General features: G+C 44.4%; 3 protein-coding genes across 10 annotated transcripts; 1 reads left to right on the top strand and 2 right to left on the bottom strand.

The window, feature by feature from the left end:
• The first annotated feature begins 34315 nt into the window (after positions 1 to 34315).
• Positions 34316 to 61136, top strand: TM4SF20 (transmembrane 4 L six family member 20). The gene is made up of 5 exons (XM_044291008.1): positions 34316 to 34501; positions 46583 to 46648; positions 48795 to 48946; positions 49141 to 49146; positions 60827 to 61136. Exons 1-5 carry the CDS (start codon positions 34319 to 34321, stop codon positions 61134 to 61136), a joined length of 717 nt encoding a protein of 238 aa, XP_044146943.1. The 5' UTR covers positions 34316 to 34318.
• Positions 61137 to 69350: 8214 nt separating this feature from the next.
• MRPL44 (mitochondrial ribosomal protein L44) lies at positions 69351 to 75430 on the bottom strand. The gene is made up of 4 exons (XM_044290551.1): positions 75179 to 75430; positions 73758 to 74226; positions 73490 to 73668; positions 69351 to 69732 (listed from the first exon to the last, which is right to left on the bottom strand). Exons 1-4 carry the CDS (start codon positions 75325 to 75327, stop codon positions 69561 to 69563), a joined length of 969 nt encoding a protein of 322 aa, XP_044146486.1. The 5' UTR covers positions 75328 to 75430; the 3' UTR covers positions 69351 to 69560.
• Positions 75431 to 82618: 7188 nt separating this feature from the next.
• Positions 82619 to 121934, bottom strand: MFF (mitochondrial fission factor). Of its 8 annotated transcripts, none has more exons than XM_044290599.1 (9): positions 121826 to 121923; positions 120062 to 120129; positions 110753 to 110970; positions 110114 to 110286; positions 106958 to 107046; positions 93321 to 93479; positions 93077 to 93133; positions 86846 to 86930; positions 82619 to 83935 (listed from the first exon to the last, which is right to left on the bottom strand). In XM_044290599.1, coding segments are annotated over exons 2-9 (915 nt in total). In that variant the 5' UTR covers positions 120064 to 120129; positions 121826 to 121923; the 3' UTR covers positions 82619 to 83803. The 8 variants fall into 8 exon arrangements, with proteins under 8 accessions (XP_044146534.1, XP_044146536.1, XP_044146535.1 ...); XM_044290601.1 differs by having other exon boundaries at positions 120062 to 120108; positions 121826 to 121908; XM_044290600.1 differs by lacking the exon at positions 121826 to 121923 and adding an exon at positions 121689 to 121799.
• Positions 121935 to 144179: the final 22245 nt, after the last annotated feature.

Here is a 144179-nt window from a genome sequence, read left to right as displayed (position 1 = left end):
TTCACATATTTTTGCATTAAAGGACTATTGAGGCATACATTATATGGACAAAACTGTTGGGACCATGTCTTAATGATTGAATTCAGGAGTTCCATTCATTCCCAATGCCACAGGTGTATAAAATCCAGCCTCTAGCCATGCAGTCCACCTACACACATTTGTAAAAGAATGGCTCGTTAAAAAGAACTCACTTAATTCCAGTGTGGTCCTGTAAGGCTAGGTCTACATGACGACATGTGTCGCGCAACATTTTCATACTCATAGTATATGGTGTCACACTGCGACATGCTGCTACTGCGACGCGACAGTCGCAAAAAATCCATCCTGGAGTCCTTATATATCATTATAAAAAATGTTGCATAACATTGGGGCGACATCAATGTCACGCAACACATGTAGCAGTGTAGTTGCACCCTTTGTGTCGTGTAGCCCTAACCTAAAAGATACAATGCTGTCTTGACACCTTTTTCTGGGAAGTCTTTATCACCTACTGACTCCAATTAGGATAATAGAACCAACACCTTTGACCCAATGCTGGGTCTAATTACCAGATGTGGATTCAGTTACATATTTATTCCCAGAGAATTATTGTACAGTCACTCAGAATTGAGAAAGCTCGTTGGAAGAAGGAGTGAAACATTTTCAAGAACTCTACAGTACGTCCAGTTGCCTTGATTTATTCTTTACAGAACTAGCCTAAAAGGATTCAACCACAAATCAGTTCATGGAATTTCTTCCTTCCTAGATATTCCACCATTTACTGTGATTTGTAGGATTGCAAAGTGGAAATGTTTAGGAACCACAGCAACTCAGCCATGAAGTGGAGACCACGTAAAGTTACAGACCGGGGTCACCAACCCCGCTTTGGCATTAATATCATGCACCAGGATCTTCATGGCATGGGTTTCCTTCACTGAGCATCTGTATGCAAGCCTTACATCACCATTTTGTCTGCTAAAATGACAGATTCTCTAATGGAAACCAGGATCCATTAGTCTCACTTACAGTCATGTGAAAAAATTAGGACACCCTTTGAAAGCATGTGGTTTTTTGTAACATTTTTAATAAAAGGTTATTTCATCTCCGTTTCAACAATACAGAGAGATTAAAGTAATCCAACTAAACAAAGAAAACTGAAGAAAAGTCTTTTCAAGATCTTCTGTAAATGTCATTCTACAAAAATGCCTATTCTAACTGAGGAAAAAGATAGGACACCCTTGCCCCTAATAGCGAGTGTTACCTCCTTTGGCTGAAATAACTGCAGTGAGACGGTTCTTGTAGCCATCTACCAGTCTTCGACATCGGTCTGAGGAAATTTTACCCCACTCCTCAATGCAGAACTTTTTCAGCTGTGAGATGTTTGAGGGGTTTCTTGCACGTACAGCCCTTTTCAAGTCACCCCACAGCATCTCAATGGGATTCAAATCTGGACTTTGACTTGGCCATTCCAGGACTCTCCATTTCTTCTTTTTCAGCCAATCTTTGGTTGATTTACTAGTATGTTTTGGGTCATTGTCATGTTGCATGGTCCAGTTCCGCTTCAGCTTTAATTTTCTAACTGATGGTCTCACATGTTCTTCAAGCACCTTCTGATACACAGTAGAATTCATCGTGGATTCTATGATGGTGAGCTGACCAGGTCCTGCTGCAGCAAAGCAGCCCCAAACCATGACACTTCCACCTCCATGCTTCACAGTTGGTATGAGGTTCTTTTCTTGGAATGCTGTGTTTGGTTTACGCCAAACATGTCCTCTGCTGTTGTTTCCAAATAATTCAATTTTGGACTCATCTGTCCAAAGAACATTATTCCAGAAGTCCTGGTCTTTGTCAACTTTATCTCTGGCAAATGTCAGTCTGGCCTCGATGTTTCTCTTGGAAAGCAAAGGTTTCCTCCTTGCACACCTGCCATGCAAGTTAAACTTGTACAGTCTCTTTCTGATTGTAGAGGCATGTACTTCTACATCAACAGTAGCCAGAGCCTGCTGTAGTTCTAGATGACACTTTAGGGTTTTTGGAGACTGCTTTTAGCATCTTGCGGTCTGCTCTTGGGGTGAACTTGCTGGGGTGACCAGTCCTGGGCATGTTGGCAGTTGTTTTGAAAGCCCTCCACTTGTAGACTATCTTCCGGACAGTGGAATGGCTGATTTCAAAATCTTTTGAGATCTTTTTAAATCCCTTCCCAGACTCATAGGCTGCTACAATCTTTTTTCTGAAGTCCTCTGACAGCTCTTTTGCTCTCACCATGGTGCTCACTCTCACTTCAACAGTCAGGAGCACACCAAACTAAATGTCTGAGGTTTAAATAGGGCAAGCCTCATTCAACATGCAGAGTAACGATCTACTAATTATGTGCACCTGGTGTGATATACCTGTGTGAGATCTGAGCCAATTTAAGAGGGAATACATGTGAGGGTGTCCTATCTTTTTCCTCAGTTAGAATAGGCATTTTTGTAGAATGACATTTACAGAAGATCTTGAAAAGACTTTTCTTCAGTTTTCTTTGTTTAGTTGGATTACTTTAATCTCTCTGTATTGTTGAAACGGAGATGAAATTACCTTTTATTAAAAATGTTACAAAAAACCACATGCTTTCAAAGGGTGTCCTAATTTTTTCACATGACTGTATGTGCCGGGTGCAGCACTTTTGTTATTTCAGTTGTTGCTCCTATAACAGAACAAGGGAAATCATTAGTGGTGATGTGAACGCCTCCTATCAGCCACCACGCTAGTGAGATATTCCATTTGGAGTTTGAGCTTCAAATGGGTGCTGTATAAACACATAGGGGGTCATTTATTGCTTAATAACCCCTGCACTGGCGATGGATCCGTCAAAGTTATGAAGAGGTGCCGGCCTCTACAGAACTTCAGCATATCCACTGCCAGTCTAAACCTACACCAGCTCCCTTGCTGGGGTAGATTTAGACCATTTTCTATGCCTTATTAAAACAGGTGTAGAAAATGATAAATAAGATGGACCTGTCGACCCGGCCCCATCCCTACCCATGCTACTTTCCCTATTTTTTTTAGAACTGGTGTTAACCTTTGCACCACAATCTGCGACAGATCTACGCCCAAAAGTGGTGTATATCTGTTAGTAAACTGTATGTGTACTGTATGTGTTCATCTCCTCATAGTGGTGGCCTATCGCAGAAACTGTATAAAAGCATTTTTCAAAAACTATAGAATAATATATAGTTTTGTGGCAGCTGAAGGTACTTAAATTTATTGTTATGATTTTATGATTGTTTGGGAAGTAGGTGATTTGGAGCGCTGTGTCCCCAAAAAAGCTCTCATGCCTTTAAATATGTAACGTGCAGGTGAATGTGAATAAATGATAATAAGACTAAGCTGCTTGCAGGTACCTTAAACTTCTGTATTGTATGTTAGCAGTCTCTGGAAACACTATCCCATTGTCAGTGACAACCATGGCAATGCAAATCAGTAAAAATTATCTTTATGATACAGTTGAACTGTTCTTACACCAGGTGATTTGGACTCACTCCAAGTTGTAATCCAGTGCTTCTGCTGAGATCACTCTGTTCTTCTCTTGCAATCCACTTCCCTGTTATGGGACTGGCTCTCTACTGTGACTTGGGTTTGCAGCCTCCTGCACAGCTCTTTCTCTCTGAGTTTAGCAGCTCGTCCTTGGTGGCCAGCTTTTCCCACCTAGGTCTGCAGATGCAGCAAGCCCCTGAAAAGCCAGTGCAGAGGATGGGAGTGGTAGTGGCCCTGATAAACTGTTGTCCCTCAGGCCATCGCTACCTGGGATTGGTGCAGTGAAAATGTATTTTGAAGAATCATGCCAGAAGTAAACTTACAGTATATCAGTCTATCTTTACTTTGTGCAAAATTTAACTTGTAGCACATCCAGCAGTATTAAAGACAAAGTGTAGATTCTCTGGCACAAGAGGAGGAGGTATGGTGACAGGTTGGATGGCAGTATTCTAGCACTTACAGGACCAAATGCAACCCACAATGTTTTAGCCATTTTCTCCTAGATACAGAAACACCCCAAACGTGATCATAAATTGCTGTATGGACATACTGCAGGACTTAGAAGGGAAGGAGCGGTATATGGCTTTTGGAGGGCAGGTTTTGCTGAAATAGTTTTAAGGTGCTACGGTATGTCGCATTTAAAGAGACCCTGAGGTATACATACAGTGGAAGCCCCTAAAAAGTGACCCTATTTTGGAAATTACAGCCCTCCATACATTTGTCAGAGGTGTAGTGAACATTCTGGCCCCACAGGTGTTTTCTAGAAATGAATGTGTAGTGTAAGGTAAAAAATGCAATTTTTCCAGATAGATGCCATCTAATTATTATATTGTGTTTGCTGGTTGTAGAAACACCCCACATGTGTCAAAAAACATTTTAAGTAACAGTGCACAATACACATTGGAGGTCTAATATAATGATTTACATAGTGTTGGCCAACAATTGCAGATGTTCTGGTATGAAATTAAAAAAAGATTCCCCCATGAAGTGACACCATTTTGGATTTTTCGCAGGTGTAGTGAGCACTTAGACCTAACAGGTGTTTCATAGAATTTAGAAAGACTAGACTGAAAATTAAAAATATTTTTTTTTTTTACAATAAAATTCTGCTTTAGCTCCAAATTTTTCATTTTCACTAGGGGTAACTGGAGAAAATGCACCTCACAATGTGTAACCCGTTTCCTTCTGAATACGACAAAATCCCTTATGTGCTCGTAAACTGTTGTGTGAGCATACTGCAGAACTCAGAAGGGAAGGAGTACCATATGGATTTTGGAGGCAGATTTAGCTGAAATGGTTTTAGGTGCCATGTCTCATTTGAAAAGATCCTGAGATACCTCTACAGTAGAAACCCCCCGAGAAGTGACCCTATTTTGGAATCTACACCTCTCAAGAAGTTTTTGAAGGGGTGTAATGAGCATTTATATCGGAGTATAAGGTGGTAAAATTACAGGGTACACAAAGGATAAAGTAAATAATCCATGGATGAGTGGTACACTTTGAAGCAATACTTCATACACAGTCCAGGTTTTTCAGGGCAGATTTTACAGTGATAAATGGTGTCCTTACGTATTCCTTTTTGGAACATACTGTGCATCTTTATTGGGACCTTCTCTTCATTGCTGTATGGAGGACTTCACCAAGGAAATGTTGCATTGGTACTACCAGGGCACTATCACTTCCAGAAGTACTGGGGCCCTCCCCTTCCTGGTTTTGAAAAATGAGGGCCTTGAACACCACCTCTTAAAAAAAAAAGGAATCTTCCTGTCTGATTTGCAGATCAAAATATGCATTATACAGTACCGTCTGTACAATGGCCAGCTTTTTATACCACATCTTTTACTCATAAAATCTATTACAGGTAAATGGTAGTAAAATAACTTCAGAAAAGTGCTGTCATTTGAATACAGCCAAGAAACAGTCAAGCGTCCTTAAATAATGGCTGCTAATTATTATCTGAATATGTTTGCCTTGTAATGCAATGTAATCTGCAGGCAGAATGTTGTAGAGCAGGAGGAGCTGAGCAGATTAATGTATAGTTTTGTGGGAAAAGATTCAGTAAATTCTGTAATTTATACATTTACTGTATATCTCTGTATTTCTGACTTTAGTTGTACACAGGGAAGTGTCATCAGTGATTGATAGCATTCCCTGTGTAAGTGTGTATACATATATAGCTGTCAGTCACTGATGGCTGTACACAGGGGAGGTGTTATCAGTAATTGATAGTATTCTCTGTATAATTGTGTATACATAGACAGCTGTCAGTCACTGATAGTTGTACACAGAGGAGGTGTTATCAGTGATTGATAGCATTCTCTCTGTAAGTGTGTATACATAGACACCTGTCAGTCACTGATAGCTGTACACAGGGGAGGTGTTATCAGGGATTGATAGTATTCTCTATATAAGTGTGAATACAGAGAAAGCTGTCAGTCACTGATGGCTGTACACAGGGATGTGTAATCAGTGATTGATAGTATTCCTTGTGTAACGGCTGTATTACACCTGCCGATTTTTTTACGAACACTCGTTAGCAATCATCTTGCAGTATAATACTGCTGCTGATTGCTCGATGAACGAGCAAACACTCGTTCATCTGGCAATTGTGATTTTGTTTCAATGATTTTTATTAGGTTTTTTCAGTTATGCATCATAGCACACAAAATAATATACATAAAGTATTCCTGCATATGGTGTGTACATCTGTTTCTTAGAACAAAGCAAAAGTAAAATAACAAAATGGGGTATAACAAGCCAGATTTGTGTATAAGTTTCATACCTAAACATACCTAAACAGAGTGTTAGAGATATATATAGAGCAGTAAGTATAACAAGTCCAGGAGAGTTGTGTGAAAGTGGGCTCTTACATAGATCTGTATGTACTTTTAGGCCACAAATGCCATGTATGGTGTAGCAGGGTGGATTTGATTTAAATCAAACTGATTTAAATTACGATTTAAATAAGGATTTAAATCACTAGTCAGTAAGGCTTGTTTTAAATAATAGTTTTCTACATAAAGACTAATTCTTGCTGGTATATGAATATTTTTAGAATAACATCTTTTTCATATTAGTTTGATTAGGTTGCTTCTGTATTCATAGGTTTGTAGAAGTTAGGATTAAGGTCTTTTTCTCAACTCTGTTCATGTTTTAACATTTTTGCTGTGAAGAGGCATGTGATCTCTGCTGAGTCAAATTCAGTTTTGAGAACTGCAAAAGTAAACCAAGCATCTGTTATAATATCTTGCAGACAGAGAAACTGCCCAATAATCTTACGCAAACCCCTGGAAGAGCATGACATTGTGAAGGGACAAAGGGGGAAACTAACTCTCCTTAGGGAGAGAGCACCTTAATCAGTGTGAGGAGACTTTTAGGCCATACATGCTCCTCTGGAATTCTGGGAGGGAAGAAATGCAAATGAGCTCTTAATAAGCTTTGCCTCTAATGCCACAAGATGTAAGGCAGCTATCCTAGAAGTCAATATTCAGCTCTTAAAATAAGCCTTGAGACATGACTTGGATATTAAATAAGCCAGCACCTCATCTTCAGACAGCTGTTTCGGACACAGGCCTCCTACCCAGTTAAGCCAGTACTCTCTGCTCTGCACTGATAAGGGGCAATCTGTCACGGATGCAGTTAGCAGATAGCTGGAACATATAAATAAACGAGCGACTGGCTTGATCCCAAACTAAGGAGCTTATAGGTGAGCCCTATAAAACCCTAAGAGCTCTCCCTGACTGCTATGCTGATGCAAGGGTCTGTATGGTAGACGATTGCATGCCCACATACCTAAGACTGTGTGACACCTGAAAACCCTATAATAGTGAGGGGACACGACCACCGGCTCCCTGCACTTAATATGGACGGAGTCAGGGTCACCTAGAATTAAGCCAGCAAGGAAAAACAATAAAGTAAAAGACTTATCTGAACAAACAACAGAAGTGGCCTCCAGCAGTGAACACTTCATCCAGGAAGTAGTATAAACCCCAAAGTGAGGCAGTATGGGAGGGAATATAAAGGAAGACGATTAGTAGAAAAAAGTGACACCTGGCAGAAGGAAAGGAGATGAGAAAGTGAAACCAAAACAAAGAACATCATACAAGAGGTAGAGAAGAAAGTCTGCCAGACCTTCTCACAGAACTGGCAGTGACACAATCACCCCGAAACAGCTGTCTGCAGATGAGATGCTGGCTTATTTAATATCCAAGTCATGTCTCAAGGCTTATTTTAAGAGCTGAATATTGACTTATGGGATAGCTGCCTTACATCTGGTGGCATTAGAGGCAAAGCTTGTTAAGAGCTCATTTGCATTTCTTCCCTCCCATTGTGAATGGATTAATGGAATTTATTTACCAAACAAATTAAACATATACAGCCTTATTCTACATAATAAAAAAAACGAATCTTTAGTTCATGATGGAATAACCTTTGGATGGTAATATATTTTCCTCAAAAAGCATTTTATATAATAAAAATCTGATTTAAATTAAAAAAAAATCATAGATTTTTATCCACCCTGTGGTGTAGAGAGTTAAATGACATGATGGAGGGGGTTAGTTCTCTTTCATATTGGCGTGCAGTCGTGACAATAGATAGTACCTCTTCTACTGACTGGGCTGTTTGTTCTTTCCAGTGTTTAGTAATTACCAACTTAGCTATTACTAAGATCTTGCAACATAATGTCCTGCCCCTCTTTGGGATTTTGTCTAATTCTAGAAATAATAATGCCATTTGTGCAGATTTGTGTAATGTAAATCCCAGGATAGAGGATAGAATACGGAAAATTTCAATCGAGTATGTCCCCAGTTTGGGACAGCACCATAGGATATGCATCAGCATTCCTAACTGGCCACATTGTCTCAAGCACATTGGAGAGGTCATAGGATATACGGTATCCTGTGGAGTCTATCTGGGGTCAAGTACCATCTTAGAAGCATTTGGCGCTTCATAGTGCAAGCTACATTTACAGGCCAAGTTGACTGCACGTAGAGCAGACATCCACTGTTTTGTTTCAAAAGTACGCCCCAAATCCCTTTCCCACTGCATGTATGGTTGAGATTTACAAAAGGAAGTGTGGGAGTCAATTAGGCCATATACATGTCTCACAATCTTAATCTTGTTTCGGAGGATTTGCAATATTTGTGGGTGTCCTGCACTAATTCCCTGGTGTTTATTGTTGAGAAAGTGCAGTATTTACAAGTATTTAAAAAAAATCTGCAATGGGTATGGAGTATGTTTCTTTCAGTTGTTCAAAAGTAAGTGGCAATCCATCAGTATATAACTGAGAGATCTGTGTAATGCCTTTCTCAACCCATCTCAAGATGTCTAGATCCCGAAAATGGGTAATCGGGTATTGCAATGGTACTGTTTTCCAGGATATCTGGGACTCCCCTGGGTTTTCAAATGGAAATCTCTCCAACATTGTAATGTGACTTGCGTCAATGGAGAAGCATTCTATATCTGGGGTGGCTTCTTTGTATGTTCAAAGGTGAGAGCCTGAAGAGATGCAGGAAAGACTAGGCAGTTTTCTATATGAGTCCAATTTGTAACATCCCCCCTTTTCCATTTAGATATCATCTCAATTTGTATTGCCATGTAGTATGCCTTAACATTTGGTACTCCAATGTCTCCAAAAAGTTTATGTTTAGTTAGTAGTGAATATGCTACTCTTGGTTTACGACCTGCCCAGATAAATTGTGAAATACAGTGTTGGATATCTTCAAAGAATATGGCTGGGACCCGTATGGGAACTGTGCGAAATAAATATAATAATTTGGGCAATAATAACATTTTAAAAGCTGCAATTCTACCTATCCATAATATTTAATATTTAGATAGTCAGGATATTTCTTCTCGTATGGTTGATAAAATGGGGAGATAGTTATATCTGTATAGTTGGCCAAATATAGGGGGAATATTAGTGCCAAGGTATCCAATTTTATCTGTTTGCCAGTCTAATGGGAAGTGCGTTTTTAAGTAATCTATGGAGGAGGAAGTGAGGGATACTGGCATGGCCTGTGATTTAGATCTGTTGAGCTTGTATAAAGATATTTGCCCGAATTGTCGGATCCATTTCAATGCAGTGTGACAATCAGGGCTTCCTGATTTTCTCGTGGGAGAGAACCCTCAATGACAGCCTTTTGGCATACTTTTTGCAGAAAAGGAGATACATACGTTTTATAATATTCTCCTTTGAGGCCGTCTGGACCTGGGGATTTACCTGTAGGGAGATCACAGATGGCAGCTGTAATCTCCATCAATGAGATGTCTATATTTAGTTTGTCTACCTGTTCTCTTGTGAGAGATGGCAGATTAGTCTTCCCTAGTAATGCTTGGATGTCAGGCAGGGAGGTCTGTGATGTAAGCGGGGTCAAATAGTAAATTATATAAGAATGCATAATATTGTTTAAATTGATTAGCTATTTTATTTGGATGTGTGACTTTTGCTGTGTTGGTTGGGTTTAGGAGGTAAGGGATGCGAGATTTCAGTGCTTGCGCTTTTAGTCGCATGGCTAACAATTTGCCTGCCTTATTATTCTGTGAGTAGTATCTCACTTAAGTATAAAACAGATGTTTGTTATAGTCTACTAATAGGTGATCTCTTAATTGAGTTCTAAGATTGTGGAGTTGTGTTTTATGGGTCGGAGTTTGAGAGGTTTTGTTTTGGGATTCAAGTTTTTGTATGTCTTGAAGTAGGGATTGTGTTTTTTGGGTTCTTTGTTTCTTCACTACATGACTAATTTTAAGGATTGAGCCTCTAATAACTGCCTTATGGGCATTCCAGAGGCAGAATGGGTCACTAACTGAGCCTGTCTTAGGGTCAAAATACAGTTTTATATCTTGTTCAATAGTTTTTTTGTAGACCGGATGGGACAAAAGATGTGAGTTTAAATCTCCATACAGAAGCTGGAGAACATCTAAATGATTCTTCTAATGTTATAGTGACTGGGGCATGATCTGGCCATGAAATGGTTTGAATTGAAGCTGCACTGGTCTGAAGAAGTATATCTCTGTCAACCAGTATAATATCCATTCTGGAGTAGCTATTGTGGGCTGCCGAAAAGAAAGAGTAGTCTCTTTCTGATTCGTGTAACGTTCTCCAGACATCATACAGACCTTCTGTCCACAGGAGTTTCCCCAGCGGTGATATGGGTGTACATCAGGAAGGGATAGTTGTATCTAGACTTGGATTCAGTATACAGTTAAAATCTCCAAGAATAACAAGTTTTCCTTGCTTTACAGTGTTTGTGTTTGAGCAGTTTTTTACAGAATCTGACCTGCCGTCTGTTTGGAGTATATATCGCAGCTAAGGTGTAAATGGTATTATTAATGGAGCAAACCAGCAAGTGTTGGTCTATCAGCTGAAAGGCCACCATGTTTTTAACTGTAAGTAAAACGCCTCTGGACTTAGAGAAAAAGTGAGACTGGAACACCTCCGGAAACCCGCAGTGCTTAACTCTGTGTGCGTCTTTGGATACAATATGAGTTTCTAGTGCGCAGAAAATGTCACATTTCAGATTTAGAGCTTCAGACCACATTTGCGCTTTTTTGTGAGGGATATTAAGCCCATTGACATTTAAAGATGCTATGCGCAATAATACCATGGTGGCGTGATAAGGAAATGATGGCATGTCAGGATCTCCAGTGTCTCCAGTCTCACCTCATCCATCATGTGTTGGTCCCTGGACCTTGCATATCTCATTTCAGGTGTCTGGCTTAACAACAAAAGATGATTTAAAAAAATATAAACATAACAAAAAATGTTGCGGTGTCGCTGGTTTGTGAAGCAGGGTTTAATCCCGTCTTGCATAGACAGCGGGTTATCAAAACTTATCCTGTGAGTCGGATGGTTTGAGTCCCTCTGTTCAATTTCCATCCTATATGATTCGGGGGAAAGTTCTACCTGAACTGGAGCAGGATCACGCCGACTAGCACCTAAGAGAAAAAAGAACAACTGTGCTATTCAAACAAATTAGCTGGATGCTCTATGTCAGTCTAGAGTGGCGTGTTGAGGTGGAGATTGTGATTTTTAAGCATACTTAAAAAACATTGTTTGCCGTGGCAGGTTGTGCTGTCTAATTAATATCTTCTGCCTGCAAACCGCTAGACAGCATCGGGACGAGCGATGGTATAACGATCGCTGCTCCCCATGCTGCGGAGGAGATTGCTGAATGTTATAGCAGTGGTCTCCTCCACTCGCTAGCAGGCGATTGCTGGAAGGGACCACTTCCCTCCCAACAATCGCTTGTTTAATCGGCCTGTGTAATTCAGGCTTAGGTGTGTATACAGAGATAGCTGTCAGTCACTTAGAACACCTTTCCGTGTACAGCTATCCGTGACTGACACCTACTGTATCTCTATATACACACTTGCACACACAATGTTATCAGTCATTGATAAAACCATCCCCGTGAACAATGAAATCAATAAAAAACATATCATTTTATGAATTATAATTGCATGAAAAATAACGGCCATTAAAAATCACCTTTTAAATATCCCGTCTCTCCTATGCCAACGCTGTGTTCACGTAACCACAGCATCCAATCAGTGTCCTCAGCAGTCATGTGTCATTCATTTACATGTGACAAGTGAAGGCAATAAGTGGCTGCAGTGGTCATGTGAATGATGAACAGAACGTGACTGCTGCAGAAGCAGCGAGGGGCCAGAATGGCAGTACAAGGGTGTTGTGACATTTAAAAGGTGAGTGTAGATTTATTTCTTATTTTAAACAACTCCCTGCTCTCTAGCACGTAAAAATCTCTCATAGGCCAATATTTTACAGACTGCTTAGGGGCTTCCACCATTTAGGGACCTCTCAGTTCTCTCCAGCTCTTCTAAGACACTCACAGTGTACTACTTAAAGAGGACCCTAAGCATGATCCTTAAAAATCCTTAAAAATAATCCAGGGCCACAAGTAATGCCCACAACTCTCTTAGATACACGTTAATAAGCCATCTTTAGACATCAGTGTCCTATGTCTTTGTGACTGTTGTAAAGCAAATCTCTGAACCGCTGTTCACAGAGCACAGCAGCATCTCAGACAAGATGTCTGCCCCCATAATTATGTACAGAAAACTGAATAAAAACCCTACAATTACAATATCAAAATATATCAGGAGAGAGAAAATTGTCTTGTTATTAAATTGGAAAACCATAATGAACGCTAAAGATTATAAGTAGTACATGTCTATAGCTCAAAATACTCATAAGACCTCATCACCTCCTTTTGCTCTGAACTGTAAAATGATAATATTTACCACTAAAATAATCTAGCTATGTACCACCAGCCTCCCAAAAAATTGCGGCACATCTATTTTTTTTCACGGACACACGAGATAAGTCACCTATTTTTACAGACTGTCTAGAAATTTCTGGACGTTTGGCAACCCTGTCTGCCGCATCTCCTGGTGTAATTCCAGCCTGACTCCCTTGTCGCTTGATTCAATCTAGTTGTATGAACTGTGCATTATTACTAGATTATTACTAGATCAGCGAATTGTAGGGATTTTGGTCTCATATAGTATGATCATCATTTTTAATATACCATATGGAACGGATACCACCCCTCGTGCCCGCTTGACGTCACCTACGTCGAGCTCACGTGACGCAATATGGTCACTTGTTACCAAGGTGTGACGTTATTACTACAGTATGGCTGAAGTCTAGCCTGGGGTCTAGGATAGGTGATCAATATCATATTGGTGGGGTCCAACAACTGACACCCCCACCTATCAACTGTTTTGAGGAGCCACGTTACTGGAAACTATGCAAAGTACAGATCAGAAGCAGAAGGCTCCGTACACTATGTCGTTTCCGCTGCCAGTGTACTGCAATCCAGCTTCCAGTCAGCTCGTATCCCAGCATGATCACTACACAGAGTACAGAACTGCGCACACTGTATAGTTTCCGACACTGTCAAATATCAGTGGGGTTGCTTAGCGTCGGACCCCCACCACTTGGTGACTAGAGATTAGTGAATTTCTCAAAAATCCAATTCGTCCGGTTCAACAAATTTTCTGAAAAGATATGATTAGATCCGAATTTATTCGCGGCAAATTGCATTAAAAATCTGATATTTCCTGGCTGCAGAAAGCCTGTATAGTGGTGTAGAAAACTGTGCCTTGCAGTAACACATGCTGTGGTAGTAAAACAATACTGTGAGTCAGTATGACACGCACATGACAGGCGTCGCTCTTAGAATCACTGCACACCTCACTTATTTGGGCAGTTACGGCGCCAAAACTGACCAAATAACTCAAGTGTGAACTCCTTTTACACCGTCGTCAGCATAGAGCTGTGGGCTCAGCTCCACTATACAGCGAGGACGAGCTAATAGAGGATAGTCAGCAGCTACTGCCCAGCCAAGATCTACAGGAGACATCTGTCGCTTCCTCCGAGCAAGTAGTGATGAGGAGAGTGGTGTGGGAGCTGGTGTTGCGAGCGGTCAGGCTCCTCCGTTAAGGAGGACATCAGTGACATGCAGACAGTACTCGATGATGATGTAGCCGATCGAAATTGGGAGCTGGGTGACGAAGGGGCTTCATCATCATCGGGAGAAGGGTGGCAGCTTGTTCGTGAGGCAGCGGTGGAGCCAGCAAGTCAGTAGCATGTCCGGGAGTCGGCAGAGTGGCAACAGTGGGAGGTCGGGAGCCAAACGTGCCTGGGGTAGAGCACCTGCTTCGCAGGAGCCTACCTGCCTGGAAAGTAGTGGTGCAGAGGTTCACGGAGGCAGCGGCAGTAGCAGTCAGTCAGTGCTGAGTGTTGGGGGTAAAATCACCTACTCGGCGGTCTGGCAGTTTTTTGTTAAGCCGTCGGAGGAGGTGAACATGGCCATTTGCCGAATCTATGGGCAGAAGTTTAAGCGTGGCCAGGATGCCAATGTTGGCACCATGGCCCTGTGTCAACATATGCAGTGTCACCATACAGTGGCCTGGGAGAACCGTGGCTCCAATGTGGTGGTCCATCCTGACACAGCAACCGCTGCATCACCCAGTGGCACTTACCCAATTTCAGGCAGTCATGGCTCCACCACCTCAGCCAAAGGGAGCTGTCCGTCCATCATCTACGGGTCCTGTTGCTTCTGCTCCTCGCCCTCCTACTCCTCATCAGTCATTCGGTCAGCAATTGATCACCGAAGTGATTTCCAAGAGACAACAGTATGTGTGCACTCATTCAACAGTGCAGAAGCTGAACGTGCTCCTGGCCAAGTTGCTGGTGCTGCAGTCCCCCACTTTCCAAATGGTGGACTCTGCACCTTTCAGAGAACTGATGGCTTGTTCCGAGCCGAGGTGGAGAGTCCCAAGCCGTAATTTTTTGGCCAAAAAGGCAGTATCAGCCCTGCACAAATATGTAGAACAAAAGGTGGGCCAGTCCTTGAGCCTGTCTGTGTCTGCCAAGGTGCACAGCAGCGCTGACGTGTGGAGCTGTAACTATGGTCAAGGACAATATATGTCCTTTACGGACCACTGGGTAAATGTGGTTCATGCCCAGCCAAACCAGCAACTTGGACAGGTGACACGGTTTCCGCCTCCACGTTCTCACGCCATTGGTCCTGCGACAATGTCCGCCTCTGCCTCCTCATCCTCCACCATGTCCTCAGCCTCCACTGCAGAGACAATTCACAGTGCCCCACCAGCCTACCACATGTGCAGGACACGGCAATGTCACACTGTTCTGCAATTAGTTTGTCTGGGCAAACTGAGTCAAACAGGGGAGGAACTGCTCCCCGTCCTTCATCAAGAAATCGAACCCTGGCTTTCTCTGCGACAACTCAAAATCGGAACCATGGTGGCCGACAAGAGGAAAAACATGGTGTCGGCGCTGCGTCAAGGAGGGATGAACCATGAGCCCTGCATTGCACATGTGTTCAATCTGGTTGTCAAGCGTTTCCTGAAGTCTTCCACCCATCTGCAAGACATCCTAAAAATGGCCAGGAAACTTTGCATGCACTTCAGCCACTCGTACACCGCAAAGCACACCCTCCTTGAGCTGCAGCGGCAGAACGGCATCCCCCAACATAGGCTGATATGCGACATTTCCACCCATTGGATTTCCACCCTCCATATGTTGGACCGACTATACGAACAGAGAAAGGCCATAAACGATTTCTTGATGATCCAAGCGGACAGGAGTACTCCCCTGCGTAACTTCGATGTCAGCCAGTGGCAGTTAATGCGTGACACCTGACATTTGCTCAGGCCCTTTGAGGAGACCACTTTATTTGTGAGTCGCCAGGACTATGGGATGAACGTCATTCCACTGCTTTATATCCTGGAACAGATGCTGGTAAATCTTGCTGGTCAGGGAACTGGAGACGTGGCGCCTATATCTCATGGCTACATGAGCTCTGTGGGGGCTGAACTGGAGGAGGAGGAGGACATTGAAGCACAAGCAATGCGTAGTGAAATAGGTGTTTTTTCTACACAGGTGACAGGAGAGGAGGAGCAGCCAGAGGAGCAAGAGGGAGATGAGGAAGACTAGGCAGATGACCCAGGCACACCGTGGCAGTATGCAGTGGAGATGGAGGTAGGGAGTCCCTCCGAGTCACTTGCGCAAATGGCCCACTGCATGCTCACTTGCTTGGGTAGTGACAGCCGAATTGTCACCGTTCGGCAGAAGGATGATTTCTAGCTCTCCACTTCGTGGACCCTCGCTACCGGTCCAAAATGGGGGCCTTTTTTATACCCGCTAAGAGGGAGGACAAACTGAACTACTATAGAGACATCCTATGTAGTCAGTTGGCAGCTGCCTATCTGCGCCATCATCCATCCTCTTGCAGGTCTGACTGGGGTGGCCCTCTGTGCTCTTGTTCCACTGCTATGGCTGCTGTGGCAGGCTGGGGGGATAGGAGCAGTACCAGCTCCATCAGCAGCAGCTTGAGTCTAGAGTCGATGATGAGCAGCTTTCTTAACCCGCCTAGTGAAGAAACTACTCACCAGCCAGAGCAGCTAGACCTGGAGCAGAACCTGAACCAGCAGGTGGTGGCATACTTGGACAGCACCCTGCCACCCCACATTGAAGATCTGCTGGACTACTGGGCAGCCAAACTGGATTTGTGGCCGCAACTGTACTGCCCAGCCAGTAGTGTGGCATCAAAGCGGGTGTTTAGTGCGGAGGGGGCCATAGTTACCCCAAGGAGAACTCGCCTGTCCACCCAAAATGTGGAGAGACAGACCTTTGTCAAGATGAATCAGGCATCAATCAGCCAGGATTTCCACCCACAAATGCCTGAAGGATCAGATTAGATCATCCATGCGGCCTCACCCAAACCTTGACAAAAGAGACTGGTTTCTTCTAGCTACCTGCCTCAGCTACTATTCTGATGCTGCCACCGCCTGATGCCACACATCTGATGCCAAGTGCTCCTTCTTACATCCACCATTGGCAGTGGGTATTGTTATTGCCACCCACCTCCCCACTTTGTCACCGGGTCACTGTATGGTCCCCTGATGCTGCTGCCACCTCACCACTCAGGACTCCTCATGCTGCTGCTGCCACCTCCACACTTTGTCACCTTGCCACTCTGTGGTCTCCGCATGCTGCTGCTAAATCAACACTATGTCACTGGGCCACTCTTTGACCTCCTCATGCTGCTGCCACCTCCACACTATGTCACCTTGCCACTCTGTGGCCTCCTCATGCTGCTGTGAACTCACAACTATGTCTCTGGACCACTCTGTTGCCTCCTCGAGCTGCTGCTAACTCAACACTATGTCACTGGGCCACTCTGTGGCTTCCTCATGCTGCTGCCACCTCAACACTATATAAATGGGCTGCTGCCTCCTCCCCACTATGTCATTGGGCCACTCTGTGGTCTCCTCATGCTGCTGCTACCTCAACACTATGTCATTGGGTCACTCTGTGGACTTCTCAAGCTGTTCTCCCACCCTCCCCACTCCATGACTGAGCCACTAGTTTGCCTTTTTGGCATGGTTGACATCATCATTTATTTGACCCTTCTTCTGATCTGTCATAAGGAAGGAAAATTAGATGCACAACGGATCCTGTCTGTGAAGCAGCTGTAAGGCCTGTATGGTCCCATCATAATTGGCATTTGATTTGGTAGCCAAAAGAAGGATAGGGTACAAAACACAAAAGACATGCAAATATTCCATTCATGTGTCATCTCTGTTTTGGATCCAGTTTTTTTGGGCTTTAGCAACACTGATGGATTACTGACCAAATGTTGGCCTAATGAATGCAGAAGCTGAACAGACAGGATCCATTTTTTGGGGGGGTTATTGTTTTGACGGATCAGAGGAAGGGCAAAATAATCAGTAACGTCAACACAAACTTACTGCGGACATCCACTCCACTCTGTCAGGGGTCTCTACTTGTATAAGCGTTTAATAGGACATATTCTGTAGACATCCATCTCTGGCTGAGGGAACATAAAAGAACAAAGGCAGGTTAAGGACAGGTGAGGGCACAGGGCCTGCTCCTGGGCCATGCCAACTAAGGGTTGTGTCTGATGAACCCACCAACTCTTGGCTGGGGGTGTCTGATATCACTTCGGACGAAGTGGATGCCCGAGTCAACCATTCAAGAACCGCTGGGTTGCTGGTCAAGACACGACCGCTAGATGACACCGGGAGCTCAGGCCTCTCGAAGTGACCCCTGCTACCACGCCCCCTTGCTCTGCTGCGACCTGTGCCTGCGGCAGAAACATTTAGGCCTCTGCCCCTCCCCTGTGTAGAGCCTGTCACTTCCCTGTCTGACATACTTTTAGATCAAATAAATAAATAAAAAATAAATTAATACACCCAAAAAAGGCTGTAATTTTCTCACTTCACCACACAATGGCTAATAAGCCACTTTCTTCCCACTAATACACCCCAAAAAAGGCTTTAGAACATATAACTGCACCGCTGAACGGCAAATAAGCTCTTATTTTCTTCCACTAATACACCCCAAAAATGGCTTAAGAACATATAACTGCACCGCTGAACAGCAAATAATACTTTTTTCATCCTAAAAAAGGCTGTAATTTTCTCACTTCACCACACAACGGCTAATAAGCCCCTTTTTTATGCTACTACACCCCAAAAAAGGTATTAGAACATATAACTGCACCACTGGACGGCTAATAAGCCCTTTTTTTACACTAATACATCCTAAGAAAGGCTGTCATTTTCTCACTTCACCACACAACGGCTAATAAGCCCCTTTTTTTCACTAATACACCGCAAAAAAGGCTTTAGAACCTATAACTGCACGGCAGAAAATAAGCCCTTATTTTTTTCCATCTATACACGCAAAAAAAGGCTTTAGAATATATACCGCTGAAAGGCAAATAAGTCCTTTTTCAATACTGTGTAATAATTCCTCCCTATTCTTTCCCTACACTTTTAATGCTCTTTCCCTGAACTTCTATTCAGCAAAATATACGTTTTCAAGTCTGTCCCAGCACTGTCCCTAGCGCCTGCTGACGTCTCTCCCTGCACTAAGTACACTGGAAAATGGCTGAATCCAAGATGCCTGAGGCTATTTATAGGGCTGTGACATCACAGGACTGGCTGGCTGCTGATTGGCTGTATGCATGGCATTGTGGGTGATCCCTCGTTCCCAGAGTTCTTTGCTCCATGTCCTAACATGTGCAGCAGCCATTTTAGGATATAATGCAATTCCCTTCCTACGAAGCGTGAGGAAATTCGGATTTGGTTTGAATCTAATTTTTCCCGACATTCGGATAGAATTCTACTTTGTCAACTTCGATTCGCTCATCTCTATTGATGACCTATTCTGAGGATAGGTCATCAATATCTACGTCCTGAAAAACCTCTTTAACTAGTTACCTTACAAGGTGGGTGTAGCAGCAGGTGCTGTGCGCCGCTGTTCCCCTGCTTACCGCCGTGGTCCTGGGCGCCGTGTTCCCATTCACTGCTAAAGTCCTAGGCTCTGTCTGTGGGATCCGCTCCACAGTGTACTCTCAGCCCTGGCCACAGCATGCTTGTTGCTTGTTTCCTGCAGCACTTCCTTAAGGGCTGGCGCGCATCACTTTCTGGGCTTTATGGGTTAGGTCATGTGAGCTTGCTGAACAATCCTAGCCCTCCTGCACATATATAAGTGGCTCAGCCCCCTTCCCAGATGCCTCAGTGTCAAGGTCCATGTGTCCTGCTAAGATTCCTGATATACACTTGTGTGCCTGTGTTCCTGACTTGTACTTGTGTTCCTGGATTCTGCTACCCATTTGATCCCTTCCTGCTTGCCTTGACTTTCCTGTTGCCGATCTGGATTGTCTGACCTGTACCTGTGCTGCCTGCCCTGACCTATTGTCACGGAGCAGTGTGGGGAATACACTCCACACTGAACACAGAAGGCAAGGGAAAAGGTACTAGGCCTGGAAACTAGGGATGGAGGATGGTCACCACCTAGTGAGTCCCTACGCCGAGTCCTGTAGGCTATCAGTATGACCAGACCTGGATGGTAGGAATGTTCATACACACAAACCTATGCCCTATCTCACCCTAACAGGGCCCTGCAGATAGTGTCAGGACACGGATGGCCTATTCCTTCCCAGATGAAGGAATAGGAGACCCTTCAGGCCTAATACCAGATGTAAGGGGAAAACAACAAACAAGGAAGGAAAGACACTTAACTTCTGAAAGAATGCGGACAAGCAGGAACTTCGAGGAGAACCAACACCAGAACTTCCACAGACAAGGAGCTATCCACCGCATAGGATGATGCGACCAGACTAAATATAGGAGGAGGAATGACCACTTAAGCTACACCTGAGACCAGAGGTGTGGTCATCCCCAGCAAAAACACAGAAAGTAAAACTAAAGAGGCTGTCAATCATGTGCAGCCAGTCTCCTTGATCTTCTAGTCCCTGTCACAGGCGGGACCATAAGGGGGGCCTTTCTACGGGTGCCCTCCGGACACCCAGGACCGACTTTATCCTGATGAGCCCTGTGAAAAGCTTTCACAAGACGATTAGCATTAACGTCGGTTGCTGAAACCTACATCCTCTCTGGTCCGTAACCCTTCCAGTGCAGTGCTCCAGACTAAAAAAATACCTAGTAGCCATTGACTCCTGAACTGAAAAATTTAGGAGCCAAATCAAATTTTTAGTCGCCAAATCGAAACCGAATCAAAATTTTGGTATTGTGACAACGCTACACCGATCAGATCGGCGTAGGGTTGTTTCGATACCAAAATTTTGATTCGCTTTCGTCACCATAAAAAAGTATTGTGATACTCCATACCACGCAAAAAATAAAACTAAAAAAGCTGCGTGCATTTCGCATTTTATGAAACGTTCGGCCCATAATAGAACAGTCCTATGGCGCTCACCGCATAAGAGATATTTTTTACTAATTTAATAGTTTGGACTTTTCGGACGCAGCGCTATGTAATATGTTTATTTATTTATTGTTTATATATTTTATATGTAAAATTGGGAAAGGGGGGATTTAAACTCAATATTTTAGGGTACTTTCCCACTAGCGTTTTTCATTTACGTCACAGGGGCTCTATACCGGTAAAGAACTGATCAGGCATATCCCCGTGCATTCTGAATAGAGAGTAATCCGTTCAGGATGCATCAGGATGTCTTCAGTTCAGTCATAGGAATGTATTAGTGCCAGATCCGACATTCAAAATACCGGAATGCCGAATCCGTCCTTCCGGTCTGCGCATGCGTAGACCAGTAAAAATGTGGAAAAAGATACAACACGGATCCGTCTGTCCACATGACAAGTGGAGAGATGGATTCGTTCTTGCAATACATTTGTGAGATGGATCCGCATCCAGATGTCTCACAAATGCTTTCAGTCACATCCAGATCGGTGGATCCGGCCGGCGGTTACGACGACGGAACTGCTTGCCGGATCACACTGCCGCAAGTGTGAAAGTAGCCTTAGTGTTTGTGTTTTTTTACTTACTATTAGCCCCCTTGGGGGGCTGGAACCCTTGTCCTATTCACCCTTAGGCCCCTTTCACATGGGCGAGATTTCTGAGCGGGTGCAATGCGTGAGGTGAACGCATTGCACCTGCACTGAATCCAGACCCATTCACTTCTATGGGGCTGTGCACATGAGCAGTGATTTTCAGGCATCACCTGTGTGTTGCGTGAAAATCGCAGCATGCTCTATGTTGTGCGTTTATCACGCAACGCAGGCCCCATAGAAGTTAATGGGGCTGCGTGAAAATCGCAAGCATCCGCATGGTTGCTAGGATGAAAGTCTATTCACTGTGTTATTTTTCCTTATAACATGGTTATAAGGGAAAAAAATTGCATTCTTTAACCCCTTAGGGACGCATGAAGTACCGGTACGGCATGTTTCCCGAGTCCTTAAGGACCCATGATGTACCGGTACGTCATGGGTATAAACCGCATTGCGGCGCGGCTGAGGTTAATCGGAACAGGATGCCCGCTGAAATCATTCAGCGGGCATCCTGTCACAATGCCGGGGGGGACAAAAAAGTAATTTTCCCCAAATAAAGTTTAAAAAAAAAATGGTAAAAAATAGGGGGGGAAAAAAAGTATATATATTAGGTATCGCTGCGTCCGTATCGACCAGCTCTATAAACATATCACATGACCTAACCCCTCAGATGAACACCGTAAAAATAAAAAATAAAAACTGCTAAATAAACAATTTTTTCTCACCTTACATCACAAAAAGTACAACAGCAAGCGAACAAAAAGGCGTTTGCCCACCAAAATAGTACCAATCTAACCGTCACCTCATCCCGCAAAAAATGAGCCCCTACCTGAGACAATCGCCTAAAATAAAATAAAAAATATGGCTCAGAATATGGAGACACTAAAACATGATTATTTTTTTTCAAAAATTATATTATTGTGTATAACTTACATAAATAAAAAAACAGTATACATATTAGGTATCGCCACGTCCGTATCGACCAGGTCTATAAAAATATCACATGACCTAACCCCTCAGATGAACACCGTAAAAAAATTAAAATAAAAACTGTGCTAAATAAACAATTTTTTGTCACTTTACATCACAAAAAGTGTAATAGCAAGCTATCAAAAAGTCACACGCACCCCAAAATAGTTCCAATAAAACCGTCATCTTATCCCGCACAAATCATACCCTACCCAAGGTAATCGCCCAAAAACTTAAAAAATTATGGCTCTTAGACTATGGAAACACGAAAACATGATTTTTTTTGTTTCAAAAATGAAATCATTGTGTAAAACTTACATAAATAAAAAAAGTATACATATTAGGTATCTCCGCATCCGTGACAACCTGGTCTATAAAAAATCACATGATCTAACCTGTCAGATGAATGTTGTAAATAACAAAAAATTAAAACGGTGCCAAAACAGCTATTTCTTGTTATCTTGCCTCACAAAAAGTGTAATATAGAGCAACCAAAAATCATATGTACCCTAAACTAGTACCAACAATACTGCCACCCTATCACGTAGTTTCTAAAATGGGGCCACTTTTTTGGAGTTTCTACTCTAGGGGTGCATCAGGTAGGCTTCAAATGGGAAATGGTGTCAAAAAAACTAGTCCAATAAAATCTGCCTTCCAAAAACCATATGGCATTCCTTTCCTTCTGCGCCCTGCCATGTGCCCGTACAGCAGTTTACGACCACATATGGGGTGTTTCTGTAAACTACAGAATCAGGGCCATAAATATTGAGTTTGGTTTGGCTGTTAACCCTTGCTTTGTAACTGGAAAAAAAATTATTAAAATGGAAAATCTGCCAAAAAAGTGAAATTTTGAAATTGTATCTCTATTTTCCATTAATTCTGGTGAAACACCTAAAGGGTTAACGACGTTTGAATACCTTGAGGGATGTAATTTCTTAGATGGGGTCACTTTTATGGAGTTTCTACTCTAGGGGTGCATCAGGGGGCTTCAAATGGGACATGGTGTAAAAAAAAAACAGTCCAGCAAAACCTGCTGTCACGGCTGAGGATGGGGAAAACCCTCAGCCGTGCGATGGTGGAAGATGGTCGCTGCTTGACCGGGACAACAGGATTAGGGAGCAGGTCACCTCCTATCGCGTCCCTAACCTGACCCTAACTCCTAGCTGCATGGGCCGACCTTTAAGGTAGTAGGACCCATGCTCAGGAACCTCGGAGCCCTAACTCACCCTCCGACCGGTCCCTGGACTAGGAGTCAGAGTAAGACAACCTGTTCCTTCTGGATACAGAGGAACAGGAGTTTCACTGGCCAAGCTGCAAGGAAGGGAGTACAAATACAACCTATGGCAATGGCAGGTACTTGCCACAAGCATAACACTCACCTGCCACAGACACAAAGCCTGGAACCCATGTGGAAGTACTGACCACAGACAACAGGACTCAGCACACAACACACAACACACGGGAAGCCAGGACCATAGGTGCAATAAACAAGCATAAAACCAAACACATCTTGAAAACACCAAACGACATTATATTTGCTATGACCAGAAGGATGGCCCCCACTGGCAGTTGGTAAGTAACCAGGAGGATGTCTCCAGCCAGCATGGCTGAAGCACCCTCCCTGACTACTGCCTACAACTAGGGCTATATAGGGCCAAGAGGCCACACCCAACAATCAGACACACCCCGTGACTAACACACACAGAAAGGGAGTTAACCCTTCCAAAACCACAGAAGGGAAAACACAATTTAAAGGGGAAGTGTCCAAACAACGACCACACACTGTGGCTGTTGCCGCCGGCAACGACGTGGGTGGCACTCATGTCCTGGGAGTCAGCCCGAAGGCCGGGACACTGCCACCACATGTACACAACGACCAAACGTTGCCACGGGCAACCACAGTGAGGGGAAGATGTGAATGCACACCACACATAAACAGAGTGCACGCAGACATACCAAAAGTGCTTACAAACACGCACACAACTCCAAGGGAACCGCACACATAGCTGTTGTCCGCGGCAACCGCACTTGAGGCCAACGACATTATGCCTCCAGCTGCAGTTGACACTACAACCCAAACCACGGGCAACTGTATGTGGCTCCCAAGGAGTCACGGCCATAAACATGGTCGTGACACCTGCCTTCCAGGTTTTTGAAAATTTCTGAAAAATTTCAAGATTTGCTTCTAAACTTCTAAGCCTTGTAACATCCCCAAAAAATAAAATATCATTCCCAAAATGATCCAAACACGAAGTAGACATATGGGGAATGTAAAGTAATAACTATTTTTGGAGGTATTACTATGTATTATAGAAGTAGAGAGATTGAAACTTGGAAATTTGCAATTTTTTACACATTTTTGGTAAATGTGGTATTTTTGTATAACTTTAAAATGATTTTTTTTTACTTCATTTTACCAGTGTCATGAAGTACAATATGTGATGAAAAAACAATCTCAGAATGGCCTGGATAAGTCAAAGCGTTTTAAAGTTATCAGCACTTAAAGTGGCACTGGTCAGATTTGCAAAAAATGGCCAAGTCCTTAAAGGGAGTTTTTCACGCCGATTGACCCTTTTAACCTATTAACACACTTATGTCCATGGCATCCCCCCTATTAAAACCGTTCTTACCGTTAGTTCCCTGCTAGCATCATTCGTCCAAAAAACACTTTTATTCCGTATGCAAATGAGGCTGTGAAGGTGCCCAGGGGCGGCCTTACAACGGCCGGTGCCCAGGCCCCTGGGTCATTTTCATACCGATTCACTCCCCCTCCTCCGCGTCTGCCCGTCCATCCGCCGCGTCTGCCCGCCCATGGTCTCTTCTCTATCTTTCCTCGTACTGTCCGTAATCCCGCGCATGCGCCGATGACCGCGATATCGGCGCGTGCGCATTGTATGACCACAGTCTGGTCGGGGCATCACAGTTTACTGTGCGCATGCGCTCGCCCGGGCCTAACTTACGTTCTTGCCGTGATGCTGTGATCACAGCAAGAACGTAAGTTAGGCCGGTGCCGGCGCATGCGCACAGTAAACTGTGATGCCCCGGCCAGACTGTAGTCATTCAATGCGCACGCGCCGATATCGCGGTAATCGGCGCATGCGCGGGATTACGGACAGTAGGAGGAAAGATAGAGAAGAGACCATGGGCGGGCAGATGCGGCGGATGGGCGGGCTGACGCGGAGGAGAGGGAGTGAATTGGCATGAAAATGACCCAGGGGCCTGGGCACCGGCCGTTGTAAGGCCGCCCCTGGGCACCTTCACAGCCTCATTTGCATACGGAATAAAAGTGTTTTTTGGACGAATGATGCTAGCAGGGAACTAACGGTAAGAACAGTTTTAATAGTGGGGATGCCGTGGACATAAGTGTGTAAATAGGTTAATAGGGTCAATCGGCGTGAAAGACTCCCTTTAAGGTGAAATTGGGTCCTTAAGGGGTTAATACAGAATGCTTAGTAGAAGGTCAATTGAGGGTTAAAAAAAAAAAATATGAACTCACCTCCTCCAATTGATCGCGTAGCTGCAGGTCTCCTGTTCTTTCTTCAGGACCTGTCAAAGAACCTGTGGTGACATCACTGCGCTCATCACATGGTACATCACATGATCCATCACCATGGTAACGGACCATGTGATGAGCTCAGTGACGTCACCACAGGTCCTTTGACAGGTCCTGAAGAAAGAACAGGAGATCGGCAGCTACGCAATCAATTGGAGGAGGTGAGTTTTTAACCCTCATTGGCACTGCGCCACCAATGTTTATTATACTGGGGTGTTGGGGGGGCGCACTGCACCACCAATGAAGATAACTGACCTGTTAATACAAATACAGGAGGCGGGTGCTGGAATCAAATAGCCGGCACCCGACCTCTATGACAAGGAGCTGCAATCCGCTGCAGTTAACCCCTCAGGTACCTCACCTAAAGGGTTAACTGCAGCGGATCACAGCTCCCTGTCATAGTGGTCGGATGCCGGCTATTTGATTCCGGCACCCGCCTCCTGTATTTGTATTAACAGGTCAGTTATCCTTATTGGTGGCGCAGTGGCCACAGCCCCTCCCCTCCTCCTCCTCTCTCTCTTCTTATTGGCGGCGGCAGCAGCACAGGGGGGAGGGAGAGACTCCTTCTCCACTACGCTGCTGAGAAGAACATCGGCGGCGGGGAAGAGAACTATCATCTCCTTTGCCCGCTGCTGTATTCAACTGCAGAGCTGCGGCGGCGGGTCAAGTCGCCATTTGTAAATTCTAAGTCGCATTGGCGACCATTTTGGTCACCATCTGAAGCCCTGCAGTGAACAAGATACTGGAGGGATCTAAGGAGAATTCGGGAGTCCACTATCCTGGGAAGCAAAAAGGACGGTTCAACAGGTTCGACATATCTTTTCAACAACGATTTATGGAACACATTATGAATCTTCAAAGCCTGAGGGAGTTCAAGATGAACGGCTACCGGGTTAACAATGGCAGTGATTTTATATGGACCAATAAACCTTGGAACCAATTTCCAAGAGAGTACTTTCAACTTAATGTTTCTTGTGGACAGCCACACAGTCACTCATTCTCAGGTCCGGACCATTCATGCTTCTCTTGTCAGCCATACGTTTATACTTATTGCCCATTTTTTTTAGATTATTTTGAATTTTCCGCCAAATAGATGACAAAGAAGAGGAAAATCGCTCCTCTTCCGGTATACCAGAGGTTTCCGTACCAGAAAATGTGGCAAATTGCGGATGGAACCCATATGCCCCCAAAAACGGCGACTTATCAGTGGACTCCTGTCTACGGTTATTTATGGCAAATTCAGCCAAAAGATAAAAATGAAGACCACTCCTCCTGGTTCTCCAAGACAAAACATTTCAAATAAGTCTCCAGATTCTGATTCGTGAGTTCCGTCTGTCCGTTTGACTGAGGATGAAAGGCCGAAGAGAATGACAATTGTATCCCTAGACGAGTACAGAACGCCTTCCAGAATTTGGAAATAAACTGAGTCCCCCTATCAGACACCACATCAGAAGGAATACCATGTAATTTCACAATGTTATCGACAAACACTTGTGCAAGAGTTTTAGCATTAGGTAGACCTGGTAATGGTATAAAGTGCACCATTTTACTAAAGCGATCAACAACCACCAAAATCAAAGTTTTTCCTGAAGAATTAGGTAACTCTCTGATAAAATCCATGGACAAATGAGTCCAAGGTCTGGACGGGATGGGTAATGGAAGTAAAGATCCGGCGGAAGGCCGAGTATGTGTCACCTTAGCACGTGCACAAGTACTACATAGTCCTCAACACTCTTACTCAACCCGGGCCAACAGAATCTATGAACGATGAGATCGACAGTGTATCTGCTCCCAGTGTGTCCTGTGAGAACCGTACAGTGATGTTCCACGAACACCTTGTGACGTAATTCAGAAGGAAGAAACAACTTCCCCAGAGGACAAGAATCCGATGCATCTCACTGGGCCTCCAACACCTCTGCCTCAAGGTCGGGATATAGGGTGGATATTACTACCCCTTCAGACAATATCGGACCAGGATCTTCAGAATCACCCTTCCCCCACCCCACCCCAAGGGAAGCTACGCGAGAAAGCATCAGCCTTGACGTTCTTAACACCAGGGCGATAGGTGACGATGAAATTAAGTCTGGTAAAAAACAACGAACTTCTGGCCTGCCTTTGGTTCAGTCGTTTAGCTGACCCCAGATAAGCAAGATTTTTGTGGTCAGTAAGCACAGTAATAGGATGAATAGCTCCTTCCAACCAATGACGCCACTCTTCAAAAGCTAACTTAATGGCCAGCAACTCTCTATTACCCACGTCATAATTCCTTTCTGTAGCCAAGAGTTTCTTAGAGAAGAATGCCCATGGGCGCCATTTACTAGGTGAAGGACCCTGTGACAAAACTGCTCATACCCCTACCTCGGATGTGTCAACTTCTACAATGAATGGTTGTGACACATCCGGTTGCACCAGTATAGGAGCAGAAGCAAAACACTCCAACCAATGACGCCACTCTTCAAAAGCTAACTTAATGGTCAGCAACTCTCTATTACCCATGCCATAATTCCTTTCTGCAGCCAAGAGTTTAATTGGCACTCGCAGAAAAGGCTTGTAATGCCGCATCAGACCAGACTGAGACATCTGAACCTTTCCTAGTCATGTCCATCAAAGGTTTAACCACAGTCAAGTAGTTCAAAATAAATTTACGGTAGTAGCTGGTGAACCCCAAAAACCGCATAAGCGATTTTAGATTTTTGGGTCGATCCCAGTCCAACACAGCACGGACCTTCTCTGGACCCATATAAAAACCTGAAGATGAGAGTAGGTAACCCAGGAATTGCACTTCCTGGACTGCAAATACACATTTCTCCATCTTAGCATACAATTTATCCTCTCTTAGGATCTGTAACACCTGTCTCACGTGATCCTGATGAGTCTCCATATCTGGAGAATAAATGAGTATGTCATCCAGATACACAACAACAAACCTCCCCACCAGATGATGAAAGATATCATTAACAAAATGCTGGAAAACCGCGGGAGCATTCGTTAACCCAAACGGCATGACCAGACTATCAAAATGACCCTCTGAGGTATTAGAAGTCGTCTTCCATTCATCCCCTTCCTTGATCCTGATCAGATTATATGCCCCCCTAAAGTCCAACTTGGAGAACACTTTGGCACCAACAATCTGATTAAACAAGTCAGGAATCAAAGGAAGGGGGTATTAATCACGTACCCTAATCTGATTGAGCTCACAGAAGTCTAGGCATGGCCTAAGAGTTCCGTCTTTCTACTTTACAAAGAAGAACCCTGCCGCCACTGGGGACTTGAAAGGTCTAATACGTCCCTTAGCCAAACTCTCGGCAATATACTCACGCATGGCCGCTCTTTCAGGTTCAGAGAGGTTATATAACCTAGATTTGGGCAACTTCGCTCTGGGGATAAAATTGATAGAACAATCATATTCCCATGTGGGGGTAACCCCTGGCAACCACTCTAAGAAAATACATCAGAAAAATCAGAAATGAAAGAGGGAATAGCATTAGTGGTCAAGACAGAAAGAAATGTATTAAGACAGTTGTCCATGCAATAATCAATCCAATCGAGAATCTGTCTCGCTTGCCATTCAATGGTAGGATTATGTTTGCTTAACCAAGTTAAATCCAAAACCAACGGAGCAGGCAAATCCTCCAGCACAAAACAGGAAATGGATTCCTGATGAAAATCCTGCACCATCTGTGACAAACGTTTCTGAGTAAGTGGTGCGGAGTCTATTGCAAACACCAAAATATTTTTCTTCTCTATTTTTTTGCATACGGACGGACTGACCATCAACTAGGATAATCCCTGCCCTACTGTCAATAAACACCTCAATTCCCACAGTTTTGGACTCCAGTGCCACCTCGGCAGACAGGAGAAATCGGGTACTACCAGTAAATTACAAAAGTAAGTTCTCTGACTCCCCACCCACACCACCATGAGTAAGATGGGACTTAAACATTTTTTTCTTGTTTTCACCTTGGCGCAGAACGTAAGGACAAACATTAACAAAATGTCCCCTTTTACCACAGAAAAAACATACTCCCTTCTTATGACTAAAACTCTTGCAAGCAGACCCAGGGGTAGCTCCCGCTAATTGCATAGGTTCATCACCAGGCATAAATTCAGGAGTCTCTCCTCCCAAGGTGTCAGAGGAAGCAGCCACGTCATATGATAGTTCGTCCTGAGAGTGACGGACCTTGGATCACTCTCCCAGGCATCTATCCATATGTACAGCAAGGGACATAGCCGCTTCCAGTGACTCAGGATTTTCGTGAAAGGCCAAGACGTCCTTTAGCCTTTCGGATAATCCCTGACAGAATTGGCTACGGAGAGCTGAATCATTCCACACCGTATCCGTAGCCCATCTCTTAAATTCAAAGCAATATATCTTGGCAGAGCGTTCTCACTTCCGTAAAGCCCGTAACTTGGTCTCAGCCAGGGAGATCCGATCCGGGTCATCGTAGATAAGACCTAGAGCTCTGAAAAATTTATTTACCGACCAGAGGGACTGTGATCCGGTCACTGAGCGTCCCCTTTAAGCAACAAAATAATAATACCAACTCTTTGACTCTCATCCCCAGATAAGAGCAGGCGTAACTTAAAGTACCACTTACATGACTCTCTGAACCGAATCAAGTTGTCACTTACCCCCGAAAACCTGTCCGGAAAAGCAACCTTAGGTTCAGGACAGGCCTGGTAAGTACTACTGACACCAGCACACAGGAGAGGGGGGGGGGCAACAGGGGTAAATTACCCCCCAACCCCCCCCCCTTACCCCCGACAATATAGTGAGAATCAGGGCGGAGAGCTAATCGGGGGAGATGAGCGCTTCCATTGTGGAAGCGCTCATCTCCATAGTCATCTGTATCACCGTCCTCAGGACAGAGATACAGATGGAAGTGCTGCGGCGGGATAGGGGAGGGAGAGGAGTCTCCCTTCGTTGTTTCTCTGATAGCCTGCGGGCCTTGTGCCGGCAGCCTATCAGAGGCCGGTGCAGGCGGGGGGGGGGGGTGACTTAGAGAATTGGGCCATATTCATTGAGGCTTGGGCCGCGGATCTTTTTCGACCCCAGCAACGTCCCTGACCTCCACCCATTCCACTAGGCCCCGCCCACGGACGCATTTCAACAGCAGCAGCAGAAAGTGACGTCATGTTCTAGGTGGTTGATAGACCGGCAGGTTTAGCGGCAAAACCCTGCCAAGCTAAACCTGTCTGCAAAGATCGGCCATGATGAGAAGGTCAAAATAGCATATCTGTGTTATGTCATAGTGTGCTGGGAAAGCTGTTACTGGAAATGCAGTGGTAGATTAAAAGGAAAATATTACTGATAGCAGCCAAAGGCTGTGTATGATACTGCCGGTTGAGCTACTGTATCTAAGCTTATTATGTGTAATACTGCCTGCTGAACCACATATCTACAGGGAGTGCAGAATTATTAGGCAAGTTGTATTTTTGAGGATTAATTTTATTATTGAACAACAACCATGTTCTCAATGAACCCAAAAAACTCATTAATATCAAAGCTGAATATTTTTGGAAGTAGTTTTTAGTTTGTTTTTAGTTTTAGCTATTTTAGGGGGATATCTGTGTGTGCAGGTGACTATTACTGTGCATAATTATTAGGCAACTTAACAAAAAACAAATATATACCCATTTCAATTATTTATTTTTACCAGTGAAACCAATATAACATCTCAACATTCACAAATATACATTTGTGACATTCAAAAACAAAACAAAAACAAATCAGTGACCAATATAGCCACCTTTCTTTGCAAGGACACTCAAAAGCCTGCCATCCATGGATTCTGTCAGTGTTTTGATCTGTTCACCATCAACATTGCGTGCAGCAGCAACCACAGCCTCCCAGACACTGTTCAGAGAGGTGTACTGTTTTCCCTCCTTGTAAATCTCACATTTGATGATGGACCACAGGTTCTCAATGGGGTTCAGATCAGGTGAACAAGGAGGCCATGTCATTAGATTTTCTTCTTTTATACCCTTTCTTGCCAGCCACGCTGTGGAGTACTTGGACGCGTGTGATGGAGCATTGTCCTGCATGAAAAAAATGTTTTTCTTGAAGGATGCAGACTTATTCCTGTACCACTGCTTGAAGAAGGTGTCTTCCAGAAACTGGCAGTAGGACTGGGAGTTGAGCTTGACTCCATCCTCAAACCGAAAAGGCCCCACAAGCTCATCTTTGATGATACCAGCCCAAACCAGTACTCCACCTCCACCTTGCTGGCGTCTGAGTCGGACTGGCGCTCTCTGCCCTTTACCAATCCAGCCACGGGCCCATCCATCTGGCCCATCAAGACTCACTCTCATTTCATCAGTCCATAAAACCTTAGAAAAATCAGTCTTGAGATATTTCTTGGCCCAGTCTTGACGTTTCAGCTTGTGTGTCTTGTTCAGTGGTGGTCGTCTTTCAGCCTTTCTTACCTTGGCCATGTCTCTGAGTATTGCACACCTTGTGCGGTTGGGCACTCCAGTGAGGTTGCAGCTCTGAAATATGGCCAAACTGGTGGCAAGTGGCATCTTGGCAGCTGCACGCTTGACTTTTCTCAGTTCATGGGCAGTTATTCTGCGCTTTGGTTTCTCCACACGCTTCTGGCGACCCTGTTGACTATTTTGAATGAAACGCTTGATTGTTCGATGATCACGCTTCAGAAGCTTTGCAATTTTAAGAGTGCTGCATCCCTCTGCAAGATATCTCACTATTTTTGACTTTTCTGAGCCCGTCAAGTCCTTCTTTTGACCCATTTTGCCAAAGGAAAGGAAATTGCCTAATAATTATGCACACCTGATATAGGGTGTTGATGTCATTAGACCACACCCCTTCTCATTACAGAGATGCACATCACCTAATATGCTTAATTGGTAGTAGGCTTTCGAGCCTATACAGCTTGGAGTAAGACAACATGCATAAAGAGGATGATGTGGTCAAAATACTCATTTGCCTAATAATTCTGCACTCCCTGTAAGCTTACCATGTGTAAGGGCTCATGCACATGGCTGTGCCTGTATTGTGGCACGCAATAACAGCGTTTCAGCAATATACGGGCACCAGATGTGTGCCCACTGTATGATGGATGCAGAGGAAGTGCCCCTCCCGAGACCAGGCTCTGGATCCACCACTGCACCATCAGCCTATGATCCCTGAATCTGTGTGCGGAGGTCAGCTACCTCCAAAGACAGACCTTGCAATTATTCAGCCAGTGCAGCGATAGGATCCATAGCCTCACTGACACAAACAAAAATCAATGACGGCTTGCGGAGGTTGATAATGTCACGGCGCAGTGTGGGAAATACACTCCACACCGAACACAGAAGGGAAGAGAAAAGGTACTAGGCCTGGAAACTAGGGATGGAGGATGGTCACCACCTAGTGAGTCCCTACGCCGAGTCCTGCAGGCTATCAGTATGAACAGACCTGGCTGGTAGGAATGTTCATACGCACAAACCTATGCCCTATCTCACCCTAACAGGGCCCTGCAGATAGTGTTAGGACACGGATGGCCTATTCCTTCTCAGATGAAGGAATAGGAGACCCCGTCAGGCCTAATACCAGAAGGAAGGGGAAAACAACAAACAAGGAAGAAAAGACACTTAACTTCTGAAAGAATGCAGACAAGCAGGAACTCCAAGGAAAACCAACACCAGAGCTTCCACAGACAAGAAGCTATCAACCGCATAGCATGATGGGTGAGACCAGACTAAATAGAGGAGGAATGACCACTTAAGCTACAACTGAGACCAGAGGTGTGGTCATCTCCAGTAACAACACTGAAAGTGAAACTAAAGAGGCTGTCAATCACATGCAGCCAGTCTTCTCGATCTTATAGTCCCTGTCTCAGGCAGGACCGTGACACCTATTGCCTGCCAGACTTCGCCTCTGCCTCATCCTTCCGTCCTGCACTATTGCTCCTGGTAATGACTCAGCCTGCTGACAATGCCTGTACCTCTGGTACTTTTCTCAGGTACCTCCTGGTCCGCCTGGACCAGCTGGCTCGTGTGCCTATCCTCTTCAAGTGGTAGTGACCTGGTGTTCCCCTCCATCAGGGGTACTGTGAAGATCGAAGGGTTCACTTAGACAACGCCCTTAGAGGCGGTAGGACACGTGGCACAGTGGGTTCACACCCGCTGGTTCGTAACAGCGAGAAACAAAAAAGAAATAAATTAATGGAAAGCCAAGTGACAAAACTTTATAGCTTAATAACACTAAGTATAAATTCAAAGCTTTAGCCATTTACTTCCTCCTCTCTGTGGACTCTACCCTTCAAATACGCTTTAATTGTTCTGATACATTTTTCCTCTAGTAAACTTTAACTTTGGTCATTAAGAAGCACTGATCATATTTAGTCTTTGGCACTGATCGTATTTAGTCTTCAGCACTCACAGGTTACTCCGTTCTCAAACAACATGACATGCACAGAAAACTGGTCGTCCTGCAATGGTTTTTTTCTGCTGGTGCTGGCTTTGTTGGCTATCGCATTTAATTTAACTCCACTTGTTGCTGATTATGTAGAAGATGGGAAACTCTTCTATAGTCCAATTTCATGTTACGAGTGGTGGCTTCCAGGACTGGTTGGCGGAGGCTTACTTGTGAGTATCGGGAGAAAAAATCAATGTCAATAAAGGTGGCCATAGACATTAGATGAACTGGCAGACCATCTAATGTGCATGGGGATACCTCAACTCTTACCTGTCGGCAGATGTCTTAAGGGGGTAAAAGAGGGGTTGGGAATGTTGGATTTCAAAATGCCCAATCCTTTTGTTCTCAGGGTAGATAGTCCATCGTCAAATAGGTATCCGGCATCAGCTTACTCACCTATCCCCAATGAGAACACATGCTTGCTCGGCAGAAGGAGTGGGACCAGCAGGAATAGCTTAAAGCTGGCTATACACATAAGATAGGTGCTAGAGTGGACTACTTATTCAGTCAACAGGGATCTTCTAGGCATTCCCACTAACCAAATATTCATATTTATGTTATTGGGAAGAAGGAAAAAATTCACTGCCAGGCATTCCTGGCAGAAGCATATCTTCCAGCAGCAAAACAAAGGATCCATCATGTAGAATTTAGTGATTCCAATACTTATTTCCACCAATATTTACTGTTAGAGCAGAGTTAGGAGCACCCCTATAGACAAAGAATTGTCTGCGGCTCCGTCAACATCAATGTGTGTGGGCCACTTAAATTGTTGACCTGTGTCAAAGCTATGGACACAATGTTGGCAACTTATTTTTATTGTATTATGTGAATTTTGGACTAAAATTATTTTCATTAAAAATTCTAAATCGTTTCCAATCTGCAGCTTGCATATATTACAATATATAGTAGGCTGCAGAATGCTGTCAGTTGAGCTGTCTGACGGCTCAATCTCCAGGGGCTCCTGTGATCTCCTGAATGCTAATCTACACTCAATAATCATCAAATCATCATAATTCTCTCCATTTCTGTTTTAAACTTTTCCTTCGAGGGTACACATCAGCATATAGCTGATGAAGTGTTTTGGGCTTTTATTAAGAGTTATTTACCATCTAATAAGACATCATGCAGGAATAATACTAGATGCATCGCTTAGAACATATAAAAAGTCAGGGATTTCAGTTACAATGAGTAATCGGGGTACAGATATTCGTAGAATAATCTTTCTTTATATAGCGCCAATGTATTCCACAGCGCTTTACAATCATGGGATTCAAGTCAACAATTAAAACAAAGGGAATGAGGGCCCTTCACGCAAGAGCTTACAATCTATAAAGAGATAGGGGTGACACAGAAGGTAATAAGTGTTTTGTACAATGGTCTGGCCATATTAAAATAATAGGGGAGTGTGTATAAGGGTCCAATCTCATGTCCGCAAGTGTTTTGCGGTCCGCAAATTGTGGATATGCAAAACACGGACACCGGCAATCTCAAACAGCTGATGTTGTACCCCCCTCCCACCAATCTGATATAGATGACCTATCCTAAGGACACGTCATCAATATTAAAATCCCGTAAAACCCCTTTAAGTATTGCAAATGTCCCTCCAAATTTGAGATGTGGAGAATATGGTATAATTCTCTCCTAACTCATTATTTACCCCCTAGGCCAGTGGTGGCGAACCTATGGAGCCCTCTCTGTGGGCACCCACACCCTGGAAAAAGTCTATGGTGAACCAATATGCCTTAGACTTTTCCTGCCATTCATCAGCGCTATTTAGGTTAAATTGTCATGTTGTCACTTGGTGATAAATGAGTGGGCTTTAGGTTGCAGTTTGGGCAGTCGATCTTGTGTACTTTCACACAATATCATTTTATTAAATTGTTGGAACCATAGCCTGAGGATAGGTCATCAATATTAAAATCCCAGAAAACCTCTTTAAAAACCACTTCTAATGGTAAGATTTGGTTCATCTGCAACTTCCACATACTCAGTGGGGTAATAAAACTGCATCAGATACAGGGAATACATTTATATGCTGTAAAGAGATCCCCTGAGAAGAAGAACATATGAGGAATCCAGTTCCTCTTCTAGGAGGACCACCAGACATAGGGTGCAGTGCTTTTTATTCTGTTTTATGGCTATGACTTTTAGTACATAGTCCACACTTTTGTACAGGTTCAGTTAGCATTACTTTCTGTTAATGGATCTTGTTCTTATCTATGTTTGATGTGTTATAAAGCATGTAATTACCTTAATCCGACTGGTTGTGATAATAAATACTAATGTATTATGCATTTTATCATAAAAACACGCAATATCATCAGAAACAATCCAGCCACAATCTCTCGCTCCCTGTATTCACCTGGCAGATTAAAGTTTCTGATGTTTAATTTTATGGCTTGGCACATAACATATTTATCCATTACACTTGTTGTCATACCTGATGGGATCTTGCTAGGTTTTTGCATTCTCTATCAGGGTGCCCACGTCAGGGGGGAACTATTCTCCTTAGGGAGAGAGCACCTTAATCAGTGTGAGGAGACTAATAGGCCATACATGCGCCTCGGGAATTCTGGGAGGAAAGGGCTGCAAATGAGCTCTTAACAAGCTTTGCCTCTAATGCCACCGGATGTAAGGCAGCTATCCTATAAGTCAGTGTTCAGCTCTTAAAATAAGCCTTGAGACATGACTTGGATATTAAATAAGCCAGCACCTCATCTTCAGACAGCTGTTTCAGGGTGATTGCCCCTCATCAGTGCAGAGCATAGAGTACTGGCTTAACTGGGTGAGAGGCCTGTGTCCACGCCAGGGGGGAACTATTCTCCTTAGGGAGAGAGCACCTTAATCAGTGTGAGGAGATTCATAGGCCAAACATACTCCTCTGGAATTCTGGGAGGGAAGGGATGCAATGAGGGTGCCTTCACACGCTGCGGATCTTGTTACAGAATTTTCTGCAACTAAAAATCAGTTCCATTCACCTAAATGGGGTTTGCAGAAATCCACGCACTTGCTGCCCCATTTAAAGGAGTTGTCCAGGTTCAGAGCTGAACCCAGACTTATCCCCATTTTCACCCAGGCAGCCCCCCTGATATGAGCATCGGAGCATTTCATGTTTGTTTATATTTTTTACACTGCTAGGCAGAGGCTTCCACCTAGCAGTGGGCCCAGTGACGTCACGTGCACTGATGGGTGGGCTTTAGCGATGCTCTAGCCATTTTACAGCCTAGGGCAGTGCGAAAGCCCTCCCTTTAGTGCTGGTGACATCACTGGGCTCACTGCTCCGCCTAGCTTTACCCATGGAGAGCCTGGTACGTCACTGTGCAGCACGCCAGACCTGCAGGGTATTGCAAAGTGAGGTCACGGTTATGGGCAATCGAGGGTTACTCACTGTTTGTAGGAGAACCCTGGGCAGGCATGCGGCAGTGAAGGAGAGGCTGACACAAAGTTCCTCTGGGGCACACTCTGTATGTAGGGACCAGGCCTGATGGTGGATGAGGTGCCCTGGATGTTGCAGGTGTTTTGAGTGCCTGGGGCAAGGTCCCTTTAAGGATCGTGACGCCAGTGCCTGTAACGGTGGCACACCGATTTCTAGCAGTAATAAGTGAGGAACACAAGTTGCGGTGAACCAAACTTTGCTTTACTTGAAACAGTCCAAACTTTGTACATACAGTTGGTGATGCAGTCACTGATAAAACAATGTTCCACCATCAGGCTTATTTCTTAATATGGCGGGTAATAATCCTGCAAGATACTTGGAGGGTAAAGAGTTAATGCTTCGCAGACAAGGCTGCTCCATCCCCACAGCTATTCTGGCTGGCTGGATCCCAAGGCCCGGATGCCTAAATGTTGGCTTTAATCCTTGGTAATAAATCTTCCTCCCGTATTGACCCTTGCTCTTATTCTGTAGTACCTCTGCCCATCAGCTTACTTATCTGAGCTGGTTGTACTGGCTCTGCTGGGTTGAAGGTGGCTGCAGGTTTCTCCCAGGAGGTCCATCCCTACTACTGGGGTTACTTCTTCTGTGTTAACTGGATTTGGGTTTTCCAGGCAGGCTGTACTTCTCCACTAGCCTCCTGGTGGCAACTAGAAGCCTGTACTATCTAGCTGCATGTCAGGAGGAGGCCCTCAGCATATCCTGGGCTGGTGCCTTCTCACTTCTGTCTCCACAGACTCCTGACTATGACCTAACCCCTCCCTGTCTGGGCCTGGACATTTATACTAGGGGCTCCCTATCTCCCTCTAGTGTCTAGGATGTCTAACTACACCCCAATAGGCCTGCTGAGCATATAACAGGGGAAACAACAGGGGTCAAGTCCTGGGAAAAAAAGTGTGGGAACTCACCCAAGATCCAGTGCCTCCACGTGAAGTCACGGCACGCGGCGTACGCAAAGGGCAGGGAAGGTCACTCTCTTTCTCCCCCCTTGTCACTCTCTTTCTCCCCCCTCCCTCCCTCCCTCCCCACTCTCTTTCTCCCCCCTCCCTCCCTCCCTCCCCACTCTCTTTCTCCCCCCTCCCTTCCTCCCTCCCCACTCTCTTTCTCCCCCTCCCTCCCTTGTCACTCTCTTTCTCCCCCCTCCCTCCCTTGTCACTCTCTTTCTCCCCCCTCCCTCCCTTGTCACTCTCTTTCTCCCCCCTCCCTCCCTTGTCACTCTCTTTCTCCCCCCTCCCTCCCTTGTCACTCTTTCTCCCCCTCCCTCCCTTGTCACTCTCTCTTTTATTCCCTCCCTCCCTTGTCACTCTCTCTTTTATTCCCTCCCTCCCTTGTCACTCTCTCTTTCTCCCCACCCACCTCGGGTGTAGCGTGGCCGAGCTCTGTCCGGTCCGTGATACAGGAGCATTTGCTGTACCCGGCCGGACTGACAGGAAGTGCACACTAAGTGAGCACTTCCTGTCAGTCCGGCCGGTTACAATGAGTAATCGGGGTACAGATATTCGTAGAATAATCTTTCTTTATATAGCGCCAACGTATTCCACAGCGCTTTACAATCATGGGATTCAAGTCAACAATTAAAACAAAGGGAATGAGGGCCCTTCACGCAAGAGCTTACAATCTATAAAGAGATAGGGGTGACACAGAAGGTAATAAGTGTTTTGTACAATGGTCTGGCCATATTAAAATAATAGGGGAGTGTGTATAAGGGTCCAATCTCATGTCCGCAAGTGTTTTGCGGTCCGCAAATTGTGGATATGCAAAACACGGACACCGGCAATCTCAAACAGCTGATGTTGTACCCCCCTCCCACCAATCTGATATAGATGACCTATCCTAAGGACACGTCATCAGGGGCGGAGCCTAGCTGCAGAGCCGGATGCACGCACGAGTGTGAGCTCTGCAGAGGATCGTGGTTGAGCAGGCCTAATTAACTCCTTTTTAAAGCACCAACATGGGCAAAATAACGAGAGACAAGGCGAAGGAGACCCCTGGAACCGGCAAAGCCCTGCCAGGACAAGGAGATCTGGACCGCTTTGTGAGAAAAGCGGCCCCTCAGAGCGCAAAGCGCAGTGACAAAATGGCGCCGAGAGCTGAGACGCCGGAGGCCTCCGATTCAGAGGACGGAGCGGGCAGTGAAGCGGCAGCGCCTGGGGTTCATGAGGACCTACCTGTTTCTAGGAACTTTATGAGGCAGCTATTGTCAGAAGCATTGGACCCCCTGGTCACGGAACTTAAAGAGTTCAAACGCGATCTTAAGCAGCAGAGTGACAGGGTGGAGGTGCTGGAGACTGCACAAGCGGCTATTGTAGAGTTTAACACGGCGGTCTCACATAATATGGACCATGCACAAGCCCATCTGAATTCTATATACAGCCAGATCGAGGACCAGGATAATAGGGGTAGGCGAAACAATTTGAGACTGAGAGGGTTCCCAGAATCTATTCAGGCAGACACTATTATGTCTACCCTAATGGACTTTTTCAAGAGCCTACTGCAAGAGGGAGACGCGGTAGATTTTACTCTGGAAAGAGCACACAGAGCCCTGCGTCCACCGCCTGGGCCGACGGAGCCCCCAAGAGACATTGTTTGTAGGCTGCTTAGTTTTCAAGCAAAAGAATATGTGCTCAAAGCAGCTAGGGCAAAGTCACATGTGGCGTTTGCAGGAGCTAATATTCTGATTTATCAAGACCTCTCGCCATTGACCTTAAGGAAGAGGAAGGCGCTTAAGCCCTTACTGGACATTTTGAGAGAGCGCAAACTTCTCTATCGTTGGCTTTACCCGTTCGGCCTACTGATAAGTTTTCCGGACCGGAAGATCACGATTAGGTCACCCGCCGACCTCAGGAGAGTCTATGACAAGCTGGAAATAGATGACCTACAGATAGACGACTGGAACCCGGTCCAGGAGCTGACTCAACTACCAGCATTACCTTTGATAGCCCCGTGGACACCGGTGGGCGCGGGACGACCTCAGCGGCACAGGAGAAAGTTGGAGAAGCTCCGCTCTAGTAGTCCGGCACAGGATAATGACTGAGTATACAGTATTTGTGCATGGAAGGTTATTAGATATGTATCTTTTATTGTTTAGCTTCTTTTACAGGTCCTATGTTGCAGTGGCAGCCTGCTCAACTCCCTAGATCCTCTAGGTGGCAGCCTACGCCCATGATCCCCACGGTATTTTGTGTGGATCATCAGCTGTTCCTTCAAGGAGTTATACTTTTGGATGTGTCAGCGTCCGTTTACTTTTACTTTTACTTTTGTTTTTGTTTGTTGTTCCCAATATTGTTCTGTTGGGCTGTTTCAGACAGATATGCCTTTATATTGGGTGGTCTAGCAATACCCTCCTGGTCGGTTTACATTAGCTCATGTACCCTTTATTGTGAATGGCTATAACCAGTATATGTTCATTTAATGTGCGGGGGATGAACGCGCCTACCAAAAGGGGACAGATTTGTGCTCAGATGAGAAAATCTAAAGCTAGTATTTTACTTCTTCAGGAGACACATTTCAGGTCGAATCATGTACCTAAGCTGAGTCACATGACATATAACCAGTGGTTTCATAGTACTTTGTCGCTATCTGCCTCTAAAGGGGTTAGTATAGCAGTTCACAGACATGTCCCCCTGGAGGTGCGTTCATCTCTTGTAGATACGGAGGGTAGATACATTTTCGTTAAGGGTATGATAGGACAACAAATGTACACGCTTGGTAGTATATATGTTCCGAACACGGCTCAGGCGGCTTGGTTGAGGGATACTTTGGCACTGCTCCAGGGGTTCGCGGAGGGCCCGATAATCCTGGGTGGGGATCTTAATGTTGCCATCTCCCCTGAAGTAGATACCTCTCTTGGTAGATCATCGGTTTCATATGGATCACTGAGATCTATTAAAAATAATCTCAGTAATAGCGGACTAGTGGATAGCTGGAGGGCGCATCACCCGGGACAAAAAGACTATACCTACTACTCGCCAGCGCATAAGTCTTATCAAAGATTAGACTACGTGTTTGTGTCCACCTCACTACTGCCTTATTGTACTAAGACTTCAATTGGTTCCATATTGTTGTCGGATCATGCACCGGTTTTCATGAGTTTTCAAATGCCTAATATTCCAAAAAGAGAAATGCTTTGGCGACTCAATGAAACTCTTTTGCATACTCAGCAACATGTGGACAATATGAGGGAGAAAATTGAGGAATACTTTACCCTCAATGACTCCCCAGACATAACTCCCGGGACGATATGGGAGGCCCATAAGGCAGTGGTGAGGGGCCACTTCATATCTTTAGGCTCATACCTTAAAAAACGTAGGGAGGCGGAAGTAGTGGATCTGCAAAGTCAGATTTCCAAAGCTGAATTGCTGCATAAAAAAAGGCTAACGGCTGAAGTTCTGCAACAGCTGGATCTCCTTAGATCGCGATTGCGGAACTTATTGAACACCAAATCAGCTAAACTATTTTTATCCGCTAAGTTTAAATACTATGCACACGGTGATAAGGCTTCTAAGTTCATGTTGTCCCAACTTAAAAAACGCAAGGCCCAATCTTATATACAGAAAATACAGTCCCCCACAGCGCAAACTGTCTATCAAACGGAGCAGATTGCATCTTGTTTTACGGACTATTATACCCAATTGTACAATCTGAGCCAAGGGATGTCGCCACTAGACCGGGTAACTAAGCTCTCTGAGAGTAAAAATTGGTTGGCATCGCTAGACCTCCCTAAGCTGACAGGTGAACAGTCCCAGGACTTGTCCCGCCCTTTCTCTTCTGCAGAACTGAAGAAAGCCCTTAAAAATTCCCCCCTGCATAAGAGCCCAGGTCCGGACGGACTACCGATGAAATATTATGATTCCTTCCAAGACACTCTCCTGCCTAGATTTCTGTTGGTCTGTAACTCACTGTGGGAAGGTAAACCACTACATCCGCATATGCTAGCGGCTCAAATTACGATAATTCCCAAAGATGGGAAAGACCCCTCGCTATGCGCTAGCTATAGGCCGATATCCCTGCTTAACACAGACCTAAAGTTATTAGCCAAGATGCTAGCCTCTCGCCTCCAGACGTTACTGCCACATTTGATCCATATGGAGCAAGTGGGCTTTGTGGGAGGACGGGAAGGAAGAATGAATATCTCCCGTTTGATAAATATTATTCACCATGCCCATGTCTCTGCCACTCCATTAGTCCTTCTCGGCACAGATGCCGAGAAGGCTTTTGATAGAGTGGATTGGACCTTTATGAATGAGGCATTGCAAGTTTTTGGCATTCCTTCAGACTTTATTGCAGTAGTGATGGCTATGTATAACAATCCCAGTGCCAGAGTTCTTGTCAATAGCGTACTGTCCCCCCCCTTTAAGATTAGCAATGGCACCAGGCAGGGTTGCCCCCTCTCACCGCTCCTTTTTGTTCTGTCAGTGGAGCCGCTTTTGCAGGCTCTCAGGCGTAATGAAAAGATCCAGGGAATGTCTATCAAGGGGATGACCCATTCGATTGCCGCATTTGCGGATGATCTCCTCCTCATTGTTACGAATCCTATTGAAGCATTTCCAGCGATTCATGTGTTACTGGAGCATTTCGGTTATCTATCAAATTTTAAAGTAAATCTCACCAAGTCACAGGTCTTAAATGTTACTCTTGACGCGCAACTACAAGCTGATCTAGAACGTAGTACCCCTTTTAAGTGGTCTAATAGTAGCATACCCTTCCTAGGGGTGAAAATTACTGCCCATTACTCACAGATGTATGCGGAAAATTTTAGGAACATCCCCCGAATGATTAAAGAACTGATGTCATCTTGGGACCTCCCATTTACGTCTTGGTTTGGCCGTAGGACCTTAATTAAATCATTGATCCTCCCAAAGGTCTTATACTATCTGCAGGCACTACCAATTTTTATTCCAAGAGAATTTTTCACCCAACTGAGAGGGATTCTGTCGCGTTTCCTCTGGAGCAGTGCCAGACCTAGATTGCCGTACAGTCAAGTGATCAAACCTCAGAAGCTGGGTGGCTTGGGGATCCCTGACTTCCTCCTGTACTATAAAGCTGTCCATGGATTGAGGGTTTTGGAATGGATACGCTGCCCATCAGAAAGGCTAGACGTGGGGTTGGAACAAGATTTAGTTAGTACTCCCTTACGTTCCCTAGCTCTAATGACAGGCCACAGGCAAGCTTCCTTGAAGCAAGTGACAACTCCTCTAATACGTAACACGCTTAAAGTATGGTTTGCTGGTATATCTGAGAAACTGGTCCCAGGTCTGATCTCCCCACTGCTGCAGGTTAGAGATGTCTTATGGGACTCCTCCCCGGAATTTAGATCCACTCTGAATGAAAGACACAAAGCAAATTCAACCTCAATTCTTGACATTTTGGATATACCTCCTGAGGGGGAAGATAGTTCTACACTACAGCCCCAAATTGGGAATCTAACTCAATTTCACTATGCCCATATACTTAAGGCACTGGCAGGAAGATTAACGCAGAACCGGAGTATTCATACTCAATTTGAGCGAATGTCCTTGGAGAGGAGAGAACCAAATAAAAAGATATCCAGAATATATGCCTCTTTACTCGAATCTCCTCAGACAGTTGCCCCCTCATTCATTAAAAGTTGGGAGGCGGACCTGGGAACCACGTTTTCTGATACTGAAATAAGGACGCTCTTATCACAGACCAATAAAATTTCCAGGTGTGTACGGCTGCAGGAGAACTACTTTAAAATGGTCACTAGGTGGTACTATACCCCCATGAAACTGCACAAGATCTTTCCTAACTCCTCGCCATTGTGTTGGAGATGCCTTGAATTTGAAGGCTCTTTTAAACATATATGGTGGGATTGCTACTTAATAAAACCCTTTTGGAAGGAGGTCTGTGAGTTTCTTTCCAAACTGCAGGATAAGCCTTTCCCTTTGGCACCAAGACACTGCTTAATTGGCCTTAAGCCGACTAACTGCAACTCAATGCAGACGAACTGCCTTCAGCAACAACTTCTGGCAGTGGCCAGACTCCTTATTGCTTCCAACTGGAAGTCGAGGAATGTGCCCGTTGTCCAGCATTGGATGGCTCGGTGCGACCAGGTTTATAGGCTTGAGCAAATAGCTCACTGGGAGCATAACAACGCTACTAGGTTTGAAAAGGTCTGGGGGGCGTGGAAGAAGTTGAGAGGTTTTGATTGATTGAGCCCTATCTGGGTATGTCTTCGCTTGTAGGTCCTCTGTACTGAGGGATAATTAGTAGATATTGTTAATTGTGCCCTGGGATCGGCGCTAGGAGGGTGTGTGACATGGCTAATGTGACATTAATATCTGTCTGTTGTTTCAGTTATTGTTCGAATGTAGCGATACAAATTCGTTGCTTTGATCTATGTATATGTCAATACTACTGTGCGTTATGCTGAGCATAATGTGATGCCATTGTTGTACCTAAAGTATGACATTCTATTGATTTGTACAATAAAATATTTTACAAACTAAAACTAAGGACACGTCATCAATATTAAAATCCCGTAAAACCCCTTTAAGTATTGCAAATGTCCCTCCAAATTTGTTTTTCTTCAATTTGATTTACCAAACGTTTAAGTGATCGCCGATCATGATCATTCAGGATTTTTTCCCGCCAGATTTCTTCCTCGAATACGATGGGTCCCCACTATCCTTCCAGTTTTTAATAATGTGTTGGACAGTTCTTAACCCAATTTTAGCAGTTTCTGCAATCTCCTTAGATGTTTTCTCTGCTTGATGCATGCCAATGATTTGACCCTTCTCAAACAGACTAACATCTTCTCCACAACCATGAGATGTGTCTTTCGACATGGATGTTTAAGAAATGAGAAGCAACTCATTGCACCAGTTGGGGTTAAATAACTTGTTGCCAGCTGAAAGATATTCGCCCATACAGTAATTATCCAATAGGAGGCTCATAACTATTTGCTTAGTTAAATCCAGGTGGCAACTTTTTTTTGGGACAGGCAGTGTGTATATATTTGTTCCCCATACATATATAATGGCCTCCAGTTGTTCCCCCGCCTTCCCCTCGATCCCTGCTAATGCTGATATTAATAAAAGAAAATGCATATCTCATCCACCTGAACAAGCAGTGACACTCGATCCTCACTGGATGCACATGACAGGACCCGTGTTCTCAGCATGATGACGTATGAAAAGGCCTGCAGCATCAAGTTAAGGGGACACTCATTCCTTACAGGATGTAACTTGAAAGGACCTGTGATGAACTTCACCCCTCTGGGGGCATCAGGTCCTTCTGCATCCTTTGGGGAACAGGTGTGTGAGTGTCGGGGCGTGTGGAAGTGGATGTGGTATTATTTTTATAATACTAACCACTAAAAGGCCATTATTTACTAGTGTAACTGTTTTTAACGGCCGTTAGACGGGTGCACTCCTGTGTAAGCAACAGTTAAAAACGGTCTCATAAAGAAAAAAATGCCATGTGAATAGCTCCATAGACTGCAGTAGTTCTAAAAACAGCAGTGATGAGTTGTGTGAATGTAGCTTTAGACTTACGGTACATTCATATGACTGTATACATTTTGCAGTCCGCAAAATCCAGGTCTAAAAAAAATACGAATGATGTCCATGTGACTTCCTTGTTGTATGCATTTTTTTGTTCTATCTTTTTTGCAGGACTGCAGAACAGACATACAAATGTGGACAGCACGTGGTGTGGTTTTCTTGCTATTGTTTACTTAACGCGTTAATTCCTTTTACCTCTGCTACATCTGTATCTTGACTACACATTCCTATGTATGCACATTAATTGCCATTAACATCAGCTCACTGTCCCCTTTTGTCAATTTCTGCTGTAGGTTTTACCAGCCGTATCAATGACCTTGGCAGCAAGGAAGAAAGGGAGCTGTAATAATAGGGCAGGTGTAAGTATATATACATTCATTTCCAATTAAAATTAGGTTGTCTGCTTTAGAAAACCCATCCTCAATTACCATATGAGGTCATCCTGAGTTAATAGAGCAGGCATCCTCAAACTGCGGCCCTCCAGCTGTTGTAAAACTACAACTCCCACAATGCCCTGCTGTAGGCTGAGACCTGTAGGCCAGGGATGTCAAACTCGTGGCCCTCCAGCTGTTGCAAAACTACAACTCCCATCATGCCTGGGCATACTACAGCTATCAGGGAATGATGGGAGTTGTAGTTTTGCAACATCTGGAGGGCCATGAGTTTGACATCCATGCTGTAGGCTGTTCGGGCATGCTTGGAGTTGTAGTTTTGCAACAGCTGGAGGGCCGCAGTTTGAGGATGCCTGTAACAGAGGGTAGTCTCTCATCTGGGATCTCCATCAGTTAGCCAGAGCAGAGAGCAGCCTGCAAAAATTGTCTTGTTGTGTTTCCATGTCATTTATCCATTTATTTCATTTCGGGGTCATTTATCAAGACTGGCATTTTAGGTGCCGGTCTTTAATACTCCCTGCGCTGGCGGTAGATGCCCTTAAGTTATGTATAGGGGCAGGCCTCTACAAAACGTAGGCGTATCCACCGCCTGAATAAATCTACACCAGCTCCCTTGCCGGCCTAGATTTAGGTCATTTCCTACGCCAAAAAAAAACAGGTGTAGAAAATGATGAGACGGGCCTGCCGGCCTGCCCCCTTCCCCGCCTGCGCCACTCTCCCTTTTTTAGACCTGACGTGAGCTGGGAAAAGTCGCAGATTGTGGCGCAGTTGACCTTTGCGCCGCAATCTGCACCAGATATACTTCAAAAATTGGTGTATATCTGATAATAAATGACCCCCAATGTGTTTGTTCTTTTTTGGTGTTGTGGCTCTTTAGTTCTTTTAAAAAGCATTATTGGAAACGCACTGCATGGCTCAAGGTGGTTCATGCTACATGTATATAGAGGCTTGTCTGTGCGCTGCTACCAACCTTATCTAGGCCTCCAGCAGGCCAATACAGATGTCATTAAGTCCACTGTCATCTGTTGACAATGTGGGGTATCTGCTTTTTAAATCACGAGATATCATATATAGGCATAGCGAAAGAGAGCGAGAAATTTTTGACAAAATTGTCAAGCGCTCATTAGTGCATCCTTTGGCATGAGTGAATGCATATGGGACACTCGCTCTTCACTGGGTGTGCACTCCTGTATTACAAATGTCTCCATTAGTGGCCCCCAGCATTATGAATGCAGTCATTTTGCTTGTCTTGTGTAAAAAAAACTAAACAAAACAAAAAAGAAAAACCTCATCCGCTTGAACATGCAGGAGACACTCTCTTCTCGTTGAATGTGCAAGACAGGACCTGAACTCCCAAGCGTGATGACGTATTGCAGGTCCTGCTGCATCCACTTCACTGAACTTCACTGGAGTGGATGCATCCGGGCCTGTGATACATCATCACGATGAGAGCGCAGGTCTTGTCCTGCACATCCAATGAGGAGAGAGTGTCTCCTGCATGTTCAAGTGGATGAAGTTTTTTTTTTACTCAAGACAAAAAGCTAAATTACTGGGGGCCACAAATGGGGACATTTGTAATACAGGGGGCAACTAATGGGGGCATTCACAATACATGGGGGCCACTAATGGGTAATTATTTATACTGGGGGGCCACTAAAGGTACTCTCAATAATACTGGAGGCTACTAATGGGGGCATTCAAAATACTAGCGACCACTAAAAAGGGCATTAATAGTACTAGGGGCTACTAATGGGGTATTAACCATACTGGTTGCACAATTAAGGGGGGGGGGGGGGGGGATTTGATGTCCAGGGTGCACTATGGGGACATTTTGTATACAAAAGGCACTGCAGGGGTTGTGATTTAAAAAAAAAAAAAAGCAATTGCATTCATACGTTTTTTATGCCCGTTTTTAATGGCTATGTGTGACAGTGTGTCCATTTTTCATGGACATTTTTTTTGTCATGTGAATGTAGTTTCAGAGGACAGGAGGCCCCAAGGAGTGGTGAATATGCTCTTTACTCACTGCTCCTTGGTCCTCTCATATCTATTCATCTATCACGCCATTGTAACACCTGTGATAAAGCATTTAGCGTGTTCTCTTTGTCCACAGATGCTGACCTCCTCGCTCTTGAGTATCGTTAGCATTATAGGATCTGCTTACTGCACTGTGATATCCATCTATGCTATCAGTAAAGGACCTCTTATCTGTGAGAAAGGAAAAAATACTTTGGATTATTGTGATTACACGCTGGTTAATCTCAGGTAAATTTACTACTACTGTCAGGTCAGGTTTTTACGACACATTTCAAATGTAGTCTTCACTTGTACATTTTTGTTTTGTTTTTGGAAATAGCAGGAAGCAATCCCCAAAAAGCTTTATCCTTCTTCTTTGATGGGATCAGTTCACACATTCCTAAAAATTAACTTATTTTGGCTAGGTTCTCACCACATTAGAGCTCTACGTTCTGGGAGACTCTGAAATGTCCCCCTGAATTCAGGGGTGTAGATATAATCGATGCAGAGGTAGAAATCGCACCTGAGCCCTGGTGTCTGAGGAGGCCCAGTGACTTTGCTGCCACAAAAAAAGACACAAGTATTGAAAATGACACATGGTCGTCATTGAGCCCATCTACAAATTTTACGCTGGGGCCCAGTTACATCAGTTAGGCCTCTAGGCAAATATGTACCCTGTCACTGCCAGGCGCAACCCGACAAATATGCTGAGGATCTGCTTAAACACAGATGTGAAACAGGCCTAAGTCTTTGATCTCTGGTGTCCGAAGAGAACTGGGGTTTAAAAGTGGCGCTGAACTACCTTATGACAGTGGAGCGGTGGTGTGCATGCATGTCAACTGCTCCATTCACTACTATGAGACTACTATGTACAGTGCTCACAGCAGTGTCATAGAAGTGAATGGAGAGGAGGATGCACATATGCACCACCGCTCCGTTCTCATGAGTCAGTTCAGAAGCACTTGTGACCCCATTCTCGTGATTGCTAGGGGTCCCCACTGTTGGTCCCCCAGAGATCAAACTTGTCCTGTGGATTAGGGATAAGGCTACATTCACACAACAGGGAAAAACAGCAGTTTTTAAAACCAAAGTGTATGGGGATATTCACATGACCCTTTTTTAACAGCCAGTGAATACCGGCCGTCAAAAAGTAGGACATGTCCTATTTTTCGCCATTTTCACGGCCACGTGGACTCCATTGAATTAATGGGCCCATATTATTATTATTTTTTGTATCAGATTATTTTTCATAGCATTTTCAAATAAAAAGCTACAACACCGTACAACAGCACGGACTAACCCACAGCATATAGATGATTAGAGCCAGATAGGTACTACAATCAGTCCATCCAATATCTGCATCCCACCCAAAATACTCCCCTCCCCCCGTGCAGCATAACATCACTGTATTTAACCTCAAATGGCTTGGTAATGATAAGCTCTGACGACCCTTCGCCCCCCGTTATCTGTGATATGTATTTATGAGGGCTCCATCCTCATCTCCAACAGGCCATGAAATTCAATCCAGGAACTCAATTGGGCGGTGTATTTCTTGGCAGTACCCCGTTTAGTATAGATGCCTTTTTCTAGTTTTAGCAGTCAATATCCCAATGGGCCCTTTTTAATGGCCATCTACACAGGAGTGCACCCGTCTAACAACCATTAACCCCTTGAATACCGGAGGTTTTTATGTTTTTGCATTTTATTTTTTTCTTCCCTCTTCATGGACCCATAACCTTTTTTATTTTTTAATTTACTAGCCATAAGGACTTGTTTTTTGCTGGAAAAGTTGTACTTTCTAATGCCACCATTTAAAGCTACTTTCACACTAGCGGCACGGACCTCTGGCAGGCTGTTGAGTCGGGTGAACAGCCTGCCGGATCCGTCCTGCCTCTAGTGACCGTGTGCCCCCGGACTGCAGCTCCGTCCCCATTGACTATAATAGGGGCAGGGGCGGATTTCCGGCAAGGCAGCACACGGCAAGAGGCTGCCGGAATAAATGTCGGACATGTCGTAGTTTTATTCCAGCAGCCTCTCGCCGTGCCTCTGCCGGAACTCTGCCCCCACTATACGGTCACTAGCGGCAAGATGGATCCAGCAAGCTGTTCACCCGACGGAACAGCCTGCCGGAGGTCTGTGCCGTTAGTGTGAAAGTAGCCTAATATAGCATAGAATGTAGTGGAATGGGGAAAAAAATCCAAATGGGGCAGAATTAGAAAAAAAGTAATTCCACCAGTTTTACGGGTTTTGTCCCCACGGCATTCTATATGCTGTAAGACTGACCTGTGCCCTTCATTCTCTGGGTCAGTACGATTACAAAGATTCCACATTTGTACAGGGAGTGCAGAATTATTAGGCAAATGAGTATTTTGACCACATCATCCTCTTTATGCATGTTGTCTTACTCCAAGCTGTATAGGCTCGAAAGCCTACTACCAATTAAGCATATTAGGTGATGTGCATCTCTGTAATGAGAAGGGGTGTGGTCTAATGACATCAACACCCTATATCAGGTGTGCATAATTATTAGGCAACTTCCTTTCCTTTGGCAAAATGGGTCAAAAGAAGGACTTGACAGGCTCAGAAAAGTCAAAAATAGTGAGATATCTTGCAGAGGGATGCAGCACTCTTAAAATTGCAAAGCTTCTGAAGCGTGATCATCGAACAATCAAGCGTTTCATTCAAAATAGTCAACAGGGTCGCAAGAAGCGTGTGGAAAAACCAAGGCGCAAAATAACTGCCCATGAACTGAGAAAAGTCAAGCGTGCAGCTGCCAAGATGCCACTTGCCACCAGTTTGGCCATATTTCAGAGCTGCAACATCACTGGAGTGCCCAAAAGCACAAGGTGTGCAATACTCAGAGACATTGCCAAGGTAAGAAAGGCTGAAAGACGACCACCACTGAACAAGACACACAAGCTGAAACGTCAAGACTGGGCCAAGAAATATCTCAAGACTGATTTTTCTAAGGTTTTATGGACTGATGAAATGAGAGTGAGTCTTGATGGGCCAGATGGATGGGCCCGTGGCTGGATTGGTAAAGGGCAGAGAGCTCCAGTCCGACTCAGACGCCAGCAAGGTGGAGGTGGAGTAGTGGTTTGGGCTGGTATCATCAAAGATGAGCTTGTGGGGCCTTTTCGGGTTGAGGATGGAGTCAAGTTCAACTCCCAGTCCTACTGCCAGTTTCTGGAAGACACCTTCTTTAAGCAGTGGTACAGGAAGAAGTCTGCATCCTTCAAGAAAAACATGATTTTCATGCAGGACAATGCTCCATCACACGCGTCCAAGTACTCCACAGCGTGGATGGCAAGAAAGGGTATAAAAGAAGAAAATCTAATGACATGGCCTCCTTGTTCACCTGATCTGAACCCCATTGAGAACCTGTGGTCCATCATCAAATGTGAGATTTACAAGGAGGGAAAACAGTACACCTCTCTGAACAGTGTCTGGGAGGCTGTGGTTGCTGCTGCACGCAATGTTGATGGTGAACAGATCAAAACACTGACAGAATCCATGGATGGCAGGCTTTTGAGTGTCCTTGCAAAGAAAGGTGGCTATATTGGTCACTGATTTGTTTTTGTTTTGTTTTTGAATGTCACAAATGTATATTTGTGAATGTTGAGATGTTATATTGGTTTCACTGGTAAAAATAAATAATTGAAATGGGTATATATTTGTTTTTTGTTAAGTTGCCTAATAATTATGCACAGTAATAGTCACCTGCACACACAGATATCCCCCTAAAATAGCTAAAACTAAAAACAAACTAAAAACTACTTCCAAAAATATTCAGCTTTGATATTAATGAGTTTTTTGGGTTCATTGAGAACATGGTTGTTGTTCAATAATAAAATTAATCCTCAAAAATACAACTTGCCTAATAATTCTGCACTCCCTGTATAGGTTGTCTTGTGTTTTAATACCGAAAAAATGTAAACTTTGAAGCAAAATATTTTTTATATTTCCCTATAACGTTTTTATAGCTATGTATACCGAGTTGTGTGGGGGTCTCATTTTTGGCGGGACGATCTGTAGTGTTTATTGATACCATTTGGATTGTGTGACTTTTTGATCATATTTTATTCAATTGTGAAGAGATGAAAATCAAATTGGGCATTTTAGGATGCAGCAACTAGCCCCGGGCCACTCTGAAACAGCAGATACCCGCCAACCATAGTGCCCAAACTGTAGGGTAATGAGGGCTCCTAGCTCTGTCCAATGCTGTTGTCTGCTAAATCATATCCAGGTATGCTTTAGAAGGCTGCCTGTGAATTGTATACTGTCATATACAGTGCCATGAAAAAGTATTCATACCCCTTGAACTGTTCCACATTTGTTCATGTTACACTCAAAAAACTTAAATGTATTTTATTGGGATTTAATGTGATAGACCAACACAAAGTGGCAAATATGTGTGAAGTCAAAAGAAAATGATGCATAGTTTTCTAAATTTTCAATCAATAAAAATCTGGAAAATGTGGCTGGCGTGTATTTCTATTCAGCCCCATTGAGTCAATACTTTGTAGGACCACTTTTTGCTGCAATTACAGCTGAAAGTCTTCTGGGGTTTGTCTCTACCAGTTTTGCACATTTAGAGGCTGACATTTTTGCAAAATAGCTCAAGTCAGATTGGATGGAGAGCGACTGTGAACAGCAGTTTTCAAGTCTTGCCACAGATTCTCAATGGGATTTAGGTCTGGACTTTGACTGGGCCATTCTAACATATGAATATGCTTTGATCTAAACCATTCCGTTGTAGATCTAGCTGTATATTTAAGGTCATTGTCCTGCTGGAAGATGAACCTCCGCCCCAGTCTCAAGTCTTTTGCAGCCTCTATCAGGTTTTCCTCCCGGATTTACCATCCATGTTCCCATCAACTCTGGCCAGCTTCCCTGTCCCTGCTGAAGAAAACCATCCCCACAGCATGATGCTGCCACCACCATTTTCCACGGTGAGGATGGTGTGCTCAGGGTGATGTGCAGTGATATTTTTTCCGCCACACATAGCGTTCTGCGTTCAACCTAGGTCTCATCTGACCAGAGCACCTTCTTCCACATGTTTGCTGTTTCCCCTACATGGCTTGTGGCAAACTGCAAATGGAACTTCTTATGGCTTGATTTAAAAAATGGCTTTCTTCTTGCCACTGTTCCATAAAGGCCAGATTTGTGGAGTACACTAATAATAGTTGTCCTGCAGACAAATTTTCCCACCTGAGCTGTGGATCTCTGCAGTTCTTCCAAAGTGAACATGGTCCTCTTGGCTGCTTCTCTAATTAGTGCTCTCCTTGCCTGGGCTGTCAGTTTAGGTGGATGGCCATGTCTTGGTAGGTTTGCAGTTGTGCCATACTCCTTCCATTTTCAGGTGATGCATTGAACTGTGTTCCATAAGATGTTTAGAGCTTGAGATACTTTTTTTTTTTTACAATCTAACCCTACTTTACACTTCTTTATACTTTATACTTCTCCACAACTTTATCCCTGACCTGTCTGGTGTGTTCCTTGGTTTTCATGATGCTATTTAATCATTTAGGCTACTTTCACACTTGCACTTTTCCTTTCCGCTATTGATATCCGTCATAGGATCTCAATAGCGGGGGGAAAACGCCTCCGTCTTGTCTCCATGCAGTGTCAATGGGAACAAAACTAAACTAAATGAAACGGAATGCGCCAGAATGCATTCCGTTCTGTTTGGTTGCGTCCCCATTGTAGACAGAATAACGCTGTAAGCAGCGTTTTTCTGTCCGTGATGTGGTGCGGAGCAAGACGGATCCATCGTGACACACAATATAAGTCAATGGGGATGAATCCGTTTTCTCTGACACAATAGAAAACCGATCCGTCCATCATTGGCTTTCAATGGTGTTCATGACGGATCCGTGTTGGCTATGTTACAGATAATACAAATGTATCTGTTCAGAAAGGATGCAGACGGTTGTATTATCATGACAGAAGTGTTTTTGCTGATCCATGACGGATCCAGCAAAAACACTGGTGTGAAAGTAGCCTAATAATCACGAACAAACCTCTGAGGCCTTCACAGAACAGCTGTAGTTATACTGAGAATAAATTAGGTGGACTCTATGTACTAATTAGGTGACTTCTGGGGGGGCATGGCCGAACCAACATGGTGTGAGGAAGCAGAGTAACAGTGCTCCTGCAAAATCCTGTTAATTACCCGACGAACACCTGGCAAATAGGGGTTAATTGAGCCCACATTGACAACATCAGGTCCCCTAAACATCAGGGACACATCGTATGGACTTTACCGCCGCAGCTCGGCTGTCATACTGCAGGAGCAGACGGCGCAAAGGAGAGAGCAGGGGGTAGCTGCCGGAGGAGAGTAAAGAACGACGCGGTGGCAAGGATCGTAGAATACACACTGCAGGTACAACATCCCGACAGTGGCTGACAGCTTAACCCAGGCTGCTGCCGGTGCCTGCTGGACTCACGCGATCCACGGCTGTAGCGGGAGAGAAGCCGCGTGGTGGGCGCCATCTTGCCTGCAGAGCTAGTGCACTGAAGCGCTCCTCTATAATCCGGCAGACGAAGTGGGACGGCGGAGCAGTGTGTATGAACGTCTCCCCCCTGTGAATACTGCCAGTTTGAACCTCTTGCTATCCTCCTACTAGGAGATTCTCTACATACATCCTATTAGGTCTGCTAGAGGACTTTTTTGAAGTATATCTGGGCACTTGATGGTGGGACTGACATACCTACCCCCCTTTACAGTGTTAGCATTGATGACAGTCTGATTGATTGAAACGCAAGACTTGCTGGTTCAGATAAAGCAATTCCCTGATATCCTGCAGGAGTGTCATACCTCAGCAGGCTCAGCTAGCCTTTCAAGTTTCTGTGGACTAATTCTATGGGCCGCAAAACATCTACTGTGGCTCCATAAACTGGTAAACAATATATGGATGCCATGAGTCAGACGGAGCAAGAAAGTGAGGAGTCTCTTGTCCCTGTTGCCTCTGCTGAGAACGACTGCAGTGGAGCAGAGTAAGCAACGTGGAAGATGCGTCTAGAGCAGTTGGAAATGACACCAAGCAGCTGGTACAGCAGGTCCAGATGCTACAAGCCAGAGCAGAAGATGCTGAAAACCTTAGCAGACACAACAACGTCCGTATTCTGGGCCTACCGGAGCGAGTGGAGGGGTCTACCCAGAAATATTTGCGGAACAACTCATAAAAGAGGTACTGCATCTATCACCCTCTCCAGTTGCTTTGTTATAGAGAGGGCGCACCGGGTTCCAACCAGGCCCTTACCACCAGGATCCCCTGCAAGGCCGTTCATTATGAAAATCCTGAATTACAGGGATAGAGACGCTATTTTTCTAGCTGCCAGACAGAAGGGCAACATCACATATGAAAATGTCCGCTTGTCATTCTACCCAGACTTTACTGTGGAGGTCCAGAAGAAAAGAAAAACAGTTTACTGAGGTCCGAGCAAGACTGAGAGATAAAAATGTGAAATATGCAATGATCTACCCTTCCCGCTTGCGGGTGCAAGATGGAGAAACTGTTTGTTTCTTTAATACTCCGGAAGAAGCTACAGATTGGATTGACAAGAATCTGAATGCAAGTCCTCATCACTGATGGAATGAACTCTGGCGGTGACAACTGGAAAAGCCAATAATTGATTAAATGTCAGATTACTGTACATTGCTGATAGGAATATTGAGGGGGGCAGAGGTGTTATGTTTCACCGCATTTTGTTACTCACCCTGAACCAACATGCACTGTTATAGGAGAAACTGTCTATTTGCTTTCTCTCATTAAGGTACCTATATGGTATACAAGTTCACCGAATGAGTTAGGGTAGGGCTGCTATACCCAAAAGTTACCTAGTTCAGGGCTCCAGGCGCAACCGTGTTAGGAAGGATTGGGCAGGGTGGGATGGGAAGGTTTGGTGGGGGTGGACTCGGGAGGGCGTTCGTATTGGAAGGTTATCTAATATGGTGTGTATGTGTGTGTGAATGTGCCTTCATCAGGCTAAGATTTTGGATATTCTTTCTCTGGTGGGAAAAATGGCGTTAATTAAGCTGCTTTCCTGGAATGTCAGGGGTCTTAATAATAAGATTAAAAGGTCTCTAGTCCTTAATTATCTGAAGAGAAATAACCTAGATATAGTGCTACTGCAATAAACGCACGTCCATGGATAGGCCCTACATATCATGCAGTATATTCAAATCATGCTAGAGGAGTTTCTGTCTTAATTGCTAAGAGTCTCCCGTTTCAAATACTTTCCGTACAGTTAGACCCCTATGGTAGATATGTGATTCTACATGCTAGTGTTAGAGGGCTGCAGTATTTAATTGTGGGTCTCTATATCTCTCCGCCATTACGCAGGGAAGTCCTAGATTTAATTATAGCTAAAATAGCAATGTTTCCAGCAACGCCCTGCATTATTATGGGCGACTACAATGCCACTTTAGATCCAGAACGGGATAGATTGAATCCCCAGGCCTCACACAACAATGCGATGTCACGTTGGGCTAATGCCTATGATCTGATAGAGACGTGGCGTTATTTTCATCCCACAGATACACAATTCTCGTGCTATTCGGCTTCCACTGGCTCACTATCCCGTATAGATTTGGCCTTTGTCAGCGGAGATTTATCTCCTTATATCAGGTCCAGTGATTATCTGCCGAGAGGTGTTTCGGATCATGCCCTCCTCCTTCTGATTTTGTCACAGCCATTGGCTCCAGCCGATAACAATTGCGGTTGAATCCAATGTGGCTCGAGGTCTTACCGGTGGTGAGTGATAGCCTAGATGTTATGGGAAACTACTGGTTAGAAAATGAAGGATCTACGAATCTCCTGGTTGAATGGGACGCTTTTAAGTCAGTAATGAGGGGGGCATTGATTGCCGCTATAGCAACTCACAGAAAGGAATTGAATATCAAGCGGACTAAACTAGAGATGGAACTAGCAGACAGAGAGAGGCTATTTATACTAGATCCGTGTTCTGAGAAGCAGACTATGTGGCTAGACGCACAGCGTAGGTTTACTTTACATTTGACTGAATATGCCCAGAAGAAACTCTTGAATCAGAGACAAACCATTTTTTCAGATGGTGATAAATGTGGTAGAGCTTTAGCGTATCTGGCTCGGTAGTGGCGGGAGTTCTGAATGATCAGGGTGTGTTGTTGAAGGAGCCTAGAGATGTCTGCCGTCAGTTTGCCTCCTACTATGCAAATTTGTATGCCCCCAAGATCACGTGCACTTCAGGAGAGATTGCCAAATTTCTGGCAGGTATTAATATTCCCTCTCTGGACAGGAACCACAGGGAGGCCTTAGAGGCAGATATATCAGATAATGAGATTGAAATAGCCATTAACTCTTTAGCAACCAAAAAACCCTGGGTCCCGATGGGTTTCCAGCTGAATGGTATAAGCGCTTTTCTAAGGACCTTGTGAATAGAATAGGGAAGTTCTTGAGATATGCGCTGGACCAAGGTTCGCTGCCTCCTTCTTTCTCTGAGGCAATAATAGTAGTAATTCATAAGCAGAGAAAACCATCTGAACAGTGTAGCTCTTATCGACCTATCTCACTTCTGAATGTTGACGTCAAAATCTTTGCGAAGATACTGGCTTTAAGATTGAGAGACGTAATTCTTTCCTTGGTTGGGGTAGATCAGTCGGGTTTCATGCCAGGGAAGTCTACCGATATTAATCTAAGACGTTTGTTCACTAATCTTCAGGTCAACCATGACAATCGAGGTATGAGGGCTATCGCCTCCTTAGACAATGAAAAAGCTTTCGATTCAGTAGAGTGGGGCTTTATGTGGGCGGTGCTGGATCGAATAGGATTCCCCGCAAAATTTCTGCGCTGGTTACAGATGCTCTATAAATCCCCTTTGGCGAGAGTCAGGGTAAACGGACACATCGGACTCCTTCCCCTTAGGTAGAGGCACTAGACAGGGCTGTCTTCTCTCCCCCTTATTATTTGCATTAATAATGGAACCTCTATCGATACTCATTTCCGCCAACTCAGGCATAGAAGGCTGGGAAATAGCTGGAATATCAGAAAATCTCTCATTATATGCTGATGATATGTTGGTATACCTGGATGATCCAGGGAAGTCCTTAGACACCCTTTCAAATACTGGATTATTTTGGTAGCTTCTCGGGTCTTCGTGTAAACTGGGCCAAGTCGAGTCTCTGCTTAATTGATGACTTTGACCCAACTCATATTTCATTGAACATTAAAGGGATTCTGTCTCCAAGTTTTGGGCTATAGAGCTGCGGACATGCACGGCTAGATCGCCGCTAGCATGTTCGCAATATACCTGTCCGCATGTGCAGTGACGGTATAATGTTCCTTTCCTGTGCTGGCATCAGCCTCAGGGAAAGAACTGCACATGCGCGAGCTCGCGCATCGCGAGATTACGGCAATCTATCGGTGATGAAAGGAGGAGATTCGGAGGACGCAGGCGGTGCTGGGCTCCTTCTGACCTGAGGGCAAAGGGAGCTGCTGTGACTGATCCCATGTAATTTAGTGTACTGGATTTACTTGTAGCTTGTCTGCAATTGGAGTGTTTGTAGTGCTTTTTTGTTAAACTTAAATAAAAAGATACTATTAAAAAAATTTGGTGACTTCTGAAGGCAAGTGGTCAGACTGGATTTTATGTAGGGGTATCAGAGTACAAGGGGGCTGAATACAAATGCATGCCACACTTTTCCGACTTTTATTTATAAAAAATTCTGAACACCATGTATCATATTCTTTTCACTTCACACATACTGGCCACTTTGTGATGGTCTATCACAGGGGTCAGCAACCTTCGGCACTCCAGCTGTTGCCAAACTACAATTCCCAGCATGCTCCATTCATTTCTATGGCAGTTCTGAGAAGAGCAGAGCAATTATGCATGCTGGGTGTTGTAGTTTTACAACAACTGGAGGCCGGTGGTTGCCTACCCCTAGTTTATCACATAAAATCCCAATGAAATACATAGAAGTTTGTGGATGTAACATGCCAAAATGTGGAAAAGTTCAAGGGGTATGGGGTGAATACTTTTCCAAGGTACTGTTGCAGTGTGACATTACAGTAAAAGATAATAGTTAATAAATAAAAGTATATAATAGTTAACGTATCCTACTGAATCTGTAAAAAAAAATTGTTAAATGCACATTTAAAGTCCCCATAATTAAAAAATGTGTACATATTTGGTATCTCCAAATGCAAACAAATTATTGTAGGATTATAGCATTAAAAAAGTGTAAATAAAAAAAATCTGAATTTAATTTTACATAAAAAAAATAACATAAATGAAATGTTAAAGTATATGCTTCTAAGATATAATGCCTAAAAACCTGCAGCTCATTCTGCAAAAAACAAACATAAAAAGACAAAAACAAACAAACCTCAAATAGAAATGCAGTTATACAACGAAACAAGGAGACCCTGATCAATGAAATGTCTGAATAGACAGTACATGGAAATTCACATTTACTTACATACACTTTGAGGGATATTTATTAAGTGCCATTTCTGTGGCAAAATCTGTGACCTTTTCCCGTTCTAACCACTTTTCCGAAGTAAAAAGCAAGCAAGAAAAGGGGGAGTAGCTTGGATGGGGAGGCCGGCAAGCCTGGCATATTTATCATTTTCCACTCCAGTTTTTGGAGTGGAAAATGGCTTGAATCTATGCCAGCAAGAGCCCTGCCGGACAAAGCACCAAACTTATGTAGAAACCTGAATCTCTATATAAGGGTTCATGCACACGACCGTGCTGTTTTTTGCGGTCCGCAAAAAACGGATGCCGTCCCGTGTGCCTTCCGCAATTTGCGGAACGGAACAGGAGGCCCATTATAGAGATGCCTATTGTCCGCAAAACAGACAAGAATAGGACATGTTTTATATTTTTTGCGGAGTCACAGAACGGAGCAACGGATGCGGACAGCACACGGAGTGCTGTCCTCATCTTTTGCGGACCCATTGAAATTAATGGTTCCTTATATGGAAAACTTTGGCACTTCCTCCAGCAGCAAAGGGGGACTTAAGATCAGCGTGGAAATCGCAGGTCTTAATAAATGCCCCCTTCATGCATATACTTGTATGTGTTTTGTACCTTTTTAGCTTTTATTTGTATACTTAGAATATCACCTTCTTATTTTTACAGTCACCTCCAAAACCTGACATTTGACCTGGCCTGGTTTACGAATGGTACCTGCCGACCTACTCCATCAGTTGGTAACAACGTGACAGTCTTCGCACAGAATTGGCTTCCCGATTTTGATCTAAATTTTCAAATTGATGAAGACTCTCAGAAGATTATCCACATCACAGTGTTTGTGGGTTTGGCCATTGTGGGGCTGCTACAGGCCATAGTGGCCCTAAGTCAGATTGTGGCAGGTCTATTTGGTTTCCTTTGTGGAACCTCAAAACGCAATGCCAATGGTAATTTCAACTATGGCTACAGAGACGATTAAATCTAAAATAATTCATATAATTGCATGTATAAAGTATGCCTGGTGGAGATTAAGAACAATAAAAAAAATATATTATCATATATAGTATCATTTCACTTCTTGTGTGTTAACCTCTGGGCAATCCCATGGCTTTGCATTAGGCCTAGTTGACACGAACGTATGGCTTTTATAGTTTTTTGCGGCCCGTTTTTCACGGATCTGTTGTTTCATTTTTGAGTTCCGTTGTGTTTCCGTTTTTCCGTATGGCATATACAGTAATTACATAGAAACAATTGGGCTGGGCATAACATTTTCAATAGATGGTTCCGCAAAAACGGAACAGATACGGAAGATATACGGATGCATTTCCGTATGTGTTCCATTTTTTTTGCGGACCCATTGACTTGAATGGAGTCACGGAACGTGATTTGCGGGCAATAATAGGACATGTTTTATCTTTCAACGGAAAAACAGAAAGCTTACGGAACACATTCCGTTTTTAATGCGGAACCATTGAAATGAATGGTTCCGTATTAGGACTGTATATGGAAAACAAAAAAACGACTCTTACACTTGCAAAAAAAATGTTAGTGTGAACTAGGCCTTACTGTGTGGACTGATATGAGCATGCACACTGTAATGTCATCAAACCTGACATCATCAAAATTAGCGCTCATTCAGAAGACCGTGGTTTGGTTCCGCATCCGAGCCGCATTAACTTCAATGGGGCCGCAAAAGATGCGGACAGCTCTCCTTGTGCTGTCCGCATCCGTTGCTCTGTTCCTTGGCCCCGCAAAAATTATGAGTCATGTCCTATTCTTGTCCGTTTTGCGGTCAAGAATAGGCATTTCTATAAAGGGCCGTCCGTTATGTTCCGCAATTTGCGGAAGGCACGCGGGCGGCGTCCATGTTTTGCGGATCTGCAATTTGCAGACCACAAAATACAGCATGTTCATGTGAACAAGCCCTTACATGAGACATAAAGTCTCTCTATTAAAGACACGGAGCCTCTAACACAAATGTGAACACAGCCTTAAAGGGAATCTGTCACCTATTTTGAGCATATAAAACTGTACCTTCATTCCAGCATGTGTCCTCTTTCTTTTATTCAACTTTTCATTTAGATGAAAAAGCGATTTTTCTGATATGCAAATTAAGTTTCAAGGTGCCCAGAGGGGCGTTACTCCTCTCCTCTAGTGCCCAGCCCGCCTTTCTTCCAAGCCCAGCACGCCTCCTAAGAAATAAATGTACTCCCACATCCTTGCCGAATGGCGCCGCCCCCTCCACCACGTCATGTAATTTATTCACCCCACCATCCTTGCGCCCTCCTTTCTTGGCCTCCGAAATCCCGCGCAGGCGCAGTATCGCTGAGTGCCTGCGCCTGTACGATACTCCTGAGGGCAACAGCCTCAATAGTGTCACTGGGCATGCGCCGAGCCCAGTGACGTAATCAGAGCGCTGTTGACTCAGGAGCAGGAGTATCGTACAGGCGCAGGCAGTCAGCGATACTGCGACTGCGCGAGATTTCGGAGGCCAAGAGAGGAGGACGCAAGGATGGTGGGGTGAATAAATGACATGACGTAGTGGAGGGGGTGGCGCCGTTCGGCAAGGATGTGGGAGTACATTTATTTCTTAGGAGGCGTGCTGGGCTTGGAAGAAAGGCGGGCTGGGCACTGCAGCGGGGCACTAGAGCAGAGTAATAATGCCCCTCTGGGCACCTTCAGGCTTAATTAGCATATCAGAAAAATCGCTTTTTCATCTAAACTAAAAATTGAATAAAAGAAAGAGGACACATGCAGGAATGAAGGTAGTTTATTGCACATTGCTATGTTAACAGTTTTATATGCTCAAAATAGGTGACAGATTCCCTTTAACCACCTCAGCTCCCCTAGCTTAAACCCCCTTAATGACCAGACCACTTTTTACACTTCTGCACTACACTACTTTCACAGTTTATCGCTCGGTCATACAACTTACCACCCAAATTAATTTTACCTCCTTTTCTTCTCACTAATAGAGCTTTCATTTGGTGGTATTTCATTGCTGCTGACATTTTTACTTTTTTTGATATTAATCGAAATTGACCGAAATTTTGCAAAAAAATGACATTTTTCATTTTCGGTTGTAACATTTTTCAATTAAAACTACATTTCTATATAAATTTTTCTCTAAACTTATTGTTCTACATGTCTTTAAAAAAAATGCAATAAGTGTATATTTATTGGTTTGGATAAAAGTTATAGCGTTTTCAAACTATGGTGCAACAATTTGAATTTCCGCATTTTGAAGCAGCTTTGACTTTCTGAGCACCTGTCATGTTTCCTGAGGTTCTACAATGCCCAGACAGTAGAAACACCCCACAATTGACCCCATTTCGGAAAGTAGACACCCTAAGGTATTCGCTGATGGGCATAGTAAGTTCATGGAAGTTTTTATTTTTTGTCACAAGTTAGCGGAAAAAGATTTTTTTATTTTTTTTTACAAAGTTTCATATTCCACTAACTTGTGACAAAAAATTAAATTTTACATGAACTAACCATACCACTCACGGAATACCTTGGGGTGTCTTCTTTCCAAAATGGGGTCACATGTGGGGTATTTATACTGCCCTGGCATTTTAGGGGCCCTAAAACGTGAGTAGTTTGGAATCCAAATTCGTAAAAATGCCCTGTGAAATCCTGAAAGTACTCATTGGAAATTGGGCCCCTTTGCGGATCTTGGCTGCAAAAAAGTGTCACACATGTGGTATCGCCGTACTCAGGAGAAGTAGGGCAATGTGTTTTGGGGTGTATTTTTACATATACCCATGCTGGGTGAGAGAAATATCTCTCTAAAAGTCAACTTTTCCCATTTTTTTATACAAAGTTGTCATTATAGAGAGATATTTCTCTCACCCAGCATGGTTATATGTAAAAAGACACACCACTTCTTCTGAGTACGGCGATACCACATGTGTGACACTTTTTTGCAGCCTAGGTGCGCAAAGGGGCCCAAATTCTTTTTAGGGGGGCATTTTTAGACATTTGGATTCCAGACTTCTTCTCACGCTTTAGGGCCCCTAAAATGCCAGGGCAGTATAAATACACCACATGTGTCCCCATTTTTTAAAGAAGACACCCCAAGGTATTCCATGAGGGGCATGGCGAGTTCATAGAATTATTATTATTTTTTTTGGCACAAGTTAGCGGAAATTGATTTTATTTATTTTTTCTCTCACAGTCTCCCTTTCCGCTAACTTGTGACAAAAAATGCAATCTTTCATGGACTCAATATGCCACTCAGCAAATACCTTGGGGTGTCTTCTTTCCGAAATGGGGTCACTTATGGGGTATTTATACTGCCCTGGCATTTTAGGGGCCCTATAGCGTGAAAAGAAGTCTGGAATATAAATGTCTAAAAATGTTTACGCATTTGGATTCCGTGAGGGGTATGGTGAGTTCATGTGAGATTTTATTTTTTGTCACAAGTTAGTGGAATATGAGACTTTGTAAGAAAAAACTAAGAAACAAAAAACAATAATATAATAATTTCCGCTAACTTGTGCCCAAAAATCTTCTATGAACTCGCCATGCCCCTCAAAAGTGATCTTTTTATAGCGCCGCAGAGATTTTACTGTGTTTTTGCAGTGATCAGAAAAAAAATAATTCTGTCACTGCGGTGGGGCAGACTGAACGCAAGTGTGCGCACAAGATCAGGCCTGATCGGGCGAACACTGCGTTTTTTTGTAGAGCCTATAGAACATGTCCTATTCTTGTCCACAATTGCGGACAAAAAAAGGCATTTTCTATATAGTTCTGGCAATGTGCGGATCCGCAAAATGCGGAAAGCACATTGCCGGTGTCCGTGTTTTGCGGATCCGGGGTGTCCATGTTTTGCGGATCCGTGGATTCGCAAAACACATACGGACGTCTGAATGGAGCTTTACAGGGGGGGTGATCAATGACAGGGGGGTGATCAGGGAGTCTATATGAGGTGATCAACCCCCTGTAAGGCTCAATTCAGACGTCCGTATGTGTTTTGCGGATCTGCGGAAAAACACATATGGACGTCTGAATGGAGCCTTAAAGGGGGGTGATCAGGGGTTAATAAGGTGTCAATAAGTGACAGGGGGGGGGTGTAGTGTAGTGGTGTTTGGTGCTACTTGACAGAGCTGCCTGTGTCCTCTGGTGGTCGATCCAAGCAAAAGGGACCACCAGAGGACCAGGTAGCAGGTATATTAGACGCTGTTATCAAAACCTTTTAGGGGTTAAAAAAAAAAATCGCATCTACAGCCTGCCAGCGAATGATCGCCGCTGGCAGGCTTTAGATCCAATCGTTTACCTGCCTATCCTGTGAACACACGCACCTTCACAGGAAATCTCGCTTCTCACGAGAGGACACACCGGCGCGTCCAGGAGGAATAACAGGGCCGCCGCCAGGACGCAATCCTGCGTGCGGCGGTCCTGTAGTGGTTAAACAGTTCTGGGGAAAAAATTTACGCTGCACTATCATTGGTTGTATAAGCAGAACTTAACTGTTCACACTATGCAAGGTGGACGGTGAAAGTGCCAGCTCAGTAATAAGATCCACATTAAATGGCCCACCAACTTTTCAAATGTGTATACAGTGCCTTAAAAAAAGTATTCATACCCCCATGACATTTTGCACATTTTTTTCATGTTATACCAACAAACTTGAATGTATTTTATTGGAATTTTTTGTGATAGACCAGCACAAAGTGTGTGTGAAGTGAATGGAAAATTATAAATGGTTTTCAAAATTTTTAATAGACAAAAGTCTGAAAGGTGTGGCATGGATTTGTACATGTGTGTGGCCAATTACTTTTAGAAGTCACCTAATTAGAAAAACAGAATCCACCTGTGTGTAATTTATTCCCAGTATAACTACAGCTGTTCTGTGAAGGCCACACAGGTTTGTTAGTGAACATTAGTGATCAAACAGCATCATAAAAACCAAGGAACACACCAGACAGGTCAGGGAGGAAGTTGTGGAGAAATGTAAAGCAGGGTTAGGTTATAAAAAAAAAAATATATATATCCCAAGCTCTGCACATGGGAGAGCTGGTCCATACACGGATGCACGTGCTTATGGTGTTTTGCACTCCCAGATGCAATAGCTTCCAGAATTAAATGTCCCTGATCGGCATTTCCGCCGATCTCGTACATTAGCCACAGGTGCCTGCTGCGTGTTTAAAGACCCGACATGTGATGTACCATGAAGGGGTTAAAACACCTGTTTATGTTTAACATATTTTTTAAGAATTAATTTTGATTTAACAAAAACATAAAATCCTGCACTTTTTCCACTGGCCACTAGCCCTAATAATAGGCGTCACCAATTATTTTGAATTGATTTTATGGGTAGGGATGGCAGGTGGCACAATTTTCCTTATTGGCCTAGGTCAGTGATGGCTAACCTTGGCACTCCAGCTGTGGTAAAACTACAACTCCCAAGATGTCCCCCATGCTTGGCTGCTCCCAGAACTTTATAGAAATAAATGGAGCATGCTGGGAGTCGTAGTTTCACCACAGCTGGAGTGCCAAGGTTAGCCATCACTGGCCTAGGTCATCAAAATGCTTGTCCTGGCTCTGATCACTAATGAGCTGCAATAGTTGTAACCTCATTGTCTAATGCAGAAATGTATTGGCATTTAATGATAACCTGCCATATTATGTCTGAGAACAATCATTTGTTCACCACTCCAAAATCACAAATATATGGGCAACTCTACACTAGCCGCAAGATATTAGGGGACATTTACTAGGATGCCAGACTGAAGAAGTGAGATGTGCTAAACGTATAAAGAGGTGCAAGTCTCAGTAAATTGGTTGCATCTTCTGGCTGCCTATGCACCTGGAAATTACTTGGTTCCTTGATCAATGTGGCCAATTACAGGTTACAGCAGTCACATCTGCCAGGTGAATTTTTTTTGTTCATTGGACACAGATTAGGACCATTGGGGGTTATTGTTACTTAAGGGGAACCCGTCATCAACTTTATGCTGCCCACACTAACGTCAGAATAAAGTAGAGGCGGGTGAGATGATTTCAGCGGTCTGTCAATATAAGTTAAAGGGAACCTGTCACCGGGATTTTGGGTATAGAGCTGAGGCCATGGGTCTCTAGATGGCCGCTAGCACATCCGCAATACCCAGTCCCCATAGCTCTGTGTGCTTTTATTGTGTAAAAAAAAAAAAAAAATTTATACATATGCAAATTAACCTGACATGAGTCCTGTGCCTGACTCATCTCACATACAGGACTCATCTCAGGTTAATTTGCATATGTATCAAATCGTTTTTTTTACACAATAAAAGCACACAGAGCTATAGGGACTGGGTATTGCGGATGTGCTAGCGGCCATCTAGCAACCCATGTCCTCAGCTCTATGCACAAAATCCCGGTGACAGGTTCCCTTTAAAAGTAAGTTGTTGCCGAGAACCAACATCACAATCATTGCAGACTGGCTCTGGAAAAGAGTCCCGGCCACCTGAGAAGAGTCCTGGGTATTCATAAATTCCTGCTCTCCTGCCCACCTGCTGATGGCTGACAGTCTTCTACCTAGTTTCCTTCCTTTCTCTCTAGGAGAGAACTGCCAATCATCAGCAGATGGGCGAGAGTGCAGGAGATTATGTATAACCAGGACTCTTCTCAGGTAGATGTGACTCTTCTCAAGCCCTGGGCTGTAATGATTATGATGCTGGTTCTCAGCAACCACTTACTTTTAGCTCATGAGTGACACGTCGCTGACATCAGCATTTCTGTCACTAATTTATGCTGCCCTCAGTGAGGTCAGCATAAAGTGGATGACAGGTTCCCTTTAACCGTTAAACGCTGTGATCAGAGGGGTCCACCAGTGCCCTGCCGTGCCCCTCCAGTTTTTGGTAGTTCTGATATCCTTGAATCTCCACTTTAGGGATCACACATGCATTTCTTTTAAGCAAACAGCAGTAGTGGATTTTAAAGGAATGGAAATATAAAGGAAAGCCATACACTAGATGACAGCTCTCTCTCCCGACTTCCCATACAGTCTTAGTTTGGCAGAGTGTCCATGTGTTTTCAGTGGGGAGAGAGAGCAGACAGCCGCTGTCAAACACCTCTGGCGGTGGCGTATCTCCCATGAGAACAAAAGGGTCAGGCACTGAAACTCAATGCGCCCAATCCATTTTTCCCCTGACCACATCTGTAGGTGGAAAGCCTGGAGTTCCCATACAAATTAGTTTCTTGGCCAGTCAGGGCCTTTATATCTGCATCAAAAACTGCATGTATGATTACAGCCTTACAGCAGATAACAGACTAAAAGTAGTGTTCCCTACTCTGCCCCGTCAGCTGTAAGGGTACATCCAGACGGAGCAGCTGTGCAGCCATTAACAATGAACAGCAAATAAACAGTTACTATGATCCTGCTGTGGGGTGTATGGCAACTGTGCCATGTGGCGGTACACTAACAAGTGAGATCGGATATAACCCCCTAGATGCTGCTGTCAATATCGACTGCGGCATCTAAGGGGTTAGACAGAGGCACTGTCACCCCAATTGGCAATCCCCAGCACAATCTCAGGTGTTGATGTGTGGTCATGCTAGTTAAGGACCTAATGAAGACCCTCTACATCCATTAGACCAGAGGCAGGGTGTAATAAGATTTTGTCAACAGGGGCAGATTGGGAACTTAAATCTTGGGACAACTCGTCTAGCACAAAATACAAAAAAAAAAAAAACACACCTTTTACTGGGACAATAAGAGATATTAGATATGGGCATATAAAAAACATTAAAGGCTAACTAAACCTAACAGCACGCATCCATAGAAATTATATGAGACCCGTGCTCTGTACGCTGGAAAAGCCAAGCAAACGTGCAGAGCGGTCTGAGAAGCACTGCTGCACCTTTGTGGGTTAATGCTATGGAAACCATAGGGGCATTTTTTTTAATGATTGCATTTTACTCTTTTGGGCTAAAAATAATTTTTCAATTGGTCATTATTAAAAATGTTCAACCATTTCTGAGATACAAGAGGTTACAAAAAAAAATAAAAAACATCAGTCCATTTACAGAGTATTGCTTCTCAGTCCTGTCAGCTGATGGCTCATGTGACTCCTCATCTCAGATCTCAAGACCAGTTGAGAAAATTATTTTTAGTCCAAAATGAGTACAATGCAATTATTTAAAAAAATTGCCAGGAAAGTATCTATAGCCTTTAAGTATAATGAATTATATTTAATAATAATATAAAACAGACATTATCAACATTTTAATTGAGACAAATTCTGTGAAAATCCTGCAGCAAATGTCCGTGTATTCAAGATGGTGCATAAGAGTCCACTGTCTACATATCTGAGAGGAGGGGACAACACATCTGTGGAAATATTCACTCCACTTATGACTAGATTTATAAGCTCAGCTCTGACACAGTCCAGAAAGTCCATTCACATGGTAGGTGTGACCGTTACGATGTGTGTACGGCCTTCCTATCACTGATATCCTGTCTGGATGGAGAATAGTCCCAAGGACGTCTGTTTTCTGCAAATCCAAACATCTTTCTCAGGGCCACGCGGGCTGCCTCCTCCTCCGCAGCGATCACCGTCTCACCCGGGCCTTCAGCAATCAGCTTCTTATCACTGTTGGAAAATACACAGCGGATACATCCAGCTTATGTTAGGACACATTCAAACTCTGCATTCAGAAAGCTATAACGTTTTTAATTTTTCAGTCAAAATAGCTGTATGAGGGCTTGTTTTTGTGTGGCTGAGCCGTATCTTTCAGTAGCAACATATCGGGATACATATAACATATTGATTTTACTTTTCTCGGGGTGATTAAAAAAGCTGTAATCTCACCATTGTTTATAGTTCAAGTTTATATTATTTTACTACCAAAATAAAAATCGCTTTTTATTGCAATTAACCCTTTCATGACCAAGGGTCATTGATGCCCCAATGTCCAGGTCAAAATTTTCAAATCTGACATGTGTCACTTTATGTGGTAATAGCTTTGGAACACTTTTACTTATCCAAGCCATTCTGAGATTGTTTTCTCGTGACACATTGTACTTCATGACAGTCATATATTTGAGTCAATATATTTCACCTTTATTTATGAAAAAATCCCAAATTTACTAAAAATTGGGAAAAATTCTCAATTTTCCGAAATTTAAATTTCTCTGCTTCTAAAACAGAAAGTCATACCTAATAAAATATTTATTACTTAACATTCCCCATATGTCTACTTTATGTTGGCATCATTTTGGAAATGTCTTTTTATTTTTTTAGGACGTTAGAAGGCTTAGAAGTTTAGAAGCAATTCTTAAAATTTTTAAGAAAATTTCCAAAACCCACTTTTTAAGGACCAGTTCAGGTCTGAAGTCACTTTATGGGGCTTACATAGTGGAAACCCCCATAAATGACCCCATTGTAGAAACTACACCCCTCAAGTTACTCAAAACTTTGTTAACCCTTTAGGCGTTCCACAAGAATTAAAGGAAAATGGAGCTGAAATTTCACATTTTTGGCAGATTTTCCATTTTATAATTTTTTTTTCTTTAACACATTGAGAGTTAACAGCCAAACAAAACTCATAATTTATTACCCTGATTCCGCGGTTTACATAAACACCCCACATGTGGTCGTAAACTGCTGTACGGGCAGGGCGCAGAAGGAAAGGAATGCCATACGGTTTTTGGAAGGTAAATTGTGCTGGATTGGTTTTCTGAACGCCATATGTTTTTTATTTTTGTGCCGATCGTCTTGTGCAGGGGCTCGTTTTTTGCAGAAAGTGTTGAGGTTTTTATTGGTACCATTTTGGGGTACATAGGATTTTTTGATCATTCATTATTACACTTTATGGGGCAAGGTGACCCAAAAATTGGCTGTTTTGGAACAGTTTTCATTTATTTATTTTTACAGCGTTCATCTGAGGAGTTAGGTCATGTGATAGTTTTATAGAGAAGATCGTTACGGACGTGGCAATACCTAATATGTATACTTTTTCTTATTTATTTAAGTTTTACACAATAATAGCATTTTTGAAACCCAAAAAATGATGTTTTAGTGTCTCTATAGTCTGAGAGCCATAGCTTTTTTATTTTTTAGGTGATTGTCTTAAATAGGGTATCATTTTTTGTGGGACGAGGTGACGGTTTGATTGGTACTATTTTGGGGGTCATAAGCCTTTTTGATCGCTTGCTGTTGCACTTTTTGTGATGCAAGGTGACAAAAATAGCTTTTTTGGCACAGTTTTTTTTATTTTATTTTTATGGTGTTTATCGGACGGGGTCTATTATGTGATATATTTATAGAGATGGTCGTTACGGACGCGGCGACACCTAATATGTGTATTTTATTTTATTATTTTTTTATAGGAAAAGGCAATTTCTTTTTTCTAATTTACATTTTTACTTTTATTATTTTCACATTTTTTTTTAATCAGTTCCCTCTTGGATCTTGAAGATCCAGTGGGGCTGATAGTTGTACTATACTTTGGAATGCTCTTGCATTCCAAAGTATAGTACTTCCAGATTGCCTGTAGGTGGCAGCACTGGACGCCTTTGCCATGGCAACCATCGGGTGCTGCAATCACAGCGCTGCAGCCCCGATGGTGGAGAGAGGGAGCTCCCTCCCTCTGTTAACCCCATGGATGCCGCAACCGCGGCATCTATAGGGGTTACAGGAGAGTGTCAGCATAGAGCTGACACTCTCTGCTGATGGCGGCGGCTCAGTAATTGAGCCGCCGCCATCGCACACAGCAGGGGGATGGGGGGGGGGGGGGGTCGGGAGGCTGCCCACAATATCGAGGGAGGCTGGCGCAGGAGGGGCGGCTTGAAAATTAATGCAGGGGGCGGGGAGGGGGCGGACCGCATGCCATCAGCGCACGAGAGGGGCACAGATCAGCGGAGCACAGATGGGGGGGCACAGATCGGCATTAAGGGCTTGGAGGGGCACAGATCGGGGGGCATGAGTTACACTATCTGCTTTCAGGCTTTGATCTGCAGAGCGCAGATCAGAGCCTGAAACCGGCATTTTAACACTGCCGCGATCCGATTGGTTAGTCTGCACAGACTAACCAATCGGATCGATTGCCGGCAAGGGGCCACTCTGATTGGTCCCTTGCCGGCATTACTGCACTGTATGCTGTCCGTGACAGCATACAGGGCAGGGGCAGAAGCTTTTATCCAAGCGCTTTGCAGCGCTTGGATTAAAGAGCTGCCAGAACGTTTATATACGTGGTAGCTGCACGGGGTATGTGCAGCTATCACGTATATATACAGATTGCAGACGTGAAGGGGTTAACAATGGTTTGATAATTTTTTTTTAATTAGGGCAGGGATGGCCAACCTGAGGCTCTCCAGCTGTTGCAAAACTACAACTCCCATCATGCACAGACAGTCTACAGCTATCAGCCTACAGCAGGGCATGGTGGGAGTTGTAGTTTTACAACAGCTGGAGAGCCGCAGGTTGGCCATGCCTGCACTAGGGGACTTTGTTTCTATAATGCTTTGGTACATTCAGTATATCAAAGCATTATTGCCCGTCAGTATAAAAAAAAAAAAAAAAATCTCATCATATAGCCAAGGAAGCTTTTTTAGGCCCTCATGCTGCCATTGTAATCCAGTGCTCCCCATGCTACTGACTGCAGCATCTAAGGGGTGAATGCAGCAGTGCTATCATGCTTGGTCTTCACTGTAACCAGTGCTGTATATTATGCAGCGCCATCTAGTGACTGCACCCTGCAAATTCAGCTATTATTAAAAAAAATAAAAGAGTACAAATATGTAAATTCTGTGAATGGAGCGCAAGCAGTTCTGTACAGGAGACAAGAAACAGTAGGAATCTATTTGGATAGTTGTTTTCTTTTTTAATTAAAGTGCACTGGGGTAATGACAAAGGTTGCAAAGGTGGAGATGGTCTTTAAATCATATCATGTTACGTTTCGGCTCAAGGACAACCATGTTAGGTTCTTGGGGGAGATGCATTTAAGGTTTTTTTTCTCTATATCTGAGAGGTGTGGGTCCCACTTCTATCTTGGTGAGTGGAGAGGACGCTGCACATGCATAGTGTGCCCTTTGTCACTTTTGCGGGCACCAATCTGGAAAGAGGTGGGACCTGCACCCTTCAGATATTTGTAGCATATCCTAACCATATGCCACAAATGTCGAGATGTGAAAACCCCTTTAAATGAATTCCATGAGAAGATAACACTAGTTTCCACATGGGGGGGGGGGGGTCTATGCAATCTCTCAGTTTCACCATGATGCTTAATAAAGCTCTGGTCACACTCCCCTTCAGCACATGCACCAGACCCATCTACTTGGGGCACACATTTGCCTCCAATATATATTTCACCTAAAATTTTGCAGAACAGAGATGATATAGTACTTACCAGTAAAGTCCTACAAAGTACACAGGTAGTACAGTACTGGCTCCAGACTGTCTTGTGATCCTGGGCTCAGGAAGAGGAATGTTTCTTTGGGACAACTGCTCCACAAGTAAAGCCATAGGGTCAATTACAGACCAGAGGTCAAACAAGTCCTTCCCGATCATCTGAGGAATAAGGAAATCCTGGAAGGTGGAAAGAAAAAAAAAAACAAAACTTTGTTATGGAATATCTAGAAATCGACTAGACTTGACATCACCAGGTCAATACTTACTTGGAGAAAGTGCTCTGTTTTTTCAGGGCCAGAACTTTCCAACAGAGCTCCAATCACTGCCAGGAAGGTCTTCTGTAAGGTGTCAGGAGATAAGGGGCACTCTGAACTCAACGTCAGATCTTCTACAGAAAGATTTTGGGCTACATGACACATAACCTGCTGGCTGGCGAGATAGTTCACCAAGGCCTTCTGACCAGCTCCAGGTAGACTTGGAAAGGCCTTTTGTAGAGTACTGCTGAGATAGGACATTGTAAAGTCTGACCCCTCTTCTGCAAGCTTCTGGTTGTCTTGTAGATTTAAAGCAGCAGTTTCATAGTCCAAACCCAGGTCCCGCCGCTTTCTCTCCTCCTCCACCAGATAGGAACGGTTCACAAATGCAGTCTTTAGGAGCTGAACAGAGAAGGTCTCATTCAGGCGCTTGGAGAATGCCACTATCTCTGCATGGTAATCAAAGTTCGGCTGCTGTGACCTGCAGAGGTAGAAGAGAAAAGCAGGCGTCTCAGAGTTACATCATGTACACTTGAGCCATTTTATCTCTGGCCTGTGATATCGTTCAGGCTACAAGACTTGGGGTTGTGCTGGCACACTCTCCTGGCTGCATGTTGGATGAGGAATTACTTGGGACCCAGCAGGTATTAGGAGTCCTATTCTAATTCAGGGGACCCATGCACGATACTCACTATGCGTCGGATGAAGAGGCCACCACGCTTCTGTGAAATCCGCAGCATACCACAGGTCCGTACATTGTATAGTGGCAGTGCTTGGTATTGCTACCCAGGACCGATCACCTGAATGAGGTTGAGCTGTGCCTAGGCCATGTGACCAATTAAGGGAACATCACTGGCATAGGAAGGGACGGCAGTGGTCACCGTAGTGCCGCTGCCTCTTTATCCAGACAATCAGTGGGGGTGCTGGGAATCAATCTGATACCGATCTATCCTGAGGACAGGCCACCGATATTGAACTCCAGAAAAAGCCTTTTAATGGCAAGTGAATGGCCAACCATGTCACACATAGGTGAGCTAGGTACCATAGAGGGAGAGGGTCTCCTAAGCAGATCACTCGCTATGAAGTCCACAACGCCCGCCCAGTTCTCTGCAGCGACATCTTTAATGGCTGTGGGTGCCCTCCAGAACTGAGAAGCCGCTCTCGGTAAGGTGTTCTCAGGCTCCACTTCACAGCTGAGGTCGGAGGTGGTTCCGATCCCGGCTATTGACACTTTGGGCTTGGACCATGCCACCGTCCATACCACAGCATGTTCTATGCGGAATACCCCTTTAAGACCAGACCTACCTGTCAGCAGCCTGGGAAGGCAGAGTGACAACCATGGTAGATCTGTAATGGTCACTAGTTGTCAGGAGCACACTCACCTGAAGACAACGTCTACCTGGGAAGCCCTGCTCATGTATACATGGCCTCACCTTGGCACCGGTTTGGGAGCACCCTCCAGCGCCGCCTTCTTCTCTAAGAACCGGAGATATGGCCGCAGCCAGCGCTTCTTCCCCCGCACCGGAGGACAGCGGAGCCCCGTGACCGCCACAGAGCGGAGGCCCAGCAGCAGCAAGGACATGATACAGCTAGGTGACTGCTGACGGCTCCTGCACACAGGGACCTTGTGACTGCGCGGACGGGGGAGCGCTGCAACGGTACACACTTCCCCTCAGAAAACGGGTCAGTGCGAAACAGTTCCGTGCTGCGCAGTGCGCCCCGGCTGCTGGACTGCCGACCTGTATGTTCTGCGGCGTCTAGTCCCACATCGTGACAGGAAAGAGCTCCATAACCGGCGTACGGCATCATACAGGCTGCCAAATGTGTCCCTCAGGCTCTGTTCACACTGCCCAGAGTTTTATCAGGGCTCAGCTGTTTCTTTTTTTTGGCAGGGATATTGTAACAAAAAACAAACAAACAAAAAGAGCCATTATAAAGGAGGCATTGTCTAGCACTTTTGGGGTTTTAGTGGCTTTTTTCTTTTCTTTGCACCTTCAGTTTTTGGTGCATTTTGGAGGTAAAAACGCAAGAATAAGCAAAAGGGAGACATTTCTACCTCTTAGGCTACTTTCACACTTGCGTCGCCGGAAACTGCCTGCCGGATCCGGCAAAACGTATGCCAACTGATGGCATTTGCAAGACTGATCAGTCTTAAAAATGCCTGATCCGTCAGAAAAAATGCATTGAAATGCCAGATCCGTCTTTCCGGTGTCATCCGGAAAAAACGAATCTGGCATTTTTTTTTCACCTTTTTTTTCGGTCTGCGCAGGACGGATCCGGCACTTATACATTCCTATTGAAAAAAATGGCAGATCCGGCATTTAGGCAAGTCTTCAGTTATTTTTTGTCCGGAGATAAAACCGTAGCATGCTGCGGTATTATCTCCGTCCTGAACAGTCAAAAAGACCGAACTGAAGACAACCTGATGCCTCCTGAACGGATTGCTCTCCATTCAGAATGCATGGGGATAAAACGCTAGTGTGAAAGTACCATTACTTACAATTACTGATGAAAAATACTCACCAAATACTAAACGTGTCAAAGTGCCCTAAGTGAACGGAACCATCAGGATTCAAAACTGATCCATCATAGTTCTAACTGTTATTAAGGCCTCATGAAAATCTTGCTGTGCCGTCTGTCTGCTCACTACTTACCCCTCGTCTCTGCTGCAGCCAGACCCCGACTGGAAATGTTCCTGAGTATTCCTGTCCAGCTCCATGTACTGTAAAGCATTTTTTTGCAGATTGTAAGCGGACCAATTCACTTCAATAGGACTGCAAAAGATGCGGACATCCTTAACCCTTAGGATACCGGAGGTTTTTTCATTTTCTTCCCCATCTTCCTTGAGCCATTACTTTTTTTTATATTTCCATTCACATAGCTGTATGAGGGATCATTTTTTTGCTGGACAAGTTGTACTTTCTTATGCCACTTTTAATTAGGTCATACAATGTAGTGGGAAGCGGTAAAAAAAAATTACAAATGGGGTGGTATTGGAAAAAAAAAAACGCAATTCCTCCACCGTTTTACTGCATTCCATTTGCATCAAAACTGACCCATTATCTGGGTCAGTATGATTACAACAATGCCCCATATGTATAGATGTTTTCAAATTTCAACTCATTTGTGGGGGCTCATTTTTTGTGGGACAATCTGTAGATTTTATTGATACCATTTTGGAGTGTGTGTGACATTTTGATCACATTTTATTACATTTGTTTCAGTAAGAAGCAATGAAAAAAATGGCAAATTGGCCATTTTGACCATTTTTTCAGTTACGCCCTATTGGAAAAATATTTTTATATTTTAATTGTACGGGCGTTTTTGGTTGCGGTGATACCTATGATGTTTATATTTTTTGTTTTTTAGGCATTTATTTTTTTATTGTACGGGAAAAGGGGGGTGATTTAAACTTTTATATATAAAAAAAAATTTGTACCGATTTTGAAGCTTATATGTGAGCATATAAAATGCATTTTAATTTTTTTAACTTTGAACAATCATGGATTTTTAAAGCATCCCCTCTGGCCCCCTGGGTTTTTGCACATTTAGGCCTTATTCACATTTCCATTTTTCACTGACGTGTGTTGTCTGCATTTTCTACGGACAGCACACGTACCCATTGATTTAAATGTGTCTGTTCACATTTCAGTATATTTTTTACTGACCGTGGGTCAGTATAATAATCACGGGTACATGCACAACTTTCATCCGTGATGCAGACCAAGCACGCCCATTGAAGTCTATGGGTCCGTGAAAATCACTGACACACATCCGTGCTGTGTCCGTTTTTCACTGAAGACTAATAGGAGATTTTTTGGAAATTAATTTTCAGCTGAGCAATGTCAAGGGTACAAACTGACACACAGACCAACCACTGATCTTTCACGGACCGCTTCATAGATGAAACATGAAACGCATACGCTTTTTTTCATGGATGTGTCACTGACACGGAAATGTGAATGAGGCCTTAGATGCCGCGATCAAATGAGATCTCGGCATCTAAAAAGGCTTTAATTACCACGATCGGCATTATTGCCAGTCGCGGTAGTTAGCCGCAAGTCTCTGCTGTTTGAAACAGCAGAGACCTGCTGGCCATGATGCCCGCTGCACGTGCGAGCGGGCGCTTTGTTTGCCTATCGCTCCAGTGCCGTCCATGTACGGCGCTGGTAGCGAAAGGGTTTCTACCACCACATTTTGACCTAATTAGCTGTCAGACACTAGCGATCTGCTAGTGTCTGCTCTACCGAACCATGCTATTGTAATCCCTTTCTCTGCAGTGGTTACCCTAAAAAACGTGTGCGTCTGTATTCGGCGCAGGCACTGTCGGACCACTCACTGCGCCGATGACGTCAGTGCTCCCAGGAACAGACAACACCCGGCCTCAAGCAGTGGAGATGCGCAGGTGCAGTCAGACAGTCACTGCGTCTGCGCCGAATACAGACGCACACAGCGCAGGCGCGAGAATTCGGCCGTAATGGAGGCTGTCAATCTAGAGATGGGCGGGCTGGAGGGACGAGCTGGACGGCAGACATGGTGAGTAGACGGAGCCTCTAGGTGCTGAAAAGACGCCCCCATAGCACCTAGAGGCTCATTTGCATAGCAATAAAAGTTAGTTTTTTAGGGTAATCGCTGCAGAGAAAGGGATTACAATAGCATGGTTAGGTACAGCAGACACTAGCAGATCGCTAGTGTCTGACAGCTAATTAGGTCAAAATGTGGTGGTAGAAACCCTTTAAGTCTGTTCCATGGCCCCACAAAAACATAGAACATGTCCTATTCTTGTCTGTTTTGTGGACATTTGTGAATGATTTAAAAAAAAAAGAAAAAAAAAGTGGCAGGCTCTTGGCTGGTATCTGTATTTTTCTGGATATGACTATGGCTGTGTGCATGAGCCCTAAGGCTGGTTTCACACGGGCGTCGCGTGTGAGGGCCGGACAAGATGCGGTTCATCATGGACCATGTGATGAGCGCAGTGACATCATCAAAGGTCCTTTAGCCAGGTCCTGAAGAAAGTAGAAAGGAGATCCGCTACGTGATCAAGTGGATGGGGCGAGATAAATTTGTTTATTATTTTTAACCCCTCAAATTTACATTTTACTAAGCATTCTGTATTAAAAATGCTATTATTTTCCCTTATAACCATGTTATAAGGGAAAATAATAAAGATCGGGTCCCCATCTCGATTGTCTCCTAGCAACCATGCGTGAAAAATCGCACCGCATCCGCACTTGCTTGCGATTTTCACTCAGCCCCATTTACTTCTATGGGGCCTGCGTTGCGTGAAAAACGCACAATATAGAGCTTGCTGCGATTTTCACGCAACGCACAAGTGATAAGTGAAAATCACTGCTCATGTACACGGCCCTATAGAAGTCAATGGGTCCGGATTCAGTGCGGGTGCAATGCGTTCACCTCGCGCATTGCACCCGCAGGGAATTCTCGCCCGTGTGAAAGGGGCCTAAGGCTAAGCCTAAATAGCACCCACCCCTTTCCAAATGGAGGCGATTATGCACATGTGCACTGCAATATACGAGATGGAGAAAGGTCCAAACCTAGTTTCATTGTATGACAAGACTTATCACTTCCTAAGAACAAGGTACTTTTCCAATCATCTCCCTCATATCCACGAGTAGAAGAACAGTTGGTGAAATAACTGTGGTGAGTTATGTGAGGAACATTGAGACAAACGGCCCCAGGGCTGCAAGCAGTCTGAGCGCAAAAATTAAATGTTCATCAAGAAAGAAAAAAAAATAAATTAAATGTACACTTGCTTCTCCCAGTAATACAGCAAAGCGTGACTTTCTTTTAATACTTTTATTTGTCTTCTGTACAGTTACAACTTTGCTGTTTTATATGTATAAGTAACAAGCAGGACATTAAAAATACATTCAATAAAAGGAGAGAAAAAAAAACCCACACAAAACTAGAAACTAAGTTAACTATAAAATGAATCCTACACAAAAACCTTTGGAAGCCCCCGTGCACCCCACCCTAAAACAAGTGCCATCATACGCACAGCGTTTCGTGTTGCCGATTACATTTACAGTGTAGTTTGAGATTTGTCACACGTTGTACACACGCTAATAGCAGATTACACCCTACCTGCACTAATCCTCCTAAATATATTTGTAACCCCCCAACAGTCACATTAAAATGGCAAAAACCCTCCCTAAAATTACTCATTTTTTTTTATTGTAGATTTGGAATTGGTCTTAATATTAGGTGGCACGTAACTTAGGTGACTGAAGCGCATTTTAACCCCATAGTAAAATAACAAATCCCCCCCCCCTCTCTGTTCCAGCAGTGATAACTTTTTTTTATTTATTTTTTTTCCCTTTCTTCAATTTAGCTATACGAGACCTTGAATTTTGTCGGACGAGTTGTAGCCTTTTATTTTTTATTTTAACCATTTTGGGGTACATATATGTGTGGTACAAAAGCCATAATTTTATCCTGTAGGTCAGTACGATTATGCCAAATTTATGTTGTTTTTATGTTATACTGCTTGGAAATAAAAAATATTTTTATTTTAATGCCAACCTAACAGTGTGAGGGCTAATATATTAGATTCTGCCAACCCATTCCTCATCCAGGCTGACTGATATGAAGGGGGTGGGAGCTACTTTAAGCCTTCATACACCTCAGGCTGTGTAGGAGATATGCTTTCACTTTCAGCTGCTGTCACTTCCCACTCTATTTCTAAAGGCTATATCTCCCAATGTAGAGGATAATGCTGCGATTCTGGTCTTGTTTTAAAGCTTAGATTGCCAGATTTCAAACATGACCAGGCCCATATCGCTATCATCTTCTACAGAGGCCGAGACTTGAAGGCTTAAATCACTCCTGCTACTCGGGCTGAACTATTAGGTCCTCTTCCCGAAGCCTAAGCAGAGCTCAGGTAACACTGTTATGGGGTTAAAGTATAGGCATTTAAGTGGATAATTTCTACCTGTCCCTATGTCCTGCTTGTCTACCCATATTCTGTCTCCTGTATCCACAAAGAAATAAATATATCCAGTAATATGACATTATGTAAGAGCATACACACACAACTATGCATTTCTTTTAAGAACGAAATAAAAGGTTAAGGATTCCTCTTCAGATAAGATCAGGTTTACACCTTGTGGTTTATTCACAAGTTTGCAGTTGGTTTTTGTTACTCGGAAACTCAGGGCCCTTGCACACGACCGTATGCCCTCCAAGACATACGGTCTGTGAGCGGGACATATGTCCCCGAGCAGCATTGATCGTGCACACGGAAACACACAGCATCATAGATTACAATGCTGCTCCAGGACATGTGGCCCGCTCACAGACCGTATGTCTCGGAGGGCATATGGTCGTGTGAGAGGGCCCTTAGGTGGTGCTACACGGTGACATGTGTCACATATCATGAAGATCGTGATGTAGCATTGTGACACCACATCTAATGATTGTCAGTGGGGTCGCAATGCAACACAACATGCTGTGACTGCGTTATGACAGTCGCAGAAACTCCAGCACTTCAGAATTTTGGTCACAGATCGCAAACTGCATGTGACTTTGCCCTCATGCACCATAATGAATTTTCTGTGATTTGGCTGCGTTTTCCTGAGACACATGTTGTTATGTAGACCCAGCTTCAAACCAGGCACAACGGGGCAGATATACTGAGACTGGCGCTATAAATGCCAGTCCTAGTGTAAAGGCTGTTGGCACATTTGGTGCATATCTTGTTGGGCTATCTCTGCTGAATGCAATGGTGCCTTTCACTTTGAGATCCCCTCCCTCTCCTTGATTGACAGGACCAGGCGAGATGATTATGCAGGGACCTGGCCCTGTCAATCAAGATAGAGAGGGAATGGCTGGCAAAAGAAGCATGGGTGCACTAAACTGCTAATTTTTATATGGATGGATAAAAAGTACTTTTCTCCAGATTGAAGCAATGAATTTCTAAGAGAAAGGTACCATTACATTCAGCTCAGCTACATGTAATGGCATTGTACCTGGTTTATCAGTGAATTTACATCATTTAAGAACACAGTAGTAAAAGAGATAGATGCCATCCTTTTTTGTGGAATACCTCCCCACTTTATCTTAATGGAGCGAAGATGTAAAGGGGTTGTCAGGGGGATAAAGATAGGGGGCACAATAGTCTACAAAAATAAGAAGCATTACTCACCTCATCAATGTTCTGCTCCAATGCATACTGGGTCACCACTGTTCTGCTCTCCTGGTCCCAGCCTGGCACACAGTAAAAAGGCAGGAGACCCCCGCTCAGCCACACACTAGCTGACGTGGGTCATCACTGCGGCCAGTGAATGGCTGAACAAGCATCTCCTGCATTTACTGTATGCCAGGACCAGGCACTGCAGATCAGTAGGGACAAATATCCTGCTGGACAACCCTAGTAACAGGTTTTGGTTTTTTCCTGTTTTTGCTACTGCATATTTTTAAACACTGACAACCCCTTACTTTAATAGAAAAGCTTCCAAACTTTCCAGTCTTGTCAATTTGAACCACTAAGGCCAGAGACACACAAATGAGTTCAATGCGTTAAACTTGCAGCGTGCGTCAGTGCACGGTCCCGCCCTGACCTCCACTCCTGTGACAGGATTGCACAGCATTATACTGATTTATAAGCCTGTGTAACCCATAGGCCTCTTTCACGCGAGCGAGTATTCCGCGCGGGTGCAATGCGTGATGCGAATGCTGAATCCTGACCCATTAATTTCAATGTGTCTGTGTACACGAGCGTTGGTTTTCACGCATCAATTCTGCGTTGCGTGAAAAATCGGAGCATGTTCTATATTCTGTGTTTTTCACGCAACGCAGGCCCCATAGAAGTGAATGGGGCTGCATGAAAAATCGCATCCGCAAGCAAGTGCGGATGCGATGCATTTTTCACGGATGGTTGCTAAGAGATGTTGTTTGGAAACATTCCGTTTTTTATCTCACGCGTGAAAAACGCATCAATGCGCATTGCACCCACGCGATAAAAACTGAACGCAATTACAGGCAGAACTAATCAGCTCACGCTTGTCTGCAAGGGGCCTTAACCGTTCTGGAATCTTTGGTAATACACTGACAGTATTCTGTCAGTGTAATACAATAGATCTCAGGACTCACAGAGTTATATAGCATTATAATTCAGTATAATGCTGTGCAATCCTGTCAAGAGGAGCAGAGGTTAGGATGGGACCTCACTGACACACCCTGCGAGTTTATCGTATTGAACTTGCTCGTGTGTCTCTGGCCTAAGGAGTGGATCCAAAATTGAAGTCAAATATAAGTTTTTCTTTATATTTTCCCTTCACTTCTGATTCACACCAAGTTTTGGCTAAAGGAAAAAAAAATAAAAAATTCCCTAAGAACTGCATGTGTAAACCGGGCCTCGATCTAGTTACTGAAACGCAATCTTCACCTCCATAGCGCATCCTAATATACAGAGCTGATGCATTTCAGTCATTGCACACAATGGCATGAGGCACAAGCATTATGTACAGGACTGTGCACATATGCCAAGAAATGCAAATAAACTTAGCTCAGTCATATCTATAATATATATGTATAAAACATACTGTAGCTCTATTGTGCTATAAACTTGTTTCCCTTTGTCATAGCTGAGACTCGTCACAATTGCATTTGATAACATCTTGAAAATCTAGATATTTTTTTTTTCACAACCCCCTCTCATGCTATAGTGATGCTTTCATCTCAACCATCTCAACCCTGTCCCACAGTTTATAACAGAAACCTACAGCGGTTGATGAGTCTCATAAATCAGGAATGATTATTGCATGCTGTACGTAGAAAGAAGGCTTCAGAGACGACACAGACTTCACTCCAGTATAACAGACAATGAAAATACACTTTTTTATACATTAACCCAGTCACAGCCAGAGCTGAATGCACTCTTTGCGGCTCAGCTGGAGGGAAGCGATGACAAGTATTTTTCCCATAGAAGGCTGATGGCGGTGCTGTGGATTTAGGTCTCTCCCACTACTGTCTGTGTTGTCGTAAGGTTTGTGGGTCTCCTTGTATGAGGTCTGTGTAGTCCCTTCTCTGGCAAGATCTTAACGCCTGAACCAGAACCAGCTGTTGAGGAGCCAGAAGGCCACAGTGATGGAGTACATTACCATTTCTCTCTTGACCCTCTCCTTGTTCTCCTCTTCCAGGAGGAGAAGGCGTCTGTTCAGTTTGATTATCTGTGAATTTAGAAAATAAATAAAATAAAAATGTGGGTCCTATTTTTTCGTCCAATCAGTAATGGTTTGATTTAAAGGGGCTGTGCAGGCAGCATATATTGATGACCCATCTTTAGGACATCCAGAACTCCTGCAAATCAGCTGTCTGAAGGGGAGGCCGCACTCCATGTGCGCGCCACTTCCTCTTTATTACACTGCCCGTCGCTTGAATGGAGCGAGTGCTTGTAATTACACCACACCACCACTGCAAGGGAGCCGACGAGCAGTGTAATGAAGAGGACGCAACGCTCACATGGAGAGCAGCCTCCTCTTCAAACAGCTGATCGGCCGCGTTGCCGGATGTTGATAAACTATCCTGAGGATAGGTCATTGCTATATACCGCCTGCAAAACCCTTTTAATTTGGCAATACGCATTTGATATATGTCAGTCGAGCATCTAATTTAATGTGTATGTGGGCCTCTGGATTCTCCCCCAATCGGAGGAGATAAAGATCGGACATGTTGTATTTCTACTGCCCCATCCGTTTGTTTTCAGGGAGATAAGATGCTCAAAATCGTGTGGCTGCAGCTTCCCCATCTTCCTGCGGAGAACACATGCTTGCTCAGTCAAGCATGCCTGCGTAGGAGGGGATGATAGCTGTTGGCCTAATGCAGTGATAAGCAAACTGCGGCTCTCCAGCTGTTGCAGAACTACAACTCCCAGCATGCAAAGACTGCCTACAGCTTTCAGCAGGGCATGGTGGGACTTGTAGTTTTGCAACAGCTGGAGAGCCGCAGTTTGCCTATCACTGGCCTAATGCTCTCTCATGTGTATGGCCGGCCTTACACAAAAGGTCCTTGCTAAGAGAATTTGTGAGCGATTATTTTTTTACCTCAAGGGAAAATGTTTTTGTGTATGGAGTTAGTACGTAATAAATGGAATATTTTATCTAAAGATTTAGGCTAGGTTCACATCTCAAGGCATTTTAGTTTTTATTTTCCTTCATAGGAGCAGAAAACCAAAAAAGGAGAGCCGAAAACCATGACATGACGGACCCCACTAACATCATGTAATGTGCTCAGTCGGGTGCAGTTTTATTTATTTTTTCCAGCATGAGCCTCTCACACACATGTGAACTTGGCCTTAGAAATTCTCATCTTTGATGAATACAGTTAAATGGAACCTGTCACCATGATTTTGCGCATAGAGCTGGGGACATGGGCTGCTAGATGGCCACTAGCACATCTGCAGTACCCAGGTCCCATAGCTCTCTGCGCTTTTATTGTGTTAAAAAACAGTTTTGATTGATATGCAAATGACTTGATATGAGTCCTGTATCCGGAGATGAGTCAAGCGGAAAGGAGCCCAGCACCGCCCCGCGTCCTCCGAATCTCCTCCTTGCTGGCTGACGTCACAGAGCTGGAGCACCGAAATCTCGCATGCGCAGTGTCGGCATCATGTTCATTCCCTGTACTGGCATCAGCACAGGGAACGAACTACGAATGCGCTAGCTCGCGCATCGCGAGATTTCGGCGCTCCAGCTCTGTGACGTCAGCCAGCAAGGAGGAGATTCGGAGGACGCGGGGCGGTGCTGGGCTCCTTTCCGCTTGACTCCTCTCCGGATTCAGGACTCATATCAGGTCATTTGCATAGCGATCAAAACAGTTTTTTAACACAATAAAAGCGCAGAGAGCTATGGGACCTGGGTACTGCAGATGTGCTAGTGGCCATCTAGCAGCCCATGTCCCCAGCTCTATGCGCAAAATCATGGTGACAGGTTCCCTTTAAATTCAATAGCTTCTGTATGCAGGAGAAAACATGTAGACAACACTGGAGATGATGGTGGACTGATAATTCAGGTGTAATCGCTGTGCTCAATTTACAAAAAAAAAACTCCTTTATCGTCACCTAATAGTTCTGATGAGGATGTCCAGAACAGATATACAGTACTCTTTTAGGATTTGAAATGGCAGCCAGCCTGCAAGACCTAAGGCACATGGCTGCATGCTACACTGCGGTGTTCAATGAGGCCCTTACTGTATTGTACAGTGCCCATCACCACTTGTCATGTAGTAAGGGTGGCTGACTAATTGCTTTGTAGGAGCCAAAATAATAGCGCCTTCTTATTCAGGAGGCTAACAACCCTTTTACATAGACTGATATCACTGGCAATTATCGGGAATGAACCAATATTCCTAATAATTGCCTGATCACCAGAGGAGGTGAGAGCTTCACTTACATGCAGCAGTGATCTTGTTATCATAAGGAATCACTGTTTCTGGGCAGAAGATTTATCTTTACAAAAGTAGATCTCCTGCTTAGAAACAACCATTTTTGGCCCCAAAGATAAGATCACCCAATGAACGAGCATTTGTTTGTTCATCAGGTGATTGCTAGCAAGCGTTTCTACAAACGCTTACCCCATAAAATTGGCCCGACTACTGATCCACCTTTTCGTCATATAAGCACACTAAGTGAATAGAGCTGCAATACCGAACACATCCCATGGAGAAAAGTGGCACTGTTTAAAGAAAAAAAAAAAAAAAGTCTTGATCTCCCTGCACTGGAGTGAGATGCGCCTCTTATCCGGCAGGGCGCTCAAAGCTCTGCCACCTCCCACTAAGCCCTGTCCTCCCCATAGCAGTAAGTGCAGCTGAACAGGAGAAGAAGCACACACATCTGGGACCTGGACGGAGGAGCCCGCAACCTCTGCGAGGACGGCAGCATCAGTGGAGTGAAGGATTGGTAAGTATTAACCTAACAATTTTCCTTCTACATCGCATTACAAAGAACAGTTTTATAAATAGCCCAGAAAAACCCCTATAAGTACACAGCTATCCTTTTTGACACGTCATCCTCTAGATACATTTGATGGTGGTATATCTCCAGAAGTGTGAAGCAATTTGATCCCAACGCCACAATGACTAACCTGTCTTCTGAGTGAAGCTGCATCCACTAATGACAGGTCATCTGGTGTTCCATCCATGGAGGCATCCAATGTAGAAACTGCATACCTACAGGAGCACAATGCCAACACACATATTTAAAAGATGGGTTAAAACTGGCACAAGTGCAAAACTTAGTGCCCTGAAGCTAGTGGATCACTCCATGTGCCTAGGGGAATTACATTTCTCCTTGTGCAGCCAAGTTGGCCCAGGGAGCATTGTCTGGCCTATAAAAGTAAGGGTCCATTCACATGTCCGTATGTCTTTTGCGAATCCGCAAAACACAGACACCGGCAATGTGCATTCCGCGGACTGCACATCGCCGGCACTCTCATAGAAAATGCCTTTTCTTGTCCGCAATTGCGGCCAAGAATAGGACATGTTCTTTTTTCTTTTTTTTTGTGGAACGGAAGTGCGGATAGCACATTCCAGCTGCATTATAAATGAATGGGTCCGCACCTGTTCCACAAAATTACGGAACGGATGCAGACCCATATTGTGGACGTGTGAATGGACCCTAATGGAAATAAGCCCTTATACAGAAGAACTAAAACTAGCTCTCTAGTGCCACCTAAAGCTACCCTAAAAGCCAATGTCTGGCCCTTTAACCCTGGGTTCACACCTGAGCGTTGCGCAAACGCGCTTACGCGCATTTTTATGCGCGTTTTTGTAATAGTAAACGCGCGTTTGAGTGATTCACTACAGTGTCCTATGGCCACAAACGCCCCAAAAGTCGCTCATGTACTTTTTGGAGCGTCGGGCGTTTTACAGCGCGATCGTACGCGCTGTAAAACGCCCAAGTGTGAACCATTCCCATAGGGAATCATTGGTTTCTCCTTGTTGAGCGTTTTACAGCGCGTAGGAACGCGCTGTAAAACGCTCAGGTGTGAACCCAGCCTAAAAGAGGGAACAATGACTTCCATAGGAAAATGACACCCATCCGCAGACAGCTGTTTCAGGGGTTTTGCCCTTCCTCAGTGCAGAGCAGGGTACTGGTTTTGATGCGGTTCTGGGGGAATAAAGTTTCTCCTTGTAGAGTACCCTGCTTTGCATTGACAAAGGGAAATCCCCCCAAAAGGTTGTAGATGGAGGTCTTTTTCTTGAAAGCCATTAGTGAAATCATACATTTCTATTAGAAAAATAGCTGTAAAGTGGCCCATTTTGAGCCTTAGCAACGCTCCTCTGTCTTCTGTTTACATAATGTTACGGCACCGTTTCAGCAGACAAGGGGTTAAAATCCGTTTAGGCGATATGCCCCTTTCCGAGAGACAGGCACAGCTACTGCAGAACACCAACCTCCCGAACTGGATACAAAATAGCACTCCAAACTGGAACCTCGCAAGTAGCTGTCAGCAGACGAACAGGAAAAGCATTCAGTCAGCTTACACTCCTGGCAATCAGTCTCCAACAGCATACAGGGAATCCCCCCAATAACGAGACAAGGCTCCGTCTTGAGGGTCAGCAGTGATCTGCAGTGCTGGCACACCCAGCCTGGTTTTTATTACAGTTTGTTGCAGATACAACATATCCCCACAATGCATCATGGTTTCCTCCCCTCTGTCCCGGAGACAACCGAAGACAATCCAATTATCTCTCAGGACAAAGGGGAGATCACCAATACACATGCGGAGACAACAGGACAGGAATCACCACCCAAACACACAATGGCACACCCCCACAGCAAACACAGACATTTAACATATCCCCAGATAGCTCAAGTCTGAGTGCATATCATTAGGTGAATGGCACTCAGAATACACGAATACAATAATATTAGCTATCTGGGTACCCTCACATAACATACAATTTAACCGAACGCATAATAACATAAAATACAATTCTACAGACAGATTTAAGCTGTGCGGCCGGTCTGTTTTCTCCTTTAAAGTTACTATGGGCCATAATCCTGAGGCAAGAGGCTTTTAAACAGCCCTCTCCAAAACCCAGTGGCGAGGTTGGTTTCGCCACACATCTCCCCCCCCCAGGGAAGACTAACCAGATACCTGACCTCACGCCGGTCGGTACCCGAGTTAGTCTGGCAGCCCACCCACAACAAAATACTGGACCTGCTGAATTTCGTAGCCTGTCTCTGTCCAGTGAATCCACCAAGATTATATTTGTAGCTGGTACTCCCGGTCTCTGAGTTGCTCCCTGGCTTGGAGTGGAGGTTGCTTTGTGGGCAGGGATCAGCGGTACTCTGCCCTGGTGCCAGCGTTACCACGGAAGAAGCCTGGTTGGAGTCTGGTTGTTGGAGGGGGAAACTGACTGTCTCCCCTTTGGCTAAACAGCCCTGTTGCTGGGGGGCAGGACCGACTGTCCCTACCCCCTGTGCTGTAAGTGCAGAGACCACGGTCCCATCTGCAGAGTTGTGGGGCTTACTGTCTCCCCCTGGTGCGTTAAGCTGCCGCTGGGGAGAGGGGGTAACGAGCTCCTCTCCCATACATACTTCCAGCCGCTGGGGAGGGCGACCGACCGCCTCCGCTCCCAATACAGTGTCCTGCTGCTGGGGAAAGGAGACTGGGCTCTCTATTCCCTGTAGGACACTCTGCCGCTGGGGGACAGGACCGACTGTCCCTACCCCCTGTGCTGTAAGTGCAGAGACCACGGTCCCATCTGCACAGTTGTGGGGCTTACTGTCTCCCCCTGGTGCGTTAATCTGCCGCTGGGGAGAGGGGGTAACAAGCTCCTCTCCCATACATACTTCCAGCCGCTGGGGAGGGAGACCGACCGCCTCCGCTCCCAATACAGTGTCCTGCTGCTGGGGAAAGGAGACTGGGCTCTCTATTCCCTGTAGGACACTCTGCCGCTGGGGGACAGGACCGACTGTCTCTGCCCCCTGTAACTCCGTCTGCCGCTGGGGAATGGAGACTCGGCTCCCAATTCCCAAAAAATCATGCTGCTGCTGGGGGGCAGGAACAACTACCTCTGCCCCCTGTAACTCAGCCTGCCGCTGGGGAGGGAGGACGCTGCTCTCATCTCCCTGCACTTCACACTGCCTTCCCGGCACATCACTCTGCTGCTGGGGGGCAGGAACAACTACCTCTGCCCCCTGTAACTCAGCCTGCCGCTGGGGAGGGAGGCCGCTGCTCTCCTCTCCCTGCACTTCACACTGACGCTGGGGAATGGAGACTAGGCTCCCACTGTCCCGCAACCGTAACCTCCGATGGAGGTCCACCCAACGTGGCAGCTGACCGTCACCTTCTGCCCGGTATAGTAGGGTCGTAGACACTAGATTCCTCACGAACTTCACGTATTTCTCAGCTGGATTGGGTCCGAAGAAGTTCAGCCGCAACCACATCATACGGTCAAATTCCTCCACAGAGTATCTGTACTCCACTGCTGGTTCCATCCTGGTGCTTTTAGGGTCACTGTACTGAGACATGCGTTGCCCTTAAATTGTAGAATCCACAGAAATGGTGTCTCCTGTAGCTGTCCTTCTGGCTGTAGGAACGATCCCGCTGCTTGCCACCAATGTAACGGACCTTTTCAGCGGACAAGGGGTTAAAATCAGTTTAGGCGATATGCCCCTTTCCGAGAGACAGGCACAGCTACTGCAGAACACCAACCTCCCGAACTGGATACAAAATAGCACTCCAAACTGGAACCTCGCAGATAGCTGTCGGCAGGCGAACAGGAAAAGCGTATCAGTCAGCTTACACTCCTGGCAATCAGTCTCCAACAGCATACATGGAATCCCCCCAATAACGAGACAAGGCTCCGTGTTGAGGGTCAAGCAGTGCTCTGCAGTGCTGGCACACCCAGCCTGGTTTTTATTACAGTTTGTTGCAGATACAACATATCCCCACAATGCATCATGGTTTCCTCCCCTCTGTCCCGGAGACAACCAAAGACAATCCAATTATCTCTCAGGACAAAGGGGAGATCACCAATACACATGCGGAGACAACAGGACAGGAATCACCACCCAAACACACAATGGCACACCCCCACAGCAAACACAGACATTTAACATATCCCCAGATAGCTCAAGTCTGAGTGCATATCATTAGGTGAATGGCACTCAGAATACACGAATACAATACTATTAGCTATCTGGGTACCCTCACATAACATACAATTTAACCGAACGCATAATAACATAAAATACAATTCTACAGACAGATTTAAGCTGTGCGGCCGGTCTGTCTTCTCCTTTAAAGTTACTATGGGCCATAATCCTGAGGCAAGAGGCTTTTAAACAGCCCTCTCCAAAACCCAGTGGCGAGGTTGGTTTCGCCACACATAACATGGTCAGTGTTGAGCACAGTCTCCCCTGCTATGTAAACAGAAGACAGAGGAGCGTTGCTAAGGCTCAAAATGGGCCAATTTACAGCTATTTTTCTAATAGAAATGTACGATTTCAGTAATTAAAGTATATTACAAAAATGGTCAGTATCACTGCCCCTATACATTACAGAAATAAAAATAAAATGGCAGTTACACTTTAAAAGGGTTGTCCAGCTTTCTATATTGATAACCTATCCTCAGGTCCGAGTCCTGGCACTCCAGCTAATCAGGGCTCCGGTGAGCCCTGCATTCTCTTCTCTCGCATCGGTGAGCAGGTGTAATTACAACTCCTCCATCCCCATTCACTTCAATAGGAAAAAGCAGGCGGAGTGCAACTAGTAATTCCCGTTGAGGTGTATGGGATGGAGGAGATGTAATTAGTCTGCTCACTGCTACGATTTCGACAGGCAGCAGGTAAACCGTGAAGAGAAGCAGCGCTCATAAGAGTACTGCGTTCTCTTCAAAAAGCTGAAGAGCCTCAGAATAGGTCATCAGTATCAGATCGCGAGGTCCGACTCCCAGCACCCCCGCCGATCTGATATTGATGACCTATTCTGAGTATATCTCATCTACATAGGAAACCGGCCAACCACTGGCTTATAGGATAGTCATCCAATATGGGGCACTAGAGAGTCCACTTCTGTCCTCCTAGATAGGAGCTTTACATTTCCATGTGCCTATTCGCTAGTTGTAATCCCACTTCCCTTTCCATCTAGGGAATCCTACATTTAGCTAAATAATTTTTTTTCCCTCAAGTTTATGGAAACTGTCGTAATGAACCAGCCTTTGGTGTACCAAGCTGAGATTTTCAACATTATTCTGTATGTTAAATCATAAAGACCTCTGACATTACAAGTCAATGGGGGTCATTCACTATAATATTTATGCCTGGTTTTGGTGTAATAATAGTCACGCATTTGTAATCTAGCAGAAAAGTAAAACTGCTGGTGTTTATAACTGGAGCTCTGTAAGTGTTCTCTTACATTTTACAAAGACCCTTTGTGTAGGTGTGGAGTCGCCCTGCTCTATTTCCTCGCCTTTCTACTTCCTTACTGTGTCAGGTCATGGACTACACGGATAATAGGAGGCCTCTACATACAATCGTATAGTCTATGTTAGAGGTGCAATGTGTTGCGTGTGGCAAAGTAAAAAAAGAAAGAAAAAAAATAGAAAGAAAAGTGATGCGGCATGCAACAATCAGAAAAACTGTAATTACTGTGAATTTAGGGCGGCAGATTCATGTAGGATTATCACCCGATTCCAAAGCTTTTGCATGGAAAATTGATCTATTTTATCAAATCAAACCAGTGAAATAAAGGCTAGCTAAACATTAAGGACCGCGTCAGATGGGTAGTTTATCCAATAGTTTACACCTGCACTACAGACAATTTAAGGGCATGCTCGGCTATTTTCGGAAGTCCAATTGAAGTGAATAGGAAGCGCACCGCACTCCATTCACTTCTATTGGGCTTACAGAAATAGCCAAGCCAGTGCCTTAAAAATTAATGGAGGGCACCCGGGTTATGTTCTAAGGTTAGGCACAATCAGACAGTGGAGGCATATCCTAGTGATCTGCGCCAATGACCAAGATGGGACAACCCTTTTAATGCTGGGAAACCTCCTGTCACAGGGACTTTTTGTTTAATTTGATAAAGACCTTTTTCATAGATTTTACTTATTGGCAAAACTGTATTGATACACTATGCGGTGCTCTCACGGCTGCTATAAGAGCAAATGCCAGCACCATTGCAATAGTGTCATAATACGTCTGTAGCTCATGAAAGGGTCCAATGATTGTTGCTGTAGGCCCAGTCAAACAAACATTCCACTGACCTAGTCTTAAAACAGCGATAAGCACAATTTTCGGCAATCCAAATGGCGATAAACAGCGATCTACAAGCAGCACACTGGCAAACATGGCTGATTACCTTGGATTATCATGATGAGAAGGAGCAGAGGCTGAAGACCCACCACGCAAGACTGGCCTAGAGCATTAAGAAGGAGAACAAGGACAGAACGGGAAGGTGAAGACAAAAAGGGACAGGAAACAAAAATCACTCAACAGCTGCACGCTTTGGAGCAACCAATGCCCACAAAGGTGGATTCAAATTTGAAAGCACTGCGGGGTGTGGCAGTAGGGTAATTAGGACAGGGAACAGGGTAGACATTCACCTGCGGTTTTCATCCAGCACATCGAGGACCTGCTGATAAGCCCTGCGGGTGGAGGTCTGGATGAGCGACAGAATGCCACGGGCAGAGAAAGGGTCTGCTCCATCTGCGGGGAGCGAGGGAGCAAGGTTCAGGCGGCCTGTGGGGGCAGTTGGAGTCGGGCTGACCAGAGGAGAGCAGCAAAAAGAAACACAGAAGTCAGACCGTGTGCGTGTGTGGCAGAGAAAGGTGGATACATATGACTGCTGATACGGATATCTGAGAAAGAACAGCAATGTAAGATGCACAGCAGGAGAGGTGGAGGCCTACATACCAGAGAGAAAAGGAAGCATCAAGTATAGGTGAAAGGAGAAAAAAAAAAAAAAAAAAAAAAAAAAAAAAGAAGGGGGAAATGGGAAGAATGAGCAGGTACACAGTGGAAATATACAACAGAATTAGCAAAGGAGAAATAAAAAGAAACAAAAAAAAAAAAAAAAGGATAGAAGCTGGATACACATGCATGTTCAGGGAGTCACAAAAGGCACTGACAAAACACGAGGGCTGAGAGTGAATGGCCAATCCTCAGGCAGCAGTAGTCTACTAGTTTAAAGGGAAGCTCCACCTACACAACCAATTTTTTATTGCTCCAATGATTTTAAAATTAATAAACAAAAAAAATTGCTAATAGTCTTTATTAAAAATCTATTACAAACTGTGAAGTGTGTGCCTCCAATAGCAACAGACTACAAACCTGGTGTAGTCTGATCTAGTAGTCATGCTCCTTTCAAAATTACATATGGTAAATTAGAAATAAGCAAAGAACAGATTGATGTAGTCTGTTTCTATGGCGGTCTGCATAGGAGCTGTAGAGCTGAAGCAGTGGGATACTATTAAAGGGGTTATCCAACATCTAACAATTATATACAGCGGCCGGGGCGCGCTCCAGCAGACAGACACCGAACCCACGGAACATCCTGTAAGAAAACCTGCAATAGGAGTGAAGAGGAAACCACTGAATAAAAGTCAATAACAAGGTAACCTTGATTTAAATATTGACACGGAGTGGTTATCCCGTTCTAGCAGAATTAGCAGGATAGGAAGGGGGGGAAGGTAGTGCGCAGTATCTTGTATATAATGGTTTCATTTTAGCTCCCCTGAAGCAGCAGATATTGCGGTACTGCAGCACACAAGAAGGATCAGCGCCAGAGGACTCGAGAAACTGAACCGTTATCCAACATCTCCAACAGCCCCCCATGTGCCGGGCTCATCACAAGTAATATACTTACCCCGCTTCCTGCGCCGCTCCTATTCCCCGCACCGCTGCTGCTTCTCCTTGTACAGGGATGAAAACATCCTGTGTCAGGAACGGGGCAGCCAATGGCAGGCGGGGATGAGCCTCCCTGGCGCCACCCGCGATGCTAGGGAGGCTTGTCCCTGTATGCCATTGGCTGCTCGCTCTCCCTCCTCCCCCCCCCCCCCACACACAGGATGTTTTCACCCATGTACAGGAAGAAGCAGCAGCGGGGAACAGGAGCGGCGTGGGAAGCGGGGTAAATATATTACCTTTGAGGGGCCCGACACATGGGGGGGCAGAGGTCGCACTACATTTTTTCCGGAAGAGTAAAAATACTACACCATGTTTGAGGAGTATTTTTACCAGATGAGGAGTATGAAATTTGCAGTAATTCAAATACATAATATATTAGCCAACACTTGTTCACATCTGTGTTGGAACCTCTGTTGCAGATTCTGTCAAAAAGACCAGAGAAAAGCAAGAATTAGTCTTACCGGTAATTGTATTTCCAGGAGTCCAACATGACAGCACCACATGGAGGATGTCTCCCCGCGCCCACTATTGGGACAGGAAACAGAGGAGGTTAAAAGTCTCCCCCCCCCCACTCCAGTGTTTTCTAAATGATCACCCAATAATTGATATCTTACAGAAAAACCCCTTAAACTAAATAATAGTAAATAATAATCTTAAGGGAAAATAGGGAGGAACTCCGGGTGCTGTCATGTCGGACTCCCGGAAATACAAATACAATAAGACTAATTCCTTTTTTCCAGGACGTCCTATATGACAGCACAACATGGAGTAATACCAGATTAATATACAGACCTAGGGAGGGACCATGGCTTGGAGAACTTTCCGTCCAAACCTCTGGTCATGGTTTCCCGCAATATCTAATCTATAGTGTTTGCAAAAGGTATGATAATTTGACCATATAGCTGCCTTGCAAATCTGGTCAATAGAAGCTTCTGCGTATTCTGCCCACGAAGCTGCAACTGCTCTGGTAGAATTGGCTCAGATATCTTGAGGACAGGATATTGCCTGCAACTGGTAGGAAAGTTTTCTTGCCCTTGTTTCGGCCGGCAAATTGTATTAACAGATTAGCATCCTGCCTAAATCCACTGGTAGCTTCTCAATAGATAAGAAGAGAAGAGAACGCCTGACATCTAGCAAGTGGAAGCTTTTTTTCCCTGTCATTTTTGGGATCCGCACAAAAAGGTAGGCAATATAATTCTGATTTAGGCTACTTTCACACTAGCGTTCGATCGGATCCGTTCTGAACGGATCCGATCATAATAATGCAGACGGAGGCTCCGTTCAGAACGGATCCGTCTGCATTATTTTAGCATATAACAGCTAAGTGTGAAAATAGCCTCGTACGGATCCGTCCAGACTTTCAATGTAAAGTCAATGGGGGACGGATCCGCTTGAAGATTGAGCCATATTGTGGCATCTTCAAACGGATCCGTCCCCATTCACTTACATTGTAAGTCTGGACGGATCCGCACGCCTCCGCACGGCCAGGCGGACACCCGAACGCTGCAAGCAGCGTTCAGCTGTCCGCCTGTCCGTGCGGAGCGGAGGCTGAACGCCGCCAGACTGATGCAGTCTGAGCGGATCCGCTCCATTCAGACTGCATCAGGGCTGGACGGCTGCGTTCGGGTCCGCTCGTGAGCCCCTTCAAACGGAGCTCACGAGCGGACCGACGAACGCTAGTGTGAAAGTAGCCTTAGATGGAACGTAGAAACTACCTTTGGTAAGAAGGTTGGATCTAGTCTAAGGATGACCCTATCATTTAAAATTTTAAAAGGTAAGGTTCTCGGGTGGTTAAAGCTTGAATTTCACCTAACCTACAGGTCGATGTAGTAGCCATTAGAAAGACCGTTTTTTGGTATACATGTTTCAAAGAGCTATCTTGCATAGGTTCAAAGGGTTCCTTTATTAAACCATTAAGAACTATTGTCAGGTCCCAAGGTGGGACTGAGGATTTCAGGGTTAGCCTAATCCGTGTGGTTGCTTTTTATAAAACCTGCTTTTCCATCTATTTTTTGCCAAGGAATACATTTAGAAACCAGCTCAAGGCTGCTATCTGGACTTTTAGGGTGCTTGGTCTAAGACCCCTATCAAAGCCATCTTGTAGAAAGTTCAGGATTTCCACCAGACCTGGAAGCAGCAGATTTCAATTTCTCAAAGCTATCCATGAGCAGAATTTCTTCCAAATTGTATTATAGATGGCAGCAGTTACTTGTTTATGGTCTTTTTGAACGGTTGATATTACATTGTCCAAAAACCTGTGTAATTGTAATAAGTCCCTTTCAGAAGCCACGCTGTTAGCTTTAGCCTGCTTATTTTCAGGTTCGAAACTGGACCCCGAGACAGCAGATCTGGTATCAGGGGAAGCGTAATCTGATCTTCCAAAGCCAGCGAGGTTAGGACAGGAAACCACGCTTGTTTCGGGCAGAACGGGGCTATAAAAAAATAAATTAAAAAAATGTGATGACCCCCATCCTGATCTTTCTGAGAAAAGCATAAGCCAGCTTCATATCCCATCTCTGGGACAAGGCATCTACCGCAGTCGGATGGCCTGCTGGGTCTCGGGAGAAGAAGGAATTTGTTTAAGTATTTTTCCGTGTGGTAAAAAGGTCTATTTCGGGATATCCCCACTTCGCAGTAAAATCCAGGAAAACCTGTTTGTTTAGGGACCACTCACTTGGGTCTAGGTAATGCCTGCTGAGGAAATCTGCTGATTGATTTTTTGACCCGTTCAGGTGAACCGCTGAAATAAATAGGATTTTCCCCTCTGCCCAAGAAAAAAAATCACGTTAGAGAGACTCTGAAGTAGAGGGTATCTTGTCCCCCCTGGTGTTTGAGAAACGCCACAGTCGTCATGTTGTCTGACAAAATTTTTATGTGCTGACCCAGTTCTCGGTAATTTGAGGATCTCCCCTTTATCTCGTGATCCCAAGTTCCTTGGAAGCAATGATTTCAAATCTTTTCCCCCCAATCCCTGCTGACTGGCATCTGTTACAACGATATAGGGCAGTGATAGCGAACCTTTTAGAGACCCAGTGCCCAGACTGTAACCCAAAACCCACTTATTTATCGTGAAGTGCCAACACGGCAATTTAACCTGAATACTACAGTCCAGTATAGTATATCTGCCATGTACTTTATCATTTAGCTATAATATCCTGCCTACATTCAGTGCGCTGCCTATGATGTTCATAGCGCACCCTGTGCTGATGAATGGCAGGAAAAGGTATATTGGTACACCGTAGACTTTTTCAAGGGTGCAGGTGCCCACAGAGAGGGCTCTAAGTGCCACCTCAGGCACCCGTGCCATAGGTTCGCCATCACTGATATAGGGGCTTGGGTTCTAGGGAAATCCTTTTGACAGGTTGTCCATATTCTTCCACCATTCCAAAGATTCCCGAGCGTTGTCTTTTATGAGAATTTTTTGATTTAAGGACTGATGGTTCCCATCCCAAACAGAGAGGATCATCTACTGAAGCAATCTTGTGTGACACTAGATCCATAGCACTGTCATGATACAAGCTGTCATCAGGCCTAGGATGCTCATTGCCTCTCTGATTGTACAACCCGATTTCTTTTGAAAAATCCCTATTCCCTACAGATTTTCCGGTCTTTTCTCCAGAAGGAAGGATTTTTGTAATGTCGAGTCCAGTACAGTTCCTAAGAAACTTTATCTGGTATTGGGTGTCAGGTCTGATTTTCCCCAATTTAGGATCCAACCTAGGTCTTGTAGGAGACAGATCACAGTCTGAGCATGATAGTCTGCGATTAGAAGAAAGTCATCCAGATATGGTACGATTTTTATTCCTGTCATCCTGAGAAAAGCCACGACCTCTATTAATTTTGTGAATACCCGAGGGGCCGATGATATTCCGAATGGAAGACATTGGAATGGATAATGACTCACCCCCTCCTTCTTCCCTTACTGCAAATATTAAGTATTTCCGGTAATCTGGGTGAATTGGCACATGGTAATTGCATCCTTCAGATCTAGGGTGCAAATTACCGCCCCTGGAGGAATTAGAGGTATGGTAGATCTGATAGACTCTTGAAGCGTCAATATTTTATTGATCTGTTCAGAGGTTTTAAATTTATTAGGCCCCTTTCACACGAGAGTGACAGATTAGGTCCGGATGCGTTCAGGGAAACTCGCACTATTTTGCAAGCAAGTTCAGTCAGTTTTGTCTGCGATTGCGTTCAGTTTTTTCCGCATGGGTGCAATGCGTTTTGATGCGTTTTTCAAGCGCGTGATAAAAAACTGAAGGTTTACAAACAACATCTCTTAGCAACCATCAGTGAAAAACGCATCGCACCCGCACTTGCTTGCGGATGCAATGCGTTTTTCACTGACGCCCCATTCACTTCTATGGGGCCAGGGCTGCGTGAAAAACGCAGAATATAGAACATGCTGCAATTTTTACACAACACAGAACTGATGCGTGAAAAACAACGCTCATGTACACAGCCCCATTGAAATGAATGGGTCAGGATTCAGTGCGGGTGCTATGCGTTCACGTCACGCATTGCACCCGCGCAGAAAACTCGCTCGTGTGAAAGGGGCCTTATGGTCCTGAACGAACCATCCAGTTTTCTTACAAGAAACAGTCTTGAATAATACCCTTTGCCCTCCTGATGTTTTGGGACCTGAATCACCGCACCTAGATTTTTTTAGTTTTGTAATGTCTTCTATCAGATTTCTTTGAGTTATTTTTTCCCGTACAAAGTCAGCACATATTTTTATTCAGGACCCTGACAAAAATTCTATTTCGTAGCCTTCCTGTATGATTTGAAGCGCCCACGGGTTTAGAGTTATCTGGTGCCATACTGGGAGAAAGAATTTTAGTCTTCCTCCCACCGGCGTCATTGTTTGTTTTGGAGGTGTTGGGGTTAAGTAAAAACTTTTTATATTAGTTTGATTCTCCATTCATAGGTTTGTAGAAGTTAGGATTAAAGGGTTTCTACCATCTCATTTGGACCTAATTAGCTGTCAGACACTAGCAATCTGCTAGTGTCTGCTCTACCTAACCATGCTATTATTCTAAGGCCCCTTTGACACGGGCGAGTATTCCGCGTGGATGCGATGCGCGAGTTGAATCCCGACCCATTCATTTCTATTGGGCTGTTCACATGAGCGGTGATTTTCACGCATCACTTATGCGTTGAGTGAAAATCGCAGCATGCTCTATTTTGTGCGTTTTTCACGTAACGCAGGCCCCATAGAAATTAATGGCGTTGCGTGAAAATCGCAAGCATCCGCAAGCAAGTGCGGATGCGGTGCTATTTTCACGCACGGTTGCTAGGAGACGATCGGGATGGGGACCTGATCATTATTATTTTCCCTTATAACATGGTTATAAGGGAAAATAAAAGCATTCTGAATATACAATGCATAGTAAAATAGCGCTGGAGGGGTTAAAAAAAAAAAATTAAAAAAAAAAAATGTAACTCACCTTAGTCCACTTGATCGCGATGCCCGGCATCTCGTCTGTCTCCTTTGCTGAACAGGACCTGTGGTGACGTCACTCCGGTCATCACATGATCTTTTACCATGGTGATGGATCATTTGATGACCGGAGTGACCGGGATCCCAGCTGGACCGAAGGATGACGCAAGGGAATAGGAGGGCGGGCAGAGGCTGGGACGGGGAAACAATAAAAAAAATAAAAATGGCAGAGCAGCCTGTGCTCCAACACAGTGAACGCCGCCTCTGGGCACTTGCAAGTTCGTTTTTCCAGCTTCTGCAAGTGTAAAGAAAAAGACAAAAGGTACCATTACATTCATGTATAGGTGTGCTATAGGACAATGTAAGCACTGTATATGGCCATATGGAGGTGGCAGACTCCCTTTAAGCCTGCAAACACATGGATCTTTTTTGTTGTTCATCTTCTATGTCCATAGTTTCCCCGAATGGCAGTGAGAAGAGAGTCCATATCATCTGATGAGAAGCAGTATTTCCGCTGCTCATCATAGGATGTGGAGGGTAAAGAATCCAATTCTTCTCCATCCCCATCGTCCGACTGAGTATATTGTACCTCCATATCCTCTGAGTTGGAATCCAAGACCTCTCTAGGTCTCTTAGCTCTCGGGGTATGACCAATAATTGGACGGGGTACAAGGAATGTCACAGATGCTTTTACATCTTCCCTTAAAATTGCTCTAAGGTCCGTTATGAGAGAAGGCTGTTATTCTTTCATTATTTTATTGATGCAATCCACGCATAATTTTTTTGCGTATGTATCTTGAAGCCTTTTGTTGCAGGTAGCACATCTTTTAGGTTCAACCTTATGGGTAGTCTCTTTGTCCCCTTAGGAAACATGACTAGCAATATTTTTTAGAATTTTTATTTTTTAAACCCAAGTCTGGTTTTCCTACTCACATGACCCTGGACAGGAGGCTCTGGGTATTGCTCTCTCCTAATAGAGCTGGAGGAATCCATAATGTATGCACCTTGTTGCTAACCCCCTTCAGGTTTAAATGCCCTCGGCACTTACCACTCCTGTTGCCGCGATGCTCCTCCTCTCCCTTTCCAGGACTCCTCCTAAGAGAGTCAACCGGATGAGACGCGAGGCCTCAAGCGTCCCACGTCATAAGAAACGCTGTAGGGCGCCGCTATCTTGTTTCCGGTCGTCTGTGTGGAATGCACATGCGCTCCACCACTGGAGGAATCCACTATGGGCGCCTTCCTCTTACTTCAGCGGAAGTGACGTCAGCTGCGCTCCTGACACGTGCAGCCTCCAGCGACCGCGACGAGATGAAGAGGAGCAAGCCTGGAGCCCAGAGCCCCACCGGGGTTGCGGCTACCAACCCCCCCCACCCGCGGCCGTATATTCAGACCTGAAATTCAGCCACTTGGCCGACAGGTACCGGAAGGGCTGGGGGAAGTTTAGGAGGTTTTAGCCGGGCATCTAGAGGAGGAAGGAGAGGAACATGCCCTCTGCCCTGGTCCAAAAATTCCGGAGACCTCATCTCTGCCCCGTCCATTATTGGTAGGGGTGCACCGAAATTCCGGCGGCCGAAAATATTGGCCGAAAATGCACCTAATCCATTTCGGCCGATATTGATACATATCAGAAAATAGCAGGGAGGGACTGGGAGCCGGTGCGTTCACTGTGCTCCGGCCCCCAGCTCCAGTAGTTATAAAATGTGTACAATTAATAAGGATTCTATTCATGAGGCCCCCTCTGCAGTAGAACATTCAATATAGCCACATCCTACTCACAGGGCTGTTATCTTAATGCTGGCCGGCCAGGCAGAGGAGCAGCAGCGTCACGACTGACGTCATGTGCCCGGCCTACTTTCTGAATGAAGGAGGCGGCGCAGGCATGTGGCGTCAGTCGTGACGCTGCCGCTCGTCTGCCCGGCCGGACAGCATTAAGATAACAGCCCTGTGAGTAGGATGTGGCTATATTGAATTTTATAATGCAGAGGGGGCCTCATGAATAGAATCCTTATTAATTGTACACATTTTATAACTACTGGAGCTGGGGGCCGGAGCACAGTGAACGCACCGGCCCCCAGCTCCTCCTCCCAGTCCCTCCCCGCTATTTTCTATTAATTGTACACATTTTATAACTAGTCTGTACTGGAGCGGCAATGGGGGGGGGGGGGTCTGTGGATGGCACTGTTATGGGGGGGGGGGGGGGTCCTGTGGATGGCACTGTTATGGGGTGGGGGGGGGTCTGTGGATGGCACTGTTATGGGGTGGGTGGGTAATATGATTTATTAAATTCATGAACAAGAATTATTAATAAAATCATAAAAAAAAAAAAAAGTATTTTAAAAGTATTTGGGCAAAAAGGCAGTTTCGGTTTCGGTCAAGGGGTATCCTGAATTTTCGGTTTCGGTTTCGGACCAGAATTTTCATTTCGGTGCATAATTTATTGGGACAGGAAAAAACACTGGTGTGTGTGTGTGGGGGGGGGAACTTTTAACCTCTCTGTTTTCTGTCCCAATAGTGGGCAGGGAGACATCCTCCATGTGGTGCTGTCGTGGAGGACGTCCTGGAAAAAGCCTTATATGCAGCACTTTGTCTGGTAAAAAGACAGAGCCAAAATGGAAACTGAACAGACTCCATCATAGTCAGGGGGGGGGTCTATTCAGCTCCTTCCCCGTCAGCTAGGCTGGGTTTACATCAAGTTTTGTCATACATTTAATGTATACACAAAAATGTATATATGTTATCAGACAATGCCATAATGTGGCATCTGTCACCATAAAATTCCATTGTAAAAAAATTAAAAATAAATTATATATATGGACTTTACAAGATTGAAAAACACGGTACACTACACTTTCCCATCCTGCAAAAAAATAATAATAGATTACATTTTTATTTTTACAATGACGGATGCCACAGTATGGCATTTGTCTGAGGCGTCTGTTAACATGCATCACACACTGCACTACATACATCACAGGCTGCTGCTGTCACCTTGTTCTGTGCCTCCATCTTGATGTCCGGACATAGTCATAGTCTTCTTGATGTCTGGGACATATCTGCTGTGGTCCTTGAGCAGCACGCCCGGCTCTCGTTAGTACAGCCATCCTTGGGAGCCGGACCCTCCTCCTTTTATCTCCCGCCAGCTTCCCCTGCTGCAGAGGTCTGTATTGCTCCGACGCCCGCCCAAACTAACCAATAGCAAAGCTCCGTGCTGTGAGGAGCTTTGCTATTGGTTATTGCAGGCACAGGCAGCATTACTGCACTGCCTGTGCTGTTCACAGTGCTGAATGTAGGGGAAAAGTCTAAGGCAGTGATGGCTAACCTTGGCACTCCAGCTGTAGTAAAACTACAACTCCCAAGATGCCCCCCTTGCTTGGCTGCTCTCAGAACTCTGTAGAAAAAAAAATAGAGCCTGCTGGGAGTCGTAGTTTCACCACAGCTGGAGTGCCAAGGTTAGCCATCACTGGTCTAAGGCATATTGGTACACTTTAGACTTTTTCCAGGGAGTAAAATGGCCTGAACAGCAGGCGTTATTGTGACCTCCGATGGGGGGGGGGGGGGGGCTGTTAGAGACGTTGGGTAACCCCTTTAAATTATTTTGCATCGGTTTTCTTTTTTTCTATTTTAGATATACTGAAATAAAAAATAAAGGGTTGCAAAGGTGGCCCTTCTCTTTATCTATGTTTAGTATCCTACAAGAAACCATTACCTAAAGGAATTGTCGGAGATCGGCACAAATTTGCCAGGGAGGGGAGGGGGGTATGCCATAAACTAATAAAAGACCACATGATAAATCCCTTGCTGTTCCAGGAGTCAATCACCAGCTCCAGTGGTGTACAGCACAAGACTGCTGACGCCAGTAATTGGCTGCAGTGGTCATGCAGGCAGACCGACATATCACTGCTGCACCATAGACTGATGGGACCACTGAAGCGGGAGTGGTGGAACGACAGGGAATTTATTAGGAGAATAATGGCTATTTCATTTTTTATGGCATTTTCCCATCATTGGCCAAATTTAGCTGATCTTGGAAACCCCTTTAATCAAGGATTGGGTAACAGATATAACAGTACAAACCACACAGTAGTATAGATACAGGTTACAGTGAATCATCATTTACCAGAACAAACAAACAGTTCATTTAGTGTGCTTTTTCTTCTCTTTTTTAAGCATCTTTAGCTTATTTTTTTATTTCTATATTAACCGGCCTTTAAAAGGGCCACACAAGTCAAATACATCTGTACAAAATGGTGTGAATACTCACCGTCCAGAATCATAATCATGTATATTCTTTATTTAAACACTGGGGGACAGCGGTGTGGTAGCGATACTTTATTGGCTTACATACTGTCCTTGTGCAGAGTCCATGATTTTGGACTATTTTTTTTAGGACTTATGCACATTAGGGCCCCCTTTTTGGGAGTAGGCAGATTTTCTAAGATCACTTTGATGTATGCCTGGTGTTCTTAATGTGAATGCATTCCTTGCCCAAACTTTACAGGTTCGGTGGTGTAGGAATTCCGTTATGGATTCCGTCAAAAACAGAATTCTATGACTGAATGAAAAACGAAAGCCTTTAAGAGGCATTTCATTTTGATTGGTCATAATAGAAGTCTATGGCCAAGCATAATGGAGCCGTCTGGTTTCTGTTATGCAGGACGAAAAACAAAGTCCTGCATAACAGAAGCCAGGCGGATCCGCTATGCTTGGCCATAGACTTCTATTATGATGGGTCAAAATGGAATGCCTCTTAAAGGCTTCCATTTTGCATTCCGTTATAATTGAATCCATAACGAATCCATAATAGGATTCCTCCACTGACTGAATGCCGAACCTGTAAAGTTCGTGTTCGTTCATCCCTACTTGCTAGCCTTTTCCAGTGGTCCCCCATTTGTTTGTGTCACCAATTTTGTGTGGACTCTTAACCTTGTTTTTTAATGTATTGTTTAAAAGGGAATCTGTCACTAGCATATTAGCAAAAAATTTTTTAATTAATCCATGTGTAATAAAGTACCTTATTTCCATATGTCTTGTTCTTTTTATTCTGTGTCTTGCCATTTCTTAAAAAAAACGCTTTTTATGATATTAAAATGAAGCTGTAAGGAGCCCAGAGGGGCGTTATTCTTTGTCCACGGTGCCCAGGAACGCCCCTCTGAAGTGCCGTGCCCGCCTAAATTTGAAAACTAAGAACTCCTCCAAGATCGCCTAAATCGCCTCCCAGAGGCGAGGCCAAGTGCTCCCCCCCCAGCTCCGCGCTCTGCGGCAAACACCCCCGATCCTCCTCTCGCCCGCATCCGAAATCCCGCACAGGCGCAGTGCCGGCGATTGCCTGCGCCTGCGCCTGCGCGATGACAAGACGACTGAGGGCAACAGCCCAGTGACGCTGTTGAGCACTTAGCCTCGCCTCTGGGAGGCGATTTAGGCGATCTTGGAGGAGTTCTTAGTTTTTAATTTAGGCGGGCACGGCACTTCAGAGGGGCGTTCCTGGGCACCGTGGACAAAGAATAACGCCCCTCTGGGCTCCTTACAGCTTCATTTGAATATCATAAAAAGCGTTTTTTTTTAAGAAATGACAAGACACAGAATAAAAAGAACAAGACATATGGAAATAAGGTACTTTATTACACATGTATTCATAAAAAATTTTTTTTGCTAATATGCTAGTGACAGATTCCCTTTAACTAGAGAATATACATTTTCATGGCGATTCTGGACTGTAAGTGATTATTGGGTATTCACACTATCTTTGTATGGGAGATATATCTTTAGCTTTTTAGTAATGGTCTTTTGACTACAACAACAGGCAAGACAAAAGAGCTATATCAGCCTGGACTGGAGTGTCCTGTGGTCCTGGAGAAGGCCGTACCCTAGACACATGCCTATAGATTTTACTGCACAAAGATGTCACATGCCTATGCCTCTTCTGTGACATTACTGTAGACTAATATGTGCAAATGTAAGTTAAGTTTTAATAAGGATTATGAGATTCCGAGAAGTCATCATGAGAAATGATGCTTTCCTGTGCACTACAATTCCACCTACTTAGTACTTGCTTTGCACCCCTCTGAGTTTGTCAGGTGCAATACTACAATATTAGAATATTCAATATCCCATTTCCCACCCAATTTCTGCCTATTGGAGCCACTTAACCGGCACGCAAGGCTCCTATAGATCAAATATCCACCGACAAACCACAAATGGCTTCTACTTATCAGATCGGAATCCTTCTGTATGCCTTTCTAATGCTGCATTTAGATGGAGTGATCGAGCACACAGTTGTCAGGAAGGGAGTGTTGCCAGCTCACTAGGGAAAGAGCTGCATTTACATGCATGAGCGATGGCTACTGCGCTCTCTCATCCTCATACAGATGCATTGCTTCCTGCCCAGAAACCATCATTTAGGGGACTGCATGAACAACTGTTTTGCTCGTGATGTGCGGCACCTTTTGACGGACTGACGTAGGAATGTTCGTCCCTGTTAATCTGCCCAACAATCAGTGTAAACCCTGTCTCACTGTAGCAAATGGAAGTTATTTTGTAGAGAAAAATAATACAAGGCACTTACTAATGTATTGGGATTGTCCGTATTGCCTCCTTTGCTGGTTTGATTCATATTTCCATCACATTATACACTGCTCATATCCAGGGGCTACGGCCACCACTGCAGCGCAGATACGAGTTTGCCGGGACGGGAGCTTCTGTGCATACGTGCCTATGAGCACTCCCACGATCCCAGCCACCAGAGAGGCTGCCGCCTTTGTGCAAGCAAGACCACCACTTCTGGACTGCAGGGTGGTCATAACTCCTGGAAAACCCCTATAGAAGTTATTCTAAACATGAAATTTACACCAGTGCATTGGGAAAGACTGTAAAATCAAGAGCTGGTGCTGTACTTACATGGAGTCATTTCTAACAAGTTGTCCATTGTGTCTTATAGTGTTCTCACTGACTGAGCGCTCTCTCTTCTGTCGTCCCATATGGCGCACCTAGGTAATTCATTCAGATGCATTAATAAGAAAGTAATAAAATAATGTTTATTTCTTAGTCTTTACCATGTCAGGCCACTTTCCAAACTCAGGAGCACAGCACTGCTAACCACTGACTTGTTGTGCTTCCCACCCAGCCAGCATATACAGAGAGAAAATGTGCATTTACAGAAAATTATAAATCCTACATATGGAAGAAAAATGATGATTACTTACCGGTAATTTGATTTTCCCTTTCGCCCATGACAGCACCACGAGAGAGAGGATCTGCCCCCACAGACAGGAAACCTGCAGAATAAAAGGGCAAACACTGTCCTCCCAATTCAGTGTGAGGAATTCCACCAACATAGCGTTAGATGATTAATCAAATTATTATTTTTTTTATGCAGCACCCGTGTGGATATAAAAGAATCAAGAGAACCCGATAGGGACGGAATATAAGGGTGCTGTCATGGGCTCTAGGAAAATCAAATTACTGGTAAGTAACCATCATTTTTCCCTTTCGCCCATGACAGCACCACAAGAGATTTACTAAAGGAAAAATCATGGAGGGAGAGTAGAAAGAAGCACCTTTTCCCCAAAGGATGACCCTGAAGGAGAGGAATTCAAATCAAGCAGATAGTGTTTGAAAAAAGTTGAAGGAGAATACCAGGTAGCCGCTCTGCAAATATCCTCTATGGGAACAGAGTATCTTTCCGCCCAGGAAGTAGCAACTGCCCTGGTAGAATGTGCATTAAGACCCACCGGAGGAGACAACCCGGAAGCAAGATAAGAAAGATATAGCAGAGAGACAATCCACTTAGCTATAGAACTTTTTGTGGCCGCCTTTCTTTATACTCTTCCAAGGAGTGAATAAGGGAGAGTGAAGAAGATCTGCGCCAGTCTCTAGTGAGAGATAGGAAATTAATCAAGGTCCTTCTTACGTCTAGGCAGTGAAGAGATTTTTCTTTTTCTGACCCAGGGTTACTGAACAGTGTAGGGAGAACAATCTCCCGAGACCTATGAAATTTGGAAACTACTTTTGGAAGAAAAGCCGGGTCTGGCCGAATCAAAACTTTTTCCTCTAAATAGTGGTATATGGAGGATTAATGGAGATGGTTTGAATCTCATTAATCCTGCGAGTAGATGTTAAGGCTATTAGAAGGCACAACTTCAAGGTGAGACATTTAATGGAGATGGTCTCTAAAGGCTCAAATGGAGGTTGAGTTAAAGCCTTTAACACCAGGTTTAAATCCCAAGGAGGAGGTCTAGTGGAAGTTGTTGGGGTGGATCTGGCTACTGCTGAAAAGAACCTGGACACCCATGGAATCCCTGCTATCTCCTGATTAAACAAAGCTGACAGAGCCGAAACATGCACCTTCAAAGTACTACTTGCTAGCCCTAAATCCAGTCCCTTCTGAAGGAACTCTTAAAATTAGATGAATGGAAGCAGAAGAGGGGATGTCATTAATCTGGATCTGAGCAAAGTCTAGGAATTTTTGCCAAACCCTAGCATAAATAATTGTCACTTTTTTCCTACTCTTAAAAAGGGTAGAGATTAGGACATCAGAGAATCCCTTCTTACCCAAAAAGTACCTTTCAAGTTCCCGTCCATTAAATGGAGATTTTTTTATGCCGGGTTGAAAAACTGGGCCTTGGCTCAATATATTCAAGCAGAGAGAAGCACAACATTATGCCCAGAGCACTCATCCCCTCAGAGGTACCAAGGCTGGAGGAACTGCAGACTCTTCCACATGCTTGTCCTCCTCCATGCTGCTTCTGTTACTGCACTAGCGCTGCTAGGATGCCAGCTATCCATCCACAATGCACCCTTCTCATAGGCGCTTCTGTGATGATGTCACGCTCGATGCTGCGTGCCGGTCACGGGACACATGCCACTCTCCCCGGCCTAACTGCTTGCCGGAAGCTCCTCCTCCTCCCCTGGGGTCCGGAAGTCCGTGCCTCTAGCGCATCACCAATGCCGCCAGGCACTGTACTCTCCAGCACACAAAGTACTCCTTCCGGAGTTTTGCTGTGCCTCGTCCCTTTCAGCGCACCAGAGATGACGCAAATATAATCCCGGGAACGGCAGGTACGACGGGGAGAAATTCAGCCCACTATAGGGGTCAGCGTAGGAGCACCAGAGGGCGGGAACCTGAAAAGGAAAAAAACTGCAGGCTTCCCCAGAGGCAGGAAACCACACTGAATTGGGAGGAGAGTGCCCGCCCTTTTATTCTGCAGGTTTCCTGTCTGTGGGGGCGAATCCTCTCTCTCGTGGTGCCGTCATGGGCGAAAGGGAAAACAATGCTGTCTGCCATACAAACATGTGCGTCAGAGGCTCCATCAGGGGTCTCCATGGCAGATTTTGACAAATTTGATGGATAAAACAGAGCTGAATGTACTTAACTCTGGAAAAATGATGGACACGATGATGAAACCTGACAGACCCCATAATAAGTTAAAGGGGTTGTCTCACTTCAGCAAATGGCATTTATCATGTAGAGAAAGTTAATACAAGGCACTTACTAATGTATTGTGATTGTCCATATTGCCTCCTTTGCTGGCTGGATTCATTTTTCCATCACATTATGCACTGCTTGTATCCAGAGGTTATGACCATCCTGTAATCCAGCAGCAGTGGTCATGCTTGCATACTATATGAACCCTCCGGTGGCCGGGACCGTTTCAGTGCACATAGGCTGGCACTTTTTCCTATAGTGTGCAAGCACGACCACCGCTACTGGATTGTAGGGTGGTCATAACCCCTCGATATGAGCAGTGTATAACGCGATGGAATAAATTAATCAATCCAGCAGAAGCAGTATGGACAATCACAATACATTAGTAACTGCCTTGTATTAACTTTCTCTACATGATAAATGCCATTTTCTGAAGTGGGACAAGGTGGTCCACTGGGGACAGTTGGTGTCTGTCATGTGACTGATCCAGTACTGTGCGGTGGTTTTCACAGCCTTGGGAGTGATTTGGATTTTTGTATGTCCTCTTTAAAAGTGAAAAGCTCTTGCCTACCCGAGTCTTAGACCATGCCAACACTTAACTTATTGCCACTCATGATCTTAAGACTTGCCTCATCATTTTGGGGAGTGACCGGTGTAGGTCTTTCCAAGTCCAGGAAATCCAGTGGCCTCTCACTGAGGGTCAGTACCCGAGGTGGAGTCTTCAGTGCCAAAGGTTCAAAAGGGGTCGTCTGAATAAGATCCAGATCAGCAGGCCTGGAAAAGGATGCTTCCTCATTATGACCTGTAATGTATTGAGAAAATACAGTGATCTCTCAAGATACAATGGCCTCAGGATACATCATTGTCAACATACGGTGGGTCAGAACAGACCATTGTAAGTTGAAATCAGACCCAACATACAATGCCTCAGACTCAGATCCAACCAGTCAAGGCCACTTCTCTGGTAAAATTGCTGGATTAGATGCTAGTTAGCAGCTACTCCAGACTGTTATATGTAATGACTTGGGCTATCTGTCTTAGTTATCTGCTTATCTTTCTTAAATCTTCATTTTCTCTTAACTTAGATGACATTTTGGGACTCTAGAACTGATTACTGAGGTTACAATTGTTTCAACAAACAATGATCATCTTGGAACCCATTAATATTGTAACTTGAGGGGCCACTGTACTATGGGAATATGAAACCGCTTATACAAAAAGCCACCAGAGCATGGGCAGTCTACAAATGTTGAAGAGCATGTGCTCACCTGCCACAACAATTCTCTCAGGAACTTGCATGAGGACACCAGGCGCGGGGAAGTTGACCGGAGGTTTAGAACCTGTTTCTGTGTTGCTCGAAGCGACTTTTAGCATCTCTGGGACCCTCATTCTCTGGCTGATGCCCTCTGTGTACTCAATGTCATACTGCATACGATTGATTTCCGCCATCTCTGCTGCGGGAGGGGAGAATCCTGCAACGCTCATCCTAGAAGACAAATATGAGAAGGAAGCTTTACAGCTGTACTCAAAGCATGGGCTGGGGAGAAATCGGAGGCTTGATGATAGATGAATAAAGCAGAACCCTTATGAATATTAATATGGATAGAATGCAGAATGTGATCACACTAAGGACTTCCTATTGCTAATGTTCACAACATGGAACATGTCAGAGCCCCCATGAGACAGACAGTACAGTGACTGCCAGTAATGAGAAGGACAGGCTGCACATTACTGAGGGAAATGGAGGAAGGCATGCCCTGCCGATGGGTGGGTTCTACAAGTCACCAGTAAGTGTGAACAGAAGAAAAAAAAAAAAAAAAAAAAAGCACACACAATCTTACACTGTGCTACATGTCCTCACAGGACACCTATATCGTATGCTATACACATAAGCTGATGCACTACATATACCAGTGTCTTCATGAGTATAGCATGTGGGATAACTAACACTGAATTCATGCATCCTAATCTAGTCATTTATGGATTTAAATTGCTGCTCATTCGGTGTCCAGAGGTCCTATTAGGTGACCGATGGCTATCCGTATAGGTGCACACACAGAGGCCGGGCAGTCCGTCAGAGTGAAGCAGGAGTCATGTGTCCAGTGAGATGGGATTCCAAATGACCAGACAAGTTTTAGCAATTTTGAGCATGTTTAAAAGAGTATTTCCATCTCAGATATTGATGGCATATATACCGTTAGGATAGAGTGCCCTATCTGCAGAACAGGCGCCCAAACGTGAAAAAGAGTGCACTGAGCAAGCACAGGGACCCACCATTCAAGAGTATGGGTCCTCTGAAAATAACCAGGCGCTGGCTCATCCATTTCCAACAGTCCCATAGCAGTGAATGGAGAGGTGGTTGTGCATGTTCACTCGCCTGGCGATTTTCGTAACTCCCATAGAAGTGAATGGAGAGCACGTCGCACATGTACGGTGCGCTCGCATTCATTTCAGGGGCACCCGTTCTGGATACAGCAACATGCCACCAATGTCTAGATGGTTATACCCCTTTAACAGGCCTCATTTTTAAAAAAAATTGGGGGCTATTTTGCAATGTTTTTTATTACCTTTTCTATAGTTTTTTTGTTTTATTTGGTGCAATGTAGAAAGGGTTCCCTCTTGTGTTTTGGTTGCTTTTATATACACACACTACTTATATAATCCCTATATAAAAAGTTAGGGATAATTGGCTTATGGGTGAAATTTCTGGATGAACCTAAAATGCACTCTAACCTTTACAGGTGAACTTAATGTGACCTTCTCTAAACTATTGAATGCACATGTCCAGCTTTTCAGTACTTTTTGCACAACTTGCTGTTCTCTAATAAGGAGCTTAACGGCAAACAGGCGTTTGATCCATTAACCGCCCAATATATTTTTGGGTTCAATTATAATTTGTATTTAGAGCCCTCCTCAAGATGCTGTTCACATTTTGACATGATGAGACCAAGACGACACCTAACAATTGATCAACAGTACCTTGCCATTGCGAGGCTTCAAGCAGGATGCTCTCAGACGGAAGTGGCCGCTGAGCTTAGAGTGTCACTGATTGTCATCAGCAGGTTGCAACAGCGATACAGAGAGACTGGAAGAGTCACAGAAAGGCATAGAAGTGGACATCCTTTGGCCACATCCTATACTGATGACCTCTTCATTGTGAACAATGTCCTGTGGTACTAAATGATGAATGCCACACAACTCCAGGCACATTTAAGGGAGGTGAGAGGCACCCAAGTGTCACGTCAGACCATTCAAAACCGTTTACATCAGTGTGGTCTGTGTGCTAGACGACCTGCAAGGGTACCTGACCACAGGCATCATGGTCTTGCATGGGCCAGGGATCATCTACCCTGGACGAGGGACCAGTGGGCCTTAGTGCTGTTCACTGATGAAAGCCAATTCACGCCGAGCAGAAATGATGGCCCCCAACAATGTGGGAGACGTCATGGAGAGCACTAACTGTTGTCACCAGACGAGCCTTTGGTGGTGGAGGTGTTACAGTGTGGGCAAGTGTGTTTAGTCAATACAGAACTGCCCTAGAGTTTGTGAATGGTACAGTGACAAGCCCATACTACTTGAAGAACATCATTAATCCAGTCATTGTGCCTCTGCATGAACAATACAGGCCTAATTTCATCTTCCTGGACAACAATGAGCTAACTCACTGAGGTCGCATCATTAGAGAACGGCTGCTGGAGACTGGAGTGGCCTGCACTTTCTCCAGACCTGAATTCCATTAAAAACCTATGGGATCAGCTGAGTCACCGTGTAGCGAATCGTAACTCTGCACCCCAGAACCTTAATGACATGAGGGCTGCCCTTCAAGAGTGGGAGGCCATGCCTCAGCAGACAATAAGTCAACTTGTGAACAGCAGGAGACGTCGTTGTCAAGCTGTAATTGATGCTCAAGGCCACACGACATGTTATGGAGACACTGACATTTTTGTGGGGGTATAGCCACCTCTGGTGTTGGCTTTTGTTTCAATAAATTGTTTGAGATGAGGAAATCACCATTGCTGCTTCTACTAAAATGCCCGACTTTCATGATATAATATCACTGTAGTGTGACCTTTTTACATTTTCCATAAATTTCACCCAAAAGCCAAATATCCCTAACTTTGTGAGTAGTGTATATACAGGTCCTTCTAAAAAAATTAGCATACTGTGATAAAGTTAATTGTTTTCTGTAATGTACTGATAAACATTAGACTTTCATATATTTTAGATTCATTACACACAACTGAAGTAGTTCAAGCCTTTTATTGTTTTAATATTGATATTTTGGCATACAGCTCATGAAAACCCAAATTTCCTATCTAAAAAAATTAGCATATTTCATCCGACCAATAAAAGAAAAGTGTTTTTAATACAAAAAAAGTCAACCTTCAAATAATTATGTTCAGTTATGCACTCAATACTTGGTCGGAAATCCTTTTGCAGAAATGAGTGCTTCAATGCGGCGTGGCATGGAGGCAATCAGCCTGTGGCACTGCTGAGGTGTTATGGAGGCCCAGGATGCTTCGATAGCGGCCTTAAGCTCATCCAGAGTGTTGGGTCTTGCGTCTCTCAACTTTCTCTTCCCAATATCCCACAGATTCTCTATGGGGTTCAGGTCAGGAGAGTTGGCAGGCCAATTGAGCACAGTAATACCATGGTCAGTAAACCATTTACCAGTGGTTTTGGCACTGTGAGCAGGTGCCAGGTCGTGCTGAAAAATGAAATCTTCATCTCCATAAAGCTTTTCAGCAGATGGAAGCATGAAGTGCTCCAAAATCTCCTGATAGCTAGCTGCATTGACCCTGCCCTTGATAAAACACAGTGGACCAACACCAGCAGCTGACATGGCACCCCAGTCCATCACTGACTGTGGGTACTTGACACTGGACTTCAGGCATTTTGGCATTTCCCTCTCCCCAGTCTTCTTCCAGACTCTGGCACCTTGATTTCCGAATGACATGCAACAGTCCAGTGCTGCTTCTCTGTAGCCCAGGTCAGGCACTTCTGCCGCTGTTTCTGGTTCAAAAGTGGCTTGACCTGGGGAATGCAGCACCTGTAGCCCATTTCCTGCACACGCCTGTACACGGTGGCTCTGGATGTTTCTACTCCAGACTCAGTCCACTGCTTCCGCAGGTCCCCCAAGGTCTGGAATCGGTCCTTCTCCACAATCTTCCTCAGGGTCCAGGTCACCTCTTCTCGTTGTGCAGCGTTTTCTGCCACACTTTTTCCTTCCCACAGACTTCCCATTGAGGTGCCTTGATACAGCACTCTGGGAACAGCCTATTCGTTTAGAAATTTCTTTCTGTGTCTTACCCTCTTGCTTGAGGGTGTCAATGATGGCCTTCTGGACAGCAGTCAGGTCGGCAGTCTTACCCATGATTGCGGTTTTGAGTAATGAACCAGACTAGGAGTTTTTAAAAGCCTCAGGAATCTTTTGCAGGTGTTTAGAGTTAATTAGTTGATTCAGATGATTAGGTTAATAGCTCGTTTAGAGAACCTTTTCATGATATGCTAATTTTTTGAGATAGGAATTTGGGGTTTTCTTGAGCTGTATGCCAAAATCATCAATATTAAAACAAAAAAATGGCTTGAACTACTTCAGTTGTGTGTAATGAATCTAAAATATATGAAAGTCTAAGTTTTTAGAAGGACCTGTATTATAATTTGGATGAATGGGACAGCTCCCGCGAAACTTTAGGTTGGGGTGTTTTTTTTTTTTTTTGCTGGATTTAAATTGTTTAGTTTTTTAGACTCGCGTTGGTATACATATATTTTTTAACATCTACAAACCAATCAGAGCACAACTTTGATTTTTGTTCTGAAATGAAAGCAGTGCTGTGATTGGTTGGTATGGCCGACTAAGACAGTTTCTCTTTTTGACACTTCGTAAATCTACCGCAACATGTTCCTCCTCAGGGAGAACAGCTGGGAGTAGATGTCAGCAATGCATGATGGGAACTGTAGTCTGCTACCCACATGGGCTGCTGCTGAAACCAAGTGCACTGCAAGGAGGAGGAGCACATAGGGAGCAAGAGTGAGACAGCAATAAATAATGATAAATGTTTAGGGTGTAGTATAAAGCTACATACACATCTGAATAGATAGGTGAGGGGGGGGCACACCTACATCTCAAATGCACATGGAACAGCAGCCAATACGTTTATAAAATAATTGATTATACTAATAAAAATCTGGTAAGGTTCCTCAATACATTCACATTAAAAATTCACTTGAATAACATGCAAAATTTACTTAAATATATTAAAAAAATATACTATAACCGATCTGTAGTGATTGGTGCTATAGTATGTAACAATGTCACTGATTAGTTGTTATTTTGTAGTAACTAGATCGTAACTGTTTAACCTTGTATAGAGTCTTTTGTACAAAGTCTGATGCGCAGAGTCTGATGTGTAGAATCTAATACGCAAAATCTGATGCGCAATATCTCTGCTGGTGTATATATGAACTTTCTAACTATAGCCAGCGGTTTGCAAATGTGTGTATATATAGTCTTTTGTCGGTTATCTTCACAGCATATATCAAGTTGGTTTGCTGCTAAACCATACTGTGTTTAAACACACTACTCACTGTTTTGAAGCGGTGGAGTGACCAATCACTCGTGCTTGGCGTGGCTTCCCACGTGGTGCAGCATCGATGGTCTAGACTCCGATCCGCTCTTGTGTATAGGTGAGTAGGATACCAGAACAGGAAAAAACTGTCCATTTAGACGCCGGGGTCAATAGATGGTTAAGACCTGGTTTGGTATTCGGCGTAGCTTTGTGTCTTTTACTCCAGACACAGCGGGACTTGTGTTTCTTCCTATCGGCTGTGTAGAAGCGCTTCCAGAGATTCAAAGATGGTGCGCAGGTTATAGGCTGCGGTTTCTTTCTTTACTCGAGACTTGTGTACACCAGACGCGTTTCGCATGCTCTGTATTTATGATAGGCAGGGCCTAATAGCCCCTACCCCAATACATCCATTAGGGATTAGATTTAGGGCTAGGTAGGACCCTGTCCCATGGAAGACTCCATTCAGCAAATACGAGCCTAACTGCGTACCTAAACCGTTTGGACCCATAGAGACGGGTGTAGTTTGGACAGAATTGTATCTCCTGATCTGGTAAGAATATTCCATATATCATAGGGACTGTCCATTCACAGGTACAACAATCTATCACTGTTAATTTTTGAATATAGATCGTGTTTCTCCATTATTTTTTATGTTTTTAAACCATACTGTGTTTAAACACACTACTCACTGTTTTGAAGCGGTGGAGTGACCGATCACTCGTGCTTGGCGTGGCGTCCCACGTGGTGCAGCATCGATGGTCTAGACTGAGGAAGGAGTCACTGTCAACTCCGAAACGCGTCTGGTGTACACAAGTCTCGAGTAAAGAAAGAAACCGCAGCCTATAACCTGCGCACCATCTTTGAATCTCTGGAAGCGCTTCTACACAGCCGATAGGAAGAAACACAAGTCCCGCTTGTCTGGAGTAAAAGACACAAAGCTACGCCGAATACCAAACCAGGTCTTAACCATCTATTGACCCCGGCGTCTAAATGGACAGTTTTTTCCTGTTCTGGTATCCTACTCACCTATACACAAGAGCGGATCGGAGTCTAGACCATCGATGCTGCACCACGTGGGAAGCCACGCCAAGCACGAGTGATCGGTCACTCCACCGCTTCAAAACAGTGAGTAGTGTGTTTAAACACAGTATGGTTTAGCAGCAAACCAACTTGATATATGCTGTGAAGATAACCGACAAAAGACTATATATACACACATTTGCAAACCGCTGGCTATAGTTAGAAAGTTCATATATACACCAGCAGAGATATTGCGCATCAGATTTTGCGTATTAGATTCTACACATCAGACTCTGCGCATCAGACTTTGTACAAAAGACTCTATACAAGGTTAAAACAGTTACGATCTAGTTACTACAAAATAACAACTAATCAGTGACATTGTTACATACTATAGCACCAATCACTACAGATCGGTTATAGTATATTTTTTTAATATATTTTTTAAGTAAATTTTGCATGTTATTCAAGTGAATTTTTAATGTGAATGTATTGAGGAACCTCACCTGATTTTTTTTGTATAATCAATTATTTTATAAACGTATTGGCTGCTGTTCCATGTGCATTTCAGATGTAGGTGTGCCCCCCTCACCTATCTATTCATTTTAAACTCCTAAAAGATTGGGGATATCTTTTTTCAGGGGGAGCACCCATTCCAACCATTTAAATTTCCTACATACACATCTGTGTTTTATTTTTTATGATTAAGATTCGTTCCAGGAACAGGAGAAAAAAAAAAACAAAAAAAAAACAGCGTTGCCAGATCCATCATGTGATGGAATCAAGAGACGCCCAGTGGACGCCTCTGACTGTAAACGGGTGGCGTCCGGATTCTGTCAGAGAGCCTAGCATTTCAATGGACACATTTTTTTCCTGCTTTTTTTGACAGAATCTGCAACGAAGGCTCCGATGCAGGTGTGAAGACAGACTAATGGTTCTTTTACACCGATCGTCAATCAGGGCAATCATCAGGGATATGCTTTTGTAGCAGCGGTCATTCCCAATAACTGGCCCGTGTAAAAGGGCCAGCAATCATCCAATGAACAAGCACTGGGTGATCATGTCTCTCGGCCGGCAGTGAAAGGGATCGCCCAGCCCCATAGAGCAGAGGCGATTTCTGCTTATAAACACGATCAGGAACTTTTGGTCCATTAGTGTCGCTCTGTGTGTAATGACCCTCCTTTCAGGACCGCCATCAGAGCTCAGCCTCTGGCTCTTCATCTTCATTTATATTTACTTCAGTGCAGTGTATATATGAGGCTGTCTGGCCTTTCCCTTAGGCCCCATGCACACGGCCGTGTGCGGGCCGTGGAACCGCGGCCTGGATCCTCCTGAGAGCAGGAGCGCACGGCGTCACTGGTTGCTATGACGCCGTGCGCTCCCTGCTGCCGCCGCAATACAGTAGTACACTGGTATGATCTATACCAGTGTATTACTGTACCGGCAGCAGGGAGCGCACGGCGTCATAGCAACCAGTGACGCCGTGCGCTCCTGCTCTCAGGAGGGATCCAGGCCGCGGTTCCACGGCCCGCACACGGCTGTGAAACACGGCCGTGTGCATGGGGCCTTAGATGTGGTTTGTAGGACGCACCCTCTCCCAGCACATAGACTTACTGCATACATTTATTTACAGCGTTTTGATAGGATTTGAACACCAGACCCTGTGTGCTTTTATTGCGGGGAAAAAAAACTATTTTATACATATGCAAATTAACCTGAGATGATCCGGGGACAGGACTCATCCAACTCATACATTTGCATATGGATCAAAATGTTTCTTTACACAATAAAAGCACACAGAGCTATGGGGACTGGATATTACGGATGTGCTAGTGGCCATCTAGCAACCCATGTCCTCAGCTCTATACACAAAATCCCGGTGACAGGTTCCCTTTAGGTAAAAAATATATTACTGAATTTAAGGGAAAAACTATTGCGCCATTTTTATTTACTCTGTTAAACAATCACCATAAATAATGTGTTCACTATATTGTTTGGGTTATGATTACAGGGATTGTAACATTAAAAGGGTTTTCAAGAATTATAATTTTTTTACTGATGACCTATCCTCCGGATGGGTCATCAGTATGTGATCGGTGGGGGTCCGACACCTGGGACAACTCTGATCAGCTGTTTGAGAAGGCAGCAACGCTCCTGTGAGCACCGCTGCTTTCTCGTAGCTTACCAAGCATGGCGCCATACAATGTATAGAGGCTGTGCTTGGTACTGCACTCTGTTCCATTTACTTCTATGGGGCTGAGCCTAGGCCACGTGACCAATGAACATGTCGTCACTCGGCCTAGGAAAAGATGAGAGAGAAGGCCGCCTCACAGGAGTGCTGCTACCTTTATCAGACAGCTGATCGGCGAGGCTTCCAGGTGTTGGATCCCCACTGATTAGATACTAGTCATCAGTAACAAAATCTCAGAAAACTTTGTAGAAAATTTTAACATTTACCATAAACTGATATTATAGAAGTAATACTATTTGGTAGATTTTTAAAGCACAAAAAATGCATCCTTAATAAACTGCAGGGTTAGGCATCATGCACACAACCGTTCCGTTTTTTGCGGTCTGCGAAAAACGGAAGCCGCCCGTGTGCCTTCTGCAATTTGCAGAACGGGCGGCCCATTGTAGAAATGCCTATTCTTGTCCGCAAAACGGACAAGAATAGGACATGTTCTATTTTTTTGTGGGGCCACGGAACGGAGCAACGGATGCGGACAGCACATGGAGTGCTGTCCGCATCTTTTGCGGCCCCATTGAAGTGAATGGGTCTGCACCCGAGCCACAAAAACTGCGGCTCGGATGCGGACCCGAAAAACGGTTGTGTGCATGAGGCCTTATAGTCTAGTGGTAAACCTACTGCCTACCATACTAAAGGCATGGGGTTCAATTCCCAGCAGAGACCTGTGAAATATTTTTTGAATAAGGATTATGGTAGAAAAATTTCACTTTTATTTTCCAGAATTTTTAATGTATAGTTACATTTTTCCGCAGAGTGTCCTCCGCCGATCTGATATTGATGACCTATCCTGAGGACAGGTCAGATGTTACTAAAAAAAAAATATTTTAAATACCAGAGCAAAAACCATTACAATAAATATGTTTTTGTAACATGCTATTAAATATCACAAAACAATGTTTTTCCTTCATTTAACCCATAATAAAAGTTGATATCACTGGGATATGTCACGAATGTCAGATAAGTACCGGTCCCACCTCTGGGATGCGTGCCTGTCTCTAGAACGGCACACCCAAAGTTAAGGAGGGTGCCCTCCATTCTTTTCTATGGGAGCGCCGAAATTAGCTGAGCACCCGTTCCATAGAAGTGAATGGAGCGGTGGCCTTGCTTGCGTGGTGGCTCTCCATTCATTTCTATGGGACTTATGAAATTAGCCGAGTGTGCGGCTCAGCAATTCCATAGAAATGAATGGAGAGCGGCTGTGCATGCGCAGCGCTCTCTCCCTCACTTTGGGTGCGTCATTCTAAAGATAGACACACATCCTAGAGATGGGACCGGCACCTACTTGACATTGGTGGCATATCCTAGCGATTTTGTATGGCAAAATGGCCTTAAATTATTTTTTTTTTTTAAAGTGAATTTAAATCTGAATTTCAGGAAAAATTCAATTCACAGCACTTCGTGGTAACAAATCTAATTTTTCCTGAAATAGCTACAAAAAAATAAAAAAAATACCTCATCCATTTTCATATGAAGAGGCCTCTTCCCGAGCTAATGGATGAGAGGTTTTACCGGATTAGCCCCTGAAAGGCCTTAAAGGGGTTGTCTCATCACAGACAATGGGGGCATATTGCTAGGATAGGCCCCATTGTCTTATAGGTGCAGGTCCTACCTCTGTGACCCGTACCTATATCGAGAACAAAGCCGCGAAAGTGTTGGAGGGCGCACTGTGCATGCGCAGCCACCCTCCATTCATTTTCTATGGGGCCGCCAGCTATTTCCATCTGGCCCATAGAAGTGAATGGGAGCGGAGGCCGGTCAGGCACAGTCTGTGTGCTCCCATTCTCTGCTATGGGGAGAGCGCTTGGTGGTGGCTGGACCATAGTGCTTCAGCCACCACCTTGCGGGGCTCCATTCCCGATATAGGTGTGGGTCCCAGCGGTGGGACCCCCACCTCTAAGACAATGGGGATGTATCCTAGCGATATGCTCCCATTGTCTGTGATGAGACCTCTTTAATTTTAATCACAGATTCTGCGATCAGCTATGAACTCAGCATCCGAGGGGTTCGGCCAACCCCGTTCCCCGTCATGGCGCCCTCTACAAACAAAGGAATGCGCTTCATGACAAAGCAATTTGTCTCTTTGTGAACTGCGGTGAAGCAGCCGAATCGAATCTTTCATAACTTCGCCCATCTCTAGTTATGACTATGAATGCGAGAAGGCCTAAAGGATTGCTTGTATAGGGCCCTGAGACTCCTGACGGCAGCCCTGCTCTCATATGAAGAGTGGAATACCCCTTTAAGGCAACCAGTCTGTCATATCACTCAGATCCAAACTGATTATTAGATACAATAACGGTCTTATAGAAATGGGACTGGACTAATACATATAACATGGATAGGACATACAGGACGCCTCCAGCTACATACTGCCACAATGGACCCGGGGGCCTCATTTCTCCGCTGCACCAGTGTGACAGCTGCGCCCTGCAACAGAGGACCGTGTACGGAGCAGCCCGGCCTCAGCGTCCTATGCTATAATCATGTACACCGCTTCTTATACTCACTGGATACCGCCCTACAGGAGCGCAGCTTCCAGGAGATGGCCCCAATCAGCCGCCGTACCCCGGAAGCTAGGTAATGGCTAAATACTATACCCGGTAAGGAGGACCTGCTGACGTCACAGCATCACGTGGCGCTCCTAGATGACGTAGTACGGAGAGTCGCGCGCTCTCTCCTCTCCCCTATGGAGTGAACAAAAAATAAAAAAAAAACTGCAGCGCAGTAGAAGTACGCGGAACCCTACTGATATACTGACGTTGTACTGTCACACTGTTGGGGATGTGCTGTGAGGGGTTGTACACTGAGATGTGGGGGGCTGCTGTGTGGATGCAGAGGGTATCTGGATTTATAGCTGGTGTCTGGGTTGTATGTGAGGGATTGTACACTGAGGTGGTGGTGGGGTGGTTATGGATGAGGGAGGGGGTATCTGGTTGTATAGGGGGGGTTGTGTTCTAAGGAGGTGTCTGGGTTGTATATGGGGGGCTGTGTTCTAAGGAGGTGTCTGGGTTGTATATGGGGGGGGGGGGGGGCTGTGTTGCATTGTATGCTCAGAGGGGTGGCTATGTAGTAGGGGGATGTCTGTCGGTTGTATGTGAGGGATTGTACACTGAGATGATAGGGGGTGGTTGTGGGGCGGGTCAGGGTGAGGTGACCGGCGGTGAACTGGTCAGCACCGGTCTCTGAGGTGAGGCAGGGGACACCAATGTTTGGCGTCCCCCTGCCAGCGCTGCTATAGTCTGGAACAACGCTCCAGCCAATGGCAGCGCTATAGCTGCACAGGAAAGGGCAGAACCTCTCTGCATGCAGTCACCAGCTAGAATGGCTGCATGCATGGAGGTTCTATGCTGCTGGGACTTGTGGCGTACACCACTGTAATTTAACCCTTTCCTGCTGAAAAAGAACAACATCTGGAATTACTGCACTGATTTTATTTTTATTTTTTTCATTTGCAGCTGTTCCAGATCCTAAAACCACCCTCTGTCCCTTCCTGCCCCCCGTCCATTTGGTCCGTGCGCTTTTTTTGGTCTTTTTATTAATTCAAATTTTCCAGCTCTACACCACTTTTTCTACGTGCGAGCTGTGACCGCCAAGTGCTGTTCACTGCATACCTGCTTGATCAGCACCTGGGATTATTCTTTGTGTTTTTTTTTCACATGTGGTTTATTTTTTTTGTTCAAAAAGAAGAAATTGTAGTTAGGACTTTTTATAAATATTTATAGAGTTATTTTTATATATATATATATATATATATGTCAATTTTTAGCCAGTGTTCCCTTTTTTACACTGTAGTAAATTTTTCTACTACAGTTTTTGCACGCGCGCACAATCTGTGTACATGCATGTGTGCTGCAGAGCACCGATCAGTAGCGTGCTCATTTACATCTGCACATTTGTGAGTTGTTGGTTTTTTGTAACTTTTTTTTTGTGTGAAAAAAGAACTGCAGTTACTGGTAGTTAGATATACAGTATATACCGTTTTTTTTTTTTTATAAGACGCACCTTGGTTTTTGAGGAGGAAAATAATAAAAATAATATTTTGAACCAAAAGGTGTGCTTTTGGTGGGTTTTGAACTAATAGTGGTCTGTGGATGACACTATTATGGGGGATCTGTGGATGACGCACCTTTATGGGGGCATCTGTGGATGACGCACCTTTATGGGGGCATCTGTGGAGGACGCACCTTTATGGGGGCATCTGTGGAGGACGCACCTTTATGGGGGCATCTGTGGAGGACGCACCTTTATGGGGGCATCTGTGGAGGACGCACCTTTATGGGGGCATCTGTGGATGGCCCCCTGTTATGGGGGCATCTGTGGATGGCCCCCAATACAGGGGGTGGAGGCTGGCAACTCAGTCACGCGCCTGCTCCTCCCACCTTATTAATGGAGCAGGCGCGTGACAGAGTGGGTCACGTTACACTCCCGGCCGACCTGCCTGCTACGGTAGTTTGATAGTGAGTACTACAGAGGATTGCAATACTTTAACAAAGCTCCCATGACTACACTTTACATATAAAGACTGCTGTGAGCGGGGCCTGGTGTAATAGAGTACAGTGACTGCACCGGGCCCCACCGCAATTCCAACACCAGTTGCCGGCCTCCAGCCCCTCCTCCCTCCCCACTGATACATTGCAGGCCGCGCTGTGCAGCATAGCGGCTGGCGATGTATCTGCGTCACCAGAGTAAAAATGGCAGCATTCGCTTTATAAGACGCAATCCCCCAATTTTTTGGGGAAAAAAGTGCGTCTTATAAAGCGAAAAATACGGTATATAAATTTCAGTTAGTCAGTTTCGATTTTTGCAGGAACGCAGGATCTGTGTGTGTGCTGCAGAGCAACGACCAGTGTCCTCATTTGCATGTGCACATTTGTGATTTTTTTTTTTTATAAAAAAAAAATTGTGTGAAAAAAGAACTGTAGTTAGTTATATATACCGGTGTGTATGTGTGTGATGCCCCCATAAAGGTTTATATATATATAGATAGAAAAAAAGTGGCAGCACCGTCTATAGTGAAAACAAGGGGGTGCAACTGGGCCCAGTAGGGATCAAGCAAATCCAATGTATATAAATCAAAAAAGCGGGCAGCACTCCATGAGATAAAAAAGTAGAAAAATCTTTATTTACTCAGGACATGCGACATTTCGGCTCTATGCTGGAGCCTTCCTCAAGCAGTGTATACAGACAAAGTGCTACGTATATATAGCAAACCAAATCAATGTGCCAAATCACAACAATTACAGACAATCATATAATAACATGATAAAACATAAACAAAATACACTATGACAATTACTTAATGTGTCCTACTATAATGACATCATGTATGACAGTGATTAAAGTGCATAAAAAAATTCATCTCATATGAAAAAGAATTCATGTGAATACATAATTGATATAAATAACATTATTAGTGCCATGTGCAAACATTAATACAAAGTGCTAAGTGCTTACTAGATAATATAGCTGACGAAGCGTGAAGGAGGAGCGTGTATTTCGGCACATGTCAGGATGACGTACATTACAGACCAAAAGTTTGGACACACCTTCTCATTCAAAGAGTTTTCTTTATTTTCATGACTATGAAAATTGTAGATTCACACTGAAGGCATCAAAACTATGAATTAACACATGTGGAATTATATACATAACAAAAAAGTGTGAAACAACTGAAAATATGTCATATTCTAGGTTCTTCAAAGTAGCCACCTTTTGCTTTGATTACTGCTTTGCACACTCTTGGCATTCTCTTGATGAGCTTCAAGAGGTAGTCACCTGAAATGGTTTTCACTTCACAGGTGTGCCCTGTCAGGTTTAATAAGTGGGATTTCTTGCCTTATAAATGGTGTTGGGACCATCAGTTGCATTGTGGAGAAGTCAGGTGGATACACTGCTGATAGTCCTACTGAATAGACTGTTAGAATTTGTATTATGTCAAGAAAAAAGCAGCTAAGTAAAGAAAAACGAGTGGCCTATCATTACTTTAAGAAATAAAGGTCAGTCAGTCAGAAAAATTGGGAAAACTTTGAAAGTGTCCCCAAGTGCAGTCACAAAAACCATCAAGCGCTACAAAGAAACTGGCTCACATGCGGACCGCCCCAAGAAAGGAAGACCAAGAGTCACCTCTGCTGCGGAGGATAAGTTCATCCGAGTCACCAGCCTCAGAAATCGCAGGTTAACAGCAGCTCAGATTAGAGACCAGGTCAATGCCTCACAGAGTTCTAGCAGCAGACACATCTCTAGAACAACTGTTAAGAGGAGACTGTGTGAATCAGGCCTTCATGGTAGAATATCTGCTAGGAAACCACTGCTAAGGACAGGCAACAAGCAGAAGAGACTTGTTTGGGCTAAAGAACACAAGGAATGGACATTAGACCAGTGGAAATCTGTGCTTTGGTCTGATGAGTCCAAATTTGAGATATTTGGTTCCAACCACCGTGTCTTTGTGCGACGCAGAAAAGGTGAACGGATGGACTCTACATGCCTGGTTCCCACCGTGAAGCATGGAGGAGGAGGTGTGATGGTGTGGGGGTGCTTTGCTGGTGACACTTGGGGATTTATTTAAAATTGAAGGCATACTGAACCAGCATGGCTACCACAGCATCTTGCAGCGGCATGCTATTCCATACGGTTTGCGTTTAGTTGGACCATCATTTATTTTTCAACAGGATAATGACCCCAAACACACCTCCAGGCTGTGTAAGGGCTATTTCACCATGAAGGAGAGTGATGGGGTGCTGCACCAGATGACCTGGCCTCCACAGTCACCGGACCTGAACCCAATCGAGAGGGTTTGGGGTGAGCTGGACCGCAGAGTGAAGGCAAAAGGGCTAACAAGTGCTAAGCATCTCTGGGAACTAGGGATGAGCGAACTCGAACTGTATAGTTCGGGTTCGTACCGAATTTTGGGGTGTCCGTGACACGGACCCGAACCCGGACATTTTCGTAAAAGTCCGGGTTCGGGTTCGGTGTTCGTCGCTTTCTTCGCGCTTTTGTGACGCTTTCTTGGCGCTTTTTGAAAGGCTGCAAAGCAGCCAATCAACAAGCGTCATACTACTTGCCCCAAGAGGCCATCACAGCCATGCCTACTATTGGCATGGCTGTGATTGGCCAGAGCACCATGTGACCCAGCCTCTATTTAAGCTGGAGTCACATAGCGCCGCCCGTCACTCTGCTCTGATTAGCGTAGGGAGAGGTTGCGGCTGCGACAGTAGGGCGAGATTAGGCAGATTAACTCCTCCAAAGGACTTGATTAACTGATCGATCTGCAGCTGTGGATCATTGAGCTGCTGATCCTCAATTGCTCACTGTTTTTAGGCTGCCCAGACCGTTTGTCAGTCACATTTTTCTGGGGTGATCGGCGGCCATTTTGTGTCTTGTGGTGCGCCAGCACAAGCTGCGACCAAGTGCATTTAACCCTCAATGGTGTGGTTGTTTTTTGGCTAAAGCCTACATCAGGGTGAAGCTGTCACACCAAGTGCATTTAACCAGCAATAGTCTGTTCATTTTTTGGCCATATACAAAATCAGGGGCAAGCTGCGCCTGTCACCAAGTGCATTTAACCCTCAATGGTGTGGTTGTTTTTTGGCTAAAGCCTACATCAGGGTGAAGCTGTCACACCAAGTGCATTTAACCAGCAATAGTCTGTTCATTTTTTGGCCATATACTAAATCAGGGGCAAGCTGCGCCTGTCACCAAGTGCATTTAACCCTCAATGGTGTGGTTGTTTTTTGGCTAAAGCCTACATCAGGGTGAAGCTGTCACACCAAGTGCATTTAACCAGCAATAGTCTGTTTATTTTTTGGCCATATCCCAGTCTAATTCTGTCACTAAATCCATACCGGTCACCCAGCGCCTAAATACTAGGCCTCAAATTTATATCCCGCTAAATCTGTCCTTAGTGCTGTAGCTGGGCGAGTTATTTAGTGTCCGTTCAAGCACATTTCTTGTTCTGGGTTGAAATACAATTCCCAATTTAGCAATTTCATAATTTAGTGGTTTCTGCTATATCAGAGCTATTTGAAATCTATCCCTAAAAGGGTATATAATATTCAAGGTGCACATTGGGTCATTCAGAATAACTTCACACACACCCGCTACTGTGTATTTCCAAGTCTAATTCTGGCACTAAACCCATACCTGTCACCCAGCGCCTAAATACTAGGCCTCAAATTTATATCCAGCTAAATCTGTCCCTAGTGCTGTAGCTGGGCGAGTTATTTAGTGTCCGTTCAAGCACATTTCTTGTTCTGGGTTGAAATACAATTCCCAATTTAGCAATTTCATAATTTAGTGGTTTCTGCTATATCAGAGCTATTTGAAATCTATCCCTAAAAGGGTATATAATATTCAAGGTGCACATTGGGTCATTCAGAATAACTTCACACACACCCGCTACTGTGTATTTCCAAGTCTAATTCTGGCACTAAACCCATACCTGTCACCCAGCGCCTAAATACTAGGCCTCAAATTTATATCCCGCTAAATCTGTCCTTAGTGCTGTAGCTGGGCGAGTTATTTAGTGTCCGTTCAAGCACATTTCTTGTTCTGGGTTGAAATACAATTCCCAATTTAGCAATTTCATAATTTAGTGGTTTCTGCTATATCAGAGCTATTTGAAATCTATCCCTAAAAGGGTATATAATATTCAAGGTGCACATTGGGTCATTCAGAATAACTTCACACACACCCGCTACTGTGTATTTCCAAGTCTAATTCTGGCACTAAACCCATACCTGTCACCCAGCGCCTAAATACTAGGCCTCAAATTTATATCCCGCTAAATCTGTCCTTAGTGCTGTAGCTGGGCGAGTTATTTAGTGTCCGTTCAAGCACATTTCTTGTTCTGGGTTGAAATACAATTCCCAATTTAGCAATTTCATAATTTAGTGGTTTCTGCTATATCAGAGCTATTTGAAATCTATCCCTAAAAGGGTATATAATATTCAAGGTGCACATTGGGTCATTCAGAATAACTTCACACACACCCGCTACTGTGTATTTCCAAGTCTAATTCTGGCACTAAACCCATACCTGTCACCCAGCGCCTAAATACTAGGCCTCAAATTTATATCCCGCTAAATCTGTCCCTAGTGCTGTAGCTGGGCGAGTTATTTAGTGTCCGTTCAAGCACATTTCTTGTTCTGGGTTGAAATACAATTCCCAATTTAGCAATTTCATAATTTAGTGGTTTCTGCTATATCAGAGCTATTTGAAATCTATCCCTAAAAGGGTATATAATATTCAAGGTGCACATTGGGTCATTCAGAATAACTTCACACACACCCGCTACTGTGTATTTCCAAGTCTAATTCTGGCACTAAACCCATACCTGTCACCCAGCGCCTAAATACTAGGCCTCAAATTTATATCCCGCTAAATCTGTCCTTAGTGCTGTAGCTGGGCGAGTTATTTAGTGTCCGTTCAAGCACATTTCTTGTTCTGGGTTGAAATACAATTCCCAATTTAGCAATTTCATAATTTAGTGGTTTCTGCTATATCAGAGCTATTTGAAATCTATCCCTAAAAGGGTATATAATATTCAAGGTGCACATTGGGTCATTCAGAATAACTTCACACACACCCGCTACTGTGTATTTCCAAGTCTAATTCTGGCACTAAACCCATACCTGTCACCCAGCGCCTAAATACTAGGCCTCAAATTTATATCCCGCTAAATCTGTCCTTAGTGCTGTAGCTGGGCGAGTTATTTAGTGTCCGTTCAAGCACATTTCTTGTTCTGGGTTGAAATACAATTCCCAATTTAGCAATTTCATAATTTAGTGGTTTCTGCTATATCAGAGCTATTTGAAATCTATCCCTAAAAGGGTATATAATATTCAAGGTGCACATTGGGTCATTCAGAATAACTTCACACACACCCGCTACTGTGTATTTCCAAGTCTAATTCTGGCACTAAACCCATACCTGTCACCCAGCGCCTAAATACTAGGCCTCAAATTTATATCCCGCTAAATCTGTCCCTAGTGCTGTAGCTGGGCGAGTTATTTAGTGTCCGTTCAAGCACATTTCTTGTTCTGGGTTGAAATACAATTCCCAATTTAGCAATTTCATAATTTAGTGGTTTCTGCTATATCAGAGCTATTTGAAATCTATCCCTAAAAGGGTATATAATATTCAAGGTGCACATTGGGTCATTCAGAATAACTTCACACACACCCGCTACTGTGTATTTCCAAGTCTAATTCTGGCACTAAACCCATACCTGTCACCCAGCGCCTAAATACTAGGCCTCAAATTTATATCCCGCTAAATCTGTCCTTAGTGCTGTAGCTGGGCGAGTTATTTAGTGTCCGTTCAAGCACATTTCTTGTTCTGGGTTGAAATACAATTCCCAATTTAGCAATTTCATAATTTAGTGGTTTCTGCTATATCAGAGCTATTTGAAATCTATCCCTAAAAGGGTATATAATATTCAAGGTGCACATTGGGTCATTCAGAATAACTTCACACACACCCGCTACTGTGTATTTCCAAGTCTAATTCTGGCACTAAACCCATACCTGTCACCCAGCGCCTAAATACTAGGCCTCAAATTTATATCCCGCTAAATCTGTCCCTAGTGCTGTAGCTGGGCGAGTTATTTAGTGTCCGTTCAAGCACATTTCTTGTTCTGGGTTGAAATACAATTCCCAATTTAGCAATTTCATAATTTAGTGGTTTCTGCTATATCAGAGCTATTTGAAATCTATCCCTAAAAGGGTATATAATATTCAAGGTGCACATAGGGTCATTCAGAATAACTTCACACACCCGCTACTGTGCATTTCCAAATCTAATTCTGTCACTAAACCCATACCTGTCACCCAGCGCCTAAATACTAGGCCTCAAATTTATATCCCGCTAAATCTCTCGTTACCGCTGTCCTGTTGTGGCTGGGAAAGTTATTTAGTGTCCGTCAAAGCACATTTTTTGTTCTGGGTTGAAATACAATTCCCAATTTAGCAATTTCATAATTTAGTCGTTTCTGCTATATCAGAGCTATTTGAAATCTATCCCTAAAAGGGTAGATCATATTGAAGGTGCACATAGGGTCATTCAGAATAACTTCACACACACGCTTCTGTGCATTTCCAAGTCTAATTCTGTCACTAAATCCATACCGGTCACCCAGCGCCTAAATACTAGGCCTCAAATTTATATCCCGCTGAATTTGAATACAATACATTGGGCCAAATAATATATTTGTTGTTGTGGTGAACCATAACAATGAGAAAAACATCTAGTAAGGGACGCGGACGTGGACATGGTCGTGGTGGTGTTAGTGGACCCTCTGGTGCTGGGAGAGGACGTGGCCGTTCTGCCACATCCACACGTCCTAGTGTACCAACTACCTCAGGTCCCAGTAGCCGCCAGAATTTACAGCGATATATGGTGGGGCCCAATGCCGTTCTAAGGATGGTAAGGCCTGAGCAGGTACAGGCATTAGTCAATTGGGTGGCCGACAGTGGATCCAGCACGTTCACATTATCTCCCACCCAGTCTTCTGCAGAAAGCGCACAGATGGCGCCTGAAAACCAACCCCATCAGTCTGTCACATCACCCCCATGCATACCAGGGAAACTGTCTCAGCCTCAAGTTATGCAGCAGTCTCTTATGCTGTTTGAAGACTCCGCTGGCAGGGTTTCCCAAGGGCATCCACCTAGCCCTTCCCCAGCGGTGAAAGACATAGAATGCACTGACGCACAACCACTTATGTTTCCTGATGATGAGGACATGGGAATACCACCTCAGCATGTCTCTGATGATGACGAAACACAGGTGCCAACTGCTGCGTCTTTCTGCAGTGTGCAGACTGAACAGGAGGTCAGGGATCAAGACTGGGTGGAAGACGATGCAGGGGACGATGAGGTCCTAGACCCCACATGGAATGAAGGTCGTGCCACTGACTTTCACAGTTCGGAGGAAGAGGCAGTGGTGAGACCGAGCCAACAGCGTAGCAAAAGAGGGAGCAGTGGGCAAAAGCAGAACACCCGCCGCCAAGAGACTCCGCCTGCTACTGACCGCCGCCATCTGGGACCGAGCACCCCAAAGGCAGCTTCAAGGAGTTCCCTGGCATGGCACTTCTTCAAACAATGTGCTGACGACAAGACCCGAGTGGTTTGCACGCTGTGCCATCAGAGCCTGAAGCGAGGCATTAACGTTCTGAACCTGAGCACAACCTGCATGACCAGGCACCTGCATGCAAAGCATGAACTGCAGTGGAGTAAACACCTTAAAACCAAGGAAGTCACTCAGGCTCCCCCTGCTACCTCTTCTGCTGCTGCCGCCTCGGCCTATTCTGCTGCTGCCGCCTCGGCCTCTTCCTCCGCCTCTGGAGGAACGTTGGCACCTGCCGCCCAGCAAACAGGGGATGTACCACCAACACCACCACCACCACCTCCGTCACCAAGCGTCTCAACCATGTCACACGCCAGCGTTCAGCTCTCCATCTCACAAACATTTGATAGAAAGCGTAAATTCCCACCTAGCCACCCTCGATCCCTGGCCCTGAATGCCAGCATTTCTAAACTACTGGCCTATGAAATGCTGTCATTTAGGCTGGTGGACACAGACAGCTTCAAACAGCTCATGTCGCTTGCTGTCCCACAGTATGTTGTTCCCAGCCGGCACTACTTCTCCAAGAGAGCCGTGCCTTCCCTGCACAACCAAGTATCCGATAAAATCAAGTGTGCACTGCGCAACGCCATCTGTGGCAAGGTCCACCTAACCACAGATACGTGGACCAGTAAGCACGGCCAGGGACGCTATATCTCCCTAACTGCACACTGGGTAAATGTAGTGGCAGCTGGGCCCCAGGCGGAGAGCTGTTTGGCGCACGTCCTTCCGCCGCCAAGGATCGCAGGGCAACATTCTTTGCCTCCTGTTGCCACCTCCTCCTTCTCGGCTTCCTCCTCCTCTTCTTCCACCTGCTCATCCAGTCAGCCACACACCTTCACCACCAACTTCAGCACAGCCCGGGGTAAACGTCAGCAGGCCATTCTGAAACTCATATGTTTGGGGGACAGGCCCCACACCGCACAGGAGTTGTGGCGGGGTATAGAACAACAGACCGACGAGTGGTTGCTGCCGGTGAGCCTCAAGCCCGGCCTGGTGGTGTGTGATAATGGGCGAAATCTCGTTGCAGCTCTGGGACTAGCCAATTTGACGCACATCCCTTGCTTGGCGCATGTGCTGAATTTGGTGGTGCAGAAGTTCATTCACAACTACCCCGACATGTCAGAGCTGCTGCATAAAGTGCGGGCCGTCTGTTCGCGCTTCCGGCGTTCACATCCTGCTGCTGCTCGCCTGTCTGCGCTACAGCGTAACTTCGGCCTTCCCGCTCACCGCCTCATATGCGACGTGCCCACCAGGTGGAACTCCACCTTGCACATGCTGGACAGACTGTGCGAGCAGCAGCAGGCCATAGTGGAGTTTCAGCTGCAGCACGCACGGGTCAGTCGCACTACAGAACAGCACCACTTCACCACCAATGACTGGGCCTCCATGCGAGACCTGTGTGCCCTGTTGCGCTGTTTCGAGTACTCCACCAACATGGCCAGTGGCGATGACACCGTTATCAGCGTTACAATACCACTTCTATGTCTCCTTGAGAAAACACTTAGGGCGATGATGGAAGAGGAGGTGGCCCAGGAGGAGGAGGAGGAGGAGGAGGAAGAGGGGTCATTTTTAGCACTTTCAGGCCAGTCTCTTCGAAGTGACTCAGAGGGAGGTTTTTGGCAACAGCAGAGGCCAGGTACAAATGTGGCCAGCCAGGGCCCACTACTGGAGGACGAGGAGGACGAGGATGAGGAGGAGGTGGAGGAGGATGAGGATGAAGCATGGTCACAGCGGGGTGGCACCCAACGCAGCTCGGGTCCATCACTGGTGCGTGGCTGGGGGGAAAGGCAGGACGATGACGATACGCCTCCCACAGAGGACAGCTTGTCCTTACCCCTGGGCAGCCTGGCACACATGAGCGACTACATGCTGCAGTGCCTGCGCAACGACAGCAGAGTTGCCCACATTTTAACCTGTGCGGACTACTGGGTTGCCACCCTGCTGGATCCACGCTACAAAGACAATGTGCCCACCTTACTTCCTGCACTGGAGCGTGATAGGAAGATGCGCGAGTACAAGCGCACGTTGGTAGACGCGCTACTGAGAGCATTCCCAAATGTCACAGGGGAACAAGTGGAAGCCCAAGGCCAAGGCAGAGGAGGAGCAAGAGGTCGCCAAGGCAGCTGTGTCACGGCCAGCTCCTCTGAGGGCAGGGTTAGCATGGCAGAGATGTGGAAAACTTTTGTCAACACGCCACAGCTAACTGCACCACCACCTGATACGCAACGTGTTAGCAGGAGGCAACATTTCACTAACATGGTGGAACAGTACGTGTGCACACCCCTCCACGTACTGACTGATGGTTCGGCCCCATTCAACTTCTGGGTCTCTAAATTGTCCACGTGGCCAGAGCTAGCCTTTTATGCCTTGGAGGTGCTGGCCTGCCCGGCAGCCAGCGTTTTGTCTGAACGTGTATTCAGCACGGCAGGGGGCGTCATTACAGACAAACGCAGCCGCCTGTCTACAGCCAATGTGGACAAGCTGACGTTCATAAAAATGAACCAGGCATGGATCCCACAGGACCTGTCCGTCCCTTGTCCAGATTAGACATTAACTACCTCCCCATAACCATATATTATTGGACTCCAGGGCACTTCCTCATTCAATCCTATTTTTATTTTCATTTTACCATTATATTGCGAGGCTACCCAAAGTTGAATGAACCTCTCCTCTGCCTGTGTGCTAGGCCTAAATATATGCCAATGGACTGTTGCAGTGGTGGCTGACGTGAAGCCTCATTCTCTGCTATGACATGCAGACTGATTCTCTGCTGACATGAAGACAGATTCTCTGTTACGGGACCTCCCTCCTCTGCCTGGGTGCTGGGCCTAAATATATGCCAATGGACTGTTGCAGTGGTGGCTGACAGTGAAGCCTGATTCTCTGCTATGACATGCAGACTAATTCTCTGCTGACATGAAGCCAGATTGTCTGTTACGGGACCTCTCTCCTCTGCCTGGGTGCTGGGCCTAAATATATGACAATGGACTGTTGCAGTGGTGGCTGACGTGAAGCCTGATTCTCTGCTATGACATGCAGACTGATTCTCTGCTGACATGAAGCCAGATTGTCTGTTACGGGACCTCTCTGCTCTGCCTGTGTGCTAGGCCTAAATATATGCCAATGGACTGTTGCAGTGGTGGCTGACGTGAAGCCTGATTCTCTGCTATGACATGCAGACTGATTCTCTGCTGACATGAAGCCAGATTGTCTGTTACGGGACCTCTCTGCTCTGCCTGTGTGCTAGGCCTAAATATATGCCAATGGACTGTTGCAGTGGTGGGTGACGTGAAGCCTCATTCTCTGCTATGACATGCAGACTGATTCTCTGCTGACATGAAGACAGATTCTCTGTTACGGGACCTCCCTCCTCTGCCTGGGTGCTGGGCCTAAATATATGCCAATGGACTGTTGCAGTGGTGGCTGACATGAAGCCTGATTCTCTGCTATGACATGCAGACTAATTCTCTGCTGACATGAAGCCAGATTGTCTGTTACGGGACCTCTCTCCTCTGCCTGGGTGCTGGGCCTAAATTTATGACAATGGACTGTTGCAGTGGTGGCTGACGTGAAGCCTGATTCTCTGCTATGACATGCAGACTGATTCTCTGCTGACATGAAGCCAGATTGTCTGTTACGGGACCTCTCTGCTCTGCCTGTGTGCTAGGCCTAAATATATGCCAATGGACTGTTGCAGTGGTGGCTGACGTGAAGCCTCATTCTCTGCTATGACATGCAGACTGATTCTCTGCTGACATGAAGCCAGATTCTCTGTTACGGGACCTCTCTCCTCTGCCTGTGTGTGCTAGGGCCTAAATATATGCCAATGGACTGTTGCAGTGGTGGCTGACGTGAAGCCTCATTCTCTGCTATGACATGCAGACTGATTCTCTGCTGACATGAAGCCAGATTCTCTGTTACGGGACCTCTCTCCTCTGCCTGTGTGCTAGGCCTAAATATATGCCAATGGACTGTTGCAGTGGTGGCTGACGTGAAGCCTCATTCTCTGCTATGACATGCAGACTAATTCTCTGCTGACATGAAGACAGATTCTCTGTTACGGGACCTCTCTCCTCTGCCTGGGTGCCGGGGCCTAAATATCTGAGAATGGACTGTTCCAGTGGTGGGTGACGGGAAGCCAGATTCTCTGCTATGGAACCTCTCTCCAATTGATTTTGGTTAATTTTTATTTATTTAATTTTTATTTTAATTCATTTCCCTATCCACATTTGTTTGCAGGGGATTTACCTACATGTTGCTGCCTTTTGCAGCCCTCTAGCTCTTTCCTGGGCTGTTTTACAGCCTTTTTAGTGCCGAAAAGTTCGGGTCCCCATTGACTTCAATGGGGTTCGGGTTCGGGACGAAGTTCGGATCGGGTTCGGATCCCGAACCCGAACATTTCCGGGATGTTCGGCCGAACTTCTCGAACCCGAACATCCAGGTGTTCGCTCAACTCTACTGGGAACTCCTTCAAGACTGTTGGAAGACCATTTCAGGTGACTACCTCTTGAAGCTCATCAAGAGAATGCCAAGAGTGTGCAAAGCAGTAATCAAAGCAAAAGGTGGCTACTTTGAAGAACCTAGAATATGACATATTTTCAGTTGTTTCACACTTTTTTGTTATGTATATAATTCCACATGTGTTAATTCATAGTTTTGATGCCTTCAGTGTGAATCTACAATTGTCATAGTCATGAAAATAAAGGAAACTCTTTGAATGAGAAGGTGTGTCCAAACTTTTGGTCTGTACTGTATATTCTTTACTTCCAAATGTAACTGCCCTCATTTTAAGTGCGGGAATAGCACATAGGAGATCCAGCGCATGCGTATTCATAACAATAATGCCTGATATACACAGGATAGGGGTCCTGGGTGCACAATTCAGTGCAAAAAATGAAAGCGGATGGGTATATGGGATCAGACGGGGGCAACCACAGCTAATTAGACATCGAGCCACCACCCGGGATCACGGACCAAATGCGAGCCCGCACGTCAATGCGGGGTCACACTGTATCCATGACCCTAACCCACTTGTGCACCAGGACCCCTATCCTGTGTATATCAGGTATTATTGTTATGAATACGCATGCGCCGGATCTCCTATGTGCTATTCCCGCACTTAAAATGTCTGACTTTGCTTCTGGGTCGTAGTGCGCAACTGAACAGAGATGAGGGCAGTTACATTTGGAAGTAAAGAATATACGTCATCCTGGCAAATTTTGACTTAAAGTTACTTTTATTCAACCAGCAAATAATTTTTTGAAGGAAATGACATAGGTGTCTCCCAAAAGATAATAAGACGATGTACAAGAGGCATTATTGTGGAAAAAATAACATTTCTCAGCTTTTATTTACATTTGAGCAAAAAGTGTCCAGTCCAAAATTATTCCTACCCTTCTCAATAATCAACAAAAAAACCTTTATTGGCTATTACAGCAATCAAACGCTTCCTATAATTGCAGACCAGCTTTTTGCATGTCTCCACAGGTATTTTTGCCCATTCATCTTTAGCAATGAGCTCCAAATCTTTCAGGTTTGGAGCTCATTGCTTGCCATCACCCACTTCTTGCCATCACCCTGATCTTTAGCTCCCTCCACAGATTCTCAATTGGATTCAAGTCTGGACTCTGGCTTGGCCACTCCAAAATGTTAATGTTGTTGTCTGCTAACCATTTCTTCACCACTTTTGCTGTGTGTTTTGGGTCATTGTCATGCTGAAATGTCCACTGGTGCCCAAGGCCAAGTTTCTCTGCAGACTGCCTGATGCTGTCATTGAGAATCCTCATGTATTGCTCTTTTTTCATGGTGCCGTTTACTGTGATTAGGTTCCCTGGTCTATTGGCTGAAAAACACCCCCAAAGCATTAGGTTCCCACCACCATGTTTGACAGTGGGGATGGTGTTCTTTGGGTTGAAAGCTTCTGCTTTTTTACACCAAATGAAGGAAACATCATTGTGACCAAACAATTCCATTTTAGTTTCATCTGACCATAACACAGAAGACCAGAAGTCTTCTTTGTCCAGATGAGCTTTGGCAAAGGCCAAGCGAGCTTTTGTGTGCCTTATCTTGAGAAGTGGAACCCAGCAGTGTGCAGTGTCCGTTGGATTGTCTGCCTTGAGACATTGCCACCAGCAGAGCCCAGATTCACCAGGATGGCCTTGGTGGTGATCTTTGGATTCTTTTTCACCTCTCTAACTATCCTCCTGGCCAGCACAGGTGTCACTTTTGGCTTCCGACCACGTCCTCTGAGATTTTCCACAGTGCAGAACATCTTTGTATTTTTTGCTCAAATGTAAATAAAAGCTGAGATTTTTTTTCCCCACAATAATGCCTCTTGTACATCGTCTTATTATCTTTTGGGAGACACCTATGTCATTTCCCATCAAAAAATTACTTGCTGGTTGACTAAAAGTAACTTTAGATCAAAATTTGCCAGGGGTATGAATAATTATGGGCAGCATTGTACGTAGCACTTTGTATACACTGCTTGAGGAAGGCTCCAGCATAGAGCCGAGATGTTGCATGTCCTGTCTGGGTAAATAAAGATTTTTCTACTTTTTTATCTCATGGAGTGCTGCCCGCTTTATTGATTTATATATATACGTATGAAATCGGACAGCACTCCAAGACTTGAAAAAACGTAATGTCTTTATTCACCCATGTGGAACAATTGCAACGTTTCAGCTCACAACTGAGCCTTTCTCAAGCAAAGGTATACAAGCTTGTGCCTTCATTAAATAGCATTCAAGAAATCTAGTGACCAATGAACATTCAAATACAAAATCATGTGACCAATTAACATATGCTAATCAGTCACATCATTTGCATCTCCGTATCATGTGAACAATTGCATATGTAAATACCCTTACACATTGTGCATAAGATTAAACCTGTTACAATATATCCAACCACTTTACATCTAATAATGTGTTTACCAAAGTGATAATAATATATCCATCATAACAATGAACTTTATCCTTGTGGTGATAATAAATAGTGTATAAATCATTAAAATCTACAACCATGTAGACAGGAAGAGAAGGCGTTAACAAGAGACATGACATTGCCGACCAATACCGCGCGTCCATGTGAATAGTAGCCAAAGCTGGCGTTTCTTCTTACTAGCAGTACTGGTGCCACAGAGTGTCAAAAAGCGTCAACTATTTTACTGTTCAAACATTCACCATGGAATTTGATTCGACATTTGGACCCAACTACACGCAGGAGGAGGCCGATAGCATCATACGTGGAATTGAAGGAGATGCCGCATTTTTGAATACTCCTTCCATCAAAGACTTAAAGAAAAGGTATGATTTTTTTATCAAAGAAGTCTGCTGCACTACGTCTCCATATGACCACATCAGGAGAATATTCTAAGGCTAAACGCATACCATGGGGCATGAGGTCACATTTACGCCCGAACCTGTTTATGAATGATTCTACTTATTGCAAACAATTTGAAGCGCTTTCCACCCGATATTCTTTGGACTTTATTTTGCTTAATATACAATTTTTGCAAATGGAACTTTCAACCTTGGCGGCTGAAATAACTGAAACGGAGGATCGTCTTAAATTGCTTTTATCAACTGAAGAAACCGCTTTGTTCCTGGAAAGATCAGCTGCATGGTTATTAAAGACCCAAGGCGACTCTGAGGAAATCAAACGATCCAAATGGAATAGAGATTTAGATGACTAAAAGAAAGGGAATATTTATACTTGGCAGACTGACACAAAAAATCTGAATGTGAACTATCATGACAACAAAAAGAAGAGAAGAGTTTCACAGATGTCTAGTTCATCTCGCACCCCTTTTTTAGGGAAGGAACCGGATCCAATAAACGACACCGCACCCGAAGAGGGGGACACAGACATAGGCGCCAACAGAAGAACCCGAACAGCAAGGTGCGCTCCCAGAACAAACCATACACAAAGAAGAAATGACTGTTATTAACTCCATTTCAAGTGAGTGTACTTTCTAAGGGATTGTCATATTGTCCTAATATACATGTCAATTGGTTTAATTTGGAGACAGATTTGTATGCTTTTTTCTGGGCCATAAAACTGAAAATATGGTTTCACAATAAGTTGCGGACTGATCCTCCTCAGGCAAGTGAATTTTGTATGAGGAGACTCAGTCTGCCGGTTAAAAGCACCTTCACACCTGTGGTTAATAACCCAGCGTTGGAGGCATACATGAATGTGGTCAAAAAAGAATTATCTTCTATCAAGTCATCTGTCAACAACACATTTAGACGTCCCAATATGACCAAATTTGAGATAGCCGCATTGGAACAATTAAGAAATGATCCCCTATTGATAATCAAACCTGCTGATAAGGGTGGGGGGTGGTCATATTAGATAGACATAAATATATTGCGGAAATAGAGCGATAACTTGATGATATTAAAGTGCATATGGCGATCAATGGTGATCCCAAATTTGAAATCTCCAGGATCATTAGACAATGTCTTACCGATGCATTGGCGGTGGGGGTGATTGATCGGGACCTCTGTGAGTACCTTGTGGTGGCACATCTAGTCACACCCATAATATATGTGCTTCCCAAGGTGCACAAGTCTCTGATTGATCCCCCTGGCCGGCCGATAGTATCGGGATCCGAGTCAATATTCAGTAATATTGCTATCTTTTTGGATGGTATACTCCGGAATTTTGCGAGAGGGGCAGTCTCGCATATTCAAGATACAACGGATTTTCTTTGTAAACTTAACGCTGTGGAGATTGATAATGAGCGACCATGTATTCTTGCATCCTTTGATGTGGTCTCTCTCTATACTTTGATTGATCACACACTAGGTATAGCAGCAGTTAAACATATGCTAGACACCTCCTCTATGACTGAATCAGCCATGGACTTTATTTTATCACTTTTGCATATTGTTCTGCATTGTAATTATTTTCTATTCCAGGATACTTTTTATAAACAATTGAGGGGCGTGGTGATGGGGTCCAATGTGGCCCCAACGTTCGCCAATATTTTCATGAGAAAATTTGAGGAGGACGTCATCTATGTTTCACACCACTTCAGACATGTTCTGCGGTGGTGGCGTTACATCGATGACGTCTTCCTCATTTGGACTGGTACTGAAGATGCATTGATGGATTTTCATATTTACCTTAATAGAAATAGCAAAGGACATAGGATATATTTTTCCAGGGTGTGTAAAGCTATCAACTTTCATTTGACGTGTAACTAATTTTGTGATTTACTTTTGGTATGCCCGTGCAATCTCCTATATGTGGGAGAAACTTCCACTGATTTAAAAACTAGACTGAACTAGTCCTTAGCATAAGACAATCAGTAGAACATATAATATATATTATATTATTCTGTTCTATGTTATGAAGACAACATGCATCTAGTATATTATATATATTTCTCATTAGGAGAATCTTTGTCTCTAAAAAAGTGTCTGTGAAGATGTGTGTTTTGTAACAATTATTCAATTATTCACCTCTTTGGTATGACAGGAGGTAATGATATCTCTGTGGGGAAAACAAGGCCATTGAAGTTATTTATGATACATAAATCAACAGTGTGAGAATCATTCAGAGAGATGCCTAGAGGTCTGTCTCTAATTGCTACAAGTGTCAGAATTAATCCCTATAGCTTTGAATTAAAGCTTTTAAGGTCAAAATGTACAGAATATGTTTTATTCAGACTTACATAAGTTAACCCTTTATATTATGATGCAAATACCTTACACAGCAGTGCCACCTAGGTATGAGTAGGTGACATTACAACAGTAGCAAAAGTGCATTCTGGGTAAGGTTATGATGTCACATTTTTATCAATGGTCACGCCCATCCGACTATGATTGGAAAGTTCCAAACTAGGAAGGTGTGTCTAAATGATAAGTTTGTGATCATAAACCATACACAGGGGGAGAAAGGACACACACGAAAGAGAGGAAAGAGAAGTTAAGCTCTTTAGAGGGGTCTATCAAGATGAAAGCCATGGTGAGATGTGCTATGATGGACCACCCAGCTTTCCTAGGAGCAGAAGTGAGATTTCTACTAGGACTTGGTAAGAGACACAGAAAATAATATTTCATTTTATTAAGACTAATTTGATAAATTAATTAATCGATCATCTCCATATTGAGATGTAGTCTTAGGATATTGTGAGGCTTCATTTTACCTGCAGAAGAATCTAGACTCATAATCTAGCAAAGCATTAAATGATTGCGCATATATATATATATATATATATATATATGTATATATATATATATATTGATAGAACATTCTTCGCCAAGCTAAGTGATGGATTCCCACAGAAAATACTTTTTTCAAGTCCTTCCCATTTAAGATATGGTCTAGCAATGATCCTAGATCCCTGTTATTTGTCTTAATAGTCTTACCAAAGTCATATGTGTGAAAATAGTCCAGGATGGGGTGGAAGGATACAGTTATCTCTTCTAAGTTATATCCTTGATTGGAATTTGCCCATGCCTGAAGTCATGTGATGTGTAGTTGATTAGAGGGGGGTGGAATGTATTTAGCATTCTACATTAGACATGCCCATCCTGATATCATGAGGTTTTCTCTGAACAGTCGTAATGTATATAACTTATGTTCCTACTTTGATATCCTAACCTAATAATAGCTTGGTTATAATGTGCCAAGTTATTTCCACTCACATGTATTGTTAAGCTTGTAATGCTTTATATTAACGATATAAATATATATATATATATATATATATATATATATAATTTGCATGTATCATTGTGTTTATTTACTTATATATGTTTATAACCTTGTAACCAATAAATCTGCATATTTTTATAATACCTGTGTATTATTGTATAATGTAGGACTACAGTTTTATCATTAACGTCATCTCACGTCACGTCAAAAAGAACTTATTTATCTGAGGAAATAGCCGGACTCAGATGTGAATTGTATCAATTAGGTTGTCTACAATTCACCAGGTCATGATTTTAAGAATTTATGACAAATTTTATACATTTTATTTTTTTATGGTTAATTATTTTTATGACCATAATTAATAATTCTTAATTGAATTATTACCCCCTGACAATATATATATTTTAAGTTTAGAATTTTGTACGAACGCAACATCTGTGTACGTGCATTTTGCAACCTTTGAGCACCAATCAGTAGTGTCCATTACTGATCGCGTCTGCTCAGTTTGCACTGAATTTAGTAAATTTTTGCACTCAAATTTAGTACAAGACCCTACACGTGTGAAAACACAACATACACACCCTTCACACTAAATAAAGGTTTACACATTTCACATGTCACACCCCAATAAAATAAAAATGGCCCGTCCGTCCCAACGAGTATACTCAGCTGAAGAGGCATACGCCATGCTTGCCTCCGATACTGAGTCTGCCAGTGAGGTAGAAGAGGATGCCACTTTCCTCTAGCCCCTCATCATCATCATCCGCTGATAAGGGACCCTCTAGAAGGCACCCCAGAACAACAGCTGAGGCATCCCCCCAGCATGAGCCCACATGGAACCCAACCCCTGAGAATTATCAGCCCCAAATTCCTGAGTTTGTGGGAAACTCAGGAATTCAGATAGACTGTGCAGGCTTCACTGAACTAAAGATTTAGTAAATGTAATGGTGGCCCAAACCAATTTGTACGCCCAACAATTCATTGATCAGAACCCTACATCGCCATATGCTAGACTCCTCGGTGGACCCCAGTAAATGCAGTAGAGATGATGAAGTTTTGGGGACTCATGCTGCATATGGATGTTGTAAAGAAGCCAAACATTAGGCAATATTGGAGTTCGGACATTTTCTACCAGACTCCAAATTACAGTAAGACCATGAGCCGGTATCGATTTAAGTCAATTAGGAAATTCCTACACTATAACGACAATGCACAGTGCCCACCCCAAAACGACCCAGAATTTGACCGTTAGTTCAAAGTTAAGCCTGTCATTGACCACTTCAGCACAAAGTTTGGTGAGGTGTACAACCCAGATAAAAATGTCTGTGTAGATGAGTCCCTATTACTGTTCAAAGGGAGGATTAGAGTACCTCCCTACTTTGTGAGAGTAGCTCCGGGTACTCCCATAAGTTCAGCATTTACAAAGGGAAAGATTCCCGGATAGAACCCCCAGAATGCCCCCCCCATCCTAGGAGTTAGTGGGAAGATCATGTAGGAATTACTGCAGCCGCTGCTGGATAAGGGTTGCCACCTCTATGTGGATAACTATTGTACCAGCATACCCCTATTTATGTCCCTAACTGACAGAGGTACTGTGGCTTGCGGCACAGTGCGCAAAAATTAGAGAGGCCTCCCTAGATCCCTGGTAGGGCAACCACTGAGAATGGGTAAAAGTAGGGCTCTCCTCCATGAGAACATGCTGGTGGTTAAGTACAAGGACAAGAGGGACGTCTTTGTACTGACCACCATTCACACTAACACCAGCTCCCCTGCTCCTGTACGAGGTACCACATCCACTACCCCCAAACCAGTTTGTATCCTGGACTACAACAGGCACATGGGAGGGGTGGATCTTTCAGATCAACTTGTGAAGCCCTTCAGTGGCACACAAAAAGCAAAGGTGGGGTACAAAAAGCTGGCCGTACACATTGTACAATGCGCATGTGCTACTTTAATCTTCAGGCTACAGAGTAACTTTCTTACCCAGGCCCTAATATTTCAAACCCAGGCCGGGGAGGGTCCCAGTACTTCTGGAAGTCATGAAGCCTGTGTCATACCAGGGCAACATTT

This window comes from Bufo gargarizans, chromosome 4 (assembly GCF_014858855.1).
Source record: "Bufo gargarizans isolate SCDJY-AF-19 chromosome 4, ASM1485885v1, whole genome shotgun sequence".
Lineage (NCBI taxonomy): Eukaryota > Metazoa > Chordata > Amphibia > Anura > Bufonidae > Bufo > Bufo gargarizans.
Note: the sequence above shows the minus strand (reverse complement) of the source record. Positions and strands in the feature narration are given on the sequence as shown.

Coding starts and splice junctions, on each gene's coding strand:
- TM4SF20 (XM_044291008.1), top strand. CDS start 34,319: ATGACATGCACAGAAAACTGGTCGTCCTGCAATGGTTTTTTTCTGCTG. Junction 34,502..46,582: donor TGGTTGGCGGAGGCTTACTT/GTGAGTATCGGG, acceptor TTTCTGCTGTAG/GTTTTACCAGCCGTATCAAT. Junction 46,649..48,794: donor GCTGTAATAATAGGGCAGGT/GTAAGTATATAT, acceptor CTTTGTCCACAG/ATGCTGACCTCCTCGCTCTT.
- MRPL44 (XM_044290551.1), bottom strand. CDS start 75,327: ATGTCCTTGCTGCTGCTGGGCCTCCGCTCTGTGGCGGTCACGGGGCTC. Junction 73,669..73,757: donor AAACAGAGCACTTTCTCCAA/GTAAGTATTGAC, acceptor TCCACCTTCCAG/GATTTCCTTATTCCTCAGAT. Junction 69,733..73,489: donor TACTTTGTAGGACTTTACTG/GTAAGTACTATA, acceptor ATTTTCCAACAG/TGATAAGAAGCTGATTGCTG.
- MFF (XM_044290599.1), bottom strand. Junction 110,287..110,752: donor TGAGAGAATTGTTGTGGCAG/GTGAGCACATGC, acceptor AATACATTACAG/GTCATAATGAGGAAGCATCC. Junction 83,936..86,845: donor CAGCTTCACTCAGAAGACAG/GTTAGTCATTGT, acceptor CTAAATTCACAG/ATAATCAAACTGAACAGACG.